At 43.6% G+C, this 127,036-nt stretch overlaps 4 protein-coding genes and 1 long non-coding RNA gene across 15 annotated transcripts; 2 read left to right on the top strand and 3 right to left on the bottom strand.

The window, feature by feature from the left end:
• Positions 1-5,429: 5,429 nt before the first annotated feature.
• LOC133278968 (uncharacterized) lies at positions 5,430-15,107 on the bottom strand. 3 transcript variants are annotated; one of them, XR_009746739.1, is made up of 4 exons: positions 13,539-15,107; positions 12,940-13,121; positions 11,053-11,780; positions 5,430-5,943 (listed from the first exon to the last, which is right to left on the bottom strand). It is a non-coding gene; the product is annotated as an uncharacterized LOC133278968 (long non-coding RNA). The 3 variants fall into 3 exon arrangements; XR_009746738.1 differs by lacking the exon at positions 13,539-15,107 and having other exon boundaries at positions 12,940-13,488; XR_009746737.1 differs by lacking the exons at positions 12,940-13,121; positions 13,539-15,107 and having other exon boundaries at positions 11,053-11,891.
• A 461-nt stretch (positions 15,108-15,568) lies between these two features.
• On the bottom strand, positions 15,569-62,719 carry RIMKLB (ribosomal modification protein rimK like family member B). 6 transcript variants are annotated; one of them, XM_061472278.1, is made up of 7 exons: positions 62,271-62,719; positions 60,759-61,240; positions 54,287-54,507; positions 25,085-25,315; positions 22,585-22,671; positions 19,465-19,668; positions 15,569-18,081 (listed from the first exon to the last, which is right to left on the bottom strand). In XM_061472278.1, the coding sequence occupies exons 3-7, from the start codon at positions 54,459-54,461 to the stop codon at positions 17,618-17,620; spliced, it is 1,161 nt and encodes a 386-aa protein (XP_061328262.1). In that variant the 5' UTR covers positions 54,462-54,507; positions 60,759-61,240; positions 62,271-62,719; the 3' UTR covers positions 15,569-17,617. The 6 variants fall into 6 exon arrangements, with proteins under 6 accessions (XP_061328262.1, XP_061328263.1, XP_061328264.1 ...); XM_061472279.1 differs by having other exon boundaries at positions 62,477-62,719; XM_061472280.1 differs by lacking the exon at positions 62,271-62,719 and adding an exon at positions 61,921-62,169.
• A 12,779-nt stretch (positions 62,720-75,498) lies between these two features.
• On the top strand, positions 75,499-85,366 carry MFAP5 (microfibril associated protein 5). Its single transcript, XM_061472277.1, is given in 10 exon segments — positions 75,499-75,991; positions 75,994-76,045; positions 76,437-76,499; positions 79,180-79,227; positions 80,308-80,343; positions 81,590-81,625; positions 82,397-82,432; positions 83,138-83,225; positions 83,691-83,764; positions 84,351-85,366. Coding segments are annotated over 10 exon segments (696 nt in total). The 5' UTR covers positions 75,499-75,850; the 3' UTR covers positions 84,473-85,366.
• Positions 85,367-99,369: 14,003 nt separating this feature from the next.
• AICDA (activation induced cytidine deaminase) lies at positions 99,370-106,071 on the top strand. The gene is made up of 5 exons (XM_061472378.1): positions 99,370-99,551; positions 102,883-103,030; positions 103,515-103,785; positions 104,002-104,117; positions 104,392-106,071. Exons 1-5 carry the CDS (start codon positions 99,544-99,546, stop codon positions 104,443-104,445), a joined length of 597 nt encoding a protein of 198 aa, XP_061328362.1. The 5' UTR covers positions 99,370-99,543; the 3' UTR covers positions 104,446-106,071.
• Positions 106,072-112,592: 6,521 nt separating this feature from the next.
• On the bottom strand, positions 112,593-118,101 carry APOBEC1 (apolipoprotein B mRNA editing enzyme catalytic subunit 1). 4 transcript variants are annotated; one of them, XM_061472274.1, is made up of 5 exons: positions 117,863-118,101; positions 117,499-117,526; positions 116,735-117,069; positions 115,405-115,523; positions 112,593-113,095 (listed from the first exon to the last, which is right to left on the bottom strand). In XM_061472274.1, exons 1-5 carry the CDS (start codon positions 117,882-117,884, stop codon positions 113,069-113,071), a joined length of 531 nt encoding a protein of 176 aa, XP_061328258.1. In that variant the 5' UTR covers positions 117,885-118,101; the 3' UTR covers positions 112,593-113,068. The 4 variants fall into 4 exon arrangements, with proteins under 4 accessions (XP_061328258.1, XP_061328257.1, XP_061328260.1 ...); XM_061472273.1 differs by having other exon boundaries at positions 116,681-117,069; positions 117,863-118,097; XM_061472276.1 differs by lacking the exon at positions 115,405-115,523 and having other exon boundaries at positions 117,863-118,100.
• Positions 118,102-127,036: the final 8,935 nt, after the last annotated feature.

Here is a 127,036-nt window from a genome sequence, read left to right as displayed (position 1 = left end):
AGGGATGATACAACTATTCATTACTGACATGCTGTTTCCTTACATCCTTCCACCAAATGTCATCATTTTTGGCCGTATGCCTTCCAGAGCAGGCTCACCTTTGTGTACAGTCTAGAATAACACACATTCAATGCCACTTTCATCTCAGTAAGTCCCTAAACTTCCAAGGAAACACAGCTAACTCAGCTGCTATAAAAAAAAACAGCAAGAGCTCCATATGAGTACTGATGCAAAACAGCCTTGCACAAAGGGACATTAACCACAACCCATTGAAACTGAGGAGAAAAATATAATTCGGTGCTCCCCCCACCTTTTAGGCAAGGTGACAGTCACAGAGATTTCTGAAAAGAATGGCCAGTCTTGTAAGAAGTGCCACAAGACTTTAGCTCGGTTGCAAAAAAGAACCTGCAACAGTTAAGAACTGCTGACCTTTGAAATTAAAGCAAAAAAGCCACCTAACATCATTTGGTAAAACCGTATCTCACCACAGCAATGGGAGGAAAAGTTTAGAGAAGAAATCAACTTTAGGAACCCCTCTTATCCTTCTGCTACTACATCATCCCAACGTGAAGCAGTCAGCTGCATCTAACGAAGGCCGTACTGCTTTAATGTCTCCCATCCAGGCAAACTGATCTGATGTGACAGCTGATGAAATCAGAACCAGGAATGTTGCAACAGGAGGTTATGCACGCTCACTTAAAAAATCTGGAAACTTAGGTACTGAAAATACTCTTTCTTTCCTTCCCTTCCCTCTAGTGGGCCTCTTCTCCCATTTCAGGGTTTTCCTGTTCCAGAATGAAGCCTCATAACTGAGCTGCAATTTTGCATTTCCATTCCCTGCTCACAACTTCAGCTGCTTTCAAAGTATGCGAGCTATTACTAAGATTCGGTGAAGAAGAAAGCTCACCAAGTCCAAGCCATGAAAGCATTCAGGCTGCAGCAAATGCTTTGAATGATTTTGTGGAGTTCTTCCCTTGGGGTCTTGCAAACAGGACCACAGAATGCTGTACAGTGTGCTGTTACAGAGAAGACCAAGGAGATACTCTTCTTGCCTACAACTCTTCTTGCCAGAAGGCTGGAAAAAAAGGACTTAGAAGAAAACTGGACTGCAAAACAGCTAGCAAACCACTGAGGTTACTCCTTTCTTTCCCAAAAACCCCAAGCTCTTCATCTTGCCTCTCCATCACCACAGATGGGACCTCTAGTCCATTAGTGACCTATCACAGCTGGAAGAGATTCTGCCCCCTCCTTCCCCATTTCCTCCTGTCTTAACTTCATGTTCTTACAGAGACAAGCATTGTCACCACTAAGCAGATGAACATGGATGGATACCAGGGATAATAGAAAGCAGCATCCTACTCCTTTCTCTTGGAAACTCATCTCTGTATTCTTCTGTATCTCTCCATCCCAGATCTTAAGGGCTGTAGGGAGTAAGCAAGCAGCAATTATCACCAAGCATACAGCTCTGACAGCAGCTGTATGCTTTCTCTAGGAAGCTAAAGACAGGTAGAACTAGGAGGAGGATTTTCTACTTCATTAGAAATCTTCAGAAGCGCTGTCAAAAAATTATTTTTTTATTTTAAAAATAAAAAAGAATTTTACTTTTTGAAGTAAAATATGGAACAATTGGAACTCCATCTCTGACAGAAACTTTCTAGTGCGTTTCACATGATTTTGGATCCCAGTATTATTTACTCATCTCTCTTTCATAAACTGGGATAGTAGATCCACAGTGGATCAGAGCAAACATGCAGGAGACCAAAGAACTTGTCTAAATCTCTGTACCAGGCATTTGCAAAGAAAGAAAGAAAGAAAGAAAGAACTCGGCAGTACTGACACAGCAACCACTGATTTCACCAGCTGGCAAGGACAAGTGCTGTTTATCCTAACCACTGAAGCACGCCAATGTCCAAGATAAAGTGCATTAGTCAATAAACAATGCAGGGCTTAGATTAGTGCAGTTAAACTAATGCTTTGCTTATTAGCCTGCACAGCAGCAGCAAAACTGGGGGGGGGGGGGGAGAAGCACAGAGGGACACAGCCTTTCTCCCATGGATTCCATCCTTAAGGCTTTTGAGGTGACTTTGTCACTGCACTGCATGCTCTCCCCTCTCAACGTTACCATCTCAGCAGAGGAAGCTCTCCAAAGTAATACGCTGGAAAAATGCTGAAGTGATGACAACATAGGAGTCACAGAGAAGATGATGTGATGTCTACTTCCAATCTGATGCCTAGATTTTGCAGACCATCTAGAGGTAAATGTACAGTGATAAACCATGTTTTCAGTCAGAGAAAGAGCAGGTTGGAGAAGCAGCCAAGATGGTAATGTAAAGAATAAGGAAAGTGACCCAGAAAAATACAAAGATAGTGGTCAAAACCCAGCTGTCTGCTTACTTCATGCACAACTGGGAATGCAGGCCAGCCAAGTTGCAGAGGTTTTCCAGATCTTATACTAAGCAAAATTATCACCTCTTTCTCTTTCAGTTTGGCCTCAGTACAAATAAACTCCACCCCAAGATCTCATTATACTAAGCAAAGCAGAGTGTGTTAAGTAATCTAGTTCTGTAGCCAGCGCAAAAGCACAATTCTAATTGAGAGAAAAATGCAGAAATGCAAAAAGAACTATTTATCTCAGGCTTCCCCAACCATCACAGCACAGGTCGGATTTATCACTACAGACCTTTAGTTCTGTCTCCCTGGCACTGTACAAACAAGAAGATCAAAATATTTCATGATGAATATCCAATTACTATTTAATTATTTATACTTGGTAATCATATTCAAATGACAAAACTTAAAGTAGCAAAGAAAAAGGAATGTTACTAATACCTTCTTGACCATGGCTCTTGAATTGGAGCTTTTAAGTGAAGTACATGAGAAATAAATTTCAAGGAGACCAATCCCTTCATCAAAGATAGCTATATGAATGCAACAGCCAGGGACCTACTGATCTTCTCAGAACTGCAGTTTGCTGAGTCTCACTCACTGAGACAGTACAGTAAAACCAGATAACTCTATTTTCATTAACTTCTTTTAATTTCTGTTTAACTTCTACATGTTTGGGGCTGTGAAATACAAAAAGAAACTGCATAGTAACAAAACCTGTCTTTCTCCCCCTAAAAAAGCAAGTCACACTTTTAGAGTAATACACACAAACATCAAAGAACAATTATCTATAACAGACACTGAAAAAGAAATACTGTTAAGCTACTATATGTGTGCCTGGGATAAGGACAAGAACAAGCACGAGCAGTGGTTAAGAGCAGAAATAACAGCAGGTTTTTTGCTATGACAAGCAGGCAGGAGCATTTGAAAGGGATAAAAAAAAAGGGAGGGTGGGAAGGCATTCTGGACTATGAAGGCAGGAGGAGAAAATCTGTGAACTTCAGGCAGTAGAACAGGGACCACATTGCTGAATATCCATAAAAGAGAACATATAAAGGGGGACAAGAACTAGCTTAGCAAGATGGGATATATGAAACTAAGAAGCCTTTTAGATGGTTCTCAGCCACTCTATCAAATATTAAGGAAATATATTAACATTAAATGTTAAGGAAATATTAAGGATAGTAATTAAATTTAAACATTAAATATTAAGGAAAGTGACAGAAAAGCACTTGTGCAAGCATGAGCATATGCATTAAGTATACTCGTAAGTACTGAGCCACAAGAGACAAAATGGCCACAAGACTGCAGAGGCAGATGTTTTACCTGCTTACACAGATACCACAGTGCTACCAGAGACATGGTCTGGCACACATATTTGCAAAACGAACTGCTCCTACTGGAGCCAGTTTCCACTGACATGTAAAAGAACTACACAAGCACACAGAAAACAGGAACAAAAATATCCGTACCGCCATATGGAATCTTCACCAGTTGCAGCCCTCGCTTTTCAACAGGGTTCAGAGAACAAGTTCCTGTACTGTTCATCGTGATTATTAGAGAATGGAGAACCTATTGCTCTAGAAGACAAGCCTCTGTGTGAGGAATTCCATTTCATATCTGAGCCATCAGAACTGCTTACAGCTTGATAGGTGATGTCTTAGCTCCACCTTCCACAATCTCTCTCTCCTTTTTTGACACCTCTCTAGAAATACTAGACTATTAAATTGTTTGTCTTTCCCATTGATACAATACACTGGTGGTTCGGGCATCATGTCAACAATAGTCATGTAAGTGCTTATGAAACAATTGCCTCACTCTTGCTAAAATCTTGGTCTAAAGAGCACCTTGAAACCAATTCCTACATTTGTCTTCTATCCAAGGGCACTTCCTGCACAAAGCGTGTTACACTATTTTTACGCAAACTGTGCTTTCACCCTGGTATCATAAAATTTAAAATATGTCAAGATTGAAAGTCCAAGGGCGTAATACCCTTCTATCTCCTTATGCTCCCTCTTGCAATTACCAAGCAGCTTAAGGTTTTACAATTGACTCTCCATTCTCCACTTCAATTTCACCAATTCTTTGGCTTTATAACACACATTACCACAGCCCTCTGAAAGATTTAGCCAGGATTTCAAGGACAGAAGGAAAAAACTACAAAGAAACTGAACATTCTACTGTGTTAAGAATAAGAGGGGTTTACTGATAACATATTAACTCAGTATCTTGCTTCCCTTTTTGCTTTTTGTAATGCAAATTTCAAGTAAGCACATCAGTGTATGTCTAACTCTTTATGGTGTTTCAACTAACAACAAAAAAGAGATACGCGAAAGATCCATAACCTATGGTTTTAAACATGAGCTTTCTTCAGAAACAACATATAGTAAGAATTTACGTGACCATGTCTGTAACAAAACCCTGCCACTGTGGCCTCGAAATCCAAAAGCACATCACAGAATCATTGAACAGTTAGGTCTGGAAAGGACCTTAAGATCATCTAGTTCCAACCCCCCTGCCATGGGCAGGGACCCCTAACATTAAACCATGTTGCCCAAGACTCTGTCCAGCTTGGCCTTGAACACCACTTCTTCGGGCAACCTGTGCCAGTGCCTCACCATTATCTGATAGTTTAATGAATCTCTGATATGTTGAGAACTGCAGTTCTGTTTCTCTCTAGCAATTTCCAAAGCTATCAGTATGGCATGATCAGTATAGTATGATTTTCCTTTTTTTCTTTTTTTTACAACTCAGGAGACTTGCTTTCAGTGAGTTAGGTGAACTCATAACTGGTAAAAACCAAAGACCTGATGTTGAGGCTCCAAGGCACCTGGGAAAATTATTCATGTCAACAGAAAGCATTTTAGAACTCCTAGGAATGGGGGGGGGGAAGCCTAGTATGATAAAGAATATTTAACAGGTTTTACTTTTCTGGCTTAGCTGCTGCTTTGATACAAGATCAACAGATTGCTGAAGTTAACCAGCACTTCAAGAGAGGGGAACTGGCACAGAAGATACCAAAATGAACCTCACACTCTCAAGAATTAAGAATTAAATTGTTTTATTCATTTCTCCATGTTAGGAGGACAGTGTTTATTACGACTATTAACCCCAAGTGTGGACATCACCCCATTCGACACTGCCGCTGGTCTATCCTTTCTTCACTTCATTGTGAAGGGGGTGTTATATCAAGAGGCAAGTGTCCCCGTACAAGAGAAGAGAAGATCTCCTGTGGTGTAGAAAAACCTAGAGAAACAAATCATTGAAGAAGTTAGTCTTTTTTCACAAAACAGTAATATCAGAAATTCGAGCAGACATCATTAGAAAAAGATCTCTAACTAGCACCTATCTATTTTCCTGGATAACATTACACATGCACCAAGGACTGAGCCATGGGTATCAAACTCCTGACTTTGGAAAAGGCCTTTCCAGGTCAAAGAGAGAGATGCAGTGAAGACTGTTCTAAAGACAAATTCTAATTCCTGTTACCTTTCCTGTGGGTAGAGGAGTTCAATCTCTGCAACTGTTGGTCCAGCATCTTTCTCAAGCATTAAATTCCTGTGGAAATATTTCATGTGGAGGAAAAATTGCGTAAAAGTTTAGCAAAGTCAAATTGCAGTCTCTTTCTGCCTAATTCTCCCACTGGTAAAGCTTCAGTAAACAAACATTTCCATTTGGGCATGGACAAGCCAAATCACATTACATTTGCACTACTCCTCCCATATGCTGTTGTAAAGATGGAAGGGGAGAATAACCGTAACATTTGTGTTGTTTCGGTTGGCCTTGTGTTTGTTAGGTGGATGAGAAAACATATAAATATGAGAAGCATAACAAGTTTCCTTCTGACACTCACAAAACACTATACAATTTTTAGTCTTAATACACAATACCACTGAACAGACAGAATCCAGAGAATAAACACTAGCAGATGGTGCTTTGCAGAGTAGTAGTGAGGAAAAGAAACTACACACATGCCCTTGGGATAACCATACTTCTTGTAAACACAAGACATGAATTATTTGCAGTTGCACAAACAGTCAATGTGGCATCCCCATTTCTCATCATGATATAACTGTAACAGCCACTCTGACTACTGGCCTCCCATTAGACTGGTAAGACAGAACTGTAAGATACCTGTGTATACAGCTACTGCTTTGTCTTCTCTCTCTGCTTCGCAGCACCTTCCTGTTTAGTCCACGTAGCACTGTATACAGTTTTCCTCCATATCTCTCCAGTTCCTTTCCCCCCAAAACTAAAGTATTTGATGACACAGATAAACTAAGCATCAAGAGGTCAGTAGAATTGCTGCTTCCACAATAAACAGGAAATCTGCTTAGAAAAAATGTGTAACTGGCCAAAGAGATAGCAACAACTGAGTTACTGGCTAATATAATACAGATTTTTTTTTCCTCCCTCTCTATTTTGTACAAGAGGTATCATCCCACTAAATCCTAGATATTAACGTATGTCCTTGAAAAATTATGAATGTGACAAGTTATTTTTTTCTGATTATTTTTTTTCCAATAAGGTATTGTAATCAAATGACCTCTAATAAAACTTCGTTTCCTCTCCACACCTCAATTACAGTGCAGTTTCTCTAAGATAGAAAATCAGTCCTGAAATGGTAAACTGTAAATATACTACAATAAACCACAGATTAACATAACAGAAAACCTGTAGTCAGGAAAATGAAAAGCATTACATGCTAAGGGAAATTTAAAGATTCATCATTGATCAAAAGCAACCGCACTTTCGAGTGGCAGCCATACAGGTTACTACTGACAAAGACTTCTGTCACTACTGCATATATTGCAAAAAATGCAGTCCAGCAAAACCTGTGCTTGACTGCAACCCTCTGTCCTCATCTGATCAAGGCCGAGATCAGCACAGCTGATTATTCTTGGTTAAAGAGCATCCCACACCCCTGTTTGACCCACCTCAGCCCTATGCACCAGAGACATTTCAGCAGCCTACACTTTTTTAATAAGATACATCTACAGAAGCACATCAAAGAGTTCTGAAAGCAAAGAAAAGGCAACAAAAGACACAATTCACTGTCTGAAACACTTTCAAAGTCCTTTCTCGGCTGTCTCAGTGTCTCCTTTAACTTCAAGACAGACCAAAAAGCCTTCTCCCCAGCAACATCAATGAGTATTCAACTGACACCAGACTACAACTAGCTGTGTAGTTCTTACTCATTTTGACTGCTTTCCCTTAACCATTCTGCTTCCTATAGAAATGGACAACAGAACGACATATTTAACTCCCCAAATACGTTTTCCTCCTCCCAAACAAAAGAACTCCTCTATTACACTAAGACAGAGTACTATCTGCAGTTGCACATGGCAAATTGCCTCCAAATAAAAAAAGCATACAGAAATTCACATAAATCTTTTATGAGCCCTTCCCCCACACACACTTGGCAGAGCTTTAATACACTGACATACCACTATGCAGACTCTGTATATTCTAGTAACACTTGCAGTGTTTCTCCATGGAGCAAAAAGGGGATGCAGAAATACCGTGAAGATGCCTTGCCTATGTACAGTGTGATTGTTAACTTTTCTATCAGCCTAATCCGTAACTCCCTTTTCAGATGGCATGAGGAACCTATCCACTATCCACTCCTCCTTTCACATACATAATACCCTTTGCCTGCCTGTAAAAGTCTGTGGCAAGAATGGAAAATATTCTGCTTTCTTCAAATCTCTGCCACAGAAGAAAACAGGATGCTTTGCTATGTCACATCTATTAGGAAATAGAATACCCTTTTGCATTGACAGCCATGTGAAAACATGAAGGATCTGGAACAGTACTATAAATTCCTGCTTGTTGTACACCCAAAATATCTTTTCTTAACAGATGACTAAGTCGCTAAAATGGTCCCCTTGCTCATTAAAAAGGCTTACACATATTTATATAGCTCTATTCTTTACTACGCTGAGAAGCAAAAGCTACAGGTATATCTGGACAAATAAACCCATGTTCAGGGCCAGATGACCACCCTTCTTACCAAGTATTGCTGTCATCTAAATTCAGTGCAGTAACATTTTTAATCCACATGAATAACCACGCTATTCAGCAAGTGCTATGGTTAGTTTCCAGATCAACAGTTCTGTATCAGCTTTTAGATCTCCTTCTTGATAACCAGTCCCCAAAGCCTAGCATATATTATGTACAGAAAGTCTGGTGAGATTCCTCCTTGCAACAAAAAGCTGCGAACACTCAAGATCAGCAAAAGCTAGTTTATTGCCTCATCTTCATCTCTCCTGACAGACCAACATATGCTTCAGACTCCCCTGCCTCTACCACCAGAATTCACTTTCTCACACATCTCCAGTCTGACTGGATTTAAAAACCTTTCTCTATGAGCTTCATCTCACACACAGACTTTGCTCATCATTATATTTAACAAGACTCCTTTCAAATCTCCATCCAAAATACTTTTTTTCATTTTGCACATTTGATTCCATTCACTTTGCAGGAACTCAGCTCTGGGACTTCCAGCCTCTGTTCCACATACTTTTGGAGGCTGTATGAGAAGTGAGAAGCTATTGAGAAAAGTACACCAGCTGTTCATAGTCTTGTGTTCATCTGATGTGCACTGGAGACTAGTTGCCTGGATATCAGTAACTCAGACTCAGCTTAGTTCCCGTACCTAGGAGTCGTTCCTGATTTCAATGTGACTACTAATTCTTTGATGAGGTCTAGCTCAGTGGTCTCAAAAGTAGAGGGCACTTTCCCTAGGGCAGGATGCAAGGCAATACATGAGGCTGCAAGAAAAAAGTATTTTTTGCATCAAATACAACAAAATAAATGTTTAAATAGTGTTCATATCATCTTTACCTCATCCTGCTTTGATTTCTGGGCTTGTGTATATTTTATAATGTACACAGCAGTACATGTATATAGCTTATAAATAGACATGTATCAGGGTGCACGCTTCAAATGCTTTTTACTGATATGGATCTTTTACAGACAACTGGCCTAGATAATTGAAGAGGTGGTTAAAACTACTAACTCAGAAACATAGAATTTACATTTCCCACTTTCAAAAGAGAATTGTAACTGTTGGTGCTTTGAGCATTTTTTCTATCTTGAGATACATAAATCATAGAATCAGCTCACTTGGAAAAGACCTCTAAGATCATCAAGTCCAAGCATTAACCGAGCACTGCTAAATCCACCACTAAATCATGTCACTATAGAGAACACTGTCCTTTACCATCACGGTGTTTCTAAGCCATCTATGATTTCATCTATATGGTGCTCTATAAATACCATTATACAGTAATTAATATCCACATAAGATTCACAGAAGAGAATAACTAATCTGCTGTTCGGCTTTTCCTGGTTTAGAGCTTTCACTTAACATTTTCAGGTTGGAAGTGACAGCATTTTGTTGTCTGAGAAAATTCTGCACTTTGTTTCTATATCAGTATCTGATTTTCTCATTACAGAAAAATCTCTAGACATTATGTGGAAACAACTTTTTCTTAAGTTTTCTGCAAAGATATTTGAGCATCTCAATGACTAAGTCCTTAAATCAATTTCATTATATTGTAATGAGCTAATGACTGGTGCAAACCTAAGAATAAATTTATCTCCTGTACTTACCAGTTCAGATTTATGACTAGTTAAACTAACCAATTAAAAAAATAGGGGGGAAAGTCTCCTCAAAGAGGCTTTTTATATATAGGAAACTTTGTAACAGAATTTTGAAAAACTGATTTGGACGTACTTGAGTAGGTTACTTGCTCCCTACCCAACAAAGTTAACAATGATTTAAGGATACAAGTTAGACATGATGCAAAACCTATTTATGTGTTACAGGTGAATCCCCTGTGGTTGTCTCTAAATATAAAGTAACCACCATGTATCACATGAAAATACTCAGCTCTTAAACTGTCATTACACCATGCAGCTGCTTGCTTATTATGCTTACAAATGCTTATTACATGCATTTGTAAACTATGCTCCTTGCACAAAAATAATGCATACTGACAATACCAGGACAGAAGTTCTTCACAGCCAATGGGGTACAAGGCTTTAGACCTGAAGGAACCAAATTTTGATGTGAAACGTAAATTTATATATACAGACATGTAATTTCAGTTACAACTAAGTAGCACTGTGGTGAAATACTCAATATGAGAAGTATATAAGAGAATCACCCAAAAAGTAGCATTACACAGCAGAGAGGCAAAAAAGAAAGCAGCAAAAAAAGCAGATGGGCTCTCAGCCTATGAGGCTGACCACTGGCTGACAGCAAGGATGCTTTTTAGCTGCATAAAACGAAATTCCACAGGTAAAGACTTCATGATCTTCCTCATTTATTCCCTGGTTTTTAAATCATGTTAAAACAAACATGTGACCGATGGCGTAACTATGACTGATCTTTCTGTGAGACAGAGAAATGGATGGATTAGATAAATTCCTTCCAGCCTTATTTTCCAGTACTCCTTTAAATGTGGCCATTTTTGTGAATCTTATTTTTTCAAGGCACATACTATGCCTTATAGAGGCAGTGGGGAAACCGGAATTGAATCTTTGAATCAAAGATCAGAATTAGGACATCAGGTACCAAACACCAACTCAGACAGATTAACATGTATACTGTATTACAGCTAGTCTTTTGATCATGAGAATTCTTGAAATTAGACTCACCATTCAAAGGGGCAGTTCAGGGACTCTGCCTTTCTCTTCCGTCCCCCTTAGTTGAGTTAGCATTTTGCAATCCATTTCTCCCAGTACTGGAGGTTTCTCAGGTCAGTCACATGAGTTTCTTCTGCTGCTGCTGCCACCTACCAGTTTTATTACTCTGTTGCAGCAGAAGGGCATATAGAAGAAGTTCTTGTTCAGCATGCACATAATCATCATCTACACCATCTAAGATGTCACGGCTTATTCAAGTTCTGCAACATTTCCCCCATACACTAGGCAAAGCACTGGGCACAACCAAGATCAACACAAGGCTTTGAAAGCCACTACATAAAGAGGGAAGAGTACGATCTGTAAAACTACCTTTCAACCAACATTAAATATTAAGTTAGTAACTTCTGCAGAATGAAATTTTTATCAACTCTCCCCACCAAAGATCATGTGAAGACACTGCAAAGAACTAGCACTGTCTTTCAAGAACAAACCTTCGCGTAACATATATGAAATCAGGTTAAGAGATGCAAAACTGTGAGCTAACATCAATTTGTTCACAAATCTGAGGAAAAGAAATTGTTTTTTTAGACATTGTTACAAACCCACAAATCTCTTCCCCAAAGACACCCAACACATGCCTGAAAGTGTTACACCCGTGTCCTATAGCAGCTGTTGCACAAAAATATACACAAATAAAGGAAAAGGCCTGCCCAGTGCTGAGACGCAAGAAGTGGGTGTGTCTGAAAGGAAAAAGCATTGGACACATAAGTAAAACAGGTCTGTAAAATCATCTTGCAAGTAAAATTAAAGACACAAATTATGCACCCAATTATACCAGTGCAATTGGACAGCACTCCTGGGAATTGCTTTCCCAGAGCAATTCAATTCCAGGACTATCTAGTGTAACTGAGAGCAAAATTTGGCTCTAAAATTATTTCCTTCCACTTCAATTTGAAGCTGCAATTTATAGTATTGCTGATAAACCTTTCTGTGTTTCAGGATAATATAAATTGAGAATATGAAAAGCAGACTATTATGATACAGAAGAGTTCTTAATGTACACAGACAAAAAAATCTGAAACAAGTGCTAATTCTTTACAGATGTCATGGGAAATAAAATACTGCATCAGGAAACTTGGAAGCCTGAATATCTGCTCATATTCTTCCACTTGGTATTCCAACTGTCTGATATTTACCGCCGAGTAAAATACAGATTCTCCTCCTTAAACAAAGTAAAAAAGTATTAAGTTCCCAGCACTTTTAAGTAATTTGAGATTAAGGGAGCGAGTTGCCAGAATAGGATAAAATGTACAAGTACTTGGATAGAGCAGTAAGGGCAACACAGAATGTGTCACTCCATCCTACACAAAGAGAAATAATCAGCCCTACCATCTTTCTTTGGCACACGTGTTCTCCCATCTGTCCTCCTCATAGGTTCCTGCTCTGTTGAATTTTAATAGAGTAAATGTTCTTAGTACTATTTCTTCACACCTATCAACTCCTAATTGATGCACTTGTATTTTACATCCACTTGCCAAATGGAAAGCATCCCATCTTTCAAAAACCTAAGCTAAAATAGTACACTTAGAGGCAAACTACCCTGGAATTGATAAAGAGGAGGTGGAATGAACATATTACAAAACCATCCTGCACATATACTTACTTATATGAGGTGACTCACTTTTGTTTCACCTGAGTAAAGCAAAGGACAATGGCAGTTTTCTTAAAGATCAACATGTTTAAGGGCAGGAAATAAAGAAGAAATGTAGAATTCTCTCTAAATATCACTGTTAAAGAAATCATTCAAGAAGTTTCACCAAGATGAACTGATGGGATGAAAGGAAGGTAGACAAGTTAAACTTACGAAGGTTACGTAAGAGCAGAAAAGAGCCAATTTACCTGACAACAGGTGGGGTTTGGATGTCACCAAACTGCTGCATTTACCATTTTACCCGCTTGCATTACTGGGGGGAAAAGTTTAGGAAGGAACATTCTCAAGGACTTTTCATGAGTTCTCACTCTCGCCATCAGAAAGGGGAGAAGGGAAGGTTTTCTCTGGATTGTTTGACTTTTTTTGGCTCCTGAAAAGTTTTGCAAAGAACAGTAACAAAGTGTGAACTGTTAGAACACATTTCTGTAAAAAAAAAGGAGAATAAGTCACACAAAGCAGAGCAACAGCGAATCTCACCCAAAGTCCGTGCATCTAGTTTGTGTCATCAGTTTAAGCAAACAAACAAAACAAAAACTTTTCAACTCAGACTGGATATATGAGAAGCCTGGAGGCTTCCAACAGCAGACCAAGATCCACCATCAGAATGCTCCAGAAGTTACTCTCAAAGGTTAAGAAAGACTTAAAGAAATAAAACAAAGGAAAAGGCAGCAAACATCGGGTTATAAATCCTGCAGTGTTCAGTTAAAGCAATTCCTAGATCAGTGAAAAAAAAACAAAAATGGGAAAAAAAATTAAAAAAAATAAAGACAGTAGCAACAGAAGTTACCTGTCCGAGCACCTACTATTCCATAGAGAGAACAGGAGTGGGTCGTGTGTCTCACACCAGCCATAAAGCCCATAAACCTTCTCAAAAAGAGTGAGCCATGAGAAAGATCCTGTACATACAATTTGTTTTCAAAGTCTCTCTAAGCCCTTAAGGTCCCTTATATATTTAACTGACAGATATTTGCAATAATGGGGAGAAAAGATTTAGCAAACGTCACTGGTTTCATTTGTTGCGTTTTGAAGTCCAGCATAACGTCTGAAGAAGTATCTCCTTTGCGTCTGGCATACACAGATGTTCCAGAGGTTATTTCCTGAGTAAGTACCACACACAAAAGATAGCACACCAAGTGGGAGAAAATGCTCCAAGAGCAATCATCAGGTCAAACCAAAAGTATTAACAGTCTACATATGCATTAAGCATTGACACTGTGTCATGGACAAGGTGTTGACATTTCAAGAGAAGATTTTACAGAACACATTAAAGCATTAAATACAAGGCTTAAGATACAATCCGTACATTGACAGAGCAAGACACCAATTATAAACATTGTAACTTCAACAGAAGAAAGTCTCCAGTGTTACAAAGAACAAAAATTCATCAGATGTAGTTTAAGAAACTTAATTCTTGCAAACAAAGAGTTTCTAACTGGCTCTTTCCAACATTAAAACACACAAAACCAGTAGGATCGCCATCAGCTGCATTAGCACTATTGCAATCCAGCACTACGTTGACCACTTCTCCAACACGTGCTTTCTAAACCCACATATGGAGGTAGTGTTACTGCAACTGTATGAAAACTTAGCAAGTGTTTTTCAGCATATGGAACTGAAGGAAATACAGGGTATAAAACTCACATCCATAAACTTCACCTTCACTGGGAAACACTGCGCAATTACCACAAGCTAGATTTGCTGGTGGGTTTTTTCTTCCTTTAAGTAAAAACAAGGCACCCCACTCTCACCCTCAGCCCACTCGATACATTTCACTGTTACAGGAGCAATGGGTAAGTAGGGAGTGAACACATGAGACGAGTGTGTTCCTTTGTACCAATGAACCCTCAAGCAAGGTTTTGATGTATTATCAATACCCAATGTCCAAACAAATATACATGTTTCAAATCCTGTCTCCCTCCCTGACCACTGTATATGGACTTATATCCAAACTACCAATGGAAGCACCAAACACAGAGGAGCACCTTATCCCAAGGGAGCCAAACTGGAAATCTCTCAGTCCATGTTTGTCTTTCAAAAAAAACTAGTGTTTACTTCACAAATTTTACTAGTGGGAGGTGTAACCTGGACATTCTGAAAGGCTGACAGAAATGTAAAGTTCCTGTGAGCCACAAAATACTATGGAGAGTCAAAAAATAGTCCAGAATGTTCAGTTACGAGGTCTTTCCTCTAAAAGAAGTTTCCTGTGACAGAAATACAGAGGTTCCACTATACCAACTAGTATGTGTTTACTCACTGCTGTTACTACACACATGCTCAATGCATGCCACAGCTGAAAAGGACTGACCCTATCAGCCTTGTGAGGAGTGCAGTCACCTATACATGAACCAAAAAAAAAACACAAAACGAATGGAAACAAAAAAAAACAAAAAAAAAACACAACCAAAAACTCCCAACACCACACCACCACCCAAATTCTCCTTAGATAAACAAGCAAAGGTAGAAGAGCCTCTGGAAGAGACACTAGTGCCCAGTGACTAGAAAATTCTATTTCTTTCATGTTTCGTGGTTCTGCAACTCTTCATGGGAGTCAAGAGACCTTTACACTCTGCAGGTATAACTTGTGTGCTTGAAGGCTCAGGAAGATTTTATAATACCTTTACTGCTGAAGCTCCTTTTGGTGCTGGACCACCTGGTCCATTCTCCTGCTTAACACCAACAGTCAACCTTTCACTTGATTTTAATAATAATATTTAATTCTACAAAAAAAAAAAGCCATTTTATTACATTCCTTTTAAAATAAAATTAAAAAAATAACAAACCAAACTGTACAAAGAAGCATGATCAAACCTCCATAAAGCAGGTTAATACTGTTCTGTTTATTGCCTCTTGAAGACTCTCTGCATAGTGTCCGTGAATAGTGTTTAAGGTCCAAGTGAAGATAAAACAGCAGAGCAGCAGAGAGGTGAGGAAGGGCCACAGAGGTGGTCAGTGCAGAGCCTCAGAGGGTACATGGGACATGCTCCATTAAAGTATCCAGAAAATAGCAGCATTGCACACACACAACCCCCCTCCAAACCAACCCTATTTTCACAAGATTATTCTTCAATTGTAAACATTTTACCTTTTTTTTTTCTTTCTTTTTGTTTTTTGTTTTTCTTAAAAAGAGGCTTATTTTTTATATATATATATCTATAGTTCCAGGCCTTTATGAACCCAGAGAATGAGAAAGGAATGAAAAGGGAGGAGGAAAAAGAGGAAAAGGAGGAAGATAGGGATTGAAAATGGACTCAGTATCTGTTTTGGTTATCTGTTTTCCAAAACAGCTCAAGGCTAAGGAGAAAATGCACAGCCAGAAGGACTAAGGAAAATCAGGCAGCCTGGAAAAAAACTAGGAGCTAAACAGCCAAAACCCGAAAGAAAAGAGAAGCCAAAAAAGAAAAAGCAAAGCAAATGCACACACACACACAGAAGTGTGTGTACTCACACCACACATGGAGGGGCTCAGGATCAATTTGTGGACCTAGGTTATATTTTTATTTTTTTTTAAATTCTGGCTGAGCAATTTTTTTTATTATTTTTTTATATACTTTTTTTCACTTTTTAGTTTTTAAACCTGCTGCACATTTCCCAAAGCTAAAGAATTGGGTATTTCTCCCCAGTTATACTCTTTGGATTTCTGCCAACATCAGCTTTTATGTTCAGTGGGGAAAAAGCAAGCCTGGTTAAGTACTGTATGAACTGCAGCTTTATTCTAAAGTACCTCAAGATGTCTATCACTTTTAACCACCTTTTACCTCCTCCACACCTTACCATGTTCCCCCCTCTCAGTGTTTTCTTAACAAATAGTCTGCAGTGTTTTTACTTTGGCCACTGTTAAAGATGCAGGCATAGAGAAGGGAGTGTTGGACTAGCATGTATTAAAGAAAACGGAACAGTAACATTGCAGATCTCTCTCCAAAAGACTAAAACACTAACAAATACAAGTCGATGCACGTTTGCTTTAAACTAGCGTAATTCTTTTTCACATTGGATTAGACATTATTTTGTATTACCAAACATTACAGTGCTGTTTATCTCCTCCAATCATGCAAAGATAGTTAAAACGTGCCACTTCCGCCGCAACTAGAGTATGACCAATTCTTCTACGTACCCTCCAAAATCAGGATTTGAAATGACAAAAAAAAAAAAAATAGAATCTGTCTTGGAAAACTTTATAAAGAAATATAGACACAAAGCTGCCAATTAATACCAAGAAAGGTACAAATTACAAATTTCTACAGAAAGCTCACATTAAAGTCAGCTGACACTTCTCTCAGCCTCATCATCTGAAAGGCCAAATCCTGCAAGGTCACAAAGTGACAACTTTCAAAGGATCCTGAACTTACAGCTCCCATCTGCTAAAGTAGGAACAGGAGGTGTCCAGGGACTTTGAAATACCTGGTATTTGACACCTTCAACTCAAATAGAGAATCTGAGGCACTTGGCCACTTACAGGATCAAGCCTTGCAAAGGCAGAAGAGACTTGACTGGTGCAAGAATTCACAGAAGTTTCTAGAGAGCTGCCAGACAGCTTTCTGAAAATCTTTAAGTGTGAATCATGCTTCCAATGTTTGCCTGTGAATACGTCTGGGACCAAAGCAGCATCCAAATAAAATTCCCACTTAGGTTGTGAACTGAGCATCTTCACTAGAAAACTAATACTGAAGAATGAACAAAATTTTATGTTCTGCAAAACAGTGGAGGCAGCAAGCACAACACACGTGCCTTTTACTCTTGCTCTCTTGCTTGACACCCCCCTCTCCTTTCCTCACTCCTCTGAGCTTCTCTGATAAACAGCATTGCAAGTTGGTTTAAAAATAAAATGTACAAGAGAGAGTTCTGTTGGTCAGCTATTTACATGTGGCATCACTCCACAAGAAGTTTGATCTCATTGGCTAATAGCTGGTTCATGTTGAACAGAGCCCCCGGGAGCTTGGTGAGCAACTCTCTCTCCGTGGTCTCAGGGTCACTGTCGACAGAGCTGGAGCTAGCACTCATATTGTCGACAGCGGCACTAGCTGGAGGGCCCAGCTCTGGCTCGCTAGTCTCGCTTGCCGTGGACACCACAGAGAGCAAGGACATACGCCGCGTCAAGCGGCCGGGGGTAAGGAGAGAAGCGGCATAGTCCGCTATGATACCAGCTACATCTAGATTACAAGCCTTGTCAAAGGCAATGAAACCTACATTTGCATTGGCCTCGCAGACGTAGAATGAACCGTCGTCCTTCATCAGCAGGTCAATGCCACATACGTCCATCCCCAGGATGTTTGACACTTGGACCGCCAACTGTTTGCCTTGTTCACTCAGTGAGCACATCATCCCTACGCCACCTGCAAGAAGCGAAAAGCATTTGCTGTCTGTAGTCTGGTCACAGGTGACTGACATCCTTCTCAACCGGGTAGTGCTTTTTGGCTGTAAGCATACTGCTCATGACTCGGAAAGCAACCTCCTATGCACAGTGACTACTAATGAATTTGAAAACACTGCACGATTTCAAAAGACAAGGGCAGGTCAAAATGACAACTCGTTGAAGAGTTAAGTGCAGACTTTTTAGTCAAGAAAGATATCATACCTTTTTATAATCCTGGGATATTAAAAAGATGACCTAACAAACCACCTTAGTTCCTTCTACATACGTATTTTTAAATTATCACAAGACATCTTTCAGGTAAATTAAACAACTGTTCCTGATAAGACTACACCTCTAACAGATATAACTGAGGGGACAGGGTAAAGACATTACCATCTGCTCATGTCCCTCTTAGCTTGCTATCATACGTCTGTGTCTCTAAAGCAAGAATTGGGGAACATTTGTATCTGAAGCTCAGCTGGCCCACTCCACAGTCCATCATCTAAGTATTAACCAACTCAGACTTTATCTATCACAACACTTACATTTAAAAAACAAAAGGGAAAAAAAATTACAAAACACCAAACTAAAAAAAACCACTTAGCAGAAAAATTGTTAGGCTTTATTTCCTCATCATCAGGTATTAACTATATGTCTCAGGCATTTCGGGCATTCTCACCAAAACTGTACTACACATGAACACATTTCATCCCATCCCTGATCAGGTTCAGTACAATTTCAGCCACGCAAACTCAACCTTCCTTCCTCCTTCCACCCTCAGAAAACCCCCTGCACTGCACCCAAAACTATGCAGAAACTCAGTTCTGTGTATGCTACGATCAATGTAGTAACCCTCCTCTTCCTCCCAGGGCACGGTCTTTACTAAAAAAGGTTGCAGGGGGAAGCCTGAAAGACTTAAGGATGCATAGCAGCTGCAAAATGCAATACAACTGTTTACTGCGCTCAGCACTTTCTTCCCTTAACACTCTCCTCTACCTTCTTACCAACTGGCCGTCTCCTCCACCTCCCTCAGTCTCAACTTCTACCTTCCTTGTTTTTCTGTTCCTCTTAAAAGGATGAAATGAATGATAACATGGCATTAGCATGACACTGCCACTACCACAGCAGTTGCTCTGCTTGTGTCCCTAGAACTTTCTCCTCCTTTTCATCCATTCTATCCAATACTTTGGGCAGAGATTGCCTCTCCTTCTGTGTTTGCTCAACACGTGTCACTTATTCCTCACTCCATTGTTTCCTCTGTAAACCCTCAACAGCAAGCACGATTAATACAAAAGAAAATGTGCAGCTTATTTCAGCTGGATTGAAAAATTGTGATCAAAACTATGAACGATGCTTTTCCTACCAAGTGAGCAGTTACTCTGCATCCTCCCATCTGTTGAGCAGCGGAGCATGGTGCCCACCACACGGCCTCCTACTACGATGACACGCACATCCTTGCCATGGGACTCTTTCACGTATTTTTGAAATAAGTAAGGGGCATCGTGACGGATCAAGTGGCTTAAGTCTGCCAAATGGTGCTTGTCTCGCGCCAGGAATACAGCTTTACCTGTATGAAGAAAAGAACATTGGAAGATTGGAAGAAGCTACTGGTTTGAGCTGCACCAAAGACCAATACGCTGCCCATTCTCACATGCCCCATCTGTAGCTTATACACATTTACAAATTCTTCTGTGGACACCAGGGTTCCACTGCTTCACTGCTTCTAAGAGTTCAGGGACTGAGAGAGCTGAGGAGCCACATAGGAGGGGGAGAAGAGAGGAGAAGAGAGAAAAAGCAGAGGAAAGCACTTTAGACACAAAAAGTGGTCTTGCAATTTCTTACTCGTTTTGGTACAGGTCCTTAATGAGAGAAAAAAAGGAAGAAATACTTAAAGAGCAGCAGACATGTAATTAATAAGACAGTTTCATTCATCCAAAAGGACTATATCTGCAGCTTACAGCTTCAACACACAGCAACCAATGACATGAAACATAACCACCAGGCAGCTAAGAACTCTGAAGCTGCTAGCATGACACTGCAGAACCAGCTGCTTGTTAGAAGCTGCTGCTTGTTAGAATGAGGCTTTTCAGTGGAACAACTGCATTCAGAGGAAAACAAGACTGCAGAGTACCCAAAATAATTTAGCAGAAGATTACACAAGATATAAAATTAATGGCATATATTACAGTAAAAACAAAAAAAACAAACAACAAAAACAACAAAAAACGCAACAAAACAAAAAAAAAAAAAAAACTCTTCAGAATTCACCAGCTTTTCTGCAAGCAAGCATCTCAAGGACCTGGGGTTTTTTTAACCTAATTTCATTCCTCTTCATTTCTAGAGCACACTGAAGATTTCTTTGTTCTTTCTCAATTTTACTAATACTGATGGAAAGTCACCCCTGAAACAGGCTCTACAGCTTCCCATCTCATTTCTAGTCTCACAGCATGGCATGCCTTTCTCTCTGAAGTTACATTTCCCAGCTCCTCTTCCCCTTTTTTAAGGGCTCTTCCATGTGTCATATTACATGTTTTCCAAAAGGCTGCCCATCTTTTTTTTGTGGCAGAATTGTAACTCAGCTATGCCACAACATTAACAGAGTACAAAAATCAATTGAGAAACTGCCTATCTTAAAATTAAGATACCAGAAATGCAGCAATAGCAGAACTAGGAGAAATAACATGTAAAGAAGAATTCCACCAAGTGCTCCAAAACCCAAGTGCAACAGCCACTGCTTTGTCTGGATTTAAGGTCTGCCCAACACAGAACACCGCCTGATGAACATGGAATTTCTTAACCCAAATGCTGTATCAGAATGTAGGCTTCAAAATCATTACAAGAAAGCTTCTCCCATTCCCAACTTAGCTCTCCTGCATTTAATGATCCTACTGTATTCCTAAAATGGGATAGGATGAATAATGCCTTATAGGGGAACTATTCACTTCTTAGGAATTATGCAGCATTATGACATCTCGGCAAAACCAAGACTGGTACATTTGCTGTAGCAGCCAACTGGACCAACTATACAGAAAATGGACCTAGAATACAATGACTTTTATTCACTGGCCAGTACCTAGGACCATGTTTGCCCATTTTGTTTGGGTTTTTCTTTTTAAATACAATTTGCAAACGGCTGCTCTTCAGTTAATCTTAAAATGCTTCCCCAGCTCTCTTCATGTGAAAGGATATGTGATGTGCATAAATTTACATTAAGATGCCTGGAATTTAAAGTGCTCTAAAGTAAAACTCGTAAACAGAGATTTATATGAATTCTGGAAAAAAAAAAAAGCAGAAGAAATTCAATAGCTGCAAACTCTGTAATTATTTAATAGATCTTAGAGAACAGGCAGTGTCAAGTCAAATCTGCCTTAGATACTCCACAATTGTAAAACTGAGCTTGCTGCAAAGTCAAACTCCAACATGGCTTCATGGCTCTACAAGCACTTTAAAACTATATAATCAAGTATTACTGCCAATAGAAGCAGGTCTATCTTCCTGTCCCAGACTTTTGCTCTCACTCTTCCATTACATCAGCACAAGCATTTGCCCGAGTAAATGACAATTCACGTAAGGAATTAATCCCCGTAAATATAACCCATCTAGATTCATCCAATAACAGCTCCTGAATTCTAGTTACTACATGACAACAAAAGCACTCACGAGAGCAGAAGAGATGCACCAGAGCAAGAACGGAGTCTTACTGACAGACAGTAAGAAAGAACTGCCACCTTTTTCTTATGCTTTTGTTTAAGGTAACTGCTGATTTAAACTTTGGTTTCTGTCTTTTTACTTTTAGTATTTATTAAATTGTTTTTAAAGCAAATTAAAAACAGTGCAACCTACTGTGCAAATAGCCTCTGAAATTGATTTTAAACACATTTTCCTTTAGTAGATCACTAACATTAAACAAAATTTATGTATTGTTTCATATTCAGTACTTAAAATAAAAGACTAAGAACAGAAGAATTTAATCTGAACCTGCTGTTATTATCACCAGCACTGTTACACAAGATATTTTTTGGAATAAAGAGATCCATTTGGAACAAACAATACATGGGATTTTATTTATATCAGAATCCTAATTATGGGCAACATAAAAAAACAGGTCAAATTAAGACTGACTGAACCAAGATTTCATTTCTTATGCCTATTTAGAAACATTCCTAAAATCCATGCAGGCTTTTATTTCCCTAAGGCCAGACCTCCCATTATTCTAGTTCAAAGCTTTCCTCACAGAAGTCACCAATGCACCATAATTTTGAAATCCCATCCCCTCACCTATTGCAAGACTCAGTTCTACTAAAACCGCTTCCCAATGTTGCGGCCTACTGAGCATTCAGAGGCCAAAGTGTAGTAGAATTTAAATGTACCACAAAGAAGTCCAATGTCCAATAGAAGACTTAACTATCTTCACTTGACAAGACAAGATCTTAGAGTCCTCCTCAGAACACCATTTTCCCCCCACCCCTGGCCTCACACCCACCTCGGTGACCCCGCGTGTTCTTCACCACCATAGGGAACTCCAGCACTTCCGCCTCATCAATCATTTTGGCAAAATTCTCATGACCACCTGGCAAAAAGAAAACCAACAACATTATGTGCCACCAATCTAGTATGGTCAAATAAGGGATATAATTGCCACACATTCCTCCCACCCTTACAGCTTAGAGAATGCAGAAAAAAACTATCAGTTAAGAGAAACTCAGTCATGAAGTATGATCAGACTTTGAAGGTGTTTGTGATCCACGGGATACGAACTCCTACGTCCTCTGAAATGAAAGACAAGTTGACAAAGGCCTCCTGATCACAACCCCAAAAGGCTCAATCCAACTTTTGAACTCTGAAGGTCCCAATTCTACCATCCTGATCCAGTTAATCCCTTTTACTTTATCAACTCGCACCTTTTCAAATATCTACCAGGAAAACAGCACAGACATAACAACAGTAACAGCTCCATCCAAACTACTAACCAGGAAAGCAACAAGGAATATGAAGTCAAAGCATAATCCAGAAAACAGCAACAACCTAAATCTTGTCACTCCTCCATCTCCCTTTCCAAGGCTTAAGACTCTTGCATCTCATTCTCCCTACTTCCTGAAGTAGTACTTCCACCTTTTTATCTCACTGCATGTATAAGGACCTTTTAATGACCATTCTGATGATTATGGTTGATACTTGAAGGTTGAGTTCAGTTCAATTCACAAAAGGCTGAGCACAGTACAAGAAATACAAAAGAGAAAGTCAGCAAACAAAGGGATGAGAGTCCTCTAACAGAATGTGCAGTAAGTAAAGAACAGATGCCAAGCCAAGACACTGGTCACAAAGCCAGCAGCAGCCATCACTACCCAGTGCCATGGAATAACATGTCATTCAGCACATCCTGTTTTTCTTGGCAAAGCCAGCTCTCCCTGGGAATTTAATACCTGTGTTTAAAAAAAAGTAGTTTCCTTCCTGTCAAATTCCAGAGGCAGGCATTAAAAGAAGTGGTGGGAAGTTATGAACAGAGATGTTCTGCAACTACCCCATTGTTCATGGTCTCCCTGAAAAAACACTGAACACTTACTCCTTTCTCAAGGAGCCAGAGCAACTATATCCATAAAGAAAGGGTATGTTTCTTCTCAGATTTTTTTCACAGTAATTTTTGGAAATTGCAATTCAGACTAACTGATAGAAACCCATGGTTTTGGTTTTGTCAAGTTTCTGTTTTTTGTCAAATTCCTATTACAAGTCTACTGGTGCAACCAGACAGAAGAAAATGAAGGCTGAGAGGTATCTTCAGTTCTTTAACATACTGTAAATAAAATCAGAAATAGCATAAGGGTAGCTCAGACTCATGGTTCCTCTAATATAGCACTCTGTCAGAAACCATACACTCCAGAAGCAGACACAAGAAACAAATAATTAACTGTTCTGGTGGCAAACAAGTCCCAAACAATTGTTGCAAGGTGAACATGAGGGCCTGTACTCTTTCTGTCCTTTCACGATAACCAAAATATTTGCAGATCTTTTTATTCATACAGAAATTTAATCCCCTTTCAGATTTTACTGAAGTCTAGATCCTTACAGTGTCCTATGACATGTAGCTCCCGATGTTCTTATCTGTTATTTCAGACAACTGGAAAACAGTGCAAAGTGGTTTAGTAGTAACACCAAAGTTAGTTGCTTGGCAGGCTGAGGTACAGCTAAAGTACCCTTCCCAAAGCATCACATCTAATCAACAAAGCCAAAACCAGAATCTAAGTGTTACAACTTTAATTTGCTTTTCTGGTTATGGAATACTTGTTTGTGGAACTGTCCTGGGTTCAGCAGTAGCAGTCATGTTTCTCCTTCTTGGTAGCTGGTGCAGCGCAGTGTTTTGACTTTCGGCTTGGGAACAGAGCTGATAACAATGATGTTTTGGTTTGGCCAAGGACTTTGTGAGCCTCATGCTCTGCCAGGGAGGAGGGGAAGCCGGGAGGAAGCAGAGACAGGACACCTGACCCAAACTGACCAAAGAGGTATTCCATACCACAGCATGTCATGCCCAGGATGTAACTGGGAGTTACCCAGAAGGGCTGGGAGGCTGCAGGGTTGGAGGAGATATTGGTCGGTGCTTGGTCGGGCTGAGGGGGGGCAAGTTATCGGTCGGCTGGTGCTGAGGTGTTGTATTCTCTTCCCTTGTTATTTCCTTTATCATTGTTATATTGGTGGTAGCAGTAGTGATCTGTGTTATACCTTAGTTACTAAACTGTTCTTATCTCAACCTGTGGGAGTTGCATTCTTTTCGATTCTCCTCTTCGTCCCTCTGGGAGTAGGGGGAGGGAAAGAAGGGGGGGGGGGGGGAGTGAGTGAACAAGTTACCTGACTGGGTTTAAACCACAACAGGAACAAACCTCATGCAACTTAATTCTATGGATTTCCAAAACTTGACTCATACCTTCTGCACTTCAAAAGCATAAATTATGGTAGGCAACTATGTTACACATTTGGTCCAAAAGCCTTACCGTATGAAAAAGTGTCTGGAAGAGGCACACCATGACCAGCAAGTTCTTGAAATGTCCAGAACTTGTTGACACAGTTGAGGATGGCCTGGGGACGATTCATCAATCGACAGCCCATCTTCTCTAGGTGGCGAAGGACTGTGATATCACTGTCACTCTGGACCCAAGGTGTTGGTACACGCACAACCACCACCTGTGGGTAAGCAGTAATGAGCTCGCCATTCACTCGGAGACCTAGAGAAGGAGGAGAAAAACATCCCGATCAACTACAAGGTCTTCAGGAGAAGGTAAACAGGCAAAAAAATACTGCACTGTATGCGACCACAACAGATACCAGACATCAACAGTAAGCACTATAACAGCACAACTATCCCTAAAATGCATCTCGTCAGTTGTGCTGTTTCACAAATGCCACTCTTAACCTAGGACGAGGCAAAAAACAGACTGTATTAGGGCACACAGTCTTAGGCTCCTTCCCAGGGTGAAAGACTTTTTTTATAGGTTGACACACCATCCTTTCTATAAATGTTAGCTACACACTAAGTTCATATCATCAGTATCCATAGCTCAGGAGGCTCTTGCCTCCATCATTTCATACCGTTCCCAGTCCCATCTTTATTGATCCCTTTATTTGTGCCATCACATTACACAACACACTGCCAAAGTAACAGAGGTTAGCTATGACCCTTAGGAAAAAAATAAAGCAAAGCAGTATTTTTAACACTGATAATTTAAACAATCTGATTTATACTAAATAAGCACTTAGAAATAACTTTATCAGCTAACAGGATAACACCCTGTGACATCAATGTAGGAACTAGAAGGAAAGCAAGCTTTGCCACCAAGACCAATGCATTACTTAATCATGACCTATAGCTTTACAGACCATGTCTCTGAGAAAGGAACACTGAAAGACAGGCTGCAGGAATGAGAATACAATAGGATTGGATGGAAGGCATCAAGCTCAATGAAGAGAGTCTGGCACCTGAAGATGGGAAAAGACAAACAGGATTTGATATTCACTTTATCTACCTTACACTGAAAGTAAAACTTTCTGATTTCAAGTATAAAGTAAGACAGCTCACACTTCAGCACCTTAAGGGTTAAAAAAAGAGACAGGTGAGCTGAGAAATCACAGCGCATCTGCATTTCTGTGCCTATGAAAGCTGTAACTAGTCAGATCTAGCCAAAATTAATTACCCGATTAGCTCTATATTCCAAAGATGTTACTTTTCTAATAGAGACTTAAATCTATTTAACCTGAAGGCACATATTGGCAGGCAATACATTTCGTTTCAAGGTGCATTAGAATTAATGAGGGGGCACGAAAGAAGGGAGGGTGTCCCTCTCTCTGTACTTCCCATTTTCTTTTCTTCTCCCCAGTCAGGACATACTTTAGAACCTTCCTTAAATATAATGAAGCAACCACCTAATTCCCAAAATGGAAGTGGAAATTGCTGTCCAGTACTCAAGACACGGAACCACACTCTGGAAGGGCCAAACCAGAGCCACATCCAAGACAAATCCCTTTTTCCAATCCCACTGCCATAACTGCACAGATAGGAGCAAACACAAGCAGCCGGGTGCTCTGGCTGCTCACCTCATTAGCACCAAGCACTGCCGCATTGCAGCTGACATGACTTGCGTGTTTAAGCAAGCTGGCTTCAGACAACACACACCCCATTACATAGAGGCATCTCAAGCAAGATAGGAAAGCAACACTGCTAAAAACCTAAACAGAATGTGAACATCAAGAAATGGACAACCATTTCCTTTCTCCAGAAAAGGGTACAGATTCAGAAAGAAATGGCTTTTAACTTAGTAGCCAGATTCTAGCTTATGCATGTATTTTCTCATTTAGATGCACACCCAGTTACTCCCACTTTTGCCACTGTAATTGCATGCATGTCCTGATCCACATGCAAGCTGTGTAGCAATCATTTTAAGGAGGACTAAATTTTCTATGGAAACCCAGAACTGCCATTGCATCTGTGTTGTGAACCAAAACTACAGAGTTTTCCAATTTATAATCTCTCAGAGTCTATTCTGCTGTTTCACTTTAAAGTCACATCACATGCTGAAGTTTTATGCACAGAGCCTGAAAAAGAAAAACAGCATTTTGAGGATATGTGGAATTCACTCACCTGGAATTCTCCTGCATACCTGCATTAGACTTGACTACCAGACCGGTGTAAATTCTGCCAGGCCACAACCCCCCCCAAGAGTGACTCTGGAAGTACGATGATGTTATCAACAGAACAATCTGAGCTTTTGTTCCAGATTCCATCATTTTCTCTGGTGTGAATTCTGTTCTTCCCAGAACAAAACAAAACATTCTCTCCCTTTACAGAAGACAGTTTACAAACAAAGACAAGAGCTACTCAATTAAATGTATAATTTGAATCACTACTACTGCCATACACCATAAAAATTAGCTGCAGTCTCCCAGCAACACAGTGCTGCAAACAGAAGCAGCTTTATTACAGTAAAAAGGAGAGAGAGATTCTGCCATTTTGCAATAAGCTTGCGTTCAGCATTCCATTCAAGACCCAGCAGTTAACAACCAGGTTAATGGTCATTCTTTCATTTATTCACCCTGACATGCAGAAAGCAGTTAACACGGAAGATCTTAATTCTTACAATTAATTTCTTTTCTGAAGAACCAACTTATGAATGCAAAGACAGAGAAGGGAATGTAACAGAGATATTACTAAAAGATTGGTTAAGGGGTAACCAAACTTCTTTTTAATCACAGAATCAACTTGGTTGCAAAAGACCTTTAAGATCAAGTCCAACCATTACCCCAGCACTGCCAAAGCCACCAATAACCATGTCACTGAGGGCCTCATCTACACCGTTTGTGAACACTTCCAGGGACAACAACTCCACCACTGTCCTGAGCAGCCTGTTCCAATGCCTGAGCACCCTCTCTGTGAAATTTCTCCTAATATCCAATCTAAACCTCCCTCTGGTGCAGCTTGAGGCTGTTTTCTCTTGTCCTGTTGCTTGTTATCTGGGAGAAGAGATCGACCCCCACCTCACTACATCCTCCCTTCAGGCAGTTGTAGAGAGCAGTAAGGTCCCCCTTGAGCCTTCTCTCCTCCGGACCAAACACCCCCAGTTCCCTCAGCCGTTCCTCATCACACTTGTGCTCCAGACCCTTCACCAGCTTTGCTGCCCTTCTCTGAACCCGCTCCAGCACCTCAATGTCTCTCTTGTAGGGAAGGGCCAGAACTGAACACAGGATTTGAGGCGCGGCCTCACCAGTGCCCAGTACAGGGGGGTGATCACTGTCCTGGCCCTGCTGTCACACCACTGCTGATATAGGCCAGGATGCCACTGGCCTTCTCGGCTGCCTGGGCACGAGCTGGGTTATGTTCAGCTCTGTCAATCAGCACCCCCAGGTCCTTTTCCAGAAGGGGATTTCCAGGAGGTTGCTGTGGCCCAAATGCAGGACCCAGCACTTTTCCTTGTTGAACCTCTTAACACTGGCCCCAGCCCATCCAGCCAGCCTGTAATGGAAATGAACTGCTCCTTTTTCAGTGATAGTACCAACCTGGTCCCAGAACAGCAGTAGTGAGTTACAATCACAGTTAACTGTATACAATGAGCTGACCTTACAAACATACAGAAGATCACACAGAAGATCTTCAGATCATACAAAAGAACCTCGGCAAGTAACAAGTTGGACCATTTGCTGGCTTTCTCAGCGGATGCCCATGGCATTGCAGATACGGCAAACATAGCTGTACAGTCTTTTGAAGTACCAACACTGAGAGTCAGGAAATTCCATGTTTATCTCAGACAGCTATAAAGTCCTTTGAAGTACCAATGCCGAGAGCCAGGAAATCTCATGCTTATCTAATACCATGAACTTTACCAACACAGAACAACCATTTCACCAGTGTTTGGGGAACAATTTCTTAGGTTATCATAAAATGTCTGGGTATTCTTTGGCCCTAAGACTCCCAAGTTGGAATATCACACTATAAAAACAGATGTAAATCCTGCACTTGAACAAGACCTGTTATTTTCCTCAGTACCAGCTTTCTTCGTCCTTCGTCTGAAAGATAAAACCCTCCAAAATGGAATGTGCTAGACCTTTAACATTATACACCAAACACCACGGTATTCAGATGAAAGCACAAAAGGAATTACAGCAATGTGAACAGTAATTACCTTGAATAAACTTAACTAGTTACACCAAATCTCCCAAATAAAGCCAAAAAGGCCCAAGTATCTCTCGAAGACAGCTCGAAGCAGCACATGACAGAAATGAGTGGGTAAACGCATGATTCCTTGTAAGTTGGCCTAACCAGTCCTCCTGCTTTTCATTCCCCCAAAAACAGCAGGTGAACTTGAAATGCAAAGCAGCTGGTCTCTGCTAAAAAGGCTTATTTTGGCCCAAACAGATGAGAACCCATGAAGTCCACAGAAAACGGACACAGCATTAAACCCTAGTGAAGACAGAAGAAAGAAGCAGAAACATCTATCACCAGTGAGAAGACATGTATCTATACCATAAGAAAGTTCTTGAGACAGTAACAACTAACATGGTAGAGTCTACTTGCATAGCAAGATATTCAAGATGACAGCTGCCTCTCAACAACCTGAGTTAGTGCCATTTCAAGGTGGATGCACATACTTTGGAAAAGAAAACCACGAAATTCTGGAACTTCTCAGTCCTTATTCATGCACGCAGTGGGTTTTTTTAGTACCTTCTGTCTTCTTCCCTATGATAAGTTTATCTCGCAATCAGTTTCTCAGTTAAACAGCATCACTCTTAAGAGAGTGGTACACATTCCAAACAAAAAGCCTCAAAAAAACAGACATACAAACAAAACTGAGTTATCCTGAGTTCACAAGTCGCTGCCCATCAGCTAAGACCCCTAAGATGACTATGTGCTTACTCCCACCCCACAGCACAACATAAGGGAAGATGCGTGAGCTTAAGCCTCAGTGAAGGAATTCTCTGACAATCTCACTGCTCAACTGGGACAATCTAAGTGCCCAAATACTGCTCAATGCGTACAGCTTGCAAGCCAACGACACTTCTGTAAGTCAATTACAACCACAGCCAGATAATGCAAGTTCTTAAACTGCAGTCTCACTCTTCTTACGATTCATAAGCATTGGTGCTTCATCTGCCCAGTTATCCTACTTGCTTGTGCTTTAGAAACTCTAAGAAGCACTTCTGCATTGCTGGCATTATGGACGGCTAAAAAGCATGACGATTTCAAGATAGTGTGTGGAGTTTCTGTACATCTTAATTAAACCCAAGCAGCATTTTAAATTGCTAGACATTTCTGAAACTCATTCTATTCAGTTTGTACTCTACACAAAACCCTTCCACCCTCTACAAAACTCAGCTCATCAGAAGATTAATAGCTACTGCAAAGCAGTATCTCATGTCCAATTTGCATGTTATAAACAACTGTACTTTCAGCTGAAACAATGGAAATGCTTTTGCAGAAGGAATATAGTTCCATGAGACAGGTCCAAAATCTGAAAGAGTTGCATCAGGCATTTTTAACGAATGCTAAATCTCAGTTAATATCAAATAACATTATAAAAGTATTTTCACTCCAAATTGTAATTTTGGAAAACTGTCAGAAAAAGCAAACTGAGTCACCAAGACCACAAAGTTTCTAAGACTCAAATTCCAGTCTTCAAAGTACAGCATGTGACCACAAGAACCACAGCCAGCTTCTTCAATGAAATGGTATGATACAATGCTAAATGTTTCCAGTACTTAATACACAAGCAGAAGGAAATTGGGAACTCTTACATGCAAGTCAAATTACTGATATGAAGCTTCTATTTTTATACAGTTTGAATCATTAGTATTAACTGATAGACTGATCGATGAAAAGGCTGAAGTAGCTGGAAATGTAGTAGCTATGGCCTGGGGAAGAAACCCAAAGGACAGTGACACAAGAGTAATAAATAAGAAACTTTCTAGAGACAAACACTATATTTATCTTTACTTCTATGCTATAAACAAAGCAGTAAACAGATTTCCATGATGAAAAACACCAAGCCTTTCAATCTGTGCCTGAAGACAACTGGTAACTGCCTTGCAACCCATGGAAGTTCATGACCTATCATACTACTTTTCTGACCAAATGGATCAAAACAGCAGGGATGACGCACAGAAGGTGGGACTGCAGAAGTTCCCCTTTCAGTACTGCCATAAATCCAGCCACATATAATATTCAAGGCATTTAAGTCACCTTCTTTCAAACTGAATTCCAAATTTCACAGAACTGTGCGACTAAGGTAAGTAAGTGCCCAAAGTGAAATAATTCGTTGCAGAGCACGGACAGCTAAGAAAGGTATCCTCATCTTTATGGCCACAGGTGACACAAGCAGGCACCTCTCAGAAGAATTTAACTTCAGTGACTGCCTGTGTCTTTGGTGAAATTCCTAGTAAATGCCAACTGCTCTGAAACAGGTAAAATGAAGCAGGAAAAACAGTGTTTCAGTATTGGGGCAGATCCAGTATGTGGAATACATTTCTAGCAGGCACAGCATGCAAGTGGAATGACGCACAGCCATTTGTGCATATTGCATCCCAGAAAATGAAATCAGAATCAAATTTTCAAAAGCACTAAACATATACCAGCTCTCATCACATTCCCAACAGGAGCTCAGAGGGACTGAGAACTTCCCAAAATATTACCCAGATTTTCCCTCAGAGATCTGTATGCTATCCTGAAAGTCTCCAGCTCTCTCAACTTCATTGTACCAATTTATTCATCTATCCATTGAGTTACTAACATCTCCCAACTGAACAGTCAACTGAACACTCAGCAAACAGGCTATAATGAATTCAATTGATTTCACTGGGGAACGCAGGACAGCCTTCCATCACACAAACCTTTCCTTGGATCACACCCTGCTACCTGCTTTTACCAATTAACCAGTTGTTCTAACAAAAATCACTGAATTTTTCTACAAACTTAAACTCACTCCTCTTCTCAAAATACCACATTACTACTTGGCATTCATTCATCCTCCCATTAACTGTCAGCCACAAGATTCTACATAATACTTGTGTTCAAAGTTCTAAAGCGTTTAATAATGAAAGTTTACCTGCAGAATTAAATGTGTTCATCCTAATTACCATACAAAAACAAGCTTAAAGCTCAAAAGGGAAATACCCTAAACTTCAGCAGATTACTGGCAATAGCAAGATACACATTCCCTCCGCAAACTCGAACACAACTACATCTCTAAAACTTTCAAAACTCAGAACACTTCGAATACACATTCTGATGCAAAAGTGGCAGAATTTAGAATTAGCAGAAGTAACATTAACAAAATATTCTATACCTCAAAAAAATCACTGCAATATTGATTTAGCTTTACATATCTATCTTCTAGAACAACTGTAAGCAACACAAATTCCTCAATACATAGCAAAAAAAATGGCATTTAAATGCAATTTTATTTGAACTAGAACTTTGAACAGCAGCTTAAGAACTGAATTTTCAGAAGTCCAGGGATTTATTAACACCCCTTTGGTGCCAGGCATTTTCTCCTCTGCATGATTTACTACCAGGCAGCCACAGTTTATCAGGAGGGCCACGAGGATGATCAGGGGCTGGATCATGTCCCATACAAAGACAGGCTGAGAAAGTTGGGGCTGTTCAGCCTGAAGAAGAGAAGGCTGCGTGAAGACCTCATAGCAGTCTTCCAGTACCTGAAGGGGGCCTACAAGGATGCTGGGGAGGGACTCTTCATTAGGGACTGTAGTGACAGGACAAGGGGTAACAGGTTCAAACTTAAACAGGAGAAGTTTAGATCGGATATAAGGAGGAAATTCTTTCCTGTTAGGGTGGTGAGGCACTGGAATGGGTTGCCCAGGGAGGCTGTGAATGCTCCATCCCTGGCAGTGTTCAAGGCCAGGCTGGACGAAGCCTTGGATGAGATGGTTTAGTGTGAGGTGTCCCTGCCCATGGCAGGGGGGTTGGAACTAGATGATCTTAAGGTCCTTTCCAACCCTAACCGTTCTATGATTTGTTTGAACACTAAGTTGTCACAACTTCTCCAAAATTTCACTGCCATGCAAAAGCTCCTTTGATATCTAGTATCACCAAGGCATTTTTTCACTCTAGTGTAGACAGAAACGGATTTCCGTAGTTCTGTGCTGGGTATTTCAAGTTCATCTTCTCTCCCTTCCTATCCTACTTACTAGCTTTTCAAACCAAGTTAACAAGCGCTGGAATTTACCCCTTGGGTTCAGTATGACCACAATCTCATCCTCCACACAATCTAAACCAAAAGTCTTCTCACCAAAATATATTTCCATACCTCAGTAGTTCAAATGAAATCACACATAGCAGAGATAAAACTATCTCTCAAGAACAGTACCTGTACCCTTCTATGCCTGAACAGAGAACAGAAATAAAGAGAAGAAGGTTCAGCTTCAATTGGTAAATTCCTAATGCAAGTATTGTGAAAAGTTTCACAAAAGGCCACTGCTGCAGCAACAAACAGAAAGCAAGAAGGTAACTGACTTACACCAGCTCTACTTCATGTCCCTTCCTGGACTCGGGGACCTCTTCCCTTCCCCAGGAAGAACATGGAATCCTTCTTAGACATGCACAGGCTATCAAAAAACGGTGAAAAACTTAGGAAGGGTAACAACACTCAAAGTGACTATGGTCCTTCTGCCTTAGGGGTTCTCTTCAGGCAAAAAGGGAGGAACAGAAGAGTTGCCTATATATGTATCTCGCTAAATCAATGCTAGCTGATTCACCTGATTATGCCTAAATCTGTGTTTCTGAGCTACATTTCTAGTCACAATACATTGTTTGCTTATAATCCCAAATCACAAGCACTTCTTCAGAGTCATGCATAAATGTGAAATGAATGAACCCACATATAAACACATATGTGAAAGCTGTATTATAAGCACTAATTCTAAACCATCTTGCTCTGAGAGTTGATTTTATGGCAGGCATGTAAGCATGGAAACTAGACTGAAATAATGTTACAGCCTTAGCTATCATTAGTATATGTATATAAACACACAATTAAGAAACTGCATCACTAATAAAAAAAATACGTTTCATGAGACCACTTCAAAAATGTTCAAACAGGAATAGAAAGAAATATTCAGTATTTTAGCCCTACTCCCAAACACGGCTACTTTAGTGATAAAACTGCTAAGATGCATTTTAAATGGAGTGTTGTAAAAACAAGTGTAAATAAAAATGCCACAAAAGGGAAATCAAAAGATTCATCAAACAAAACAAGCCAGTGTTGGAAAAGATGAAATCTCAAACACCTTGAAAAAAGTGAAATTCACCCAGAAAAGTGGACTTCTGCTTTTTCCAGTTTATGTAAAAGTTCTCATCACACATCTGCTTCTCTAATTTTCTCCTGGGCAAAGTTAGAAGAATTTTAAATATCTTCCAATGCATAAACTCAAAGAAAAAACATTCAGGATGAGATCCATTTAAATATACTGAAATTAAAAGTGTAGCTGTTGATCTAAGTTTTAAATTATTCGAATTATAACAACACAGACTCTCACAGCTCAGACTGAGTGAAGGGAGATGATTTTGACTCCAATATTTCAAAAGGGTCCCCCAATTTTTGTACAACTATATGCATGCATATATGCTGTACAGCCACTGCATAAACATGATTAGATTGTCTTTTGTCTATTAGATTTCCCTTCAAAGCTCTCAATGAATATAATGATTCTTCATATTAAGAGAAAGTTTAGGCTCACAAACAGAATTTACTGTTTTTCACCACACTTTTTTGCTGGAACTCCTGGAACAGCTTTCCCCACTTTTTGGACAGTTTTTCTACAGCTGAGTTGCAAGTCACTAGGGAGGAAATTTTTCTTCATACTGCGGGTGTTGGCAAGCCACTTTATCCACCATCGGTACTTCATCTCTCCAGGTCTGCACTGGACTTCATCTGGATCTGTGGGCAACTGCACATCACCTGGATCATAATGAATCATCCCTAGCACAACTAATTCCCTCAGGTACTGGATACCTCTCTCCATTGCAGTCCATTTGCCTGAGTGACGTATAAATTTCTTTTAAGGAATACCTTTCCTTCACACTTAAGCTTCCAGCAGACAACGACTTGTGTCCCATCCAGTCACCTCATCAATGCCCATTCCCTCGAAAGCTTCCCTACTCTCTAATTCCAGCCTACTAGCCCAGTTTACTCTAGCACCAGAGCAGCCAGGTGATAATGTGTTCACCTGGAAGATGGCTGAAATATTTCTGTACATCCCCACACATCATTCACGAATAGGGACTGAGTGGTTACCTCTTACTCTGTCTCTTCGTCCTGCTCTTGTGATGGCGCCCTGCTTCATCTTCTTTCATTACACAAGCTGACTTTCGTGTTCATTTCTTCTTCTGTACAGGGAGCACCCAGTAACGCCAGATTGGTTCTTTGGTTCAGCTGCAGTGCCTGTCACTGGGGCTGGCGTAGCCACAGAGCCTGTCACCTTACTGTCAGATCCAGAGACCTCCTTTTCCCCTTGAGGGTACTGAACAGTGTCAGCCAGGGTTCAATGGGCGCAGGCATACAGCACACTGCAGTGATGTATCCCTCTCTGAAATTGCCAAGGTGACAGCATACTTTTTCCAAATATTTTACTAGTTTTTCCAGATACTGCACTTGTTTAGGGGTAAAGTTACAAAACACTGGAGGTGCCACTGGCCTAGGTACTTGCCCATACTATTCTACACACCCTGCCACTCAAAACTATCCAGCCTTGGGACAGATCTCTCCGTGTGGTATTCTTAAACAGTTGTTTAACCTTAAAAACCTGGAACATGCTCAGCAACATGCTGTTTCCTAGTTATAGGACCATGCTAGTTTTGACATCTCAAAGATATTCAAAATCTTCAAAATCCTCAGATGCTACTGTAATTAGCAGAGTGGGGAAGATGTGGGAAGATGTCTCCTCCACAGACTGGCTCTTCAGGGAGAAAATTTAAAGGTGTTAGTATTAATAGTTTCTGACAGATGGCTCCCAAAGAACAGAGGTGACTGCAATGCTGAGTACAAATACTAGATTAGTTTCACAACCAGAAATTCTATCGTACCATTAGCCAGTGTTACAAAATAGAACATGATAACCTTAGACCAGTTCCCACGCGTGATAAACAGCACAACAGGCAACATATATTGCAACTAAGGTACTACATACTGCAACTTTTAAGAACAAACCAACTTTGACAGCAAATAAATCACTGTGACCAGAGACTATTAAGCTATATAACTAACAGTTATAACAGACTTGTTCTAACACATTCTATTCACATTTGTTGTTACCTCAACCCACTGAGGCCCACGTTGGGTGCCAAAAAGGACTGTTGTGATTTAACCTCAACTAAGCATCAGGGGGCTGATTGCTCACTCCCTGCCACTGGTGGGATGTGGGGGAGAATGAGAATCTGTGGGTTGAGATAAAACCCAGTTACTATACTGAGCATGATGTTCTTTGGTATGAAATATCCCATTGGCTAGCTCAGGTCAACTGTCCCGGCTACGCTCCTTCTCAACCTTCTCACTGGCAGAGCACGAGAGACTGAAAAGTCCTTGGATCAGAGTAAGCAGCACTGAGCAACAACTGACCCTTGGTGTGTTATCAGCACTGTTCTGACTAAAGCCAAAACAGCACTGCACAGCTACTGGGAAGAAAATGAACTTCATCCCAGCCAAACCAGCATACTCTTCCATGGTTTGAATGTCCAACCTCTGTTCATTTTAAACAGCAGGTGAAGACAAAAAAAAAAAATTCAAGACACACCTGAAAAAAAGATAAGATAATTGGGAAGGTCTTTCCAAAAGCAGAAAGAAATCCAGAGGAAAATACAGAGAGAGAATTCGAGCAACCCAGGAAGGCAGATGTCTCCTCCCATATAAGATGAATCTATAATTCTCCCTCAATGCCAAAAAATCTACTCCTCTCTCTGCCACCAACCAATTCCATCTCAGGAATTCAACCTTTTATTAACTTATTAACTTAGGCAAACTGCTGAATTCATCCTATGTGAGTTTTCAACAAAGCTGTAATGAAGACATGTAGCTTTCTTATCTGTCTCCCATAACAGAAAAGATACCTAGAAGCACACTGTCTGAAACTGTTAATAAATAATACAGAACTACCTGTACCTCCCAAGTGTTTCCAAACGTGTTTAACTGAGCCTGAATTCTGGGGAATGAAAAGATCCCCTCAACTTACTGTTTCAACCTGTCATTACAGCCTAAGGACTTTCTAGGCAAAACTGCATTAAGTTAACTGCATTAACTGGAGGCACTTATTTTGGAGACAATGTATCCTTCTTACACCAAGGAATTTAATGACACTATTTCAGGGGAAGTTTGAGCTAAAACAGATTCCAAAGCTTGCACAGATAACATTAACTCTCATCGCCAGGGAGTTTCTGTATGTCCTTTTTTTTTTACAATAGCTCCAGGTCTCTTCATGAGTACAGCCTTTTCCTACACAAAAAATACCCAAAACAAAACCCAAAATAAAAAAATTGTTCGAGACCAGAAGATACAACCCAAAACGTCTTTAACAGACATTAATATAAAACCATACACAAAGCAAAAGCTAGAGAAGGAAGAATTCCACCTTTTCCATATTTCTGTAAGCTTGCTCACTGGGCTTGTTTCTGCTTCCCAGCTTTAGCAGGTTAAAACTACACTGCAGTAGCTGCACACGTGCTCCATGCCCATGCTGTAATGAAAATACAAGTATAACACCACAGTATTATTTCTCACCTGTTCTGAATGCAGAAGCTCCCACCTAGTGCCAAAAAGATGTTAAGATATTAACTGATTGAGACATTTGCTTTGTATGTTCCCTAATCAAGACATTCCACACAATCTGGAACTATCTTCTTAAAAGAAAATGCTCCTCAGAATTACAGCCTTTCCAACCAGACCAGGCAAAGAAAGAAATCATGCAGCAGTACTGTTGTATTCACAGACAGCAGGCTAAAGCAAGCAGAAGGGACATTCCCCACTGTCACCTTGGTTTGACCTTTGAAGGCAGCACATTTAAGAGATTAGCTATTTTATCACTAATCTCTAGATTGTAAATGTAGTCCCGAGTTTAACAACCCCTAGAAGCTGTTAAATATCTTTATACGCATTTATTCTGCACTACAACCTTTAAAGCTCTTTTTGTCTTGTCTTTCCTGAAATACACATCTGCCCAATTTACAAAGAAACAAAAAGCATTGAGGGGCTACTGATCTCATCAGAAACAAACCAACAGTAGAGATGGAAACAGCAGCTTTTTTTTTTTTTACCAGCATCAGGTATGACAAATCTCCTTAGTTCATTTATCTCATTCCTCCATAGATTCCTCTAAGAATATCCTTTTAAATATTTGCAGGTTATATTTTTCTTCAAGTTCTTCCACTTTACAGGAACAGAATCATGAAAATCTCATTACCAAATCCCACTCTTGATCTGTTACCAGTAACAGAACAATAATTTACACTCACTCCTAGACTATGCCTTGATCAATTTAAAAATATTAAAAATTCTTAGAGGAAAAGGTTTAAGTGCATGCCACGCACCTTGGAAAACCCAAGTGAGAAAGGGGAAGAAATAAGCACCTCTTTAGAAATCTGTGTTGGACAAAACACATAATACTGTGTTTCTAAAACAATTTCAGTCACTGAGTTGCAGCAACAGTTTTACTTTCCAGCCCCATGCAATCCTACATTGGCATGAAGTACCACCCCAGTCCCTAATGCTCATCAGCCCCACTGGTAAGCAGGTAACACCAGCAGAAAACTCTTCTGTTGTGGAATTTAATTTCTGTGGGTATCGCAAGCTGAACCAGCTCACTGTAGGGTCTGATCAGACCTAACACTTAAATTGTCAAGATAGCACCATTTTCAGTCTGTAGAATTCCTTGTAATTTGATTTTTTTTTTTCTCTTTCTTACATTTACAACTCTGTGGTCACTGTGCTAACCCAGCTTTGTAAACCTTGGTTAAAAAAAAAGCCTGTCAGACCAGTTTCTCTTTCTCCAGCTCTTGCTCTCCTGTCCTATGCAGATAATACATTCTTCAGTGGCTCCCACTCTACCACAAAAGAAAAATTTGCAGCAAAATTGCTATAAAGGCCAGCTACCAGCCTTGTTTGAGCATGACAAACAATTACAAGCGTTAAGACATGCAGTTTACATGTATGGATGGCATCCCTTTCACCTGCAGCCACAGACCTTTTCACCTCAAAGCATCCACAAAGGGCATGCACTTTCAGCATCCTGCCTCACCTTTAGTCCCAAGCATGTAAGGAGGAGTGCACAAAGAACCATTTCAGTCTTAGGCCAGAATGATCCTGGGAAAATTGACAGAAAAACAAAAGGAAGCAGGATATGAACATGCACATCTCAAAAACTTCCAGTTGTTAAGTAATTTCTCACTACCTTTCTACCTATGCTTACAGCATGTCTCTAACCCACCATCTCTCCTCATTGGCAGCCAGACACTTTGCATGCCTAGAGTACTGTGGTGAACGGCTAAAGGCTCTTTCAGAAGGACACACTGTGGAACTGAGGAAGAGGGTTTGTGCTCCACACAAAGGAGCACACCACAGACACGCAGTTTTGGAGTATGCAGAGCTAGTCAAGAGACTACCAACAGACAAATGCAACTTGCAAACAGAGTTGTGACAATATATTTGGATTCCCTTCTCCCTCTGTTAGAGTGGTCAGACTTTGTGAGAGATGGCCCTGAGAGGCTGTGGAGGCTTTGACTTTGGAGATATTCAAAACCCAACTGGATATGACCCAAGCAACCTAATCTAACTTCAGAGCTGCCTCTCTCTAGCTTTCAAGTTGGGCACTTTGAGCACCCCTTCCAATCTCAGTGACTATGATTCTCTTACGTGGCTGCAGCAGCAGGATGCATGCTCCACAGTGCACTACTTCATAGCTCAAAATAGATTTGTGGGCTCACTGGGAAATGTCCTTCCTTTCTTTTGCACAATCAATATCATCTGAGGAGTTCTTCATGCTGGAAGTGGAAAGTGCCTCTATAGGTTTGACAGCTGGGAGGGGAGGTGGAACCACAGCTTGATTCCCTGACCACAGTGAAACTTGGAAAGGGATTTGAAAAGAAATTCAGTATATGATAAAGGCAAACACTGTCTGGAAAGCAAAGTAAGGAACATGAGGTGGAAAAAGCTGTGAAACTTTTATTGTTAAGCTACAAATAAACAACTGAAAACAGGCCTTGCTCACCAACATTCCATCCTCCTGGCAGAAGCATTCATCCAACAATGTTGTCCTCCACAGAAAGATGCAGAAAGTTGTCAGAGGCACAAAAGGTAGTTCACTTTAGGTCTTGAGCTGAGTCTGAATCTAGTTTTGTAGAACAAGTTAAGAGCTACTCCAAACCTTTAAAGAATTTTCTAGGTACAATTACAAAACCACTTGTCTCACTGGGAACAAGCAGACAAGAACTGCAACCCAGGCAAAGGAGAGCCTTTAATCTTAGTCTACAGGATATTCACAAAGATCATCTAAGTCAGAGAAACAGGGACACACAGAACACCAGCAGGAGAACTTGATATATGCGCTTCTGTTATTAATAAAAATCCTCACTGAGACAGAAAAGACACGATATAGGAATGAAAGCCACCTCTCAACAACATTAAAAGGTTGGATTTGGATGCGTGTTTTCTAGAAGAGTAACCTAAAAGATACATGTGGTTGGTGCAAGAAACCCTGGAACTCCTAAAAAATAATTTCAAGATGGTAACAACTGACTGCCTCTATCACGGCAGGCTCAGGTTCACTACTGCTCCTTTCCTTACCTCCTAGTAAGAAATGGCTCAACACAAACCACATCATCCTGCCTTGTCACCCACCCTGGGGTCTGTTCCTCATCGAGGAACAACAGGTCCAATACTTTGTATTTTTACGTTTTGTATTGTATTTGTATGTCTATAGACAAAAGTAATACATTACTTTTTTACATACATGAAGATGTTCTTAAACATCAAAAAGAGCCTGAAAGGCACCTCAAAAAAATATGGAACAAACACTGAAAGCAATGGCTTCAAACAAACTCAAACAGAAAGAATTCCAGGAATGGTATAAGCCATTTTCCAAAGCAGTTGAGAAGTTTAATGACAATGGGGACATGCCAATTTACATATTCATTAAACAAGTACAAGGGAGAACAAGGCACAAGCACAACCTCTCCAGGTATTTGGAGAGATAATTCCTCAGTCTCAATGACAGGATATATACATATCTTGAATGTAAATATATTCATGGACTTCTATTCAAGGACAGAGTACTGGGTTACCCAAGTAACGCTATATATATATATATATATATATATATATATATATGTGTGTGTATATATATATATGTGTGTGTGTGTATATATATATATATATATCTAAAACCAATGGTTATCACTACATCACTCCTGTTTTTCCCTTTTCCCTACACCCAAGTTTTCCAAAGCCTAGCTAGTAAACAGATAGATCCAGCACAGTCCCTACATGCCTGCACATACATTATTTACAGAGAATGTGCATACACGGTATTACATTAAAAAGCTACATTAAGAGAGAACTCTTGAAGCCAGAAAGTCAAGCACACAAACGTTAGCAAAAGCCACAACTAAGGATATGTCTGCAGCAATGATCTGCTGTTTTCAGTTATACAAACAAACATTCTTCCCCCCCATTTATCTAACCTTCACAGGAGGTACAGCAATCACACAAGCAGCTACTGAGGACTGTATCTTCTTTTACATTGTTCAGTGTGTAGTCCATGGATTGGTGTACTGAAATCCTTCTTTGAAACACACAATTAATCATTTCTTCTTGAGATTAATTTATTGTGCTCATCACAGTAATATCTAAATGCTTCACAGACTTAACTTATTTTGTCAGCACCACAGGAAACCAGTGAGCATTTTACTGATTTTCAGCATGGGGAAGGGAAACAAAGAGATAAAGGATAAATGAATTCTAGATGCAACATTTGGGAGACGATGATTCCTCAGTTGCTGATGCTGCTTCAACTGATTTTATTTGTGAATGCAAGCGTTCAGCTCTTTTCCAAAGCTTATCCTAGCATCCAAAGTTTGGGCACTCAGAAAATGCAAAAACATTTAATTAAAGGCAATTTCTGAGCAGTCCCAATTTAAATCACCAGACTAACAGTTTTCTTCCAGCAATATTCTGCTTCAATGTCATAAATGCCTGTGACCACACAGAAGGAATCCTACAAATAGACCTCTCCCTCACTATGCTGCAAGTTACGTTTCCAGAGCAGAACACCCTGGTACTCTAAGGAGTTCAATGAAAAAGTAGCGTCCAATAAAAAGTAGCGTGCGATCAAGTAATTTAAAATGTAATATCTGGAAACAGATACACAATAAAGGAGCCAAAGCTGCAAATTTGTTTTTGCCAATTTCTGATTTGGGGTACTTGCTCTTGCTACTCAGAATAGTATTTTATCTTTACATTTAGCAGATAATCAAAAGCAAACTTAATCACTTGACACCTAAGTAACACAAACATGACACTGGTGGAATTGCACATGAATCTTAGAACAGTTTTGCCTACCATACAGTCCTTTGACACTGCAGCTGACAACCAAGTGTCAGCAGCACTGGGCCAGCAGCCTCTATGTGGATCAGCACTTAAGGTGAATTGGGCTCTCCTGTCAGCAAATATTTGTGTTAACAGCTGGCAGAGAAATGTTTTTCTCTGCAAGAAAGAAAAGCTCTGAAGGTCTGATTTCACCCCAGGCACTGGAAGCAAGCAAGTACTGCAAGCAGCTTGCTTTGCTCCAGTCACCCCCATAGGATTCATCCCCCTAGATGTAACACTTATACTTTCACTTCCTTCCTGTCCCTCCTTATTCTTCCAGTTCATGTCCAAACTACAGATTTCTCCTACCATCAAGTAGCTTCTTTGCTTGCAATTCTGAATACCACTCTAGCCACTCAGTTTCCTGCCTTGCCTCCTAGCTTATTTTCCATTTGAAGCTCCTTGTTTGGTTGGCATCTCTTCCCAAGGGAGTTTCAACGCACAGCCCATGTTCCCACTGGTTTCCACTTCCAATTTCCTTCTTGAGGGAAGCAATTTCTTAACCAGCAAGAGTTTCACTGCAGTCTCTTTCGGTCACCACTGCCTGTTTCAGCACATTTACAGAACATGCTTTTCCCTATTGACACCAAGTCCCCTGTCCCAAACCAATTTAACTCTTATCCCTGCTATATCTGAATAGAGGACTTTACTTCACTCAGGTCTTTCTGTCAGTGAGGAGGGATAACCAACAGGAAATACCCATTATAAATTGTGTGCTCAGACCAAACTGTAGTCCATCCCACAATAGACAAGGCTACAACACCAGAGGTCCTTTTTTGTTTTCCTTTTGCACAATAGAGGGGTACGTTTACAGTATTTTCACTGTGAAGCTTAAATAAGCCATTAAGATGCTTAACAGACTATTTTGTTAAAGGATAATAACTTGGGACAAATTTATGTCTACTTTCATGGGTATAACAAGCCACTTCAGCCAAACTGAGCTCCTGTTCCAAGCTAGTTCTTCCAAAAACATACTTGCAAATTTAGAGAAAAATAGAAAAACATTCTTTTCTCTTGAAGTGCCCTCCTTCCACTGAATCGTTCTGCTGAACATTTCCAGAGCTCCCTCAGACATTTAAGATTTCAGGGGTGACAGTGTATTAATAGAGGACAAATTATAAGGAATAAAAAACTGGTTTATAATGGACAGGTTTGGCCCATTGTAATGTTAAGATGGGTGACATAAGATCCATACACAATATCAAAGAATACCTCATGCAACTTTTCAGCAGGTACAGTATGTCGCTGTAGACACCCTAAACTTAAGTACTAAACCCCAAGATTGCAGATTGTTCCTGCACGCACTGGTAAACCACTTTGCTCATACAACAATATTAGTGAGGACTTCATCTGTGTTTTCAAAGAGACATAAAAGGTTCAGATTCTTATTATGTGGGGATTACAAAGTAAAACAGTTGCAAAACTAAAAAAAAAAAAAAAACAAAACACAAAAACCCAAAAACCTGTGATCTCAATCTCCAAAACCATCTACTACTGGTAAGTTACACTCTTCTGTACTGAAGCAACGTTTCTGTTCTATCATGATACATGGTACTGTCAGTTTTCAAAATACTGTTTGAACAAATGGTCCCAAGGTAGCAAAACCAAACAAAACCACTAAAGACCACAATTCCCTTGAGTGCCAAATTTAATTTCTTCTCAGTTATTTAAGTAATGTTTCTACCAAAAATTAACCCCTCAGATGATTCTCTATCAGGTCTAAACAGCTTCAAGAGCTAATTAAAATATGAAGTCAGTCAACTTCTACTGAGGGTGGGGGAAAGCGAGAGAATCAATTCAGAACTGAAGACTTTCACAGTACTATTTGGAGAATAAAACTTGGAAGCAGAAGCTTGACTTTTCACATCAGGTTCACAATGGAATTTTGGCATTTTTCACAGTAAGTATTTGGCGGTAGAGATACTCTTTTACCTCATCATTCAAGGATAGTTACTTGGATATGGAATCCAAATATTGATACAGCCATTAGGCTACACAGTCTTCCTAAGTCAGTCTCTCTCTGTTCATATTAATCTGTTTTGTGTTATATAAAGCAAGTACCTACCAGGTCAAAAATGAAAATATTATAACTCTAAGGCAGGGCATGAACCTGGGAAGAAATACACTTGCATTCCATTACTTACCACACCTCATACAGAAGTCTTAAGAGAAGTCTGAGGCAAATGCCCCAGACTTCAGCTTCTATATGCTGCCAACTCTTCCCTCCATGTGATGGCTCAGTAAAGGCCTGAGCAGGCTCAGTGGAGATGGGCAAAGATTACATGCTTGCAAAGCACTAGAAGTGCCTGACCACACCTGGCAGAGAAAACTGACCTCATACTATGACAGAAGAGACTGGAAAGTGGTAGTTAAGATAAAGGGTTACAACAGTTAGGGGGGCTGGCTGACACTCAGCTGCCTGTATCAGCTGGTTGTGAAAATGTTTGTCCAGGACAGCAACAAAAGCATGACTGTCTTCCTGAGGGAACTAGACCAGTATGGGGTAAGCATTTACAGGGCTCAGCCCAACCTAGAGTATAAAATCTGAACGACTACCAGAAAGAGTTTTGAAGGGACCAACCGGCTTTAGCTGGGTTAAAATCCCTTTTGCCTTCCCAGTGGCTGGGGATGCCCAGTGTTGTCACAGTGAGCATATCAGATGCACGTAATGAGAATCACATTTGTAGTGGGATCCAACAGCTCTGCCAATGCTACTTATTCCTAATCCTAAAACACTTCTCAAACAATAAATAGTTTTATATTCTGAACAACTAAAGGGAATACACAACTTTTTACAAACAACTTCCTCTTCTGTTCTTGAAAAAAAGCTTAAATTAAAAGGAAATCCCTACCCCCAGAAGCTCCACAACATTGTACCAGCACAACAAGACAACAGGCTAGATACCTAGAGGGCACTTTCAAATCAAGTTCTTAGAACTCAAGGGAGATATTTATCGATCTTCTGATTGCTATGTTTCCCTACCATGTCTCAATGACAGAAACTGCCAAGAAATAGGATCTGACAGCATGAATTTTGAGCATATCATTTCAGTGATGTTACAACTACTACTGCAAATGGAATCACCTACCCTATTTACTGTGTCAGTGCACCCCATTCCCCTTCTCAACTAAAAAATCCAGGAGAGAACACTGGTGTATTCAGTCTTTTTATATCAACCCTCGACAAAGTGGATCAAATTACTAGTCTGCCACTTCCAGTATCTGTTCTTCCACTATGCTAGTACTGGACATGTTTAATTCTCCAACATTTCTAACTATATCATACAATATCATGTGCCTGAAAGAGACAGAACTCCCCTCGTCTTAAGCACATAGCACAAGTATTCCATTGGATTACCTTTTTTGCTTTGTCTTTAGAAAGGAACACATTCCTCTCCCCTCTCTTTTCATGAAAATACATTCCTAAGAAGGAAGCCAAATTCTTCCCTCATACAATTCCACTGAAAGGCAAACACACACACCCTCCAAAAAAAACCAACCAACCAACCCCAAGCAAACAAGAGAAAGATGCTCTCTAGGGGGAACAAACAAATAAACCCCTTGCAGATGTGTGGAAACAAGTAACAAGCACAGCAAGTCAGTCCCCAGTTCAATACTTGCACTATACCGAAGTACAGAGCAAGAAAACATTTCTGTCTAACAGAAAAAGCCTTGCATTAGGTAAAGCACTTCATTAGTGTAATGCTTGCAGAGTTTCTCTGAGAACATGATCAGAATATCTTTGTTCTCAGGTGTTCTACGTGTTGTCAAGCACTTAACACATTCTGCTTACCAAAGCTTGCTTCAACTTTTGACAAATACAAAGGAATTTTAAAGCTCTTTATCACACTTTTAATCCTAAAAAACGGACTGGACCTTTAAACAGATTATGAGAATCATGTAAACTTTTCCTTTCAAAGAAAAATCATTAAAAGGACACCATCACAGATTTTTCTGACACTGTAATGTTAATTATTTACAATATCAGCAAATAAAAACTGTCTGATAGTTTCATTAGTGACATTTTTTTTTGTTCTCTTTTTCATTCTAATATTTCAATGTAGCAAAGGGCAGATATAAAAAGAAAGCGTAAATTCTTAAACTTAAGCGCAAGTTCTTAAAACTTTATTTTATCACATTTTATAGACAGTTTTAAGAAAGTAAAGGGACTTGTTCATGTCCACTGGCACTCCTAGAAATCTGTATCAGTTAAAACACAGGTTTACACACTGGAAAACCCCTCTCATCACTGAGCAAAGTTGCCGTACCAGTCTCTCTCATATTCACAATCACTGCCTGTTATTCACAAGTGGACAACAACTAGACTTGGGAGAAAAGGTGGAAAAAACTGAAGGAACTATCATTCCTTAAAGAACAAGTACTGTTGACTTTTCTGATCAGAAAGCCAGTAAAGTTGTCAGTTGTTGTCAGTTTCACAAGTTTTTGTGGTATTGACACTTGTGGTATCTTCTAATATCTCTACGCTCAAACACAAAATACTTTGCCCTCCTGATTTAAGTGCTGCAGCACTTTACATGTTGTTACCTGCCTCGGAGGATTAACGAAGCGTTAAAAAATACCCTCCACCTAGGAGAGGCGGGTTTAAAACGACACCAGCATGCAGACCTGGGTCACAGTGCAACTGCTGACAAATGTGCCAGCACAACTTGCGTAGGTGACACAGCACTGGAAGAGGGATTGTTGGAAAAATGACACAGAAACCCGCAGCTAGTTAAAGACTGTCCTGAGAAACATCAGACCCATTTTAATTTCTTGACTGCGACGTATGGAACATGCCTTCCATCTTACTTTTGTCTTTTTTGACATTGTTTTTCCCCCAGATAGCCATTCCTTATAATTTGTACCACAATTAAAAATCTGGCAATGCTTTCTGGCATTTTCAGCTACAGTAACACACACATCTGTTCAACATGGTATGTCTAAGACAATTTTCCTGGCTGACTGCATTGGAACACATGCAAATGAAAAACTTCAGTCCTTAACATAGCCCTCTGAAATTACCACAGTAAAATACTTCCATGCAGAAACATTCCTACCTCTCCATCTTTCAAAGGTGGCTTTGGACTATGCCCAGATCTACTACTGATGACATACTGACATCTACTGAAGAAACACAATGAATCTGAGAAGCTCAAATTTACTGTTAGCCTTTCTTATTTAGCATCAGCTTGAGATAACAGGAAAGACTTCTAGTCTTGATCTTAATCACTGATAGCAAGGACAAAAACTGCAAGGACACCCAGGGTCACGAAGTATAAATCCTTTCTTCCTAAATGAATCCTAAAAAAGTTGTGCTTGGTGTCCCAGTTCTGGAAGAAAACAATTCTTCCTAAAACATGTGGTAGCTGTTGAAATGCACTGTTATTAAAATATGTTTCTATGATAATAAAGCAAATGTACAAATTGCTGCATTTTCTACTACATTTCTAGATGTGCTTCTCTGAGGTATCTAATACTGGGGTGGTCACAGTCACCCACCCCTAAACGCAGCTGCAAGTCCAGAAATCCCTCTATACACTGCCTACTAGTAACGCATACAGCTTAATCAGATTTAACATCAATCAGACTGTCAAGCAATCGGTTTCCACAGCCAAAGAACATCAGAAAGTTTCGAGTGGTTCTGAGCCCAACATTTTCAACAACACAAAATTCACTTCATGTTTAACCACCTTCCACTCCTTTGCACACAATGCAGTTTCTTCTCCAGCTCTCACTACTAAGTTGCAAACTAGTAGTACTCGTAGTAGTACTAGTAGTACTACAATTGCTTCCCAGCTCTGCAGAGGAAGCAACAGCTGCTTCGGCTGTTGTTAGCAGCAGGAAACAGGCCAATTCTGCAGTGCTCAACAGGGCACCTTGCCAAGGCCACTTGCCTCTACTCCATCACTCCTAGAGCCATTGCTGAATACTGCAGGAGAGCTCCTGCAGTAAGGTGCAGCAGGGAACTGCTGAAACAGTCGGAGAAAGAGGAGGTGATTACGTTCCCTATTGTGCCATATAAGACAGGTTTTAGATGACTTAAAGATGATTCAAAATTATTAAGAGTTCTAACATTTTGATATAACAACCATTTCACAGATGAAAAATCCCTCTCTTATCATGGATCTAGCTGACAAGAGTACTTTTCTTTCCATTATACTGAAAACATGAGAATTTGCATCTAACCTTTTTTTTCCCTGAGCTTTCTATACTTTATCGAAATTTGACAGAACTCTTTCAACTATCCTGATTCCTCCAATGCTATCTCACCCAGTGTGAAACAAAGAATCAAAGATCACAAATGCTTTTTACTAGTTCAGACCAAAGCAGAAATGAAGGCCAGATCATATGAAACAAAATCATTTTTGGCAAAATTAAAGACTTTAAATGAAATAGTGACTAATATTGCAAATTTCAGGCCCACACAGGAAACCCAAATGCCTAAACCAGCACACCAGCCACCTTTACCAAGTAAACAGAATCTTACCTTCTAAATAAATGCTCCATCTCTGGCAGTGTTCAAGGCCAGGTTGGACAGAGCCTTGGGCAACATGGTCTACTGTGAGGTGTCCATGCCCATGGCCGAGGGTTGGAACTGGATGATCTTAAGGTCCTTTCCAACCCAAACCATTCTATGATTCTATGAAATACTTCCTCTGCAGGAAATATGAAGACAAGACATCAGCTCCTAGGTGACATCCTTCTGACTTAAGACAGCTGATCATACACAAAGTATTACTGCTTAAGAACAGATCAGTACCATGTCCTTTGTATACCTCAGCTAGACTGATCACTTGCCTTTACATTCCCAAAGGAAAAGCCAAGAAAGTCTTAGAAAAGTTAACACTTTGTTTTATGCTTTAGGACACACCAATTCCTTTCACTCCAGCATCTTTAACAGTTGAAAGCTCATGAAAGCAACCTTCCTTAAAACTATTTTCCTTCAGAGGACAGTATAAGAAAACATGGAGATTCCAAACACCTCAAATAAAGGAAACATAAGTTGCTGACTCAGTGATCTCCAACCTCTGCTATTCTGGTAGCTACAAATTTTAATGGAGATATTCTTGTACATAATTGTAACAAAGGAAAGAAAGATCCAGATTACCCTAGCACGTTCTTCTCCAACAAACAGTTCTTGAACTGTGCTCCCCTACAGGTAGGGTGTGTAGTCTGCGGAGAACATTACTGCTAAGTCCTACACACAAGTGGAGAAAAAGAGTGAGCTCTCAGAAAGAGAAGACAACCAATGGATTGCCTTTCATCTCTTGCCCACTAAGTCTCAAGGTATGCTCATTCCCTACAGGCTTTTTCCACCTCCAGGCCCACCCACCCTGCACACTACTGCTCACTAGTTTCAAATTCCCCAAATCACTGCACTAGCAAATTTAACACATCTAATTTTAAACTATTTGTCTAACAGGACTCACTGTTAAAGACTTCAGATGTGTGTTGGAAAACACCATGTAGTTTTGTTAGATTATGTATTTCAAATGAATATAGGAATTGCCAAACTACATTAGGCAACTAGCCATTTAATTTCGTAACCCAGTGCATTCCTTGCAGCAGTAAATACCAGATGCTTCAAAGAAACACAAAAAAATCCTAAAGCTGACACTATGAAGGATCCCAACCATAAGAAAATTCCTCTGTTTTAAAGAATGCCTTGAAGCTACAATTAAATCAACATAAATATGAGCCATTCCCTAGAAGAGCAACACCAATCTCCCCTGCCCTCGTGTACTACAGCTAGCAATTGTGTGACCACAAAATGGGTTGATGCAGCAAGCTATTCCAACAGAAAACTGTTTATTTGGGTGGTGTTAGTGTTCCACTGGATTAGCCAACTCAACTCACATGAATGCCAGATCCTGCAAACAAGCAGAGAATTTGGTCAATCTTCTTTTGAATTAGATTAGTTTAGCTACAACATGAAAGCAAGCCAAGAGAGACATTAAGTCCTTACACAAGGCAAGCAGCTACAGAAAGGCTGGAAAGGGACAAGAAAACGGCTGCTCCATTCCACAGTAGATGATACCAGACCAGCTTAGCTTCAACAATTTAGATCTTAAGAAACAGACTACACTCACACGATATTTTGAGCCAGTTTAAATCAGAACAGCTGCAATATCACCCTCCACTTTTTTCCATACATGCATTCCTGTGCACCAATGTTGTACGTCTGGTTCAATACCCATTCCAACAGGTTAAGTCCACCAAAGCAGCAGAAAAATATTCACTGATTTATGCAGCTGGACTTCTCCACTTATTTTAACTTCACTTTTGCTTTGGACATCTCGAGTACTACTGCCAGTGTGCAAAGAAACAGGAAAGCATGGCTCGAGTAAGCAGTCACTTACCTAATTAAGGTAGAAACCATAGTTATTTTCAAAAACTATTTGTTCAACTTAACTATTTCCAAGCCCGTTTAAGCATAAATCAGTTTAACAGTTCCCTACTGAACTCAGAGGGAAAACTTCATTTCCACATCTTTTCACTTGCATTTACAATCATTTCTGGACTCATGCTGTGTTGAGTTATGTAACATAAATCTTGATGATCTAGCAGGATCATCATGTGGCCAGCAATACTGGGGCTGGGGGTGGCACCTGGGATGCTGGGTCACGCCAAGTTGTGGAAGGAACCAGCAGGGACTGCTGCGGCTACAGTGTTGCCCAGGAATCCAGCTGTGCATCCCATCCAGCTCTGTAGTACAGCAGAGTAACACCCCAAGGAGTCACAACTGCTGGGTCCACTGCCTGAAACAACCCTACCTCTCCCTTTCCCTTTGGCCAAGTCAGGTACGTGGCAAATATTCATTCTGTGACATACACAGATCTTTTAAGAGTCTGAGCATTGCAAAGTTCTTCATGTCTGCCATTAGCTCTGGGCTTGCATGATATTCACACCAATGTACTCTACTGTCAAGACATGTTACATACAAGGTACACAGCATGTAACTGGTGGAGGGGCCACACATCCCACTGTTCTGCTCCATTTTCCTAAGTCTGCAAGTGTCTTTTCCATTCTGCCTCTGTGAGCTAAATCATTTCAAGCTTTTTTATGTCCTGAATTTTCAGACTCCAAAAACCAGTCATGCTCCTGACAGTCAGCAAGTCCATGAAGAAGTATCCCCGGTTATGCCATCTACAGAAATACCACATTTGTAAAGTTTTAAACAGCATCAACTTGACTTTGTAAAGTTAATGTTCTTTGTACAATTTATTTGAGAAACTACCTAGGTTTTGAAGGACAAAAAAATGCTCTAATCTCAAGTGTATGTGAAAACCTCCAATACCACCTATTACTGGCAGAGCCCTGTATTGCTAAGCTTTCAACACAAATTATGGTTGAACTGGAAGCAAAAGCAGGTTATTATCCACTGAAGATATATTCTTTTCTTCAACTTTACTCAATCTGGATCCCTCACACAACAGTAGATAACAGGAAGGGTAGAGAATGCACTACCTCCTGGATTTTGTTCCAGGACATCCTTTCCTAGGCCAACTGAGGACTTTTAACAAGGAAAATAAAACACAATACTTTTGCTTGTGTACTCCATCAGAACTCTGCATCAAAAAATGCAGGCAAGCGCTAAGAAAACTAGAAAAATAAGAGGGAAGATTCTTGATTCTTCCGTCTCCAAGAGAAAGAACTGTTTCATATATGACAACTCCTACATCCCACCCCAAAAAGATCACAATTAGGTCAGATTACTTCTAAGGAAATTTCTACCCACAATCTTTCAGCATTTTTATCTTTCTCCTTTTCAAAAGGTCAGTTATTCAAACATAGTCTGAATGAACAGTTTGTAGGAAAAAATTTTCTTTTTTAATATTCTCTTCCTAGTCATTTCCCTTATTTTTGTCATTCTTGTAACTACACATTCCTCAGGATTGGTTTTCCAACTTGCATACTTTATTTCTTGCAACAGATGCAGCATTAGGAGACATTAAATAGAAGAGAGAATAAAGGCCCATAATTCATGCTTGCGGCATTTAATTTCAAAAAAAAAAAAAAAAGGCAGAAAACACACCACCAAGAAATAAACACACTACTGAAATGCTGAAGGACCAATTCTGCATCTTAGAGGCTGCAGCTATAGTTCTGGAGGGCTGCCTTCACAGAACATGCTGTCCTAAGGCCAGCACACTCTGAACAGTAAGATATTCAGACTTTCTGACAGTAAGCTGCCTTGATTTGAACACATCCTACAGAATCTCAAGAACAAAGTTTTTTCTCTGAGTCAGTTTTAAGACTTCCCTCCAATGTCGATTCCCCAATAAGGAATAAGGTATAAGAACACACAGCAACCTCTCTTCAGGGCTGAGGGTACTTTTATGTTTTCTCCCCACAAAGAATTACTCTAATACTCTAATTCAGAAATTTAATCTTTCCCTGGAGTTCCACTGGTTTGTTTTGGGTTTTTTTTTACAGATATATGAGGACGATAAATGGAAGTAAAGGTACAAAACAACACTGAAGTCTCCTTCTTTTAGGAAATCCAAATTAAAGACTTGGGAAAATATGATAGTGTTACACAGCTTGGCATTCTTCCCATAACATAAGCTTACTTTCTACAGAATCATCTTATTTAACTTTCCTAACACATTTTAATATCTTTTTCCTTCTAATCACCACAGAAAAAAAAAAGCTAATAGTAAAACAGAACAGAAACCTTACAATTTAGTTTAAAACGCTCTAAGTTGTTGTTAACGGGACAATTTTTCTGATGTACATACTTTGTTTTCCAGACCCATTCTTTTTGGGCATATACGTTACTGTATCTAGCAGCATAGAATCAGAGAGTGGTTTGAGTTGGAAAGAACCTTAAGATCATCCAGTTCCAACGACCCTGCAATGGGCAGGAACACCTCACAGTAGACCATGTTGCCCAAGGCTCTGTCCAACCCGGCCTTGAACACTGCCAGGGATGGAGCATTCACCAGCTCTTTGGGCAGCCTGTTCCAGTGCTTCACCACCCTCACAGTGAAGAGCTTCTTCCTTATATCTAACCTGAACTTTCCCTGTTTCAGTTTGAACCCATCACCCCTTGTCCTACTGCTACAGTCCCTGATAAACAGTACTGCTTTAGTTATGTCACCTTATTATCTCCAGCTCCATGACAACTGGTACTGTTCATTGAAAATTCCTTTTCATTTCAAATATGTTTGCTACCTTGAATTCAGAAAACAAACAGAAGAAAAAAGTCCTCCTGAAACTCTTAAATGTGACCTACAAACTTCAAGTACCTACGCAAAAAGATGAAACACCATAATTTCTTCTTAATTCAGAGGTTCTTATCCTGGAATCAATACACTAAAGCAACCCTCCTCTATGTCCTACAAAGGAAAGGCAAAAATAGTTCTAATGTGAATTAGCAAAGTTAATTATATTTGATTATCACAATAAATGTTAAAGAATATGATGTCATCTAGATCTACATGAATTAGGACATGTATGGTATTCTGGCACACAAGAAATTCATTACTGAAGAGTACAGATGCTCCATTTTACAATCTTTTTTCCAAGTAGCCTTTCAGCACATTCCCAGCCTTATCTCATTCTCACCGAGATTTCCATCCTCAATGGTCAGCACCACTTCATCCATCACCAAGGCCCGGAAATCTAGCTCCTCTTCACAGCACTTGGCCTTCAGTGCTCTCAGGATCTCCTGCTGAGGGTAATCTTCTCTGATGCGACGGTCTGTTAAGAACCACAGCCTGGGAGCAACTGAACTGCACATCTTGGAGCTGTCTTGCAACCTTCAAGGTCTCCTTTCAATGGAACTTCTAAATGGTGGAGAAGATGAGACTCTGTTAGAGTACACAGGCTCCTATCTTCATATTCCCCACTGTACCAGGTCCTACTCCCTCTGCACCAGTCCTTTTCCATGGAGTGCAACTTCCAACCTCCAAGTGGGAAAATAATGTCTACGCCTAACCTGCAGCAGAAGCAGCAACAGGAACAAATCCATTTACATTCAATGGAATGTAAATGCTAGAAATCAGGTCTTGAACGTCATGCTAGTTTCATCCACAAGTACACACTTGACATAAATAGTAGCACCCCGCTTTCTCAACAGCACTAAGGGGCATACCAAGAACTGAAAACGTATGGATGGCCATCTCTGAAGGCCAGAATTTCAACTTCATGACTGGGGTAATTCCTTACAAATGGAAATAACTCAGCCCCTCCTACCGAGGCACCGCTAAAACACCAGTGACAGACTTAGTGTATCCCTATCCACCATATACAGAAGACAACAGAGTGTGCCAAATCCTCTATTTTAAAAGAGCAGTCTTGAACAAGAAGAAACCCATTAAAACAATATTTTCCACGTCAGTATTTCAAGACTGATTTGATCTTACAATTACTTCATACCCATTGTACTATCCATAATATATTACTGGGAAGAAAAAAAAAAAAAAAGAAAAATAAAACCACACAAAACCCCCTCAATGGAACAAGGGGAATCAACAAAGTATTAAGAATACCCAACATGGAACCTAAAGCAAAATCAAGGTTTGAGTATCAGTGCTAGCCCTTTCTTGCTCCTTTTTTTCTTTTATATCAGTTTTATATACATAAATAGCAGCAGGAAAAATTCAGCACCAAAACTAGAAAAAAACCCCAAACAGTTCAAACTGAAGAATTTCAATTACAATGGCACCAGAAGTGATAACAGCAAGGTACTGCTCCTTTTGCTTTGAATACAGGGCACCTCGACTATTTTTGACTGTATACTAAAATACTTTAAAAGCTGCTAAACAATTACAATTATTGTTAATGGAATACTCATCTACACTCAAGAGAAACAAGCAGCATGGTGTGGGTAAAATGAACTGTGGAGAAAAACAGCTGTTTTCTGCAACACATTTTAAACTTTCATATTAAAACAGAGATAGAAATCATTGTTTTCACCAACAGAGCTTACATGAGTTTCAAACAAAACTGAAGGCTAGGACAGAAACGGGAGCTCTGCCCAGTAGTCCTAGTGACAGGACCTGTTGTCAACAGAAAATGCAAATGCAGAAAGACCAGAAGTATACAACTTCTTTCATCTCATACCACAAAGAATTTCATTTTTCGTAGCAGGTCTTAGAACAAAAGTATTACTTTGCTACTTATAAGAATGAGCTGATTCTGTTATTATTGCTAGCATTATTATTTTTAAAACAAGTTTCTTCTACTAGCACAGCTTATTCTGAAGGAGATACATTTTTAAATGGACATTTTTATTCCTAGTACTGAGAACCATGACAATAAGCAAACTTTTTTCCCATTGCTTTGGTAAATGAACAGCAACAATATAAAGCCAAGGACTGAAGTTCTTCATTGTAAGAGCTTGAAAGAAAGCAGAAGCTATGGAAAGGCAATCCCAGATGCAGACCAGCCCTTGACAGCGGTCAAGATGCTCAAGGTAAAGCAGGAAAAACTGTTTGCTCCCTGCAGGAAAATGGGTAATGGAGGCTGTAAGAAGTACTTTTGAGATCTCAAAGAACCCCCTTTTTCTTCAAAGCAGCTAAAAGTGAAAAGGGCAAGCTGAGGCTTGGGCTTGCAATGGCTGACAACTATAAGATCCCGCCCCACTTCCAGCTCTCTCAACCATGGCTTTCTCTCCATGGTACGTTACAGAAAGCTTCCTGGGACAACATCTTCAGCCAAGAATCAGGACAAAATATCTTTTCCAGAAATGGCACTGCTATGGCACAGTTCAGAAAGCTTCTTGTCCATTTATTTCGGCTATCTGCATGAATGACTGGGGAGACCAAACAGCCCCACCTACCGCCTCTCTTCTGAAAAGCAGCTCCACTTAATAGGCTGGCCCACCTTGGTTTGAGTAACAGCTATAGAACATGGAGTACACGAAAAAAAAATACATCTGACAGACAGATATAATTAAAAAATAATAATAATCACAAAACATTACGTATTTTCAGCCTGTTTGGGGTTTTGATTTGTTGTTTGGTGATGGGGGAAGGTTTCTGTGCTCACTACTGTTTCTAACACGGGTGCAAAGAAACAAGTATTTTCTCTCCAGCAGCCTTCTCCCCCTATTTTTGCTTGCTCCCAAACCTTAATTTCTTTGCCAACAGCGATCTGTTCACATTTTTCTCAAATATCTTTTCTACATAGCTCCACCTCCACTCCCTTGAATCTGCAGAGACTGTTCCATCATCTGCCCTGACTGCCACTATCAGCAGTGATTTCCTGAAAATCAGCAAAGGATTGAGGAAGAAAGAAAGTACACCCTTTTCTATCCTCCATCTTTCTGCTATTTTTAAAGGAGCTATAGCATCATCAAGAACCATGCAGATATCTCAATCAGCACATTAAACCAAGCAGGCACATAAAAACACCTTGGGTATGGGCATACATCTCCCTCCTAATGCTACGTCTCATCTCCTCTAAATCTAAGTTTTATAAGTGTGTATAAAAAGGCTCACACCTCATCATGAGGCAGGAAGGTAGCAACCTCAAGTATGAAGGTAAAGATTAAAAAACTCACCTTAGATGAAGCTACAAGCAGAGGCAGAAACCAGTAATTCTAACTATCAGTTCCCTGACCTCCAACCCAATACATTTTTTTTCCACCTGGAGAAATACCCTTTCACACCAACGTTCTGCTCCTAAAACCAGAATCTACATAACAGTTTCAACCTCTCCTTATAATCTCTGTTTTGATTGTGTAAGAAGTCTCACAGAACACAAAACCTGCAATTTACCCTATTAACCCAAATATCTTAATCCCTCCCACATTCTCAAGCACACTGTCTGTAGGAGGACAGCTTGCCTTGCCGTCAGATGCACAAGAACATTAAGCTCTCAAGTCGGATACGATTTCCAGAATTTTTCCCTGAAAGCCAACTCCACCAATTTCAATCCAAAAGACATAGCCGCAGACAATGCTGGGTGTGCATGGAATACTTCCTAACCCATGAACGCATCTATTGCAAAGTAAGTATAGTAGATATAAGGGGAAGAGCAGATGTCTAAATGTCTTCAAGATGACCAGCTGAAATGCAGTTTCACGTAAAGCTAGTATAATCAATGTAAGTACCATCTTTCAATAACTATTTAATAGACATATGAAACTAAAATGAAAAAAAATCATGTTAGACTGGGACAGGTAAAGTGGCAGCAAAGTAAAAGCTCTATGGTCAAAATTAAACTGTCAGCCAAGCCAAGCAGACACAACTACATCTTCTTCACAAAGACTGTGTGGAACAATTTATTCCCTCTATAAATTGCTGAAGCTTTAGCAATTTATACAGGGAATGCAACTCACCCCAGCTTTCAGCTGTGGCATCCCTGTACTACTTAAGCTAAGCTTTAGACTGGTATTCACACAGCAGCTTCCTCTGCTCCCCATCACATGCAAATATATTTTCTTCCACACTCCTTGAATGTGCAACACACCTTTTGCACCTGTCCTAACAAAAACACTCACTCTGCTACTTTTCTACTTGACATCATATACAAATACATTTGGTTGACATAACAAGGAATTCATCCAAGCAGATCAGCTGTCTAGAGAACTGGAAATCTCTGAACATAACTCTTTTTCCTTTGAAGGGGTCTCTTCTTCACAGAGAGCCTTTCAGACCTGCCTGCAGGAATGGGATACTGGTCTCTTTTGCACATTTACTCCTTGTCCTCTCCTCAACACCCAAAAGCAGGAGAAAAATTGACTAGTCTCTTTTTCTTTTTCATCATGATGTATTTTCCCCTAAACTGAAACAAGAAACCAGTTATTAGGAGATAATAATTAATGTATGTATTAATGATAAATGTGTACCATAAAAGATACCTAGTACACAAAAATATTATACCCTTTCTATTCAGAATTCAACTACTCAATGCCTCTCTAAATTAAAAAGTCTAGGTTGTCTCTGTCCTATGGGAACCATGAATGGAATCCCAGATGTTTTTTCAGCATTAGGAATCGATGTGACCTGGCTATCTCAAATGCTCAACTTGTGATCGGATGTTATAGTACACTCCCATTGACTATCCCAGATTGCACTGATCCCAGTGCAATCTGGGAATCAAGTTAGTGGAACAATTATTACTATCAGCCCCTCCCAGAATCGTTTCTTTTTTCAGATCTCGGCTTAAACTCTCAGCCTCAGTTATAGCACTATGTAGCTAACACAACTCTATGGATTTCAGCAGTTAATAGAGAAATAAAACCTAATCTTAGCTTTCGCACACCTCTAGGCATATTTAATCCCTACAGCTCAGGTGATGATAATAAAAATCTCACAGAAGTGAGAAGGAAAGAGCAAAGAGCCTGACAGTCATGATTGCCATGGGAAATTGAGAACTAGGAAAAATAAGCTCTAAGCACTCACCTCACTACAAATAACACTGCACCTTCTTACATATCATTAATGCATATCCCTTAATACTTCTTTCCAGAACACTTAAGCTGGAAAAGGTATTTTGTTTTCCTTTTAATCATAAATTTGCTAAAGCTTGAAACAGAGTACACACCTTCAGTAAACCAATTGTCTCTACCATTGCAGCAGTTTCTAGAATCCTACTTTGGAGGCCACACCTCATGATGCTGAAGACCTAAGGACAGTTGGCAGATGCTCATAAGTTACCTCTTTCAGGAGATATCTCAAGGCAAATCTGAATTACAAAGCCAATTCTAGGTAGCAGACCGGTCAAACAGCTAACGAAGGCTCTGGCATATGACCCTGCGTATGATCCATTATACGCCGTCATGGAAGCCTCTGTCTCATCTTAATGAAAGCAGCGCTTGAAACAACCCAGAAAATCTGACTATGTCATAGGGAGACCAGGCCTGAAAACAGTTCACAGCTGTTTCAAGTATAAAGCACAATTAATATTTATCACACAAAGATACCAGAATGATGATCACTTAAAGAAAACCTAAAGGAAATATGCATATAACTCATTGAGGAATATAACCCATGGCAATATATACAGATAAAAAACTAACATCTTGAACCACTTGTTCAATTTGCTTTAGAAAAATAAATCCAAGGTAAGCCAACTCCTTCCTGACACTGCTGCTTCATGGCAATGCTTAAGTACAACCTCAAGAAAAATCCCTCTCTTACCTACCAGAGATCAGTTTTCCCAAGCCTGTCATATAACCATTTGAGAATCTTTGGAAATAATACATTTTTAAAAGCTGAAGAATATGAAAAATTAAAGTATCTCTTTGAATGCGTTTTATGTAATAAATTGAGCAGCTGCAGCGCAATCTGTCCAGCACTGCTGCATTATCATCCGCCCTCTACACATGCTTCATAGAATTTAAAGTCACTGCAGGCAGGTGAACCTCAAGCACACCTCTTTGAAAGCGTGTCACAGCATCTACCTCCTTTTCAGTATGAGATTTTAGACTGCAACAATCACGGGATATGGGAATATGTTAATCGTTCCCATTCATTCCCAGTACAACCCTCCACATCGGCAGACAGGCAACTGCACTCCCTGATGGCTTTCATCTGCTTGTCCCCACCTCTGCACTGAGTGATGCTAAAGATGTTAGCTGGAAACCTTCCAGGCACAACTGCCTCAAAAGGCAGAGATCCACACCCCCAGTCTTTCCTCCTCTAGGTTCATGCTTACAAGTAGGTGATAACATGCCCCATTCACACACCCCAGCTCCTGATCTCCAGTGAATCATCCATTCGCTCTAGCCCCATACTGGTCAGCATCACCTCTCCTGCTTCTGCCTTGGTGGCTTTCTCCCCCTGCAACAAGCTCTCAGCTTTTTCACCTCGCTCCACTCTGCCTGTGCATGCAAATAAAACATACATTTCCTCCCACACCAGCTCCTTCTCTGAAGGGAGGCTCTTCTACCTCTGCCCAGGTTCCCCTGCAATGTGGCACAATACCCCCCCGCTTCTCTGCTTCCCCCCAACCCGATCTGTGTGTATACAGGCAGTTCTCCCTCCCCCCTTTCCCCACCCCCTCTCTGTCTCTGTGCCTCTCCTAGCGCCTGGCGTGGGGGAAGGGAAACATGCACTGCATGAATGAATGGGCCGAAGAGACTTACCAGAAATTGCGTGAGGAGAAGTGTGGAAAATGAGAAGGACACCAAAGATGGGTGCTTCCTCCTTCCAGCGTGCCAAGTGCTGCTTCAGTTGTGGCTCCCTTCACAAGGTCACGTGTCCTCCTAGGTACCCCTTTCCCTGGATCCTCTACTAACCACAAAGGGTTGCAGGGCAGTCTTCTGGATGCCTCTCTGCACTCTGGAGGGAAGGGTACTACTGAGGCTCCCAAAGCAAGCAAAGTCCTATAACGTGCAACGTATAGCGGACGCCTCAGGTAACAAGGGAGACTTCTGAGGGGAGGAAGGGCGAGTAATGGCTGTTAAATTAACTCCCAAATTGTCTTCCCCTATGGGAGAAGAGGGACGGGAAGGAGGGAAGAGTGTACTGGTGAAGCGCTGTAGCTTTCTATGTAAAATAAACTGAATCCTCGTGTCTCTTACTTGCTCAGAACTGAGCCCCTAAATGTCTCTGAAGTCACAAACACCTAGGAAGGAAAAAGGGGAGAAAAATCTCAATTAAGACATAAACTAACATACAAAGGTATCTAATAAACTAAATCCCACCGGAAAAAAAAAGGTGCCGTACAACACAGTAAGCAAGGCCAAAAGAACGCAATTTTGCGAAACATACAATTTTAAATGATTTACAGAAATGTACTACCACAGAAGCCCGTTTTAAGAGGGAAAAAAAGGTTAAGCAGTTTATTCCTTAACTGAAGGCTGTGGGCTCGAAGGAAAGTTAAATCTGCGCCTACATGTGAACGTAAGAAGAAATTCAAGTTTTAAAACCTTCAAAAACTATTTCTATTTATTTGCATGAGTCTTTAAACCCCTCATCCAGAATAACATTCAGAATTCAGATGAGGAGACTAGAGAAAAGTACGTTTCAGGTAAGAAGCATACACCCCTAGGCATGAGACCCCACTCCGCCATAGAAAATAAACTGTCGCTTATAAAGGGCGACCAAAACGAAAAGCCAAAATAACACGTCTAGAGGATGCTTAATCAAAGATTAACAGTCGCACACTTGGAGGCCCCGGTAAATCAGTTAAGTCACCGATGTGCCATGAGCTCTTTAAACATCAGAAAACAAAAGAGAAGAAACCCAGCTGAAAGATTTCGTTCCAAGACTCGGCAGCGCACACACACACACATACACACACACCCTGCGTCACGGGCAGAAATTGCCCCCAACAACCGCAGACCCCCACGTTCACGGGAGCCGTTTTCCACCCCGTTTCCGCGGCGGCTTTGCACACAGACCGAACGCGTGTGAGCGCGCAAGCGGCGCGCAAGGCGGGAGCTGACACCCGCGGCGCACTCGCAGCGCTCCGCCCGAGCGCGACCCGCCCGCGGAACGCCATGGGCGAGGCGGCAGCACTACGAGGAGCCGCCGCCCGCCCTTCTGCCCGTGCCCCCGTCGCGCACGCCGAGCGGCCGCCGCCTGCATACACACACACACCCCCCCCACACACCACCACCATCAGCCCCGAAGCGGCCGCGGCTGCCACCCACCTGGGCGCCCCGGCTGTCCGGCCCGCACGGGGCGGCGGGAAGGCGCCGAGATGCACAATCACCATGGGCGCAGCGCGGCGGCGGGGCGGGACGGCTGAGAGGACAGTCCCAACCCCCCCAACACACACACTCCTTCCCGCCTGCCCCCTCCCCGGGCACGGCGAACCCCACCCCCGGGCTCGCACCCGCTCAGCCCGACATCTCACCCGCCCCGGGCACCGCCGAGCCCGAAACCGAGGGGACCCGCGCGCCCCGCCGGCGCCCCCCTCCCCTTCCCGCCGGCACCGGGCCTAGGAAGGGAAGCCGCGGGGCGAAGAAGGCTCCGAAGAGACTCGCCCCTTCCTCCCCGCCGGCGGCAGTCGCTCGGCGGCGCGCTCCTAAAGGGGAGCGGGCGACGCCACACGACGCTCCGCTCAGCCCCCACCCCCCCTCCCGCTCTCCGCGTCCCTCCTCCCGGCGGCTGGGGTGAGGCAGGCGGCTGTTCCCTGCACCGAGACCCCCGCCCCCCGCCACCGCCGCTCCAGCCACAGCGCGGGCACCGCCGCCTCCTCCCGCGCTCCCTCCCGCCGCTTGACTGGAGCGGCGCCGCTAACGGCCGAGAGCGGCTGGCACGCGCTGCCGAGGCGAGGGGAGGGGAGGGGAAGCGAGGCGGGCGCCCGGCTCCGCGGTGGGTGGGGCGGCCGCGGGGAAGCGCGCGAGGGCGGCGGCGGCGGGGGCGCGCTCCCGCTTGGTACCCGCCGCCGCGCGCTGCTCCGGCGTGGGTGTGGGGTGGGGTGGGGCGACCCAACCGGACCGAAGCGGTGGCCGTGCGCCACCGCACGCACGCTGAGGGTGCCTCTACGGCACGGGCGGGCTCTCCCGCCAGCCCGCTGCGGCGGGACGCGCGAAGCCGGAACCTTTGTCCTTCGTGTGACAGGTACCGGCGTGACGCGCCCCACGCGCCACCTGCCACGCACCGTCACGTGCCCCGCGCGCCGCCGGGGCCGTGCCGCCCCTCGCTGCTGTCGTTCCGCTAACATAATGGCTGCTGGCGACGGAGCGGTGCTCCCCTCCCGTGTGTTATTAACCAGCGCGTTTCCTTCCGTGCGCCGGTGGCACACCGGCCACTCTTCTCCACGCTTCACCGTTTCTGTTCACCGCATCGCGTTAGCTGCGTATCCCACGGGGATTCCTGTGGGAATTTCTCCTTCTCCAGCCTTCCTAACCTCGAGATTCTGTGCCCCAGGCGAACAGCCTCTGTCCCTGCCCGTGGCAGAGGGCTTGAACTGTATGATTGTTAAAGTTCCTTCCAACCCAACCCATTCAGTAATTCTGTCTTCCTCAACAACCAGTGTTACAGCTTTGCAAATACGGAACATACCCACTCGGTCATGTCTGATATCCCCAGACCTCGTGTCTTCTGTCTCTCCAGCATGTGGTGGATCTCTCCTAGCATTCTTAGTTCTTTCACCTTAACGACACTCTACATACCCTTGCCTTCAAGTGTAGGTCATCTACACATGACACATACATACATGACAGGCTCCAGAGCCTGTGGTTGCAAGGTAAAGATCATCCAAACCTTCCATGTGGTACCCCTGATATTTGACTGGCATGATGGGACTGATTCCCACAGTAGTAACCCTACACATTACAATACAGAATGCCCTAAAATCTGCCTCAGTGTTTATCCATTCATACTGCAGAGCGATGTACCGTGGTATCCTACGCTCCACCTTCGGTACACCTTCTGTAAAGCCATAGCTGATAGTTAAAATGAAACGCAAACATCACTAAGCGTTTCTAAGGCTGACTTTACTGTGTTTGTTCATTTGGTCCTGCAAACATCTGGGTCCTACTCCCCAACCGCAGGTGCGATTCATAAAGCTCTTTCAGAAAAGCATGAGGCAAGGCTGCCTCAAAGATGCTGTCAACCTTGTGTAATGTGAGATGTCCCTACCCATGGCAGGGGGGTTGCAACTGGATGAGCTTTAACGTCCCTTCCAACCCAAACCATTCCATAATGCTATGATTCTGTGATGTCAATGGCCAAAATCCCTGTTTACCCAGGCATCATCCGATGCTCTCCCACCTGCTGGGGCTGTTCGCCAAGCCTTCTGGCTTTTCATGGCTGCAAGCCAGAGACAACTGCTGGATTCCAGGTTCTCGTCCACCCCACCCTATACAACAGCATAGGGAAAAATACACCATCACTCGCTTAAATGCCAACTCAAAGTACAACTTAAGAGCAGGAGGCAGGTCATTGGCAAGTCTCAGCAAGCTAAATAAAAACTAAATAAATTACTCCAAAATGCTGGACAGTATTTTTGTTACTTTGATTGTTACAAAACAATACCACCTTTGACAGAATTACTGCATCCCAGAGCTTCTGGAGTAGAGTTCCCATGTGCAGAGTTCACACTTCTGACAGTTGTAATTTCAGATTGTGAGGTGCACAGGTTTGTTTACACAGGGAATTTACTAACAGGAAGCTACTGTGGCACCACTGCTCAGCTGAACTGTGCAACCACTGCACAGCATCTAGCACACACACACGTTTCAGAGCAAGAATTCTTCTGGAACCGTGTATGCTGTTTTAAGGTAGTATAAAGCAAAGAAGAAAGAAAATGCCCACATGTAGTATGTATATAGTTGTAACTACATATAATAGTGATATAATAATAGCAAATGTTTATTATTATTTTTACAAGGGCCTGTAGGGACAGGAGAAGGGGTAATGGCTTTAACCTGAACAGAGGGGAAATTGAGATGAGGGTTTAGGAAGTTCTTCCCTGGCAGGGCAGTGAGACTCTGGCACAGGTTGCCCAGAGAAGCTGTGGCTGCCCCATCCCTGGCAGTGTTCAAGGCCAGGTTGGATGGGGCTTGGAGCAACCTGGTCTAGTGGAAGGTGTCCCTGCCTGTGGCAGGGGGTTTGGAACTGTGTGAGCTTTAAGGTCCCTTCCAACCCAAAACTTCCTGTGATTCTATCGTTATCAGTGAGCATTGATTCCACCAACTACCATTTGCCTTCCTTACTCTCTCACATGCAAAATGGAGCCTTGCATCTTTTTTTTTTTTTTTTTTTTGCTGTTTGTGGAGCTGCTAGAGCTGTAGCACATTGGACCTCAGTACAAACTCTGAGTATTGAAGTGAGCAATGATCTGAGTCCACTGAAAGAGCAGGTTGGATGACCCCTACCTCTAGAACATCTTTCCACCGTCCAAAAGCACCGCTCAGTTTGGAGAGAGCCCTCAAAGCCTTTTGCTATTTCTTAGAAAGGCAGAGCAGGGCAAAATGATGATTTATTGCTCAGGACATCCCCACCCAGGACATATCCACAACTGCAGCAGCTTTTGAGTTATAAAGAGTTGCCACTGCAGTCAAGTTGTATGTAGATGTTACACTTCCCTAGGCAAGTCTTCATTCTTTTAATCTCTAATTTTTTCTACTCTGTATGCCAGTGAATGTGAGGTCTCTCCTGTCACCTACAGATCTATTCTCATCAGGCCAGAATTCTCACAAAGAGAGTATTGGCTACTGCCCCGGGCATCAATGGTCCAGAGTACCAAGTTTCACCCTTTGGGAAAATGATGTAATTGTAGTATCAGCAAAGAATGGGCGCCTCTGAAGACTGAACATTCCTGGCACCTTCTTTTGAGATTTTTCCCATGCACTCTGAAATGCATAATGTAAGGACTGGTCCAAACCCTTAATGTATGCAAAATCTGATTTCACGGTTGATTCCATGAAGCATCTTTTGTCACTGCGTTCACTAAAAATGCAAACCAGCCATTCAGTCATTACTCTGTTATTACGCACATCAGAAAGTTTGCTATGCTTTCTCTGGTTGGGTGTATGTGCTTGTGGAGGAAAAATGCTGCAAAGTCCAGTCTTCAAATGTTGCTAAGCCTCATTATTTGTATGAATTTGCCTGCGTGCTGCTGCTGCTGCAGTAGCTACTCATGCAGTCAGTTAAGTCTCACAGCGATGTTTCTGCTCCCCACTTGGGTGACTGAGTGATAAAAAATGTAAGGCAAGGTAAGTGCCTGTGCTCACACATGAATGCTTGGGTTCACATATGAACACAGATGGTCCCATGGAAGGAAACAAATTCTGGATTGTGTTTCAATGAGAAAATGGCCGTATCATTCTTGTTCCACACTATGTAAAATGAGAACTATGAGAAATCATCTTTAATTTCACCCAGCCTCCGTTTACTTGCTGGTTCTGACTGCTATACCAATTCCTGTTCTGGATAAACAGACATAAGGTAGTGGACAATGACTGCCAACACAGAGGACTCACAGCTAAAGAGGTCAGCGGGAAATTCCACGTTTCACTTACTCAACCCCAAAAGCATTTTGACCCAGCACCATGAGCGACTCCAGTCTCATCAGACAGCTGCTCGGGGCTCATCTCTTGGAGGCTGTAACACCCACCACATGTTCCCCATCCCCAACATGGCACCGGAGCTTGCCAACGTTTTGGGGGGGGGGGGGGGGGGGTTGTGGTCACGGCGGGAAGGCCGAAGGGTCCGCCGCACGTGCGGTGCGACCACCAGCACCCTCACACCCCACATGCGTACCGCTGCCCCGGGCAGGAGGGGCGGTGGCGGGTCCGGGTCCGGGTCGCTCAGCCCCGCCTGCTGCGGCCCGCGCCCAGCAGCAGCCGGCTGGAACCGGCGGCAGCAGCGAGGTGCGTGCAGCCAGCGCGGCTGCCAGCGCCGCCATCCCGCCCGGCCGCGGTCCCTTCTCCCTCGGCGGGAGACACGGGGTGCGGGAATGGGGCTCCGGGCGGCTGCAGCCCCCCGCGGGACGGAGCGATCCTGCTGCGGGGTCACGCACGGGCAGGCGCAATGCGCGACCGTCCGTTTCCTGTGCCTGGCGGTGGGAAGGGCGGGAACAGGCGGCTGGGGCGAGGAATAATCCTTATGGTGGGAATGCTGTGATAACATAAAGGAAGAGAGGTCTGTGCAGGTGGTGGCATGCAGGGGTGAGAATCCCCTTGTTCACTTGAAAGGAGGACTGCAAAGGCTCGGGACACAATCCCGCCAGAAGAAAAGGGCTCGCAGGGGCATTGCAGGACTTTTCCTGCCAGACAGCAAGCGTTCGGGGACACGTGGAGGAGAGCACGCATCTCATTGAATAGGTAACTTTGAAGAAGGTCAGAGGCTTCTGCTGTCCTTATTCCGGGCACAGTTTGAGAACCGAGAGACACAAAGAAGCTCAGGCAGGCAGAGTTACAAACAGAAACAAAGGGATGGATGAATAGCAGCTGGGAGGCTTCAAAGGCCAGTGTGTAACAGCAGCTCCCACTTCCAGAAGACAGGAGTGCATTTCTCCCTGCTAAGTTGCAGTTATGCTGCAGCGAAATAGGGAACAGTACTGAGGAGCTGGACAAAGGAAAAATGTGGTTCTGGTGGAAACAGTCATTTGCAAGAAAAAAGCTTCCTTCTGTCCCCCTTCTGCCTCTCTTACGGGTGCCTGCCCCCTTCTCCAACTGTTCCTCCTCACCCTGCATTTTTCCTTTACTGTCTTGAGAAAGTTCCTTTCTCCTTTCTGTCTGCCTGCTTTTGTTTCCTGTTCCTTTCCCTCTTCTTGACTGTCCTTTTCTGTCTCCTCCATTGTCTTTTGATGAATGCTATTGCAGTGATGACTTAGGCTTTCAGTGTCTGTTGGGAAGGATCTGATGCAACCACCGGGTGGCTATACCTTGCAGGCGCTTAGCTGCGGTAAGATTGATAAACATCTGCCCTGCGAGCTAAAGAGCTTCAGATGACAGGTTAAATGTCCCTGAGTTTTTCACAGCCACGTCGGTGTTTTCCTCCTGTGCAGCACTTCTGCGCCCAGAACTGGTGCGACAACGTTGCAGGGAATCGAAGACTTCTCATCCGTGGGGAGCGGTTTCTTCATCTAACCGATGCTCCCCCTCGCCGCTGCCAAGCGTGATTATACACCCAGCGCCTGCCCGCCTTAGACCGAGGGAGGATGTGGAGGGGCTGGCGACTCAGGTCTCCCCTTGCGGGGTCCGGCGCCATTATGGGAGAGATACTCAGGGGGACCCTTCCCCTTCCCTCCTCCTGCGGCCAGGTGCTAAGGGAGGAGGGAATGGAGATCCCTATGAAGGGAGGCCAGAACTAGGTCAGTGTAGCTGGAAACTGCAGCTGGTGCAGTACGGGGGGGGGGGGGGGGCGCAGAGCCAGGGATAGCCGGAGGAGCGGGGTGAGTGGGAAGAGCCGTGCTGGATGCGGGAGGCGGCGGGGGGGGGGGGGAACGGACACGACACAACACTGACAAGTTGCAGAGGAAAGACAGACTCCTGCGGGCTGATTGCGTGGCTGCCAGCACGCACAGCCCCGCTCCCCATCCTCCCCTAGTCCCTCACCCCCTACACCCGCCTGCACCCGCCGGGAGAGCCCCCCCCGCCGCGCTGCCCCGGGCTTGCGGGGCGCTGCGCTGGCACAGCGTTTAGCCATCGGGGAGTGGCCTGGGGGTGGGCAGGAGGAGGTCCGCAAAGGGGAGAGGGAGAGGAAGGGAGAGTGGAAGATGGTGCTGGAAGGTGGACTGAGAGAAAGATGTTAGTAACAGAGAAAGGAGGCTGGATGGAAATGGAGACGTGGAGAAAAATCTGGGCAAATACATAAGGGACAGATGGAGAAATATATATTAAAAAGAGGAATAAGAGAAGCATGAAAGGCAACAAACAATGACAACTGATGTTTCAGCACTTGAAATTGGTGCAGTGGGGAGGAGGTCGTTTGCATTCCTCACAGCGCCCAGGCAGAAGGACACATCCCCCTTGCCAAAACCCACAAGGCAATAAAGCTGCTGCAGCCAGACGCTGCCAACACGTTTACCATCACCAGTGGCTTCACTACAGATGTACCTCACTACTGCCCAAGGGCCGTATTGTTACCACCCTTCAGAGTGCAGTGAAAGCACGTTTCAATACAGTTTGCAGTATGCCTCGTTTGACCTTCTGAGTGATTCTGCATCTCTGACATTGGCTCCTCTATTGCAACTCCAAAGAAATTCAGGTTGCAAGAGCTGTGTTCTTTTGTCATTGCTGCATAACCTAGGCCGTACTTTCTCAAGCTCTGCTTTTCTTTCCCTCCTCCCCTTCCCTAGTGCTTTTCCATTTCCCTGCCTCTCTGCCCCTCTGCCCAGTGACAGCCTTGACCACACTGCCTTGTGTCTCCCTCAGACCTGGGCTCCCCGGTCTGCTCGGAACAGTGCAGCCTGCAGAAACTCATGCCCTCCCCTTCCCCATTTTCCACTCCCCTCTCCTCAGCCCCACTACATCCTTCCTGTCCTGACGCTGGCAGCGTGTCTCCTCCCTTCCCCAGCCCTCCCCCTCTTTTCCCTGCAGTGCTCCCAGGCTCACTGCAGTGCAATCCATCACTCCCAGCCAAGGTCCTCACGCCAGGGGAGGGAGAAGCCTGGCTCCCTGTGAGGCTGGGGGTGTGCAGGCAGTGCAACTATCTCCTCTTGTGTTAAGAAGTGAGAAAAATCTCACAGCATACAGACCCTTCTGGAACTGAAACCTCCCATCCTCTTCCAGCTATTTCATTTATTCATTTGCTTAGTTAGTCTCTTTGTTTTCAAAGAAAAACATGTTTCTGCCAACATTCCAGTGAAGGTGACTGAAAGGAAACCAGGGAGACAGAGAGAAAGCCAGAGTCGGAAAAGCTTGTGCAGAGAGAGAAGCCGGGAGAAAGAGCCCGGGGGGAGATGTAGGGGGAATGGGACACGACAGTATGACATATGGAGAAGAGGAGAGAAATTAAAAAGAAATACAGAAATAAAGAGGGTGAGAAAAAATATTAGATCTTAGATGCAGGAAAAAGAAAGCACAGGAAATAGTAGTAAAATAAATAAATGGGAGAAAGACCCAAGATGGCAGGCACAGCAATAACACTCAAGGAGGATACAATAAATAGCCAAAGGAGCCTTGCTAAAGAGGCTAGGTTGACACAATGAAATAACATTTAGCTATCGTAAGAAGCAAATCCAGCGTGCTTTTATTTGAATGCAAATATTCTATACAGCTGCATGCAAATGAAATTCCTGTGTGTTTTTATTCTAAGAACAATTACAAGTGAGGAAATAATGGGTGAATAGTTGAAGTCTTTTTTCATAAATAGGTACTTATTGGGGCAGCTGCACTTGATGGACAGAGGCAAGAAATTATTAGAATAATATCAAATTAGCTTTTTCTACTTTTCACATGCATCTTGTAAAGGTGTGCATGTTGATGCAGAATGGCCTACATTTGATACTGGTTTCATCTCTTTTAAACTGAGGTGAGCTAAATCAGTGCAGGCCCTTCACCTGTACACATATCACATCAGGACAGATTTTCATTAACATAACTCGCCTTGGTTTTAGTCTGCCATAAAGTCAGAATAGTGACTTCAGAGGTGGAGGTCAGAAGAAAATTCAAATGATCTGATTGAAGTCAGCTGTACCTACAGGAGAGACAGTGATTTATAGCAATGCAGTTGTAGTAATGCCCAAAATCTCTGGTCAAATTCCTCTAACATCAACTGTAGAATAAAACTTAAATGAGCATTGAAAATATGTCAGCCTTTACAGTCCCTGTGAAGGCATTGGAAATGGAGGGATAAAAACTGAAAAGTGGTGCTTCCTAATTTTCCCCACAATCTAAACTCTTAGCAATTTGCCTGCTAACATAGAATCATAGAATAGTTAGGGTTGGAAAGGACCTTAAGATCATCTAGTTCCAACCCCCCCTGCCATGGGCAGGGACACCTCACACTAAACCATCTCATCCAATGCTTCATCCAACCTGGCCTTGAACACTGCCAGGGATGGAGCATTCACAGCCTCCCTGGGCAACCCATTCCAGTGCCTCACCACCCTAACAGGAAAGAATTTCCTCCTTATATCCAATCATAGCATCATTTGCATTTCTTCTACTCAGTGCAGTCACTGTTCTCCTTTCTTACCTCCTTTCAGAAGCAGGGTAAGTGCTGTCAATGCTGACACTGAGAAGTGCAACAGTGTACGTATTTTGGATATGGCCTTGACCACAGATCTTTTTCTAAATGTTACATAATTTAAAGTAAATTGGTTGCCACTTTTGTCCCTTTCCCTCATTATGCTTGAAAGCTTATGGGGTATCCTATTTTATAATAATAAATACTATGCAATACAATACTATACAATATGATATGATATTATACTATACTATTATTTTATTTTTAATTACTACTCCTGCTCCTATTTTCTCCATGCACCCATGAAGCATCCTCTTGATGTACGCACCCATGAAGCATCCTCTTGATGTATGCACCTATACACGTCCCTTTCTCCGATGCCACTTTTAACTGAAAGCCCATGCCCCACTCAGGTGCTGTGAACTGATCCTGATTTGATCTTGTAATATCCAGTGCTCCCTGTAGCCCCACTAGTGGACTCATGAGGCTATGTAAGGATTTCAGAGCAATGTACACCTCAGCACTGCAAAATTGAACATCAGAATAGACCCTTCCCAGCAGTGACTTGTTTAGCCAGCTATGGTTACTGCTCCAGTGCCACCCTGTGATGTGATGATTAATCCTGCTGACTTTACTCCAAGGTTTGTGATGCCCAGAAGAGGGGGGAGAAGGGAAGGAGTAATCCCTTGTGTCTTTACTGGTGTTTAACTTGTGGCCACAGCCTCATCTATATGGAAAACTTGCACTAGTTGAATTAAAGTGGTGTTTCTATGTGGTCCAAAGTCTATATGGACATACATAACTGGGCTTAGCGGTGGGGTTTATATATTTGTTAAACCTTAAGTGTTATCTGTCTCCCTGAGAGAATGGTCTAGGAAAATGTACCCTGAGAGAAGCTGCTTGAAAAGGGGGCATGCTGAGAGGGACATGTGAAGCAGCCGGGAAGAATTGGCCCTGAGACAGTACAAAGGACAAGAAAGGAAGAATGTTTGTGATAGTAAGAACTATAGGGAGAGAAGGGAAGAAACCCCAAAGCACAGCAGGGGAAGAAGAAGGGTCTTGACAACTTCTCACCATAGCCTTCTTGGCCATGAGAAGCTTAAGCATGTGGCCAAATCACCAACTAAACAGCAAGGAGCTCACAGACTGTCTCTCCTCATGTCAACGCTTGGCAAATGTTGAACTGATTTGAAGGAGCGGGGCAGGTATTAATTAGAGTTTCACAGACTCCCTTAGGGTGTTTTGTGACTGCAAAACTGCCTGCTGCCTAAACACTAGCTTATTGATTTAGAAATAAAGGAGTGAAGAATTCCTTACGCTTGTAGTTGCAACAATAGAAAGTATGACTATCAGTCAAAGAGATGTGAATCGCGCCCAGGCTCCTGTACTTTGCAGTCTTTGCATTTCTACAATGGGTTAGATACAAGGTCAGATGTAAACCTCCCAAAACTGGGGACAGATGGATCAGGCCTTCATCTCATGCCTTCCTACACCAGTGGAACAACTGCAGGATAGTGTCAGACTTCAGGTATTATGGAGCCCATCAGCAGTGTGGGTGTCAAGAAAATTCACTTCAACCCCCATTGACATAACCAGAAATGCTGCATTATTGACATGATACATTCAAACATCTTACAGCAGTTCATTAATTTCTCATCACTCAGATGTAACTTAATGCCCTGTTACTGTGAGGGTATGTGAAGGCCAGGGTAACAGAGAGAGGGAGAGAAATCAGCAGGCATTTAAATGCCTCTCTAAGACCTTTACAAATAGTCTGCTCCAAATAGTATACCTGCAGTAATCTCCAGGGTGAAATGCACCAGGAGGTTTTAATTTCCAGGAAGACTGATTTTGTGTCTTCTCCAAAATGCCATTCTACCATCGCTATAGCATCCCTGGTATAACATAATGGGATCAGTACCAGCTTGGAAGGAGGAGAACTTTTTGCTGAATCACAGTCTGATCTTAGGTAAAGCACCTGCAGGCACTGTGGTCAGTGCAGTGTAAGCAAATACATGCTTATGCATATAAAATATATGCATATATAAGTGTACACAATAAAACACGATAAAAGTGTTTTCTTTATGCTATTTACTGTGGCATAGTTCTGCTTCACACCATACTGTGGCACCAGTACCTGACTTTAAGAGGGAAGAGTACTTCACCTTGAGTCATAATGCTGTAAATGTCCCCAAGATACCCCCTGCTGGAGAAGGACGGCTGCACACAAAGCAGAAGATTGCATCATGAATGAGAAAGCTAGGTACAGAAGGATGTTCATTATTCATACCTCCAGTCATGAGGGCAGTCCAGCTATCTTTGTCAATGTCATGGGAAAAGCGGGGGGGGGGGGGGAATAACAAGGTTCTTTTCTGTCCCAAAAAGCAAACCGGTTAAACAGTTGTGAATCCAGCAGACTGACAAACAGGAGAGCTAAGCCTAGAGAGCCTTAATACTAGATCGGGGCCTGCATTTACAGAGCCGCATCTCTTGAAGAATGAATGTGCTTGGGCTGCAAGAGTCAAAATGGGGCTTCGCATGCCGGTGTGCTGCAGCTCCCTCCGGTGTCCACAACGAGCAAAACCAGCAAGAGGCGAGTTCACTGCGGTTTATCTGGTGTACAAAATACTGAACTGCTTCCCAGCCAGCGATTCCATCAGCAGGAGCATCCCCTGCACCTGCCCCAAGCTTTCCAAATGGACGAGTGGTGCTGAGCAAAAGGGGCCTACGGAGCAGCAGGGGGAGGACTTGGGGGGGTTGGGTGGAGAAGGGGGAGATGCAGTGAAAGAAACAGAAGTAAAGCTCAAAAGCAATCAGAAGAAACCTTGTCCAGGACTAGAGGTGAATCCTGCACTCTGTGGGAGATGATGGTACATCAGCACATCGCTAGACCAGCGCATCTGGCATCACTGAAAGTTTCCAAATAAATGTGTTCTGGACTCATGAGATATTCTAGTTACCAGTTAGGCAGTAACAGAAGATTGAATGACAACACAAAGGCACAGAGAAAAACAAAAACCAAAGCGAGCAGCGTGGAGAGGTGTAGCCCAAGCATACTGCCATGTGAACTTCCAGAAAATAGGGGAGGATTCCTCAAACCAAGGCATGGTTACAACTTCTGTCACTTTCTTTTGGTTGTTTAATTGCCTTTCCACCATCTCTGGTGGACTGAGTTTTACCCAGTCCCTGAAAATGGGAATGGTGGTGTCTCACTCCAGTGAGAGAGTGATGGTGCTTGGGTCCAGAGAGCAGGGAAATGCCTAGCTTTCCCCATCCCCTCTACCCCTCTTGTGTCCAACCAGTGCTTCCCCCACAAGTCTAAGGAGGATCAGAAATAAGGAGCACTGTTTCTGTCTTTTCTCTTGAGCACTGCCACAACCGATGCTCAGCCACTGTTAGGTAAGAAGTGGTAGCTTCGGTTATGTCACATGCAGGTAACAATTTTCTGGGTCTTTTGAGGCAGCGAGGGCATACTGAGGATTTCCTTAGTAACTGTGTACAAGGCATTATAGGATTTTATTCTTAGTCCTCAACTTATTGAAAACAAACGAGGGTTACCTAGCTACCAGGATAAGCCTTAGGGGACGTGGCTTTCCCCTGCAAGGTTTCCATCTTTCATTGCTGTAAGGAGTTCAAGTTATTTCATAGCTTTCTCCTTGGTTTCAGGACTGAGATTGTGCCCTGAAGCTCACAGAGGGGGCACCGTCCAGCCAGTGCCTCCTCAGACCCACAGGAACAATTCCAGAAACAGCAAAGGGAAAAGACGGCTCTCAGAAAGCATCAGGACATGGGCTGATGTTGGAAGAAGGGTTAACGGACAGTGGCTATTACAGTGGGGCTCATGGGCTTCCCTCCACCGTAAAATGCAGCATGCTTGGAGGCAGGCACAAGGCAGCCCTTAGCATGACAGTGCCTTGGGTCCGATCTCATTCTCCCTCCTCCTTTCTCCGTTTACGTCTCTCCCGTTTTTCTTTCCCCCCCCTCGTTTTCCCTATTCCCCACCTTCCTCAGTCTGGCCAGAACGGCAACGCCGTTGCAGAAAAGACCCTGTGCCCGGTGCCTGTTCCGTGTCCCCCCCGCTCACGAGCCGGGTCCTGGGGGACCCCTATCCACATCCACATCCACATCCACAACCACGTTCCCAACCCTCATCCCGTCGGGCGGCGGTGGCGCGAGAGGCGGGGTGATGTCACCACCGTTGCTGCCAGCCGATTGGCTGCGGGCCAGCCCGCCATATGCCCGCGCCACGGGGCGCCGCTGTCCCCGTCCCGCCCGTCCCCGCCGGCCGTCCCGGGCCCGTGTCAGCGCCGCGGCACACGGAGTCCGTCGCTTAGGGCAAGCAGGGATGCGGGGTCCGCAGAGTGCGGGAGGCAGGCGGGGAGAGAGGAGGAGAAGAGGACCGGAGGGCTGGGGTGGAAAGAGGCAGGAGCTGAGTGGGGAAACAAGGCTGGACGTAGCGCCTGAGGAGGAGAGGAGGCACTTCTGAGGAGGGCGAAATGGAACGGGACACAACACAGACACAAGAATCCATCCCTGGTGCTGGGCCGTCCTGGGGGAATGGGAGGAGCGGGCTCCCTTCGGAGAACCATAAACTCTGGAATGAGGGTGTGAGCTGCTTCTCCTCGCTCCCCCATCATTCCAGATGCATGATGACACCACATCCCACCATCTCGCTGGCTTTTTTTTTAACTTCCCCAAATTGTATTTTGAAGACAACCAAAAGCAGAACGTGTTCTGGGTGTGGCTGCATGTGATTTACCCAATAGCCAGAGTCTGGGGGACTGCCGAAGGGGAAAGACAGAACAGCTGCTGCAGGGAGTGGACACCGAGGGCTGCAGTAAGTGATGGGGACCCTATCTATTCTCTCAGTGCTCCTCAAGATAACCTAAAAGTAGAAGAGAGCGGAGGGAGATAACAAGGGTAAACTTTTCTTCGCATACTGGGTGTGTGTGGAGGGGGGCTTAGCCGCATGGATGAGAAAAGAGATGGAGAATTAAGAAAGATGGATAGAGAAGGAAAGCAGATGCGAGTTATGTCTTCAGTCTAAAACGTTTTGGAAACACCTGGAAAACTGGCCAGATGAGGAGGGAGGTGGGTAGGAGGGAGGCCAGGAAGGCCAACTTGTGAGGGAAATGGAGGCAGCAAGCAAAAATTGTCTGTGCTGTAGTGGAGGTTGTCCCAGTTCCAGCCTTTGCTGTCCCCTGACTCCTCTTTCCTCCACTCCACAGTGATGAAGACCTCTGGAGCCTGTATACTGTTGTGTTTCTTAGCACTCTCCTTGTTCTCAGCTGGTGAGTCCTTGTGCTGGGGGAGGATTTCTCCTCCACCCTGGCCCCACGGAGTTTCTTACACAGGCTGATGTGCAGTGATCTAAGGAGAAAGACATGTAGATGGACAGTGAAAGGGGAAGGACCAAAACAGGAAAGGCAAAATAGATACAGGGATTGTGAAGAAAAGTTTAGGAACTGGGAAGTGGTTCCCGTATGTGTCCACTCTCCATTAAGTACTGGGTGTTGAAAGAAATAGCGGTCCACAGCTTCCCCTGCATGGATGTTTGGGTTAGCAAAACAGCCAGGTTGGTTTGAGAAAGAGGGGTAGCTGTGCTTTGTGCTGACTGTAGTCTGCTATTCTACCTGGCTTGGCATGATCTGCAGAACATCTCCCAGTGCTCCACAAAATCTGTTCCATCACTGTTGTGAAGCATTTGCTGTCACAAGTGGTTCTTGCAAGAATAGCCCCATTCCAGGCCACTCAGCTGCCAGGAGCTTTTGTTGGTGTTTTATATAGCAGTTATGAGAAACCTGACCTCCATAGTTGAAACCATCTCTCTGCTTTCATTGCTGTGGTTCTGGTCTGATGCTCCACATCTTTGTTTACTTGGAGTTACTTAGACATTATAGTCTGAAGACTCAGGACAGACAGTAGAAGATTAATGGCAGTGAATGGAAAAAACCTAGCACAGGAAAGGCTTCATGTGGGAGACGGGACTGCACCTATCACAATCAAATCAGGATGTTCCAATCTACTCTCCTTGGTCCTTACCTCTTGCTGAAGCTTGTTCTGCTGCCAATAGCAGCACTTTTCCCTGTGAAGGTGCACAGTTGAGGATGTCATGTTTGCGACTGAAGCAGGGAGGTGAGGCATCCAAGAAATGAGCTTGTAGGTGACCTACAAAGTTAGAGGAAGAAAAAAAAGGCTTTTATGATGCATTGCTGAGAGGAATATTTCTTACTTTTGTGTGTTTGTTGCATCATTTTGGGGTTTATTTGTTTTTGGTTAGTTGTTGTTTTTTCCTTTGGTTGTTTTTCAGTTGTTGGATTATTTTATTTTTTTTTTAACTTGGAAAATAACAGGAATCACCAGCCGGTCTCCCATTGTCTCTTTTGGTTTTGGGTAAGCTACTGAGTAGCGAATCAGGATAGCAGTTTTAGACCTCAAGGATGAATTTACTGCAACTTGGACAGTAAAGTCCAGTTGTTTATAAAGCATGTGAATTGTGTACCAAAGCAAATGTAAGTTCAAGTGATTGAAAATTGGATAAGAGAGTCACTTCTTTTGTCTCCTCTCATATGCAGAGGTTTCACTTCACTTCTGTCCTGTTGTTTTAGAATTGGACCAGTTTTCTGGTTCTGTTAGGGAGTGGAAAAAAAGAAAAGCTAGTAACAGCTGAATTTTCAATGTCAGAAAGGCTGGGGAGCCTCCCTGCTTCTTCTGTATGACTCCTATTTCAAATCTGGCACCACTGGCCTCTGCAGTGGTTTCAGAATCTGTGTCCTTCATTTTGTATCAGAAACAAGTGAGGAAATGTTCAATATAACTTTTTTTCTCCTCTACTTGTTACTGTTAAGAGATTAGCCAGAACAGGGAACATTTTGAACTGCACTGCATTGTGCACTCAAGTCATTATGCATGTCTGGCTCTCTCTGGGTCCATTGCCAGCAGCTGAGCCCTCTCTGGCAGCTGGGTGGGGAAGGGAATAGCAGGGTTCAGCAACTCCTCTAATGCTGCAGAGCAGGATTATATAGGGTCCCAAGAGTCCTTCTTCAGCCTGCAAGTAACTGCTCTTGGAATGAGAAAGAACTAAGACTAAAGCTTCAGACCGAATAGTTTTTACCCATGAGTGATTCCATTAAGAACAGAAAGCTAAAGGCCGAGTTCATAAGACAGGGTGTACTGTTTTTGGGCTGCTCCTGCACACATCCCTGCAGTGCCCTGCTTCACTGGGTTTTTCCTGCCAACTCCTTCCTTCATTCCACCCCAGTTATGCAGACATTTCCCTCCTCTGTGGCTAGCAGGAAATATTTTCCTATTCCTGGCTGCTGTAGGAAGCAGCTCTCTCACCCTTTATATTTGGACAAACGAACAGTTTAGCTCAATTTCTTCTTTTCCCACACAGCATGCTCAGACAGGCCTTCATCATTCGCACTCTCCAGCACACCCAAGTGCTGAGAGGAGAAAGGTTATCTGCTCTGTGCAGCATGATGGACGGGTAATTATTTGCCTAAGGAGCTACAAGACCTGCAGTCTGTTTCTTACATTGCCAATGACTCAATCTGTGACCCCAAGAAAATAAATTTCATGACTCTTTTATAAAATGGAGATGGGGATTTTGACCGACCTCCAGAGCAGAGGGACAATGCGCAATTTGTTTTGCAAGTGCATCAAATGGGGTTTCAGAAATACAAAGTCCGGTAGCAGATCTGGAGGTATTTACTGTCCTGTCCCTGTGCTTAGCATTTGACCCTGGTGGAAGCAACAGGGATAGGATGAGGGTTCGCTGTATCCGCAGTCTCTTAATGGCAAGCCCAGCCAGCAGTGGAGGCTGCAGCAGAGAGATCATTTCTCCCTTCAGCAGAGGGCAGTGGTGTCTCCTGGACAGATAAGCATCTCATAAACATTTCACAAGGGCTGCAGACTGTAGAAATCTCTCTCTGTGTCCTTTCTTCATTCCCCTCTTTTCTGCTCTTGCAGACTGGTTTCCATGGGTGGTCAATGGGCAAGAACTGGAAAGTGCAACTGGTAAGTATTACAGGCATGTTATGTGCTAAAGACTGCTTGTGTGACCCAGATGTTCTGTGGCGTTACAGTCTGTTTAATTGCAAGTGCTGTTATTTTTTTCCTTGCCTCTGACATTTGTAAGCTTGCCTTTCAATGGAGATTAAACAAGCCCTCCAAGACAACCTACTAAGTGGTGTGTGTTCTTTACAAGTAATTCACTAGTGTTGGAGTCCTGAACACTTAGCACATGAAGTTATGTTCACAGTCAAGGGTTGTGGCTGATCCACAAGAGCTGAGTACTCTTCAGCAAAATCCCAAGGGTGGACAAGTGGCATGGTGCTTTAGCAGTGAGGCCACTGAGAAAGGATATTGGCTGGTCTTCAAACTGGTTGTGTTAGTGGGGGTAAATTGCTTTATCCCTCTGGACCTGTTTCCATTTCTGTGACATGATAAGATAAAGTGATAAAAAGATAGAAATGTGTGTTTGCATCATGCTTCAGCACCCAGAAAAACCACAAGAGCTTGCGTTTTCTACAAACTGAAGCCCCTGGCAAAGTCACCAGACATCTCTCAGCTATGATCCTGCCATATGTAATACCCAGGGCTTTCCAGGCCAGTCCAAAACATGTCCACCAAGCTTTCCTTTCCTTCACACCTCATCACACCATCAGACCTACCCCAGCTTTGCCATCAGTTGCCTTTCAAGGAAACTCATCTGCTGATGAATTTCTGCAGTCGAGGCTGGGTTCTGGAGTTGTCTCCCTCCTTTTCTGTAGCAGGTGCCTCAGCTGTCTGTCCTACTGCTGCAGGAGCCGTCAGAGCATCCATTTCAGATGGCTGTCTTTCCCATCGAGATGCTCTGGATATGAACTGAGAGTTCAGTAATGGTTGATGCAACATTTGCACTAAGAAATAGAGTCCCAGGCCTCTCATGGAAAAGGGGGGTGGGTATGGGTGGGATGGAGGTACTTTATTTAAGTATTTACAGGATTGGATCCTACTGTCTCATTAGCCTACCATGGAGGCTAAGGTAATTCATGCTAGCTATGTAAGGGAGCACAAAGTAAAGACAAGCTCTCTCAAGGATATTCTCTTTTCCAGGTGAAGTTAGCACCGACTCTCTTATCAGCACCCCTGGTAAGATCCTATCTCTCGGCAGCTTCAACCTTCTTTTTCCTTTTTCATCTTTACTTCTGTTTGCACAGACCCAGCAATTGCTCATTATGCCTCTTCCCCTCTTCTGACATCTGGCAATGTTCTTTCAGCATTTATGGCTGCCTGGAAGTCCTTTCTGTGCTCCATACAGGGAGATGAATTCAGGGGCTTAATGGCCTGTTCTACAAGGAAATGCCAGTCTCACCTGGTGTACTAGGGCTCTTTGAAGCCGTTTGCACTACAGGAAACCATGAAATCTAAAGGTGACACAGTCTGAGCTTCCAGAGAAGGTTGCAGGAAGGAAGAGACTAAATGATGAGAGAGGGAAATTGGTCAGGTTCACCAGTTAACTGGGCAGCACTGGGACACAGCTTATGTCTGTTGACAACTAGCAGCCATGCTTGAGTGCTCAGGAGGCAGAGGTGGCGAAATAACCCAAAAGACAGTAATAAAGCAAACTCTGAGCAGCGGTGGGATGGAGAGATTGCAATACTGTTATTTTAGTACTGTTTTCCCTGCTGTGCCTGTGGCTGTGTCCCTGAGGGCAGCACAATGTATGCGAAAGGTAGGGTAGATAGAGGACACCTGGACAATGAGCACTTACATCGTGTGATGTCCCTCCTTAAAGAGCCAAGACTTGCTATGGGGACGGACCCAGAGGAAGGACATGGGAGTGTGGGCATTTATAAGCTGGACTGATCCTGCCAAACTCAATGGAGGAGAGAGCGAGAGGCTTAAGGAGCCTCCCCACTTCTTTCAGATGAGTCCTGTTTCAAACCCAGCACTGCTGACCTCAGCAAGGGTTTGTCTCTCTTCTGGGACAGTCTCTCAAATAGCCCCCGCCTCAAAGGGTGGGGGGACCAGGCAAGGGCAAGGAGAGGGAGAACACATCTGGTTAGTGAAAAAGACTAAATGTGCAGACTTTACAGCAGAGTTTGGCTTCAAAACACTTAACTGTAGAGGGATCAAGAAGAAAATCTTTACAACGGATGTGCCATGAGACCCATCTGTGCTCTAAAGTGTCCCATCAGCTCTAAGACACACCTCTTATTCACAAGGAAAGCCCGCAGTTACTCTGACAAACGAAATGGTAACAACATCACGATTAGCGTTGTCTGTGAACCAGGTGTGGGATCCTGCTGGTCAGGAGTGGTGAGCCACCAGCAGAACTGTGGGAGTGGAAAGAGGCTGAAATTAGGATCTTTCAGAACATCTTCTCTTTTTCCAGCTGCAGCTGCCACACCACCTGTGCTTCTTAGTCCTGGTGAGTTTATTCCCAGTTCAGACCCAAATGTTGTGGACCCTTCTTGCCCAGTCCCTTGCACATCCAGAATCCTGCTTTCCTGACTGCCCTAAGCATAGCCCTAACACCCAAAAACCTCATTCTCTCTATGCACATGTGTTTTGTCTATGCTTCTGGCTGACACTATGGCACATGAATATGAGTAGAATAAGTTCTCTGTAACTGTTCAATGAAAGCTTGCACTGGCAGTCAGTTCTCTGGGTTCCTTTCCAGTTTGTCACTGGGTAAATAATAAAATGTACTGTTTTACTGTTGTACAGGTGGGTTGTTTTATCATAGCAGAGCAACTTCCTTTTGACCCTTTGTCACGGACATTAAAGAACCAGTGGTCTGGGGATGCGGTTTCCTAAAGGAGTCACTGTTCCTTAGGAAGGGGCAAATAAAGGCTCCTTTGCTTCTTGTCTAGATCAATGGCAATCACAGCAACTAAATGAATTTACCTGATCTTTTGAAATATAAGTCAAGATGCCCTTACAGTGTAATTTTGAATAGTAGTGGTAATGCTTTATGGTGAAGCTTGGGCAGATTTTTAGCATTGTTGGCCGGGTCACTGGCACTAAATTCGTGTTGGCTTTGTACCTTCTCTTATGATTTCATGTCGGTAACAATGAAATCCTTTTCCTGTTAGAAATCACTCTTGAAAGAACTTTCCAGTTATATGTTTTGAGTGAGCTAATGTCTAGGAAGGAATTATGGTAAATTGCACTAATGTTGCCACCTTCTGTCTTCCAGTTCAGTCTGACAGTGAAACTACAACAGCTTCGTCAGGTACGTTGAAGTTTGGTGCCTGCACCCCCTCCAAGACCTACTTTCACCCACCCTGTAACCTCTCCAGACAGGTGCTGGCTGAACACTGACCTGTATCTCCTGGAGAATTCCCTTCACCCTGGTCCTTGAGTTAGAAGTGCTGGAAAATTACAGTAGTGGAAGCTGAAATCTTCCTTCCTGGAGGGGTGGAACTGGCAGATCACCAGGCCACATGTGCTAGCTCAATTTTCTGCCATTGTCAGTGGGCGAGACCTGGCATTTCAGAAGGAAATGCAAGAAAACCCATCACAGTTTGATACAGGGCTGATTGTCCGGGAAAGAAGGGAACTAGATTTGTGTCCTGAAGTGTGAGATTGCAGACATGTATAAATGTGTGCCTTAAACACGAGACTGCAATCTGTGCTTCATTTATTTGTATCTCTCCCATTTACAGCATGTGCCTTCTAAATTGAGGATTCCCAGTGGGCTTGTTTTGCATTTCACTCAACTTTCCCTTTCTTCTGTCTTACAAGGCAAGGCTATCAGAAATGTCTGCCTTATTTTCTTTTTCTCTAAACCATTTCCATCTCACAAGAGAGTGGAAAACAGAGGTTAAGGGCCTTCCCCAGAATCCTGGTGGATGGTACCTAGTGATGAAGCTGTACGTGTGCCAGCATGAGCGCCCCTGTCAGTGATCCTGAATTGTGCCTCTGTGTGTGTTCGCAGATTGTCGTGAGGAAAAGTTCCCTTGCACACGCCTGTACTCTGTCCACAAGCCAGTAAAGCAGTGTATCAGTTACCTCTGTGTTACAAGGTAAGAAACCGGCAGTCCCAAAGAAAAGCCCTAAAAATATCTCTGGAAATGGCATGTCCAGTTCAGCACTTGTTTCCATTGACATTTAGAGCTTCCCTCAGGGAACCAGTTGGTGAAATGAATCCTATCCTCAGAGTGTCCTTTTAGGGTGATTAATTAAAACAGCACAGTAACTATTATTTCTGCAGCACTATGGAGCTGTAATGTGCCCTATATTGTAATCTGTGTTTAAGGTATTTGGCCACTCTGTGAACTCTTGGCAAAGATTACTTTCCTATTGGCAGCAGCCTTAGTCTAGGCTAACTAATCCTAAAGATTTTGGATTTGCCTCCTCATCAGTGAATACTTTTATTTAGTTTATTACCTGCATCCCTGAGTATGTTTATTGCCTGTATCCCATGTTTGTTTCTTTGGGTCCCTGTGCCTTTTGCTTCTGTCCTTGGCGTGTTCCTGGTGGTCCCCCAGTGTGCGTCGCATGTACATAATAAACAAGGAGGTGTGCTCTCGCATTGTCTGCAAGGAGAACGAGGTCATGCAAGGTGAGTGATGCACAAGCTAGCCTAGCTGAGTAGCTGCAGCCATCTGATGATAGAATCTCCAAGCTAACTAATTACCCAGCTGCAATCCATGTGTAGTAGTTTCCCTGGACTTGGTTTGGGGCAGCTCTAATGCAGTGCAGCCTTGTATCCAGTGCACATGCCATGAAAAACTCTGGGAAGCAGATATTGTACTATCAAAAAGTATGAGAGCTCTGCCTTCGTCAATCTTGAACATGCTCTATTAGCCCCAGACACACTTTTACTCAAACTTGCCTTTGAGGTTAAAAAGTAACTCTCAGAATTTCTGTTCATGACTAGAAAGAGGATCCAGGCTAGATTTCTTATGCAGTGTCTTTTTTTTCAGCAAAATATGAGTGATTTTAATGTATATTGTACATTAATAAGCCAGAAGGAAATGAATAAAAGCCTAAGGACTTGTTCACTTGCCTCGTGAATATGAAGATTCACCAGTTGCAACAGTTTCTGTAGATGCAGTGACAGATGTACCTCTAACTGTTCTGGTGGTGAAGAGTTTGGGGGAAGCTTTGATTATCTGTCAACCTGTGTGTGTCTGCTGTGTCTTCAGATGAGATCTGTCGCCAGCTGGCTGGCCTTCCTTCTCGACGTCTCCGCCGATCTGGGCAACCCCTGCACCTCCCTTGCAGACAGCTCCTGGAGCAGCAGCGCAGAAGGCCTGATGCTCTGTGAGCTACCAACAGTAGGAGAGAAGAGAAATCATCATCCACTACCTACAACCCAAGACAAGTCCTTGTTTGTGATTTCTCCACCGTTTCCTTGCTTCCCTGCCTTCCTCCACATCCTCTTCTTCAGGTGTTGTAGTATACAAAGTCCCCTCTCTGCTAGTCTGTCTCAGTGGCTGTTGCCATCTTCTGAATCTGTTGCCAAAGAGGTGGGATGCTCCCCTCTTTTCTCTCAAACTGGTTGGCTTGCCATGAACTGCTCATTTCCCAGAGGTCCTTATAAATGTGCTGCATCTTCTCTTGCTCTGCCCCTGCAGAGAGACAGCCATGGGGACAAGATATTGTCCTCTCCAATAGTACAGATGCCCTAAGCTGCATTTCATGTGGAGGAGTGCAGACCTTTATGCCTTACGACTCCTGGTCTAGGTTTCTTGTATGACATCAGTATGAGTTTGGTTATGGCTAGTCAGCCTGAGCCCCTCTGCCATATGATGGCACAGCCTCCTCCTGTGTCTGCTGGCCTCAGAGAAGTGACATCACTGGGATATGAACTGCCCTCAACCCAAGGCCAACCTTGTCCCTGTATGGCATTTATAACTACCTCTGGGAAGGTCTTTGTCTCAAGCCCATTGCCTCCCTCACACACAATTGCTACCAAAAGGAAAAATCCTGGATTTCGTATGGCATTGTGTTTTTCTCAAGAAGATTGTTGGAACAGAGTGCTGTCTCTTACTCTCCTCTCCCCTGTTCTGTCCCTTCCTTCCCATTGAAGAAATCTCTTGATGCCCATTGCAGGCAAGTTCCAGGGAGCAGTAAGTATAGCTGCCACTGCTCCTAAGCCCAAGACCCTGTCTGTCTTTGCAGTACTGAGAACTTGCAGTGAATTAACTTATTCTGGTGACTTGTCTTGGTCTGGCTACCTCCACACTCTCCAGTTGCTGAGCCTGCTTCCAGTATCTCCACTTGAGTTCCTACCTCTTGACCTGGGAGCTCCTGCACAAAGCAGAAGGGAGTCACACATTGGAATGGGATTTGGGAGAAGAATCGTTATCTGGGATCCTAAGTTTTCCTGTGGGCTCTCTGGCTGTGCTGACCTGCACAGCACCAGGTGCTGGTGGGGAGGTAAATGTATCTGCAGGCCAAGCTGGGGAAAAGAATTCACTCTGGTAGCACTGGATGTCTGTTTGAGAACTTTGTTTTTCAGATATATGGAGAACATTTCCAGGTATATGGGTAGGTTTCAGTATAAGACTGGGTAGGGTAAGTGGGGAAGAGCTGTCTGAAGTGTATTATTCTACGTGACTCTTAGTGACATGATTCTGTGGGACACCGGGGCTAAGCAGCTTAGCTCACTTCAGCAGAATATCAGCAAGACTGTATCTCTAGGATGTCTAACCATTGTTACCAAATAACAGAAAATTAGTTATCTAGAGCAGGCATTCACCCCCATCATATAATATGTATATTCTGCTGCTGAACTGAGTACCATTCAGCCTTGCAGAAGTACCGGTTGCTGCATAGAGCCAAGGACACGTGATATAGGGGACAGTTTGCTGCACAGAGGCAGACTTCTCTGAAAAAAAGAACAAAACAATTAAAGTAAGAGCCTTTCCTTCTGCTGTATGCAGCAAGAAGCTGGTTCCATCCTCTGTGTAGGGGAACACACCCTGTGCAGACACAGATTTGTTCCATAAATAGCTAAATCTCTGTGTATTAATCCAGTATACATTAGGTAGAATTCCAAGTTAGGCAGTAACTGGAATTTCATCCTATACCTAGGGGCATTGTAACCCTGCACAGAAGATGATGCTCCTCTTGAGTGCTCGAGGCTCCTGAGACTGGGGATGGAGGAGGAATTTCTGTGTACTAAGAGTGTACACATTTCTGTAGAGAGGAGGGCACTGAGAGCTTGATCTCAAAGACATTTAAGTCACTGGTACCCACTGACTTCAAGGCTGGAATGCCTGTGGAATTTGCAGGAATGAGATGAGATGTTAGAAGAAGTACTTGGAAATTGGACCAGGCATAGTCTCCACTCTGTATTTAGAGCTGAATGTAAGCTGATATAGAAATAGATATATAACTGTATAACATAGCTACTGTAAAGTATATAGAAAATTAACATTCATACAGTTTGGGGAACGGTTAGAAGCCGTTCTGTTGCTTGCTTTCAGCAGGGACAGGAAGAGGTGCTCCTCTCCAGGAGAACACTATTTTAATGTTAGAGACCATATAATGCACACAAAAATATTAAAAGAAAATTTATTTCCTGTTATTCTTGGCAGTTCTCGTGTTTGGGTTTATTTGTCTCTAGCTATGTTTCCTTCAGATTTGAAGGGAAACTTGACTTCAGCCCAAATCTGTCATTTGGACCTTTTTACTCCATGCTATCCCTCCCTTCATTTGTGAATCACGGGTCTTCCTGGGAGGTTATTCTTTTTTTTCTAGAGATACAGAAAGTTATCTTCAGTATTTTTTTTTCCATGGATAGCTGTGCTGGATTTTCCTGACAGTTGGTACCTGCTGAGCACAGGGATAACTCTTTCTAGCCCATGAGATTTGTGCTGAGACTGCATCTTTTCACTGTGCATGTGCCATGACCTGCTGATGGCAAATTATCATCTCCAGGTAAAATGGTAAGATGGCTGAACTAAGAGAAGAGCTGTGGTAAATCATCTTACAAGCAAAGAAGAATTTGTTCACTGGAGCTATGTAACTCAGTAATGGGAATAATTGAAAGACTACATTAAAAATTACACATGTAGGTCAAAAGGATTAGGAAAATTTATCTTTCATTGGATTTCTGACTTCTGCATAGATTCATCGCACGCTGATTGTATATCATATTTTGGTTAAAAAGATGGAGCACTCAGAGCATGGGGGACTCTAGGCACTGTCTTTATGTGCAGTCAAATCAGAATTTATATGATATTTGTAGAACAAAATTGGGTGTGGCCCAAATTACCCATTAAACTGCCTCTGACAGCGTCCGATAGTTCTTCAGGACTAAACAGTACAACGCAGGTTATTGCACAGCACAATTCCCTAGGATCACTGCTGTTTCCTGGCTAATGCTGTGGTGTCCGTATCTCAGATGGTTACCATAAAAACAGCCTCAACCCAAGTTACTGTAGATATTGGTCCCATCCACACAGGCCTGTCCCTGCTCTGACTCATGAGCTTTTCTTGGTCTTTGCAGTGTCCCTCTATTGACACATTCCATTGGCTGTGTGACCAGAGCACAACATGCCATCAGTTGTAATTCAGTTTATTCCTCCCTTTCCTTACAGTACTGGAGTCTGCAGACAGAGTACCACTTCTCCCATGCACAGATTTATCTCCCCTAGCATTCCAACCTGAATTGTCATGCTGTGTTGATGATCTTTGGGTGTTGCTTTCTCTTATGAGCTGGGGTTTAAATGGTTTTAGATATAGCTCCATCTAGGTTTGTTTCTTATGAAACTGGTCTGGCCGCAGAGTAAGCTGCCAGTGTCCCATTTTAGAAGCATGATCTAGAGTTTGTGGCTGATTTTCATAAATCCTTCTGACCTGGAGCAGGGGTCAGATGGCCTGCAGTCACTTCGCACACAATGGTTCTTGCTCATTTTGCTGTCACGGCTCCTGAATATCGGTAAACGTTGCCAATCTGAAGACTGCTGTTTCAAGACCAGTGCTCTGATGTCTGGTCCCCAGTTTCAAGTGATACCTCACATTGCTGGACATACGGAGCTGGAGATCCCCGCAAGGGAAGCTGGCCACACCAAGAGGTTTCTGCTGGACAAGGAAAGCTTGTTCCACCTTCCCATCTCTCATTCTACTGCTTGTTCTCTGCCTCTATTTTCCTCATCCCTTCTCATTTTTCTCTGTTCGTATATTCATCTGGGAGCAAGAAATGTGGAGAGGAGGACAGTGGGGCTGAGTGGGGCAGCAGAAATGGTGCTCAATGAGGTGACACATGGCATTGCCAAGTGGGGCTGGGGGTAGTGCTTGGACCATGCCAACACTCCTTTCCTCTTGCCCTAAGGTTCTCATGCACCCTGACTCCCTCTGCTGCCAAGCTACGGATTTCCTGAAGGGAAAGATGGGAAAGAGCAGGGAAGGGAGAATGGCACCTCAGGTCAACTTGTGCACTGTGTGAATAGCAACCACATGCGTTGAGATGGCAGAAACAAGGCAAGGAGGAAGGGTAGTGCTGCAGGAAAGCACAGGGGGCTGTTAGAAGCAGCTGCCATGTCACCTAGAAGCTCCATGTTGCCTGGATCTTGTCCACAAGAACCCACAGCATGAACAAAGCATGTTGTCATCAGGCCTCTCAGCTTGGAGGGGTCCCTCAGGGGCATACTGCAGGCTGGGGTGTGGGCTTGACTTCATAGTGGGGAGCAGTGCTTGCAACCCATCCAAAAACAGCACTTCTGCTGCAGAAAGAATAGCTGGGTTTAAGCCAAGAAGGTTTTTAGTTTAGAGTTTTGGTTTCTTTTAAAGTGAGTGTTTCAGGTTTTTTTGTTTGGGGTTTGTTTTTCTTTTGTGTGTGTGTGTGTGTGTGATTTGGGTTTGTTTTGTTTTGGTTTTATGTTTTCAATACATATGGTCCCTTAACATTTACTGCTGGCACCACGTGGTCCGACGTTACTTGACAATTGTGAACAGCCCCTTGACCAGGGCACAGGAAATCTGAATTCCATTTCTGGATCTCCTCTTCACCTCCTGCTCTCTGATCTTCAGCATATTGCTTTGTTTTTGTCTGTTCCCTGCCATCCTCAGCCCTTGTAATGTAGCAAACTGGAATAAACTCCCACAAATTAGAGAGGTGGCTTTTCAGTCCATTTAAAAAATAACTATTAAAAAAGCATGTGTAACCTCCTGAATTAATTTGTCTGCTTTTGCTATCAATGTAAATTATTCTTTTCAAATAAAAATGTTTTGAATAATACTAATTATCCCTTAAAATGCAAGCTGCATGTACTTGTTGCTGCTATGTTGAAAACATATAAACCCCATGAATTGGTGAAAGCCATCAGAAGAGACAATGCTCAGAATGCTGGTTTGGGCGTTTTAGTAAGATTATGATTTCCATACAAATACAGCTTGTCACAAAACAGACACCGACAAAAGATGCAGTAAATAAAAAAGATGTAATTCAGTGTGTCTAAATAATGTGATGTGAGAATTCACCTGATTAAATATAAGAACAAATGTACATGAAGCCATGCATGTTTTTAGATAAATGTTTTATCGAGATAGTATACCTCCCCAGTTTATAGCAGAGATAAAATGACAAGATGAAAGTCAGCAAGCAGAGCTAACTTCAAAGCCGAACAGATTGCTCAGGCCCTTGTCCAGCTGAATTTTGAAACAATCAGCAAGGATGGAGAATCCACAGCCTGTTTCAGATGGAGAGTATTGTTCTGGTGTCAGATCAGAAATCCTTTGTTGCAGCTTTCATCAGTTGCCTGAATTATTCTTGCTGTGCACCTCGGAGCACACTGTGTCTCCATTTCCCCTGCAACACTCCTGCAGACTATTGCATAAAATAGCAAGAAAAAACGTTTAATTCATAGAATCAGCCAGGTTGGAAAAGACTTGTAACATCACCAAGTGCAACCTTAATGCCAGCACTGCCAAAGCCACCACTAAACCATATCGCTAGGGGCCTTGTCTACAGTTTGTGAGCACTTCCAGGGACGGTGACTCCACCACTGCCCTGAGCAGCCTGTTCCAATGCCTGAGCACCCTTTCAGTTAAGAAATTGTTCCTAATATCCAGTCTGAACCTCCCCTGGTGCAGCTTTAGGCTGTTTCCTCTTGTCCTTGTTGCTTGTTCCTCTGTCACTTGTTGCTTGGGAGCGGAGACCCTCCATCTCCTGCCTCCATCCTCCTTTCAGGCAGTTGTAGAGAGTGATAAGGTCCCCCCAGAGCCTTCTTTTCTCCAGACTAAACACACACACACACACACACACACACACACACACCCTGTTCCTCAGCCGTTCCCCACCACATCTGTGCTCCAGGCCCTTCACCAGCTTTGTTGCCCTTCTCTGGACCCACTCCAGCACCTCAATGTCTCTCTTGTAGTGAGGGGCCCAGAACTGAACACAGGATTTGAGGTGCGGCCTCACCCGTGTCCGGTACAGGGGATACATCAGTGCCCTGATCTTGCTGGCTATGCTATTGCCAAAGTCAGCTCTCTGGAAGTCGAAGGTGAAGGTTTTGATGACCTTCTTCCTGACTTCTCCAAGGATTGAAAGTTCAGTCATTTCATGATCACTTTGCCCAATACAGGCTCCAACCATCACACCACCCACCAGTCCTTCTGTGTTTGTGAACAGCAAATCCAGGCAGGCATCTCCCCTAGCTGGCTCACTCACCAGCTGCATTAGGGAGGTATCCATCTTCCACACCCTCCAAGAACCTCCCGGATTGTTTTGTCTCTGCTGTGTTGTACTTCCAGCAGACAAGTGGGGGGTTGAATTCCCCACGAGAACAAGGGCAAGTGATAGTGAAACTTCTCCCAGTTGTTTGAAGAACGCTTCATCTGTAGCGTCATCCTGGCTGGGTGCTCTGTAACAGACCCCTAGCAGGATATCTGCTGCATTGGCCTTCCTCCTGACTTTCACAGACAGACATTCAGCCTTCTCATTCACAACATCTAGCTCAAGGCAGTCAATGCTAGAAGTCAAAACACAGCACTGCACCAGTTAACACAAAGGAAAAACATGACTGCTACTGCTGAACCCAGGACACTGACATACAGTGCAACCCCTCCACCACCTCTTTTTCCTTACCTCTCCCTTCTCAAGAGTCTGTAGCCATCCATTGCATCTACACTACCCCGATGGCTCATGTCTAGTGAGCCTGGTGTTATCCCTCCCCCCTTCAAACCTAGCTTAAAGCTCTCTCTATAAGCCCTGCTAACTCCTAGGCTTGGATCCTTTTCCCCTTATGGGACAGGCATACCCCACCTGCTGCCAGAAGGTCTGGTGCTGTATAAACTGACCTATGGTCAAAAAAAAAAAACAAAATTCTTGCACTGACACCAAATACACTTAATGCAAAATGTGAGTTTTATTGCAAAACAGGTAATTTTAAATACTACTATTAATTATCTTCCTTTGGGGAACTGTGTTCAAAAATTGGGAAACATGACAAAAATCAATGGTTCAATTAAAGGATTTACAGTGTACACCCTTGAAGCAGGACACTGTCTATGCTCATACAGCATCTACTTCTTGCATCTACCTTCTCAGCCCAAGGCCACTTTCAATTTCTTTGCCTTGGGTTTGGTAGCCTTGGGTGTCACTGTTTTGCCCTTAGCTGTATCTTCGCCTTTTTTGGTCTGTCATCTTTCACATTCTCTAAGCTCTTCATTGCTTTCTTGGCCATTGTGGCTGCCAGTTTCTTGGCTTTCTTTGGGTTTTTCTTCTCAGCCACATCTAATCTGGGCTTCTTGGGAATGCCAGTTAAGGATCAGGTGGTTCTTAACCTTTGCTGCCTTTTTGACCCCTTTCTCTTGGCTTGTTGAGTTCAAAGGAGCTAGAAGTACCAAGTCCTCTGGTGCTGCCTTTGTCCAGGTGCCTGAGCCTCAGCCTGGTCCTTCTGTACTGTGTAGACTTCAGTTCCCTTTTTCAGAGTGGTGAGGTAAAATTCTTCTGTGCTTCCTGGAGACAGTCATCACTCTCATAATCAGCCTCCCTGGAGACTGGGGGCTTGCAGGGTTTAGATCCTTCTGCCACCTTCTCTGGCTTCTTAGGCAATGACTTGGGCTGGAACAGCCCTGACACATGCAGCAGCAGCATTTCCTTCAAACATGATATCACAGCCTATCAATGTGACATCTTGACCAAGGTTTTGGTTTCACACTGATGCAGATGTTAGCATGCCACCTCTTGTATTGGGTGCCTTGTACATACAAAGCCTTTCCATGTTGAAGGTATTCCTGTGGGGGTTACTGCTTTGTCTGTTCCCTTGTAGCACCGAACTGGCGGTATGGGAAAACACCCACTAGAAAATGCCTGCACGTCATTATGTCTGTTGTCTGGCACCCAAACAGCATGGATCAGCTGGAGAGAGCTGTGTTGGCCATTATTATGGAATCAAACCTGTTTTCTTCCACAGCCTAGACCTAACCTCCAGCCTGATCCTTGCTGTGTAGGAAGGGTTCAAAAGAACTTATTTTCTGCCTGGTGCAGTGTGAGTGTAGTCATTCCTGAGACTCTCTGCATAAACAGTGTCCACAGGTCATTTTCTCATCAGCTCTGCTTGAGCCCAGCACCATCATCATACCATTTCCCTTGGTCCTGTTCTCCATCAGCTGGTATCTTTGTGATTTCCCTTTGTTTTGGTTTAGGAAAGGCATCTGAACTCTTCACAGCCTCTGCAAGCCCTTTTGCCATTCCTGTTCCTTGAGAGTCCCAAAGGGCACTGCTCCAGGGTACAGTTTTGCCTCTCCAAAAGCTCTGTCAGTTTTTTTGGTCTTGTCTCCAGTTTTACAAATCAGGATGGGATCACAATAGCCACCTTGAAGTAAATGTGCCTGTGCCGTACCACACCTGTATGTGCACAGAAATGATGGAAGATGAGTGGACATGGTTTCCCCTTGATGAATACAGACAGGACAAAGGGAAATAAGAGTGTTGCGTATGTGAATGCAAGAGCTATAAGTCTTACTGAGATACAGTTGCTTTGGGGCCACAGCTCTCAGAAAGTTAATTATTTCTGGGAAGCAAAAACAATGCTGCAAGCGTTGTCAAACGGCAATGGGCAATAGTGAATTAAAATTTCTCATAATAATAATGCTTCATCAGTAGTTTCTCAGATTCTTTGTTTCCCCTTCAGAGTCTTCTTCTTTCTGTCCTCTGCTTTCTAGGAGGTTCTACCAGCCTTTTCATCCAAGCAGAATCCATGCTTTTGGCTGGAACATGGAAGGGTAAACTCTGTGGTGTTAGCTGGGAAATTCTCACACCCTTGGATACCCTCTCCTGCCTGGACAGCTAGCTCAAGTGTGTCACAGCTCCCACCTCACTGCTTACAGCAAAAACCTGGGAGCTTCCCATGGGGCCATGGCTAAAGGAAGAATTGAAGCTAACAGTCACCACAGCCAGCCATGGCAGTGCCCTAGCAAGAAAGGAAGACAGCAGTGATACCACAGCAAAGGAGGAGATCCTCATCATGCAATGAGAATCCCTTTTCCCCCCTTTTCCCTCTCTTCATTTGCCTCAGGATGGCTCTCCCATTCCACCCCCATTGACAAGAGCACTGGGCACCCTGGAAGAGGCCCAGGATGTCAGGGGCAGACCCTGATTTTACTGTCTGACACTCTGACATCAGGGAATAGAGGTTGGTGGTCACAACCCTCTGGATGTGGCCAGTGATGAGAACACAGAAGCAGCTCTGAAGTCTAGGGGTAGAAAGACAAGAAGAGCAAGGCTATCTTGGATCTTCTGAAAATGCTTGCTTTGTTGATAAGAAAACTTTGTAAGATGCAAGAACACAACTCATGAGGACCTGCAGCCAAGGAAAGCTTGCACAACTGCAGAGAACTCAACACGTGAAAGCAAGACAAGGAACATGCAACGTGCTGCTTTTTGGAGTGAGCAGTTAGTGAGCTACCAAGCACTCCTGTCCCAGCCTCTTCAACAAAGGACTTCTCTCAAGACAATAGGGAAATTAAAATCTGGATTTACCACCCAAGCCCCACGTGCAAGCTCTTTTTGCACTGAGTAGCATGAGCTGCAGCAACTGCACAAACAGGAGCTAATAACAGGCAACTTTGGTCTGTGAAACCATAACCACAGCTAGAAGGTGAGCCTCATTGTGAAAAACTGCGGTGCAAAACTGAGTTTCTCCCTGTGACTTGCAGATGATTGCAGAGATATGGAGCCAGTGACTTCCATTAAGGAGGGAGATGTGGCTGGGAGCAGTATCTGTGGTATGCAGACCAGGGGCCTGAGCTGTATGACAATGGAGTAACACCAGAACACAGCCTGCAGCTCGCTGTGCAAAAAGAGAGTGTTCTCCAGGTCTGTGCAGCACGGAGTCAGAACCCAAGCCTGATGGGCAGGGTGTGCTGGAGGCTGGGGCTGCATGCACTGCTCTGGGAAGCAGCAAGGTGCAAGCAGCTCTGGTGGGTGCTGCCCCACCTCCGGCTCTCAGCACAGGGAAGGCACATGCCACTTTGATCTGTGTTTTTCTTAGTGTAAATGAGATAAGCTGCAAACCATGTCACAGCCTTGAGCTAGACAAAGCGCTTGAGGACATTTACTGCAAGTAGTTGGACGTTGGTCACATTTTGTACCTGCCTTCGTGATGGGGAAGCCATTCACTAGGTCTCAAACCCCTCAACCCAACGTAGCTCCTTTCCTCCCTTCCTGATGGTGATCCAAGCAGGTGTCAGTCACTGGTAGCAAGGGATGGGACTGCTGCTGCCTACAGATGTGGTGGAAAGAATTAATACAGTCCAGGAGAGAAAAAACTGGGGGGGTCACAGATATAGGATTAAGAATCATTAGTTCCTACAAGGAGCCCCAGGCTGAGCTAGCAGAGAGCTGCAGGGAAGGAATGAGAGGCACTCACAGGACTGTGGTTGAAAAGTGTGTAGTCAATTCAATAGTTTCACCCTAATTTGCCTTATCCCCTGGGACCAAAACAAGCTCAACTTTGGAACAAAAATAAACCACGAGTCAAATCTTCAGGTAAAGGTTTTGCAGTGCAAGCCTGGAAAGACAAATTACTACTAAAACACATAACATACAATCTTAGTGCAAGCCCAGCAACCAGATGCCCTCAATTCTGCATCAGTGGCATTATCTACCATCCTGCAGCACAAAGCAGTGCACAGTGCAGGGGCCCATGTTTCATAAACCCACTCTGCCAGCAGCACCCCCACACATCCTGAACTCCTGCCTTCTCTCCTTCACACTTCCCTCTCATGACCTAGGATGCCTGCTCTCATCTAACTTCAATGCAGCCTCAGTGGTATTCACCCCACAGTGCTTTAGATTTACATTTGCAACCCCTCCACCACGTGCACCCCCTCCTGATGTCCACCTCAGGCAGACCCCATACACACCCTCACAGCTTTCGTATATCTCTGCGGTGCTGCATATTCCACACCACGAAAGGCAATGCTTTGTCATGCAACTGCTGAAACCTTCTCCCCAGTCATGGCATACACAGCTGTGTCACAAGATGAGTTGGCAGCTCTAGGGACAAAGCCCTTTGCCCCATGTCCTAGACAGCAAGCTGCCTCTACATCTATTGCAGATAGGTTTTTTACACACAGGACTGGAGTAACGGGGGTGATCTGCCTGTCAGAGGTGCCTGAGCAAGCACGTTACCTATGTGTTGCCACCTGCTCAAAATAGGGTGATGAATCTTTGTGGAATGAACATAGAATATAATGTAATGTGTGTATAATAAATACACACTTTAATCATAGAATCACAGAATGGTTTGGGTTGGAAAGGATCTTAACATCATCCAGTTCCAGCCCCCTGCCATGGGCAGGGACATCTCACACCAGACCATGTCACCTAAGGCTCTCTCCAACCTGTCTTTGAACACTGCCAGGGATGGAGCATTTACCACTCCTGTGGGCAACCTGTGCCAGTGCCTCACCACCCTCACAGTAAAGAACTTCTTCCTTATATCCAACCTGTACTTCCCCTGTTTAAGTTTGCACCCATTACCCCTTGTCTTGTCACTACAGTTGTTGATGAAGGGTCCCTCTCCGGTATCCTTATATGAAATAAGCATATTACGTTACATGTTCTTATAATAAATAATCGCATCATCTTATTTATTTGCCTGTGTCTAACTGCAAGGATCTGTACCACTCCTCTGCTCGAGGTCCCTGTGCAAGAGAGCGTCACTGGTGCATCAGCACTTGGCCAGCAGAGAAAGTTTTTCTGCTTGAGGTTTTCACTCGAGGCGAGGAGAAGCAGGTGTCTGTTTCTTTGTTAAGCCTAAGAACCCACCAACTGGTGGTGCCGGCGCTTGTTTCAAAATGTGATTTCTGAGCAAAGGGTGAATGGAAAAAATAAATATGTATTTATATCGGCACACACCAACACACGACTTCCTGTTGACTAAACAAGCAACTTCTCCTCTGCTTTGGGACTAGGTGATTAAGTTTGATCATTCATTTATGCTCTCTGAGTTTGCTTTCTGAATCTTTAGTAACAGTAATTGTGATATTCCTTCTCTCCCTCTACACCTGACCACTGCTTTTCTGCCTGTTGTCCTTTCTCTGTTGTTCTGACTTGAAGACAGGGAATAGAGCCCTGAGCACAAGGAACCTGGAGAGATGCTAGAGCATCCTTCTGTGATCCTGATAAGCTGGAGCAGCGTCTCTCACTAGGTAACACTCCAAACACACCAGCGCAGGCACCCTTCATAGCCTTTGCCACTAGCCTTTAACTGACCTGGGCTTTGATCAGAAACAGAGATGGAGACACCTTCAGTATAATTATCTTTCTCTCCCACCCCCAGTTCCCCCTCCACATAAGATTACATTGAGCAGAAAGGAAGGAAAAATGGAGCAGTCAGCATTTCTTCTCATGTATTAGCTCCCAGCCAAAATGGTCCCACCATATGTTAAAGGTTTGGAAAATTACAGCACGAGGAAGCTTGGACTAGCAGCTAACCCAGGGATCAGGAACTTTTCCATGGTTTTCCAAATTCCCTTTTCTATAGCCAGAGCAGAGATAACATCTTCCAGTGATCAAGATCTTGCCTTGGCAATAGAGTGCAGCTCCTGCTTTAGCAGAACTGCATGGAAGCTGAGGGTCCCTCTCGAAATGTCACCCTAGACTAGCTATGAGACACTAAAAATACATCCATGCCAAAACATTTCTGCTCTGGGGATTAGAGACAGAGGCAGAGAATTGCTGCCACTGACTTTGTGTGCTCACATCTCCAGTGCAGGGGCAGTTACCAGTCTAAACAAAGGGCATTAGAAAGCCTACATCAGTATTTAGACTTGAGAGCCCTGACAAAGAGAGACATAGTTCATCTATTCATTCCATCATATGCTCATTCTCTTTTATCTCTGTGGAGAGCAAAGAGGCTCTCAACAATCAAGCAGAAGAGCTGATGTTTTAAAAGTGGAAGAATGAACTCCACTTACAGGCAGGACCAGAGGAAGGAGCTAGTTAAATGCTTTATAAACCTGGCATGTTAAACCTTTGAGAAAATGATTAGGCACAAATCTGATTTATGGGGAAGACCAGGCTGGCCGTGAAGATGTTTCTTGGTTCCTTTAGGAGCAGAAAATATTCTGTAAAATGTCCTGCAAGCTTTTGGCTATGGAAATCAGGAACCACAACAAGAGTAAAGCTGAAGCTAGCTTCATTTACCTGATGAAATGCAAATGGTTGTGATCTCTAAGCACATTTCCTGGGGTGTGGTGGGGGGTTATGTTCATTTTTGTCTTTTTTTTTTTTTTTTTTTAATGTCATGTGTAGCGAAATCCTCCTTGCATTATCAAAAGAAAAAACTAGTACAGAAGAGAGACAAAATGACTCTTGGTCTGACTTAGGATATTTGTCACAAGGTGCTGCTATGGCAAAGGCTGAAAAGGGACACTGCTTCATAAGCAGGAGCATCCTGTTTGACTTCATTAAGTAGGACAGGGATTCACAAGGGTTACAGGCTCTTCTAGCTTGGGTCAAACACAAGGAGCCGGATCCTCAAAGAAGACAATTGTCACAACTCTTGAGACTAATGCAAAATGTGGATGCTTTGAGCATGTGCCCTGCCTGGCCATTTCCCCAGAAAGTAGGATACCCCAGCCCTGGACCATCCAGGAGCGCTTCTCCTTTCCCTAACATGTGCCACGCCAGCCACTCAAAGACACAAAGTGCTGAGCTAGAGACTTGTCTGTTATGTTGCCGCAGCTCATTCTCTCCTTTTCATGTTTTTGCATACACTGGTTTCACACAGTCCTAGCGTGCTGAAAGCCAGTAAAATTAATAAGTAAATCAAGCAGAGAAGAAATGAAGAACTACCCTAGCATGAGGTAAACAAAAGCCCTATTCCTCAGCCATAGCGCTGACTGAGCCCTGCTTGGGGCAGAAACAAAGCAGAATGTCCCTGGGCTGCCTCTTCAGCACCCTGCCTGGCTGAAGCCACTGCCTTATCCCTTGGCTGTCCTTCAGCCCTGCAGAGGGTTTGGGTGCCCAGGCAGGCACTGTGGGGCCGTGGTGGAGCAGAGCTGGGGTGGCAGAGAGCAGTGTTGGTGGAGCGAAGCGTGTGCATCCTGAGTACGAGCTGGGCATGACGGCATGGAGCAGGTGATAGGGGTCCTGCCAGCCACCCTGGAGCAGCAGGATCAGGCTCTGGGTCATTCCCCACCAATCCTGCGCGCACAGCTTTGCAGTGCAGGTCCTCCTGGCATGCTGACACAGCTCAGGTGCCCGTGGCCATGTTCAGTTGCCAAAGAGGGGCCAGACACTTGGTTCCCCTCACTGTCCTCTTCAGCTTCAGTGTTGCCCCATCCTGCCAAGCAGCTGCCGGGGCCTTTAAGGAGGATACAGAGGAGATTGGGAAGCCTCCATCTATTTAGTGTTCCCTGAGGTCCTTCCAGCTGAGCTCCCTCCACAGTGGGGCAGGGCAGAGTCACCATCTTCACTGCACAGCTGCATGACCTGGGGCCCGGAGGGATAGTGTGGTTTTGCCCACATTCACGTTAGTGGTACACAAGCTCCTAGGTCCCCTTCTAACCACTAGACAATACTTCCTGCCTCATTATGTTATTGATATTAATTCAGAATGATTTTGCAGGTGAGGAGGGCCCAATAGGGAGTGCAGCAGAGGGAGGTGACCAATGGGTGCTGAGCATCTTTCAGAACTGATGCCCCTTTGCATCTCAACCCTTTGCTCTTCATCTTCTGCAGCTCCAGAACTGCACTAACTCCTCCCTCAACCACTCCCTGATCAAACCCAGCAGGGGCTAGATAGGAGAATGGGGAGGGGACACACGTGGTAGTCCACATTTCTGTACACCAAACCAGCGGGCTATACAATCAGAGCCTGCAAGACAGCCTCCCTGCAGTCCTATCGCCTAAGACAGAACCTGGGAGTCATGGACAGGTAAAATGAGTGCTTCCAGTTTCTTGCTCATATAAGAAATGAGGGACTTTCTCTTCAAATTAACCTGCTCTCCATTTGGTGCTCACCATCCCTTTCCCTATCTGACTCAGTGATCTAACTCCCCACCCTGTCCTGCTCTTGCACCTTGCATATCTGTGCCTCTATCATTCTTTCTCTTTGACTGTCTGCTGCTGCGTACACTTTTCCCTTTCTGTCATTTCTCTTTCTCGTGACTATTCTCTGTTCCTTTTCATTGTTTTTCTTTCCTAGAAACAACAAAAAAAAACCAAACCCAACGGAAAGATGAACATTCAGATGCTTCCTGCTCCTTAAACACCTCAATACCTGCCCACTCTTCTCTCCTTGTCCATCTATTCTTTCTCTTGCACCAGATTCCTCTTACTCTGTTTCTGCTGTTCATAACCTTGTAAGCACAGACTGTTCCAGCACTGGATTCACCTACCTGCACTGCAATTATTCTGCAAGCTAATTACCACTGATCATTCTCCACAATTGCGTATCATTCACCCACTCAGTAGCTTTCACTTGGGTTTCAGCATTGGCTTCACAAGTTTTTATTTGAGGAGAAGGTCTCTGTTTGGTCTACTTCAGTGCCCAGGTATAATCACAGCTCCTGTGTCCTCGCTGCTTTCCCTTGAGCTATGCTACAGCTGTAGGAGTTGCACCTGTACCCAGCAGTTTGAACCTAGCTGCACATCTGGTCAGTTGCTCCCTGCAACATCTGTTCATTCATTATTCTTCTTCTTGCACCAGCTGCATTCTGAAATCCTCCCTAGCAAAAAACCTTGGGACAGGGAACTCCAGAGAGAAGGGAAAACAGGAACTGATGTTAATGAATAGTTCTAGTTCAACAAATGGATTATGTGATTCAAACTGTCTTCACTTTGTTCTGACACTGAAAAATAACACAAGTGATCACCATTTTATTTTTCTGGGGTAACTTTTTGTTCTTCACCCTGACTTGCATCTACATGCTGCTCCACAGGGGCAAACCCCTTGAACAGAGAAAAATGGGAAGAAGTGCAAAAAAGGGCAATTAGAAGAAGAATCAGAAACATTTTTAAAGGAAAATGAAAGAAAAAGGAAAGTCTGCTTTCCCTGTTTCTTTTTGTTTCTTTTTTTTTTTTTTATGTGTTGAAAAGCATTTTTCCATGTGGGTTTTGATGAAACATCAGCATAATTGTCATCATTTTTCACCTGCCTTTATAACGTTCCTCAGTAAGCAATCGCATTCTTCACAGTTCCTCTGCTCTGTTTTCTACTGTTGTGAAACACAGCAGGTAAGACCTCTGCAAGCCTTTGTCCTGTCGTACCTGCTCATTCCCTGCACGATTGTCTGGATTATCCTCTCTGAACAACCAGAGGATCTGTCACACATAGAAGGGGTGTCCCCTCTCCAGTGCCTCTGTTACAGGGGCCAGTCTTCCCCACAGCCCTGCAGTAACACATATCTAAGAGGGAAAAGCCTGAGGTGAACTACTGGTTGACAGCTTTGTGAGGGGACCAACGTGTGTGTGTATATGTGTTAGGGAATATATACACATGCTCACATGTGTTTGTACAAAGGCAGAGAAATAGGATGAATCTAGGGTGCTACCACCCTAGAAGTGGGGCAGCTCTAAGCGTGAGAAATAACTCAAAACTGATGACGAAGAACATAGAGCGAGCATGAAAAACACGCACCCAGCATGAACTCCTGAGCCAATCTGCAAGCCGAGCAGAGCAGGACTGTGGCTTACAGGACAAGACAGATCTCCAAGAACTGCCTCCGGCTGTTGTTGGGCTGAATAAAATGCTTAGTAAGGATGTTTTGCTCTGAGTGTGTACAGGACTCTCCATAGCCTTGTCTTCTCAATGGACTTTCTCCTAGCAGGAAACATGCCTCAACTCCCAAGTGATCTACTTCTCTAGGACCATGTCTGTATAAAGAGTGGCACAAGCTGGTATATGTGTGCTTGCTCGCTTGAGCAAGACAGGCATCTTTGCTGAGGGTGACATGGCAGGAAGGAGGATGTGTGTCTATCTGTGGGACAATCAGAGTAGCAGGGGTGCTTGAGGGAAGAATGTGCTTCTGGCAGTTTGATGTGAGGTGTGATAGGGAGTGCTAGAGGAGACCAAAGCATGTGTACTAGGTAGCAAAAGGATGTGTGTAATTGTATGAATGAGACCCGTGGTGCATTGGCCATGTGTGAGGGTGCTCTGGGAGGAGCAAAAAGGATGCCTATTAGCTGAAGATAAAGTGCTCTGCAGTGTTCAGGCTTCATGGTAACATTGGCAAACAGGTGAAGGGTGTTTGTGCAAGAAACTTTTCCTTGCTTAGACCCTTAGATTTAAATCAGATTTAAATTCCTAACAGACCCAAACTCCACTTCCCCTACACCTCACTGGAGACCCCTTAGAAACCCCAGCTCAGTCTCATTTAAACTGACCTTATCTCCCTGCTGAACACCAGCCTATCAGAGGGAAAAGATGACAAAGGACATGCTTGCTTATTTTTAATCCATACACTTCTGGTTTGCATTGCTGTGGGGGAGGTAAGTATCTCACCTCAATGAGCACAGCTGTTCTCAGCTGCCTCTGTACCTCCCCTTGCCATTGAGACTGTTAGATACCGATCATTACTACCTTATCCTCCCTGTGCTCCTGCTGCCTTTCCCCAGCAGGACCCCTGGGCGTCCGAGCAGGCTCCCACCAAATTTGATGTTTGTCTAATGTGGGAATGGTTCTTGAGCCTGGAAATGTGTCAGCATCCCTAATCCATTATGTATTGTCAGCTAGTATATGGCACCTTAGCTGAGCCCCTAGCCCTGCACACTTTCAACCATGCTCTTCTTTCAGTCAATGCTGGGAAGAATTTCTCTCCAGTCTTCTCTAAAGATGAGGCTCTAATTTGATCCATCCCTTGCTCCAGAGGCCTTTCAGGGTTTCATACAGCAAAAATAGTGTTTGTTGATGGCTGAACACCAGACGCTCTCATCTCCTCAGCTCTTCTCAGGCATTCGTCCTTTTCCCTCATTGCTGTCCATCTTTTGGATATTTGCAAATATTTTTGTACTCTACCCAGCCATAGTTGCTGTTTGAGTAATCACTACTAATTCACTTACTGTTTCCCCTCACAAGGTCAACTGCTTCATCCTCACAGTCACGTCTGCATCCTTTCCATAACACACTTCATGCAAATTACTGATACTCTTCTCATACTAAGAGGCCGGGACATGAGGAGGATATTTTTAGTGCTGAGCTCTCAACAAAGACATAGCCAACTGCTTGCTCCAGAGTGGGGTAATGTAAATTCTCTCTTTTCCTGCAGCCTCCTGATGAAGAGGAAACTCTTCCTCTACAACTTCAAGAACCTGCGCTGGGCCAAGGGCCGTCGTGAAACCTACCTCTGCTATGTTGTAAAGCGCCGTGACAGTGCTACATCATGCTCCCTGGACTTTGGATACCTGCGCAATCAGGTATGGGGAGCACCTTGGCATGCTGGTCTTACACCCATGCAGAGGAGCATGCAGCTCCGGTTTGCCTGGGGCTGCAGGGGCAGGAGGGCTGCCACAGCAATGCAGGTACTGGCACGTGTCCATGACTGGACTGCTATATGCTATTTAGGAGGTGTAGGCTGCAGGTAAACCTGTACTTTATGCTACCCCAAGTGTGTTACCAGCGAGACAACCATACTCCCTGCTGCTTTACCAGTCTACCTACATCTCTGCTTAGCTCCCACACATTCCTCTTGTAGGTCCCTACATATCAGTGCATTCCTGTGTTTTCCTAGCCAGTCTTCCACTTACGTACCACTGTGCCTTCTCCTCTGTGCTGACCCTAGGGACTTGCCTCCACCTTTGTCCTCCCCTCACACCTCATACAGCTCACACCTCCCTCCTCACCCCTCTTTTGTCCTGTTCCTGCCCCACCTCACGCCTTGCCCCTCTCTGTTTCATGAAGATGGGCTGTCACGTGGAGGTGCTCTTCCTGCGCTACATCTCAGCCTGGGACCTGGACCCAGGCCGCTGCTACCGTATCACCTGGTTCACCTCCTGGAGCCCCTGTTATGACTGCGCCCGGCACGTGGCCAACTTCCTGCGCGCCTACCCCAACCTGACCCTCCGCATCTTCACTGCACGCCTCTACTTCTGCGAGGACCGCAAGGCAGAGCCTGAGGGGCTGAGGCGCCTGCACAAGGCAGGGGCCCAAATCGCCATCATGACCTTTAAAGGTGAGATGTGCAGGAGAGAAAGAGATATAACAGAAAGCTGGGGGGTGGGGGTGTGTGTGGGTATGTGGTGCATTAGTGAGACACAGGAGAGTGGGAGAAGCTAGGACAAGGAGCCAGGGAACACAGGCATGATGACTCAGTGATCCTAGGAGAGGTCGGTGTCCTCTCTGGGGCAGTCTTGAGGACTCCTTGAGTAACTCCCTGTGCCTTGCACAGATTACTTCTACTGCTGGAACACGTTTGTGGAGAACAGGGAAAAGACTTTCAAAGCCTGGGAAGGACTGCATGAAAACTCTGTCCATCTGTCCAGGAAACTTCGACGGATCCTCCTGGTGAGAGCAAATTGTCCTTCTGGTACCTCTTCCCTTCCTCTTTTCCTCACTATAGTTCCTCTCTGCTTTACCTGCCCATCTCTGTCATATGCTATTCCATTCTTTCTTATGTCTTCACTTTCCACATCCTTCAGCCACCTTTCTCAATATCTCTACATTCTCTTCCTCTTCTTCCATTTCACACCCTATCTCCTGCCATTCCTTCCTCCTTCCCCATCTTCATATCCCCCTGCTCACTTGACAACTGACCTATCGTTTATATTTTGTCCTGCAGCCACTGTACGAAGTAGATGATTTACGAGATGCTTTTAAAATTCTGGGACTTTGAAGTGGAAGTCATCAGCAACCAGAAGACTTCACGAACACTTGTTCTTTGATTTCCAACTCTCTCCCTTACAACAGATCTTTCTCTTCCTTCCTCTCTACATCTCTCCTCCTTCCAGCCCTGTTTCTAGAGATAAGGCTATCCTTACTTTTTCATTTCCAAGGAGAATTAAGCTGACTTTCTGCAGACACATTCCCCAGGCTCACGCCTCATCCGTTGCTAGCTGGGAATAGCCAGGACTGCAGTGACATTGCCAGAGAGCGATTTGACCCTCCTCAGTCCCTGCTGAGCTAATTCAGGTGGTCCACTAAATGGAGCCTGGGTTTAGCCTTGCCCAGGTTGGGGCAGACAGTCTGAAGAGCTGTTTGAGTGATGGTGTTCTCACTGGCATCGCACTGATCTGCATGTTCCATGAGGGCTTTAGGGAGCACGTCTCTTGGCTCTTAGAGCTGCACTTCACTGGGCTGCTCTGTGTCCTGCGCTGTGAAATTGCTTATTTGTCCTTCTAGATGTGGTAGGAAGTTGAAAACCATCATCATTTAAGTAGTATAGCAAAACTGGCCAGTTATTGGAAAGCTCGGCTGAGAGTATTGAACTGAGTCCTGGACAGCCCAGGTTCCTTAGCTTGAAAACCTCACTTGAAGGCAGCAGGTCTTCTAAGTGGATTGCGTGGTGGCCCAGACCCTGTAGTGCCTCCTGCCCAGAAAGGAGGGAGCTTCAGTAGCTGTAGGTCCAGGTTTTGTGCCCTCAAACTTGATCTTTTGTCAATATAGGAGAGGCTGAAACTAGACAATGAAAGCCTAAAATGGAAGTAGACTGTCCAACATTGCCAAGTGTGAGGTGCAATTCTGGGTGTCCAACAAGACATTTTCCACACAAAAATAGCAAGTGCACTCAACTCCTATTAACTATGTTGAGAGCCGTGACAGCCTGGGGTCAGTACTGATCAGTGTGTAGACCTCCCACCCAGCAGGAAAGGAGCCATCAAGGCACTTCAACTCTGCAATGTTTTTCCAGCATACCTCTACCGGAAAACACACTTTATTTCCATATTGTCTTACCCTCAGACTTAATTTCTCATGTAGGTTGAGGCTCTGGCATTTTTAGATGCTGTATTGGCATCCACATTAGTCACCATCTGTTTCTCCGCATACCTCAGGGAGGAACACCACTACTCATGCACTGAGCCTTTCCTCCTAGATCAAACCTGCAATATGTTCCCTCCTTAGCCAACTGTCCTCTGCTGCAGGCACCTTAATAGTCCCATAGTCTCCTGTTCTTTCAGGCCTTTTAGTGCCCATAATATGGCCAGGTATGGCTAGCTGGTGACTGGACTGAGAGCTGACCAGAAAAAAACATTCAGCACGAGCAAAGCTGTACAACCTGAAGGTAGCTATCTTCTGCGGGGGCAAAATCAAGGCATCCTTCTGGCTGTCAATCGCTGTGTTTCCACTAGGGGACCCCATTAGCACCTGATCGTGTGCACACGGTCTACCAGGTTAAAGACACGGCTTCGTAGCGTACAACTGCTCACCAGCAGCTTTCCACTACCTGAACTACAGGCAGATTGTCCTCTGCAGGAGCTTGTCCTAACCTTGTGAGGCTTTGCCAAGCTTGAGTGTGTCCCACGTTCTGCTCTGCCATTTCCTTCATAATGGTGGCGAGTTCATTCCTCCATCCTGTTCCTCTTTCTGGCTATGGCTGGAGGCTCTTGTCTTGCTCCTCAAAACACCTCCTCTGGTGATAGGCCACGAGGACAGCAGAAAGCTCTGCTCTGCCTACTACTGCTAGGAGATGTCACAACTGGGTTCATCACAAGCTTCCTACACCTTGAGGCTCCTGAGGCACTGTCAGCTTGAGGAATTTCAACCAGGACTAGCAAAGAAAGTTCTTTGCAAAGCATTAATTTGCAAGCATGGTGTTGTATATTTGTTTGATATGGTGGATATTATTTATATAAATAAAGGTCTTGCAAATGAGCATCTGATTTTATTGTTGTTCTGATACTATGTGGGTGAGGGAAGTAAAAGATGACACAAAGGATTAAGGTGTCATCTATCCTTTCTGATTTCTGTAGAGAAAACATGTCAATACCCTATTAAACTGTCTTTATCCTTTTGACTTGCAACTCTGAACTTGTTGACAGTGTCACGCAGCCGCTCCAGGCAAATGAAGTATTTAGGCAATAGGTACCTGGGAAATACTACCAAAAACCTGTCATGCAGATGCTAAAGTTGTTCAGGATGCTTCCTTCATTGACTGCAAGCCTATCGTCCACATTCATGACTCGTAATGGACCAATTGGACACAGCGGTGCTTACTCAACGTACTTTGCAAAGCAAGAAGAGAAGCAGAGATGGGAAAAGGATCCCTGTCATCCAAGTTTTGGTATTCCCCTGAAAAACAGCATTGTCCTTCTCAGTGACACTGTTGGAGACATACCAGTAAAAGTAGCATTTTCTAAAAGTGCAGTTGAGACACTGGCTTTTGCTTAAATGCTGACAAACACCGAGTTGAAGATACTTGCTGAAACGTGACAGTTGGTGACCGTAAACAATAGGAGAATAAATGCAATGAGGAAATGCAAAGAAACATGCGCTACATTCAGAATACATCCCAGGCTGCTTCTTCTGAATCTAAAATGGGTTAAATTCAGAGTGGACTGCTTAGCTAATCCTTGTGATTTAACTGTAGGAATTCAGCTCTTCCGCAATAGTTTCTTTTCAACGGCACTTTTTTCTGTTCAAATATGAATTCCTGTTATGTGTCACCAATGTTTGAATTGGCATTATTAATTAATCCAACCTCAAATGCTCTAGGTGCCTCTGCCAAGAACAGCTCCTTGGAGGATGACTGTTATGTAGTAACCCCTCTTTTTCAGCCTCAGATTTTTTTACTTGCTTTGTCAACTGTATATGGGGAACATTTCTCTAATGCTTATATATTCTTGAATGCCACTTATGTTTACTCCCTTATGACGACATTAATTGTGCTATTCTAGGTGTCTCCTTCCTTTACAAGAACCTGGGAAAGAGCTAATCCCTCAAGCCAACTGCAGCAAATACACCTCAGGCCCCATTGCCTGAGCTGGGGGAAGGGCGTACTTGTGATTTTGGGGAGAGTGTTTCTTCCCGAGACTGTGGGGAACAACCAGAACAGGGGCCTATGGTGCCAGCTGAAAACCGCAGTCTCACTTGGTCCAACATGCCACAGTTTGCAGTGATGAGCAAGACACAGGTGCATCCGAATAACGTTACTGCTGCACCCCCAGCCTTGCTTCCCATGAGTGTGCCTGCCTCCTCTTTCTCTTGTTACTCATACCCTAAGCATTACAGCCACAGTTAAGGACAGGATACCAAAGATTTCCCAGCAAATCTGGCACAAACGTGAGCTTTTGCCAGGCCTATCCCTTTGACCGGGTGTGTAATGTTATGGGTGCATTTTGCATGCTCAAGATGTACACACTGATACTATCAGCACACCTTTATGAGACCCAGAGGGCTGCTGAAAGCCACCCTGCCCATGGGCTGGGCGTAGCTCCTTCATCTTCACTGAACGTCATCCTGTGTGTCTGCATACAGCCACCTGCATGACCTCTAGTCAATGAGATCCTCAGGATGCATCCAGTCTTATGACAACTGATGTGGTTTATCATGGACTCGAATATAGAAAGTACCTATTCTGTGAAAGCCTGAACCCTGCAGCAGAGTGAGGTATGGACTCGGTCTTTGATAACTGAGGAAAGAGGATAAACGGATGGGGTTGCTATCGGTTCAGTGTGGAAAACTGGGCATGGCTGCCACCTCCTGGTGCACGGGGGTGTCTGGCACCCTTTACCAGGGTGTTGGCTGGAGGGGATATGCTGCTTCTCGCTGCAAACGGCTCCCGGAGTCTGGCTCTTGACAGCCCCCAGAACATGCCCATTGAAGAACAAGACACTGACATCATTCCCACAGCTGCACACAGCATTACTCCAGGTCAGTACACAGCGTCCTTGGACATCGCATTGCAGTAATAAGAAACAGATTACCATTAAGAAATGCAAAGACACACTCCAGGCCCTTGCAAATACAAGGGGGATTTTCTAAGCACGTCTCCTCTCCCTGTTTGCTCTCAGTTCCTCTCTCACATGCTGGTACTTGGAAAACAGGACAGAAAAGGGCTTCAAGGTCATGGCAGTCCAGTCCCCTGCTACTTGCCCTTTCAGTGGCTTTTAGCCGAGATGTATTCCAGCATTGTCCTCTAGCTCACATAGTTTTTTCTCCTCACCCCGGTGCTGACCCCTTGGTGTTTCTATGAGCAGAAATGTAATTGTTTAATCACATATGTATTAAATATTTGCAGCGATGGAACTCAGATTCGGTTCATGGGAGAAACATGGTGGGGTTTGGCACTGAAGAGACCATTTGTTCTGACAGCGCTAGCAGTGATAAGGAGAGCATCTGAAGGGGAAAGAGAAAGTGGGTTGCATCATCTCTCACTCTGCCTTGTTCATCATTTCTGCTTTATCAGGTGCTCTCTTGCTCCCTTAGAGATAGTACTACACATTACAGGACCATAGAATCATAGAATCATAGAATGGTTTGGGATGGAAAGGACCTTAAGATCATCTAGTTCCAACCCCCCTGCCATAGGCAGGGATACCTCACACTAAACCATATCACCCAAGGCCTCGTCCAACCTGGTCTTGAACACTGCCAGGGATGGAGCATTCACAATCTCCCTGGGCAACCCATTCCAGTGCCTCACCACCCTTACAGTAAAGAATTTCCTCCTTATATCCAGTCTAAACTTCCCCTGTTTAAGTTTTAACCCAATACCCCTTGTCCTATCACTACAGTCTCTAATGAAGAGTCCCTCCCCAGCATCCCTATAGGCCCCCTTCAGATACTGGAAGGCTGCTATGAGGTCTCCATGCAGCCTTCTCTTCTCCAGGCTGAACAGCCCCAACTTTCTCACCCATCACTACTCCAAAGTTCTTGCTTAATGGACTAGGATTGCTGCTGAGCAAATGGGCACATTTCTGGTTCACCCCTCCGGCCCATGTTAATTTGTACCAGGTCAGGGACACAGGACCCTGATTACTCCAGCTGGAGTTGTTGCAGCCTCCACAGAATGGTGTCTCTGCTTTCAGCTGCCTCTAAGACCCTGCTTACTTCCTCTTCCGGAACAGCAGTGTAGCTGCTTATGCTCCAAACAGGGCTACTGAACACGTAGAAACTACATTTGGCCTAGGAAGAGCTGAAGAGGACTGGAGCCTGGAAGTGTGTCAGGCAAGGCAGTATTGCGTCTTCTCACTTTGTTCTTCTCTTCCCTAGCATTTCAGTTCCAGGAACCCACTGTTGTTTTTTCTCTTCTGGGACTTCTAGCAAGACTGATCAGCACTTCTGAGAAGGAGAAGCAAACAAGCAAGAACTTGGACAGAAAAACAGATAATTACACAGGATAGCAAATGAAAACTTTTGTTTTGGGGGTAAGAGTCAGAGAATCAATAGCGCAACTATAGGGAGAAAAGGGGAGATAAGGCAGGACATTCCTGTGCAGGTACCCACTGCTCCCTCAGGAGCCAGTGGGCTCTTGCCAATATTGCTTTGAGATAGGATGATGGAACAGGAGTAGGCCCAACAGTGTCTAAGATGTGTGTTCGAAACTCAGCAGGTTGCATACCCATCTTGTACTCTTGCTAGTGCTGACCTAATGTTATTAATCACCAAGGCATTCCTCACAACCTGATGAGAATCACACCTACTGCACCCACCTCTCTGAGAGAAGCTGCACTGGGTTAGAGATGCAGAGACCCGTGTTAAACGAAACCGAGGAGCCTTGTGTCCTCTGTTGTTCTGCTATATATCCTGACTTCTCCCTTGGCCACCACCCCACCCTCATCCAAGGCCCTCTGAGGAATATTAGCTGGAGTCTAAAGCAAGGATAGGTTACCTCTTGGTGTGTCAGGAATAACCCTTCTGTTCTGTAGTAAAGGCACTGTCCTCTACCTTGACTGCAGGAAAACTCTTTCACGGCTGACAGTTCACTGAGATGGGCATTGGACTGACAGGAGCAAAGTTGGAGGATTCACATCAGGGTCTGTGCTCACTCTCAGATGAAGCTGCAGGAGAAAGCAGTTAATTTGGTGCAGGTCACCTTACTACTGCTATAGGATCAAGATGAAATTTGGGCTGGTATATGCCTTACTGGATTGCTAGTGCTTTCTCAAGTAAAACAATGAAGTTGACACACCCCTAGCTTCTGGTCCTTCTAATCTCCTTCACTGTCCTGGGTTATCTGCAGCGGTCAATTTTCTCCATCTTAGTAGCTGGTGCAGTGCTGTGTTTTTGACTTTGGTGTGAGAACAGTGCTGATGACACGCTGATGTTTCTGGTTGATGCTAAGTTATGCTTACCCAGATCAAGGACTTTTCAGTCTCATGCTCTGCCAGCAAGGAGTGATACAAGAAGTCAGGAGGAGGCAGAGACAGGACACCTGGCCCAAACTAGTCAAAGGGGTATTCCATACCACAGCACATCATGCCCAGTATAGAAACTGTGGGGAGTTAACCAGAAGGAACTGATTGCTGCTCAAGTCAGACTGGGTATAGGTCAGCAGGCGATGAGCGATTGTATTGCGCATCACTTGTGTTTATTGTTTTCTTTTCCCTTTCTAGTTTTATATTCTCTCCCCTTGTTATTTCCCTTACGATTATTAAAACTGGGCTTAAACAACGACATTCACTTTACTGAAGTCTCCTGTTCTCTTTTTTGTGTCTTCTCAAATGAATTCTCTCCCATCAACCCACCTTCTCCTAATTCAAGTTCATGTCTTCTTTAATCTCCAGGCAATGTCATCATACTACTCCAGAGAGCTGGGCCATCCAATCTCCCATCTTCCTCCAGACAGTTGGAGTTTTAGGTACACTGAACTGTGACATCTCCAAGATAAAAGTCTGACCTTATTCTAAGGTGCAGGAGCATAGTGACACCTACCAGCATTTCTAGATTATTTCACGTGAACTAGCAATGTGGCAGTAATTTCCACACTGTGATGGGTAAAGGCTTCTCTGTGCTTTGCCAAGACATGAGCAACATTTTATGATGCTTAGATATTTCTGGCAAGAGACATCAGATGGGTCTTCACATCTTGCAGATTTTCCTAATATTTAGGGTTTCCATTTTGTGACACTACACACTGTTATATAGCTTTGTGCTGCTGTACTTTCTAGATTCTTCAATGGGACACAGCTAACTTCTGTAGCATAATGAAGTTTCAAAGCAAGACACAAGTGAAGGTGTTTGAAGGTATGTATGTTGATTAGGCTCAAATTGAGTTGCCACATTCCACAATGCAGCAGTAACTTACAAGTTATGTTGCTAAACGATTCTGGACCCTGGTGTACTCAACTACATGTTGATGAAGTGATTTGATTTCTCCCTAAGGAAATAAAGAGTTAACACCAGAATGAACAGAGAGAAGGCATGTGACATCCAGCCTGTTGGAGGTGGGAAAACTTTAGCCATGCTATCCACTGCTTGAAGTAATTCTATTAACATTGGAGGCACTCCCCAGCCAGCTGCACTCAGCTTTAGGTACTCTCTCAGACAGCAGGGACTGAAGCTGCTTCCTCAGTTGGCAGCTTTTCTGGCTGTCCTGATTGTCTGCTAAACATCTGGACAGTTTGGCATGGCCAAAGGATGCTATAAGAGTTAATCAACTGCAAGAGATAGGCATGGCTCCTACCATCCCCTGCCTTATTCTTCAAATAATCATTTGTGCCTGCATGTTGCAGATCCCAGCAGCAGCATATTCTCCAGTGGGCTCACACAATGGGCCTCCTGCTTGGAGGGGCTGAGAATCATGAAACATGGGGCTCCCAACATGATTTATGCAGATGTTTTGCATTATTTGCAGTACAAACCGAAAACTTCTGCAAGGCCAAACACACCTCTACCTCCTTTTCCCCTTCTGTCGGTATAGATAACTCAGAGCTTTCAACATCTACTACCTCACCATTCCACTCAGTGTTTCCAGCTGGAAAAGCAGAGTTTTTACTGTGTTCCCCTAATTTTCAATGAACAACTAGGACTTCAGAATGTGGAACTGCAAGGGAAGGATGTATGCCCAGGAACTGAAAAAGAAAAGCAAAGTTTCCACAGAGCTGACCTTTCCTCTTTTATTCTATTGTTTCTAAAGTCATAAAAATGGGGAAAATAAAACCTTAAAATGAAGCAATATAATCCTTAATAATATTAATGTATTAGACATTAATAAAAGCAGTAATGTAACAATATTACATAAATACTGTAATAGTATGATGTCTTTTCTGAAACATTATACACATAGCCATATAAGTGAGATTCATAAGAAATTCTCAAAATCAGAATGCATTGTTCTGATTGATTACTTCTTTGGATCAGATCAGAACATGAAAGGTGTTACTCTCTGTAACAGAGTACCCTGTCCTGCAGCCTCATGCAAACTTTCTGATGGTTTCTCATATGCTCCTTCTGCTGTGTCAAATAGTGGCAAAGCCCAGCCATTGACGAGAGCTTTCTCTGGTGGTAGTTTGAGGCTCATAGTTGAAGGCTGCAGCAGAAAATACTGTCAGAGGCATGCTGCTGCTGCTTGTTAGTATTCAGTTTGACAGCATTGGAGGAAGTCCCTAGTAGGAAGAAAGGCACATGAACATTAAAAATTAGATGCCAAAAGCTTAAGCTTGTCTCTTCAGCATGATCCAGAGTTTGAAAATACATCTAGTCCAAGAGCTCACTCCGATCCACCTTCAACAACTTAGATAATCTCCCTTGGGACACAGCTTTCTAGACAACAGCGTAGCACCTCAGAATTTACTTTGCTGTGTAAACCCCTCCTAGAAAGACAGACCACTCAGAAACAGGAATATTTAAAAGGTGGCAGATTGCACAGCTGAATCCAGGGGAAGTGGAGATAGATCCTGTGGAAAGGCAGGGTTTTGGGGGGTAAAAAGGCCCTCAAGAGGTCTCCAGTCCAATAACAACTTTGTGGCATGGCTAACTGCAAAGCTTAGAGGAAAATCCTCATGTCTCCAGGGATGGAGGTCTGAGAGGGATGCATGGAGTCTCTATGGACACCTGCTCCAGTACAGCACTGCTGTCAGGGGAGACTTTTCCTTCTGTCCAGCTGGAGTTTCCCTTGTCACAGCTGGTGCCTGTTGCCTCATTTTCCCTCTGTGCAGCACTGAGGAGAGTCTGGTCCTTTCTTCACTGCCTTTATGTAGTGGAAAACTGCAGCTAGATCCCACTTCGCGTTCTTTTTGTTAGGTCTAACAAAGCCGATTCTTTCAGCCTTTCTCTGTAGGGCAAGTGCTCCAGCCTCCTTATCATTGCAGTTGCACTCACCAGACCCTCTCCAGTTCCTTTGAGTCTTTCTTCTGCCAGGGATTTTACATAACAGTCTGTATTTCTCTGGAGCATGTGCCTGGAACTAACTCACATTACACCTCTGCGTAATTAGGACCATGGGGCTGAGTGCTCACAAGCAAATAGACCTTCCCATCCCTTCTGTAGAGGATTGGTGGTTAGTCAGAACTACTGATAATGGCCTTTGTTTACCTTCATTTTAGGTGTGGCTTGAGTTTGGCTGAGACTGCAAAGCAGTTGAGCAAGTGTCTAATTTTCAGCATGGGTGTCACAGTCCGAGCTTCCCAGCCACCGGGACTCAATAGTAACCAACAAGGCTGCCAGGGGCATAGGGAGGGAAAGGCCATTTGTTAACTGGCTCTTTAAAACCAAGATGTGAAGGGCTTATTCACCTTGTACCCAAGCAACTCTGCTGAGTGGGCTGTAGTTTGTTAGTACTCACAAGTATTTAGCAGGAAGCTCTGTTCAGCTCTGTGGTAAGCATCACAGTGTACATTTGATTGTGCATAAGTTGCTAGACTATTCAATCATCTCAGACATTAGGAGACTTAGGAAGGCTGAAAGCCAAGGAAAAAGTATCTCCTGAGCAGTTCCATTGCATTAACTACTTTGTTAGATCAGCTAACTGATGGATAATGCCACTGACTGTGTGTGTCCTGTCACCTGAATGTCTTATTCAGATACTTAGAAAGGTCAGGTCCTGAGGTATTAAAAAAACTATGTAAAGTTTGAGGTAGATAGAAGTGAAATGAAGTCTAATGTGTACCTTTTTCCCACTCAGAAATAAAAAATTTATAGCATCTCACAAATAGGTTAGTTTTTCTCTTTCTAGACTCTAAATTCCTGTCCATATTATGTAGTTCTATGCATCCCTTCCTCTGTCTTCTGCTGTCCATTCTGCTAGCCCCTGCTCTACATATGGGACAAGTTCAAGCAAGAACTGGCTTGCCCAACAAGCAGTGGCTGAGCCAGGAAATTAACTCCAGTCCTGGTTTTCTCCCCTGTTCTCTTTCTTGTACAGTAGGTAATCAGGTCATAAAAATAGCTTCTGCAGTTGTATGGATTGCAAGAAATAAGGAATGCAGATCTCAGTCATATGATACTCTTATGTGCAAGTTCTGATCCTGAAAGAGAATCCACCCATCCAAGCTTTTGAACTTGCTCAAAAAATCAACTGAAAGTAGTGACCCTGTCCTGAGAGGCAAGAAGAGTCTGCTTGAATCATGTTTACATAGCTGAGGGAGCTTTTGGGATCAAAAAGTTCCAGTAAGCTGCAAGCTAATGTACTTGTAGCTGACCCATGCAAAGGGTTGAAATAATTTCTCTTTTCTTTCCAAAAAAAACCCTGGGATTATTGCTAAATCTCTTCTCTGCTCCTGGCTACAAAGCACAATGTAGCATCATAGTCTTTGGAAATCTCTTGCCACTGGGCTTTCTGTTCATGCAGCATCAAGCCCATGCTTATTTTTCCTACTATCATTTCTGTTAGCACCATTGCCAGGATACTTCAAACCTTTTCCTAAGATTTTGCATTACTTTTTACTCTCAGTGTTTTCTTCAAGTGCCTACTAACCAAAAGGATATGACAGAGCTCTGTCCAATTCAGAAAGATGTATGGAGCGAAACTCCAGGGCCAATAATCATCTTCTCCATCTTGGTATGCAACAAATCTTTTCCAGTAGTAATTGTAATCTGAGAAGAGAGAGATCCGGTCACTCTTGACATAAGGCATACCCAGTTCCTTCTTCATGAATATGCCAGTGAGTCACTGCTTTCTCAGCAAGAAAATGGTAAAAGGCAGGCGACAGATATTCATCTGAGGGCATTCCTGCAAGGGACCAACGATGACTTGCAACGACACAAATTAAGTTCGTAGAAAGGGAAACCAAAATTCTACAAGTAGCAATATGTTTAAAAGGGGGAATTGCCAGGGAGAGATCACTACGGTGTCTTGGGCAACCCCTATCACAGATAGCACATCAGGCAAAAATACAGAGCATGCTGGCCAAGGGAGAAGCAGCCAGCGAGTAGCAGGCTGCTTCTCTGGGAAGGACTGAAACGGCAGGTGACACATACAACCAGGGCTGTTCAGGCATGCCTTTTGGCAGACTTGTGATTGATCACAACAGCTTTGGGTAAGAAAATAAGCTTGTTGTTTTAATCTTGAATCTATCTGACATCTCAATGGTCAGAGAAAACCTGGAGTGAACACCCTAACATTTAGCAGTTTCATATTGATCTTACTGTTAATAGGATGGCCAGAGATTCTGTCACTGCTTTGGTGGTATAATCACAGAGACAGGCTCCCCAAGACAAGTTATGTCCTTTAAGTTTAAATTTGACCTGATAGATTTTTAGATCCACACTCCAGTACCAGACAGGTATGTGAGATTCATCTTTTCAAATGTATATTCCTTTCTCTGAGCTACTTGTCCGGACTATTTTTACAGCCAAATATCAACAGGCAAGCAAGACATACATATAAAAAGGCACACATGCAAGACGTGTCCTCTGTGATGCACCATCTGAAAGTCTCCTTTAGATATGTGTCCTTCTCTTTTCCAGCTATCAAAGGAAACCAAGTACTTGCTGCATCTGCATATATGTACTGGGAAGGACAGGTTCTATCTTACACTCAGGATTTTTCACTGTATGTAAAGGACGCATGGAAGGCTAGAGAAAGACATAACTCTCCTTGTACTGAAGAAGAAATAAGGCACAAGAGAATGGCATTTTGCATTCATTAGTCCTCCCCAATGTCAGTCACTATCACTATTGCAAAACACAACTGCTGAGAGTGCATATAATCCCAAAACTTTCAATCCATAAACAAGGAGTAGTTGGGTTACCTGCAAGATTCATGATACATATATTGACTCTATTATTTGCCAGGTTCCAGAGACCTTGCCGGTTACGGTTATCCAGATGCTTGAACAGCTTGGCTGCATATATTTTCAAGGTCACATTGGGATATCCACTCAGGAAATCCAGAATTCTTCTGGAACATTTCCCGCAGGGTGTAGTAGATAGGACCCAGGTAATGGAGCAAGAAACTGATGGATTTGCCTTGAAACAGTTTTCCAAGAAGTTGACTTCAGCGTGTTGGGTGGAACTGTTTGAGCACCAGTTCCTCCAGACGGTACCTCTGCTCCACCTGATTTCATACAGCAGGCACACCACCTTTGGATGTCGGTTAGGCAAATAATTTCTTTTGAAGTCCTCTGGCTGTATCTTCCACCTGCGACAAAGGTACCAACAGTACAATCATCCCCACGCTATAGCGTTGTTTGGTCCCATTGTTACCTGCTCTCAACATCAGCCAAGCTCCCACTCTCAGCCTTTCCCATCACAAAATGACAGATGGAATAATGTTGCAATCTGATGATCTAAATCTGGAATTCGGAATTTAATGAAAGGTCCAAACTTTTTCCCCTAAAGTGGCCTTGGTGAAACACCCATAGCACTTCCATGATTGATCTTGGGAAATTCAGCAACCCCATCACCACTCTGAGATCAGCACTGGTCAAAGCAGTGAGACAACTGGAAAGGAAGATCAAGGAAAGGGATGATAAGAGGAAAGCAGGGCACAAGGATTCTTTCCTTTGCCTGACTCTGGAAATTGCCATGGGTTCCAGGAGGCACACATTGATACAACTGTATCACTTACCTTTGGTTGCTCTGTCTGGGTGCAGGATCTACATAAAAAAGATTTGTGAGTCATTTGGGTTAGTAGGTCAGAAAACAAAATTTCATTCACATCTCCTGTCCTGGCCCATTTCAGTCTATGCACTCCCTGACTAATGCAACATCAGGTTAACAGAAACATTTATATTTTGAGGCTGGACCTCAGACTCAAGATACAGTAATGCATTCAAAGAGGTAAGACACACAAATACACAAGTGCCTCCTGCGTATTTTCACGCATCAATATACACACTTGTCTGTATTCACCAGTTCCTTAGGTACAACTATAGTAAATACCTACACTGAATATGGAGAAATAGACCTGCTTTTCACATACATGTACTTACCTCTATTAGAGACAGCAGCCATGGATGTTTCCGGATTGGTCTGTCGTCTCTTGGGTGATGGATGTCCTTTTATTAATCTTATGTTGACTTTCAGTTTCTATTCCCCAAGGCTGAACTTTGGATGTTAGCGATGTTATTCAGCTGAATATTTCCTCATCGTGACTTGCTTTCATCCAAACAAACCACCCCACTGGGTGAAACTGAAAGTAAGTTCTCCAAAAGAGGGTAAGTCCCACTCAGAAGTGGATCTGGGTTGTAGACAAGCATGCCTGCCAGGAGCTGGAATTAAGAGGTGAGTCGCTTTTTTTGCAGTGAAGAACAGAAATTCTGTCTCTTCATTATCACTAGCCCCAGGACAGAAAAGCATCGCTTCTCTAGTCACCCCAGTGCACCAAGAGAGGAAGAACGTCTACATAAATGGCATCACATCACAGAGCCGGGGCACGGCAGATGATAACTTTTCTGGCATCCGGGTATTGACAGCAAGTTGGGCAGAACCCGGTGGAGAGAAGGAAACAGAAGACATCTGCAAAAGCTGGTGATTCTGTGGGTCTCCTGCAGGTGGTGATGGTTACTGCCATTTCCCTTCATGGGACCGTCCTCTGAAGTTTCAAGGGCCGCTCATACACCCTTGAACAGAGGTCCTCATGAGGGCAAGGAAGACCCTCAATGTGCGTGAGGACCACATTGTGGTCAGCTACTAGGCAGACACTTTCAGGCCAACTCTAAGCAAGCTGTCCAGCATCCAGGAGATCTATGGCAGTGAAGAGCTTGTTCTGTGCAGACACCCAGGTACTTACGAAACTTCACAACTGAGAAGAGGACTGTATTCATGTAGGCACTCTGACAGCAAGACCTGAGCCAGCTGATAAGTACCTGCAGAAGCTATTGGTCATGACAGAGCAGTGCCCTGATGTAGAAAGAATAGGCTTTTTCCAGTGCCCTGAGAAATCTGCTCAGCATTATGAATTGGGCAACACCTTCCTGTGATCTATTCCGTAACTCACACAAGGTGCAGCAAAAAGTATTTCCTCTTTAATCTGAAAATGAGTAAAACAATGCTAGTTGCTGGTGAGAAGCTTTTCTCTTACTGATACACCCAAAACTGGGTTGCAGAGCAAGGGATTGACAAAGATATGGCATATCTATAGAAGATTGTGCTCAGTCTTTATCATTTAGAGTTTACTCTGGTTTTGTGACACAATTATTTTGTGGCCTGATGCAAGCTGCAGAAGTGGATACTTGGTGAGCCATCGTCCAGTAATGTGCACTCCCTGAGGACAAAGCCATTGCCTTCCTCAATGCCAAGTCTGGCTTGGGATTGTAAAGCTAAGGGTGTGATTTATTTGCATTCTCAGAGGCAAGCCCTCAACATTCTATTGTCAAAAATACTCAGTTTCCTGCAAGGTCAGAACAAAGAGAAGTGAACATGAATGCTGGAGTACAGAGGGAGGAGGGTTTCAGGCACTGGACAGACAATCCGTGGAGAAATCTAGTCATGGCAGGTCATGGGGCAGCAAAGCATCTGCCTTCAGGGCCTCTTCACCAATCACATCACAACACAGAATTGTTCGTTCCTGGTGGTTGCATTAGTTGATTCCTTAGGAAAAGTGAATGGGATCAATTCAGACACCTAGAGATCTCTTAAACAAATAAAATAAGAGTTTGACTAATGTGTATTGAGTTCACTGACATGATACTTAGTAAAGCTAGAAATGCAGGTCGAAGGGGGTGATCCTGCCCCTCTACTCTGCACTCATGAGAACCCACTTGGAGCACTGTGTGCAGTCCTGGTGTCCTCAACATAAGAAGGACATGGAACTGTTGGAACAAGTCCAGAGGAGGGCCACAACGATAATCAGGGGACTGGAGCACCTCCCGTATGAAGACAGGCTGAGAAAGTTGGAGCTGTTCAGCGTGGAGACCTCATAGCAGCCTTCCAGTATCTGAAGGGGGCCTAATAAGGATGCTGGAGAGGGACTCTTCGTTAGGGACTGTAGTGACAGGACAAAGGGTAATGGATTAAAACTTAAACAGGGGAAGTTTAGACTGGATATAAGGAGGAAATTCTTTAATGTTAAGGGTGGTGAGGCACTGGAATGGGTTGCCCAAGGAAGTTGTGAACACTCCATCCCTAGTGGTGTTCAAGGCCAGGTTAGACAGAGTCTTGGGTGACATGGTTCAGTGTGAGGTGTCCCTGCCCATGGCACGGGTGTTGGAACTAGATGATCTTAAGGTCCTTTCCAACCGAAACTGTTCTAGGATTCTATGAGACTGTAGTATTCTCTTAATTTCCTTCTCTCTGCAGTAGATATTTACAAATATGTAGTTGTGAATTAGGCTTTTAGATGCTTAGTCTAATTTACAAGAAACAGCTTGACTAGCCTAGCAGTGCTTAGTAGCAAGAGTTCCTGGTATAAAACCAGCAATGTGGCATAGAAAGCAGAGAGAGAAAAATTGTTCCAAGCAGAAGCATGAAATTTGCAGCACAGCATTTCCAGGTATGTCCAGGTGCTCTATGAGATGGTAGAAAACAAAAGGAAAGTTAAAGAAAAAGGGAAATATCATTCTGACATTCCTGCCAGCCTGTGAGGAAAGGAATCCCTTCCAAATGTGTCAGTTGGTTTAACAAAATCAGAAAGACAAGGCTACCACAAAAGTTAATTTTAACGTTTCCAGAAGAATTCGCACATCTTGTTTATGGGGACCAAACTTAAGGGCTTCAGAGGATGATGAAACCTCCAGAAGATGAAACCAACCATGTATCTGGGTGGGAAAACTCTTTCTTGGCCTTTATGAGCAAAAAACAATCCAGTATGTCCTTAAGTTTCTACATGTCTGTAGCAAGGGTTGTGTGTATGAGTAGAACCTCATATTACTCAAACAGGTGTGACCAAAGTATTTTTTATACTTCTTATCACACAGTATCACACAGTATGCTAGAGATTGGAAGGGACCTCAAAAGATCATCTAGTCCAATCCCCCTGCCGGAGCAGGAACACCTAGATAATGTTACACAGGAATGTGTCCAGGCGGGTTTTGAATGCCTCCAGGGAAGGAGACTCCACAACCTCCCTGGGCAGCCTGTTCCAGTGTTCCGTCACCCTCACTGAGAAGAAGTTTCTTCTCAAGTTTAAATGGAACCTCTTGTGTTCCAGTTTGTACCCATTACCCCTTGTCCTATCATTGTTTGCCACTGAGTAGAGCCTGGCTCCATCCTCGTGACGCTCCCCCTTTATATATTTATAGACACTTATAAGGTCACCCCTCAGTCTCCTCTTCTCCAAACTATAGAGACCCAGCTCCCTCAGTCTTTCCTCATAAGGGAGATGCTCCACTCCCCTAATCATCTTTGTTGCCCTTCGCTGGACTCTCTCCAGCAGCTCCCTGTCCTTCTTGAACTGAGGGGCCCAGAACTGGACACAATACTCCAGATGCGGTCTCACCAGGGCAGAGTAGAGGGGAAGGAGGACCTCTCTCGACCTACTAACCACCGCCCTTCTAATACACCCCAGGATGCCATTGGCCTTCTTAGCCACAAGGGCACAGTGTTGGCTCATGGTCATCCTGTCGTCCACTAGGACCCCCAGGTCCCTCTGCCCTACACTGCTCTCTAACAGGTCGTTTCCCAACCTATACTGGAACCTGGGGTTGTTCCTGCCCAGATGCAGGACTCTACACTTTCCCTTGTTATATTTCATCAAGTTATTCCCTGCCCAACTCTCCAGCCTGTCAATCATCTCCCTTCACTGAAGCTGCCTAAGATAGAGATCAGTGGGAAGGTTATGGCAATGCTGAGCTATCGGTAACATCTGAATATATCTCACCCACTCCAGAAAATGTGTTATTTTAGAAATAACCACCACCTTCAGATGCATACCTCCTTGAACATAAATGCATTTTGCAGGAATATGTACAGCAAAGGACACATAGAACATTGGACATACACTCACTTATAACTCCTTTACACACCTGGTTTCTTAGACCTTTATAATAATCCATTTTTTGGTGGTAGTAGAGCCATACTGTAAACACTGGTAACACCAACTCCAGCGTCACACTGAAGGATTTTATTCAACATAGAACACAAATCTGGAGTGAGGTAGAAGTCATAGAAATGGAAACATATGGAAGAAATTGGGAAAAACAGGCAGGTTAGAGAGGTGAAAGAGGATCAGAAAAGGAGAGAAGTTAGATCACGTATCAAAGAAGACAAAAAGGGCTTGAATCAGCCAAGGTCCCAATTTGCAGATCTCTGGGGATTTTACAAGTCCTGAGCTTTCTATTCTCTGGCTGAATGATCTACTGGAAAGTGGTGAGAATCACAGAGTGGAAGTCTGGAAGCAAGGAGGAAGGCAAAACTTAAATATGACTAAAACCTTGGGGCTCATACCACAGAGGCTTAGCTCTCAATCTCTACTTACAAGCCGCTTCCTGGACTTAATTTGTAATGGCAAATTTGAGGTTAGTTCAAGTGTTCTGCTGCTGGCACATTTGACAGTAAAAGGAAAATCCAAAGCATGTTTGTTTGGATTTAATGGAGATGTCTTAGTTGATAGCTGTATTTTTATTGGAGAATTCTCAGTAGATATCTGTATTTTTACAGAAAGAAGAATCCCAGAGAACCTTTTGAGATCTACTCTGTGAACTTCAAATTTAAAAAAGGGCTAAAACATGTCTTTGTGTGTGTATGAATACATATGTATGAATACACACACAGATATTTACAAATCTATGTATGCATAATAATGCATATAAAACCAAGCTTGTAGATACACAAATTCACGTCCTTAGCAGTATATCAGTTTACAACTCAGTAGCCCATGACAGCAGTAAACACACTGACCTATGGCATCTTTATGTCTCACATCACCGTTGCTTTCCTTTCCTTTTCTCTGTAGGTTACACAGCATCGTCGCACCTTACTGAGACTTGTTCAGTTTCTATATGTGGAAACCAAAACATAAGGGGTCAAAGTAACTGCTGACACCTTGCTGCTACTGGGTGAGGTTTTCAGTGACTCTGAAAAATGGAATGGCAGCCAGCCACAAGGGTATGCAGGCAGAGCCCTGGACCAGGCAAGGTGGAGAACAGGTAACTGGCGAGACAGACTTAACCTGTGGCTTACTTCAGTATTAGGTTTTTTTAGCCAGACTTGCCAATATCATTGTAATTGAATTCTTTCACAGTAAGTGGTGAGGTTCTAGAAATCAGAGAAGTGGATCAAATGTATTTCATGAGGAGTTAAGTGTGAAAGAAAGAAAAGCTACAAGCGAACAAGTGAAGCAGCTCCCATGGGACGTAAAACCTCCGCCAGAAGCAGAAAATTATCTGTATTTTGGAATATGATTTTCTACTATAAGCAGTCCTTTTACAGTCATCTCACACTACTTTGCATCACAAAAGTTCTCTATGTTTATCTTTCTGATTTTGCCTCATTTCTATCTCTTTGTTTCAATGCATGTACTGTGTCAAAGCACTTGGCAGAACAATAAATACCCCAAACCCTGTGGACATCAGAGTGTCCATATTCACTTTGAGAAGCTGAGTCTGGCCTACAGTTACCACACAGCTGTCAGGGTTTTAAATAGCAGGGGGGACAACAAAACCAGGTGAAGTTCACTTGAAAGAAAGCAATGATTCACCTGCTGTTTTTCTACCAGTCATACCAGAGAGAGCGTTCACAGCAGCTCTAGGGACTCTCAGTGCTGAGCTTTTCTTTTCCAAGCACTCTGGGATTGCTCATTGGCAACTATATGGTTAAACTGTCCCCAGAATTCATCTATAAGCTGGAGGTAAAGCCTCCATCAGATGCAGAAAAAGCCCACCAGAACCAGGCATTATAACCATTGGGCACACTCAAGGGTGGAGTTAATTTTCTTCATTGCAGCCCACCTAGTGCTGTGGTTTAGCCAGGTGAACAAAACAGTATTAATAATACATCCACATTTTAGCTTATTGCTAAACAACACTTTCACAGCATCAATGCCTTCTCTGTTTCTGACTTTGCCACCAAGTGAGTAGGCCAGGGATGGTCAATAAATGCTGGTACAACTGACCCGAAGACTTGAAATGACCACAGGGCTCTTTCATATCCCCTAATGGTATGATCAACAATAATACGTGTGGGGAGGGGATTTTTTGCTGAAGTTGCTCTTGCTTGGGGACTGGCTGGTCATCAATCTGCTCATGGTGAGTGATTGCTTCTGCATGATTTGGAGCGTCCTGTCTTCTTTTCCCCTCGGCTTATTCAACTGTCTTTATCTTGGTGCATGAGTTTTCTCACTTCAGCCTGTCTGATTCTTCCCTTTCCACCATCCCATTGGGCAGGGAGAGGGGAGAGTAAACAGGTATGTGGTGCTTAGCTGCCTGCCAGGGTTAACCTACTTCACCATCTCATGTCCACAGGTAGGATAAAGCTGATAAAGAAGTCTTCAAGTAAGAAGTCTTCGAAAGACTCCAGAGATAGGGGTTTGCTCTGGCAGGATCCTCACGATTCAAGCCCTGTGTTACTATGTAGTCTCTCCATCTCAAGTAACACTTCTATTACCAGCATGGAGCAGGACTGGGAGACAGGAGCCTGCGTGCTCAAGTATCAGTAAGTGCTTTATGATATTCCTCATAGCAGCAGCAGGACAATCTCCAGGGAACCACCTATCAGTAGTCTTGATAGCTTTGAACTTGAACAGTCATGATGTGGTTCAGGTGCAGGGGATACCTGGTACAGCTGCGAGATAACCCTGCAAGGGAAGAGATTTAGGGAATGCACCTCAAGAGGTGGGTCCCAGCTACCTTTTCCCAGGTTAAAGCTGTGCTGCTTAGGCCATTTAGCAGTACAAGGAGGAGCCACACCTACTGCAGTGATGGTTATGGATTGTGGTCACTGCATCTGGGTAGATCTTAAGAGAAGCAGGGGATTAAAAGATGCATATGGGGCTAAGCAGTATTTGTGAGCAGCATATGGCAGAAGTGCAGAAAAATAGATGGAAATTGATAGTAGGGAATTGTGAGGGTGGAAGGGCAGACCTTATATCCAAAAATCCAGCTGAGCTCTCATGGTTTACTCAAATGAGTACACCCAATGAGGTCAACTGTAAATGCTCATCAGATCCAGCTATGGAATTGGACTGAAAATAATATTCAGCTACCTAAAGAGTCTTGGCCTTAGTGCTATGGATTAGGTACTCACTGCTCAGGATATTGCTATGGAAACACCTCACTATATGGGTTAGACCAATAACCAAGATGGTTGTTGTAAGCAGAGGGAATTATGACATCATATCTCAGCAATCTACCCTGTCACAATTTTCCTGTCTTAGAGAAGTCATGAATGATGCTGACAGGGAAGCCCTGCCAGACCTTACTATTACAGTTAAGACAGATTTCAGGTTTGGATGCTAACACAGTAACTGCTTGTCTTGTAAGATAGGCAGGCCTGCAGGGTAGGGAACATATCCATCTGCACCTCCTTTGCCATAGCCTACTGCCCAGTCCACAATCTACCTTCATCAGAGACACTTAAACTGAGACACCTGCCTCCTACCATAATGGCTAAAGTTCAAGGATGAACGGAGACTTCATTTGGCAGGAAAACTGCTCTTGCTTTAACCAGACCCATGGTAGCAGTGGATGCAGCACAAAAAAAAGCAATGCCAGTGCAAAGCACTGAGGCTCTGTATCACATCTCTGGGGCTGCAGATCAGGAAGGAGAGCTGAGCCAGGCTCCCAAAGCCACCCTGGGGACATTAAAGCTCTGCCTGCTCTCTGTGTGTGTTCAAAGCTCTTGGATGCCACAAAGTGACCGTGCAGATGCACAGGTGGGTGGCACATGCAGAGAAAGCTGGCATAAGAGCTCTGATACGCTGAAGGAGAAGTCCAGGCCAAAACAGTGATGGAGCTCCAACCCCTTCAGTGCCTGACAGATCTGAGCCTCAGCAGGGACGCTACAGGAAGAGATACAGCAGCTAGTAGCACCTTTGTCCAGTCAGGAAACATGCTGGGAGGAAAGCAGTGCGTCAGGACGCAGGCTTGGGCTAGAAAGATGAAGAAGATGTAAACAGGCCAGGGAGGAATAATAGGGTGCTGGATGAGACCTTACTCTGCATATGATCATAATCTCTAAATGACCGAGTTTAAGCACAGATTTCAGTCCATAGGACACTAAAATGTCACACGTGTCAAACAGGGAACAGAAGGGCTACAGTGCCTAAGGGACTGGCAGTGACAAGACACTTGGGACTGGATTCAAGCCTTTGTTTCTCTGTACATGAGCTACAAGGCATTCAAGTACAGAACATCACTCCTCAGCTCCCAGATCATTTTGCTTGTGCCACATGGTTAGATGGCAGCTCTCCAGACAGCTAAGGCAGTAATAACAGTATTCTGCTTCAGGACTTGGTTTTTGTCTCTGCTAGTTTGAGACATGGGTTCTGATTTCTAAGTTACTATTGAGAAATATTGTTCAGCTGAATCATTGATATGAAGCCTATTTGGTCTCATTTGATATGTTCACTTTTACTATTACATTAGATAGAGCAGGCTGTATTTCACTTCCTCGTTCTCACACACACACACAAAGGGGAGAACTGAGCTGAATGTGAGGTCTCTTCTTGCTTACTCTTTGACCACAGACTGATTTCCTAGGCAAATATGACTAAAGAAAACCAAAACAATTGCTTGAAATAAAATTTTCTTCATAGCATTATAGGTAAGCAGAATCTAGACAACTGACCAAGTATCCAGAGCCACTGTTTTCTGTGAGCAAGTCACAGCAGCTCTTGCCAGACACTACCAGGGCACAGCAAGGGCCAGCTACACCCTAAGGGGTGAGGAGTCAAGTCAAGCAAGATAAAGGAGACAGTAAGGCAGGAGCCTTGCTAGCCAGGGCCCATCCAGTGTAGCCAGAAAAGGAGAGCAAGGACGGCCCAGGGCTAGCAGCCAGGTTCAGCCAAAAGTCCACATTTTTAGTCTGATGAGGCAGATCCTAGGCAAGTCAATCCTCAGGTCGGGATCAGGTCTTGTGATGGCAACCAAGGTCACATACAGGCACAGTGATCACAGGGCTGGTCCACAGAGATGAGACAGGTCTGAGGTCAACACAGAAAATCAGTTCACAGGTTAGGAAACAGATCAACAGAATCCATGGCTGGCCATGGGCGTAGACATAGGCATGGG

The sequence above is a fragment of the Pezoporus flaviventris genome, unplaced genomic scaffold (genome assembly GCF_033815535.1).
Source record: "Pezoporus flaviventris isolate CSIRO_AGI_PZ_B2104156 unplaced genomic scaffold, CSIRO_AGI_Pfla_v1 ptg000070l, whole genome shotgun sequence".
Classification (NCBI taxonomy): Eukaryota; Metazoa; Chordata; class Aves; order Psittaciformes; family Psittacidae; genus Pezoporus; species Pezoporus flaviventris.
The sequence above is the reverse complement of the archived record's forward strand: the minus strand, read 5'-3'. Positions and strand labels throughout refer to the sequence as shown.

Bases quoted from the DNA above. Each gene is read 5' to 3' on its own strand.
- RIMKLB (XM_061472278.1), bottom strand. From the start codon at position 54,461: ATGTGCAGTTCAGTTGCTCCCAGGCTGTGGTTCTTAACAGACCGTCGC. The intron at 22,672-25,084 runs GTAAGGCTTTTG...TCTTTTTGCCAG, and splicing joins TCCAGACACTTTTTCATACG to GTGGTCATGAGAATTTTGCC. The intron at 18,082-19,464 runs GTAGGAAAAGCA...CGCTTCTTGCAG, and splicing joins GCAGAGTAACTGCTCACTTG to GTGGCGTAGGGATGATGTGC.
- AICDA (XM_061472378.1), top strand. The intron at 103,031-103,514 runs GTATGGGGAGCA...TGTTTCATGAAG, and splicing joins TTGGATACCTGCGCAATCAG to ATGGGCTGTCACGTGGAGGT. The intron at 104,118-104,391 runs GTGAGAGCAAAT...TTTGTCCTGCAG, and splicing joins AACTTCGACGGATCCTCCTG to CCACTGTACGAAGTAGATGA.
- APOBEC1 (XM_061472273.1), bottom strand. From the start codon at position 117,884: ATGGCTGCTGTCTCTAATAGAG. The intron at 117,527-117,862 runs GTAAGTACATGT...TTTTTTATGTAG, and splicing joins GGCTGCTGTCTCTAATAGAG to ATCCTGCACCCAGACAGAGC. The intron at 115,524-116,680 runs GTAACCCAACTA...CTCTCTTCTCAG, and splicing joins ATGTATCATGAATCTTGCAG to ATTACAATTACTACTGGAAA.